A 114,380-nucleotide genomic window follows, 5' to 3' on the forward strand; every position below is an offset into this window, starting at 1 on the left:
GCGTTCTTGAGCCCGAATGGCATTCTATTATAGTGGAAGTGTTCTTGTGGTGTGCTAAATGTAGTGTATTTCTTTGAATTCTCGTCCATGGGTATTTGATGGAACCCTGAGGATAAGTCTAAAGAGGAGAAATATTTCTTATTTCCTAGCTGTGATAGTATATCGTCAATGTCAGGTAGTGGATACGCGTCTTGGTCTGTTAGTTCGTTTAACTTCCTAAAGTCAATCACTACTCGCCACTTTTGTTTCCCTGATGCGTCGATTTTCTTTGGAACGACCCAGACAGGAGAGTTATAGGGAGAGTCGGAGGGTTCTATAATCTCTTTGTTTAACATTTCAGTCATCTGTTTATTTATTTCGGTTTTATGATGTTCGGGAGGACGGTAGGATTTTACGTTGATGATCTTGTTAGGTAGATGATACATTTACACTGTACACGTGAATGTGTGTGTAAGCGTCAGAGGGCGTCCAGGTCTCAGTAGAGACAAAAGACGATTGGAGGCTGTTAGGAGAATCTAGAGGAGGTGGTTGACAACAAGCGTGCGTGCAAGAAGGTTATCGAAGTCTTCAGAGTGTAATATATATATGTATAGCTGTTGTGTGCGAAATAAAGTAAACTATTTGTATTTTCGAATCCTCTCTATACCTTAACATGGTAGCAGAGCGTGGTTACTAGTTTTGCAAGCTATTTAGTGCGTGGTTTTTAGTCTTGCGAGTTTAGTAAGGGAAGAAACGTTCAAAGAATATAAAATAAAAGAAAAAATACTTCAAGCACGTAGGAACGCTTGAGTAAAGAATAGGAAATCAATTAAAATGGAGAGATCGGAAATTATGCTATCGATATTCGATGGTGAGGGTTACGGTATGTGGAAGAAAAGAATAACAATGTTTCTGAGATATAAAGAATGTGATATTGTTATAACTAGAGTGAAGACTGAAACAGACAATCCAGACTGGGATAAAAAGGATCTGAAGGCGATAAATATAATTTACAGTGCCTTCTCAAATAGACAATTAGAATATATTAGGGAAGAAAAAACAGCGTATGAAATAATGAAAAAGTTCGACGAAGTGTACTTGAAAGAATCGACGGCACTAGATCGTGTGCAGAAGGAGATTGGAGAAGATAAGTCTTGATAAATACAGTGATTCAGCATCGTTTTTTAGCGATCTTGAAAAATTAATAAATGAATTAAAAGGTGCAGGCGCAAAAGTGAGTGAGAGGGAAAAGCTGAATTACATGATAAATACGTGTTACGTCGCGTAACACTCTACCTAGCCCAGGCCACACACCGCGGGCAAGATGGCAACCAGATGTCTTCGGATACTCACTGCGTACCCTCAAATATCTCAAGTACCCTCAAGTCTCAAGTATCTTCCATAAATCTTAGGAATTTTCTAGTCGAGGTCCTTCAAACTGAACAAACGTCTGTTTCCAAAGCATTTCTAAAGACCTTTGTCTACTACGGCTTGACAAGGGAAAGTTGGTTTTTCTCACGTATGATGCAACTTTCCTCCCACGAACCACTTTCTCTCGAGGGCGGTTAAGACCCTTCGTTTAACCAATTAACAACGAAGACTATTTCCCTCACTCCCTTAGTCAAAATCGTCACTAACAAATCCGATGGTCCCGTGCGCTAGACACACCCATCCTTAGCTTTCCTCCGCCACAGCATCGTCTCCGAACATCACTGATTTTACATCCTTCGAACAGTCAACATCCTTCGACCGGGTTTACACCCGAAGATCAGTCAGTCTCAATCAAGCATCTCGTCAAGCGGTCAGCAATTCGAATACAGTGAGTCGACAAATCCATCAGTATACGCGATAATCCGTCTAGAGACTCAGGTCGCACTCATTCGTAGTCATCTCATAACAAATATTCATTTTGTGTTACACCGAAGTTGTTGGTTTGTGAAAATATATAATAACCTGTTAGCAACAGCGTTATCCTTCATTTAACTACCCTTATTATCCTAAACGAAATAAGGGATCGAGCGATTCGCGGCGTCGATTAGCAAATCGTAACGGGAATTTACGACTCCCGTTGGCGCGCTTCTTCGAGATCGCGTCTCCCCGCGAACGTGCGAAAACAATACGTTACCCGAAGAGTATAGCTACATAGCGGATATAATAGATGCAGTGAAAGAAGAGAAACAAACGGTAGCGTGCGTGAAGAATAAAATAGAAATAGCGGAAAAGAAAGATAAGTCTAATCGAGGAGAAATGAAAACTAATGCCTTTGCTGCAAAAAAGGAAGGATGCTTCAAATGTGGAAGAGTGGGATATTTTGCATGAGAGTGTCAAAATGGCGTCCAAGCGGGAAGCAGTAACAGTTATCGGCGTGGGTCAACACGTGGTCGCAGCAGAGGAAGAGGAAACAAAGGCAATACGAACAGAGGGCGTGGAAACTTCCATCGTCAATCAGCAGCCGGCACGAGCGAATATGGCAACTCAAGAGCAGGCATATGGATGGCAACAGCGCACGCAGCACACAGCAGCGAGATGAACGAGATAAGTGGTAACGAAATAACATGCCTATTAGATAGCGGTTGTACCGATCACATTATTAACGACGTAAATTATTTTGATAAATCTATCGACCTTAAAGAACCGGTAAATATATATGTCGGAGATAAGAGGACACCGGTGCCTTCTCCCTGAAACCTCGGGAAAATCCATAAAAACATTGTAATTAAAATCTACAGTTGTAACTAAACGATTTGCCATCATTCTAACCAATTGTATTTGTTTGAGACTTGTGACAATGAGCTTGGGCTCAAGGCGACAATTAGTCGCCGAACATAGCCGCGGTCAACGGGACGAACTCTCCATCTAACAAAGGCATTGAGTAATCTTATAGCTCTCCTTAAAAGAAAGATTTGTAGCGGCACGTGGCAGTGCCGCTACAAATCTTTCTTTTCCAACATTCCAACGGTTTCTGTCCCGTAGCTTGCCGCACGCAGATCCTATCCTCCGGGCAGGATGTTTACCAGATGTCGACGCGTCTCCACAGTACGTGATCGGCTAGCCCGAGGACCGTCATAAACACGAATATCTAGTTACCTAAAATCCTTCAACAGATACACAGTCTTTGTCCCAGTTACGGGAAGACAGGAGAGACCTATTTTCCACGAACGACGTCTCCCACTAGCAACCCTCCCTCAAGGGCAGCTAGCATCCTTTTCTAACTACCGATATGGAGATTGGCCAATTAGCAGCAACGTCAATTTCCCTTACTTTCCGAACGTAGGATGTCCCCGACGAATCCGATGATCTCGTGTCCTTAGACACACCCCGTCATAGTTTTCCTCTGTGGTATCACCGGGACGGAAAGTCATTCTCTCTTGCGGTCTCATCGACAAAAAAAAAAGGATTAACTCCTTACGGTCAGCGAATACTAACACAGAATCCGACTTAGATTTTTGCGAGTGCGTACGACTACCGTCCCGTTGTCCGCGGATTCGTTATTGAACCTAGGATCATTGTCATTAGTCACTCGAGTATCTAATCACCACGGTTACTTGTCCGGTTCTATGGTAATCGTATTTGCACTAGCCAATGTCTTCTCTATTGCATAACGACGACGTGTAATCCAAACGAAGATTCGCTTTACGCCCCTAACCCTAATTCTAATGTAAACCCGACATATATTTGGGCGACAATAAATCGATAAAGGCAACAAAAGTATGAAATGTTATAAGCTATTTTGAAGCATTTGAAAAACGAAATAAAATAAATATGAATAAAATTTTTTATGTGAAAGAAATGTCCGCGAACTTGATTAGTTTCGGCAAGTTAACGGATAATAATAATATGGTTATTTCAAAAGGAAATATTGCAAAAATAATAGATGAGAACAATAAACTTACAGCTTTAGCGGTCAAAGAAAATGGTACATATAAAATGAAAAGTATATTGAAAGGGAGAAGCACTTAGTAAACAGTGGCGAACGTAGTGATATGAGTAAAAAGGAAAGATGGCATAGGATGCTAGGACACGTAAATTTTCAATATTTAGAGATTTTGGGGAAAGAGCAGCTAGTGACTGGCATACCGAATGAATTTGAAAAGGAACTTTTGAAATGTAGGGTGTGTATAGAAAGCAAAATGCATAACTTACCTTTCAAAAATAATCGAACTAAGGCTAGGGAAATAATGGAAATTATTCATACGGACGTATGTGGTCCCTTTAAGACTACCGGATTCAATGGAGAAAAATATTTCATTTCATTTATCGATGATTATAGTAAAATAGCTAGGATCTATTGTATAAAATCAAAAGATGAGGTCTTTGATTCTTTCGTACAGTTCGTAAATGAAGCCGAAAATTTAACGGGCAAGAGGTTAAAAATATTAAGATGCGATAATGGTAAAAAATATTTAAATAATCGAATTTATAAATTTGCTAGGGATAAAGGTATAAGAATAAATAATTGCCCAACATACGTACATGAATTAAACGGGACAGCGGAAAGGTATAATAGAACAGTGATGGACATGGCGCGTTGCTTGTTAGCGGAAGCAAAAGTACATAAAAGGTACTGGCCGGAAATAGTTTGTACAGCGGCATACTTGAAAAATCGAATATTAGCGAATACTATAGAAAGAAAGACACCTTTTGAAATATTCTTCGGGAGAAAACCAAGTGTTAAAAATCTACATCTATATGGAAGTAAAGTTTTTGTAAGAAGGCCAGAACAAAAAAGAGTTTCTAAATGGGATAAGAAGGCAGATATGGGAATTCTGTTAGGATATAGTGAAGTAGGTTAGAGAGTCCTATTAGGTGTAAAAATAACAGTAGCGACATGTAGAGGTCGTAGAAACAGACAAAAAATGTATCGGTTTTGAGGAGAATTCATTCGATGCAGTTAGTGATGATACTAAAGATTATTATTTATTGGACAGCATGAATAAGGAAGAGTTAGAAAGTAGAGAAGATGAAAATGATAATAGTTCTGAAAGCTTAAAGATTCCTAGGAGATCTACACGTAATAAGAAAACTCCAGTAAGGTATCCAGAAAAGGAAAACAGTAGTGAGATTCACGCAAATTATTGTAGAGTAGATATCCTTTGCACATTTGAGGAGGCGATTTGTTGTGAAAATAGTGAAGATTGGAAACAGGCTATGGATAAAGGAATAGAGTGTCTCTATAAAAACAAAACTTGGAAATTGGTAGAGAGGGTAAAAGGCAAAGAAGTATTAGATGTAAGATGGGTTTACACGAGAAAATCAGATGACAAGTATAAGGCTAGATTAGTGGTAAGAGGATTTCAACAAAGAAACGTAGTCGTTGATGACATATATTCTCTTCTCTTCTATCATATTGTTGTCAAAATGGATTAATCATTGAGCAAATGGATGTAAAAACTGCCTTTTTAAATGGCGAAGTAAGTTCGGAGGTATATGTATGTCGGAGATGAAAGGAAAGCCGAAGCCTTTCCTTGGAAATTTTGGGAACATCCTCTAGTACCTTAGCCTAGATTTTATTATAGTTGTAATTGCTTAAGATTTGTAATAAGCGATATTGGGTTCGAGGTGACAATCGGTCGCTGAACGTAGCCACGGTCACGGGATGGATGTTTTATCTAACGGAGGTCTGGAGTGGTTGTATGTGTTTTCCGAGAAATGTGGTTGTGGCGGCATGCGGCCTCGAGAGCGGGCCTAGCCACGTGTGATGTTGCCTCGGAGGTGCCGATGCAATGGGACATACATTGTATTAGTAATCAAAAGTCCAGGCAGAAACTGCCTAGCAACGGCGTTTGGAACTTTCTCGATGCTTCCAACGAGTGTGCCTAGCAACGGCGTTTGGAACCTTCTCGATGCTTCCAAACGGGTATAGAAAACAAAATGCAATCGTACAGGGAGAAAAATCTCCACGAGGCTGGCATTCTTGCGATTGCCTTGGAGAGTGATACATCGAGCATTTTCGACGATCGCATTTGCGTCTAAGTTAGTTTCGCTTAGTAAGGAGTTATCCCGGTGACCGTGGATTCGTTTGAACTCAAACATTGCTAATAGTATTATTTAATTTAATTATTCGTAGATCGTATTATTCATTAGGCTTAGTGTTTGTTAGACTTATTATTAGTTGTACTTATTATTTGTTAAGCTTAGTGATAGACCTGTATATACGTGTAAATAAAATCTCGGCTTTGTGAAACGATGGCTAGTCCACATGAAGAGTCGTCGCGCGCCCAAAATTCGAATCGTGATCCGACATGTAAATCAAGCAAAGGGATATGCGGACGGAACGAATAGAGTTTGTAAATTATCGAAAGCGCTTTATGGGTTAAAAGAAAGTCCGAGGGACTGGTATGAGTGTTTTGATAAGTATGTGACGAGACTAGGTTTTAAAAAGAACAATATAGAGCTGTGCCTATATGCTTATGGAGACGGAGAAAATGTTGTTTATTTGTTAATATACGTAGACGATTTGTTGATTTGTAGTAAAAACAAAGGGAAGATACAAAGTGTAAAAAAAATTATTAGCTGATAAATTTGAAATGAAAGATTTAGGTGAAGTAAAAGAATATCTTGGAATAAATATAGAGTATGATTATTTAAAAAATGAAATGAGATTAAGCCAAAAGAAATACATAGAATCATTAGCAAACAAATATAAATTACATAATAGCAAATTGTACTGTACACCTATGGAGACCAACTTAAAAATTGAAAAAGCTGAGATAAATAGAGAGGACATTGGATACAAGAATTTAATTGGCGCATTGCTGTATATTAGTGTAAATACCAGACCCGATATAAGTTATAGTGTGAATTATCTGAGTAGATTTCAAGATTGTTGTAGCGAGACACATTTTAAATATGCTTTGCGAATATTGAAATATTTGTACCGAAATATTGAAATATTTAATATTAAAGATTTAAGGTTACATTAGAAAAGGAATGAAAAGTGTGAAACGATAGATTGTTATGTGGACGCTGATTGGGCAGGAGATCATTTAGATAGAAAATCTACTTCTGGATATGTAATTAAATTGTATGGAAATGTAATCGGTTGGAAATTTGAAAAACAAAGGTGTGTGACAAAAGCCTGGACGTATGCAGAGTATGTAGCTCTATCGGAAGCGGTGAGTGAATTAATGTCTATTAGAGAAATTATGAAGGTCTTCAATGTAAATCTAGACAATAACCCTGTAAAAATTTATGACGATAACTCTGGAGTGATAAGTATAGCAAAGTACGGAAATTTCACAAAAAATTCTAAACACATTGAAGTTCATTACCACTACGTTCACGAATGCTTAAAGGAAAATAAGATAAATATAATTTAAGTAGGTACAGACGAAAATACTACATAGGTTCTCTAAGAGGTTTTTCTATGTGCGATAGTCGAATCAAGGATTTGAATTTTTCGATTTGATCTACAGTGTTTATGTTTTCAATAATGTTAGAAATTTGGACTGAAAACTTACCACCATTGATAAAGCATACTGGCGTTGGCTTTCCGTCGAAGTATACAATTTTTTGAACGATTTCTCCCGATGCGAGGGGTGGTTCTTGCTGCAGCAGAAGAGTATTATTATCTAATTTTAATGTTTTATTGGAGAGTTCGAATCGATATTGATTTAAACCGGGTAAGCCTAATATGCCGTCTTCTATGATAGGGAAATTATCATCTACTAAGAAAAATTCTATCTCTCTGTTGAAAAAATTTAGTTTAATTTTGGAATTGGATTCGTATTTGGAATGTTCCATGGAGAATTTCTATGTGTCTGGTATTATTGTTCTTCCTGGGTAGCATCCTCGTTTAAGCAAGTTGATTCCTGCTCCCGAGTCAACGAAAAATCGCAATCCTCGTCGTCCTGGTAATTGTAGTCGTATTGTGGATAATCTTCCTGAGGTAGCATTGTTAATTCTGATTGTTCTTGAATGTGGTTTATTCCTGGAGGGGCTTTTGTTTGAGGCGGTATTCGAAAATTTTGGCATTGATTGGCAAGGTGTCCCAATCGATTGCATTTGAAACATTTCGTTTGTGACCTTTCGTTTAATGGTCGATTTTCAAGCTTTGTAAAATTATTCATTCTTGGTTGAATGTTTTGTGTGGGTGGAGTTTTGTTATTCATGTTACTTGTAATCGTGAAGCGGTTACCTACTGGACGAGACGTCTGGTTACGATAAGATGGTGGAGTGGTTGTTTGTCGTGTCATCCGTCTGCGAGCGTTGTCTTCGCGAAAGTATTTTTCCACGTCACACATATACCTATTTTCCACGTTTCCACATATGCCTATGTGCCGAATTCATATTCCTTTGTTTTGGGAGTCGGTGTCGTGTGCAAGGCGGTTCAGGTTTCCTGAGTCTGTTGGAGATATTTGTTGACGTTACATGTACGTCAAGACTGTGTAAGTGTCACGAGGCAAAACAATAATATGAGTCGCTCTCGATTTGCATCGTTCTCTAACTCATGTGCCGCTACATACTTATATAGCTATTATTTCTTACAACCTAGCGTATGCAGTTGTGTATGGGGTCTTAAGTTCACTGTTTATAGATACTGCTAGGAATTAATCGAACGAATTCAACGCAGTCGCGTTTACAGTATTCCGTATTATCGGAAATGCCGAATTCGCATGGTTTCGCTTTGACGTTCGTCCACGTTGACGATTGTTCAAAGAACAACCGAGAGGCCTCCGCGTCGCAGCTACGAAAGACATCGAAGCCGCGACACCCTTCAGTGACTTCCCTATCTTTTCCTAAAACCAAGGATGACGCAACTCAGGCAATCGTTACAAGCGTTCGAACTTCACATTTTCTTACCATACTATCAACAAAAAATGAAAGCTGGTTTTCAATGAGTCATTATATAATTATATGTCGGAGATGAAAGAACACCGGAGCCTTTGGAATTTTAGATAATCCCGCAACATTGTAACCTAGAGTCTACTATAGTTGTAATTGAACAATTGTAGTTATTCAATCCGATTGTAATTGTTCGAGAGTTGTAATAATGAGCTTGGTCTCGAGGCGACAGTCAGTCGCCGAACGTAGCCGCGGTCACGGGATGAACGCTTTGTTTAACAAAGGTATGGAGTAATTCTATAGATCTCCTTAAAAGAAATATTCGTGGTGACACGCGACAGTAAACATTCCAACGGTTTCTGTCCCGTGGCTCGCCACACGCAGAGCCTATTCTTCGAGTAAGATGATTGCCAGATGTCGATGCGTCTCCGCAGTACATGTTCGGCTAGCCCGAGGGCCCGTTATAAATCTTAAGGTTTAGTTAACTAAAGTCCTTCAAACAGACAAACAGTCTTTGTCCCAACTACGGGAAGATAGGGGAGACATATTTCTCAACGAGCGGCGTCTCCCACTAGCAACTTTCCCTCGAGGGCGGCTAGCATCTTTTTCTAACCACCGATATGGAGACTGACCAATTAGCAGCAACGTCAATTTCCCTTACTTCCTAAACGAAGGCTTTCCTCGACGAATCCGATGATCTCGTGTCCTTAGACACACCCCATTATAGTTTTCCTCTGTGGCATCATCGGGACGGGACGGGCATTCTTTTACGCGCTCCCGTCGACCAAAGAGTAACGTCTTTACGCTCAGCGATTATTTTTACGAGTCAGACTTAGATTCAGCGAGAACGCCCATCTGTCATCCCGTTGGCCGCGGATTCGTTATTGAACCGGAGACCACTGTCACTAGTGTCGCGGACGTCTCACCGCTGTGGTAGATTGTCAAACCTGTGTTATTCATACCTGTGTCAATAAATCGTATCTTCGTTACACCGCAACGATGGCTACCTTCAATGAAGACTCCTCAAACACCGACAACCCTATCCCCAATGTCATTCCGACATATATATCCACCGAAAATGCGCTCTTGTAGACAAACGCTCGATTCGCGTCATAGCTTTTAAAGCTTGTCGCATCTCAATCCGTTGGAAAAAGTTTTTCCTGTAGCATATTTTATTTTTACGAACCAACAAGGTCTTTGTTTATTTCCTTCTTTTTTTTTGCTCCAATTTCCCCATTGTTTTTTCAAGGATAGTATTTCAGAGCCACTAGTCAAGTTTATTGTAACAATAAACGTACGTTTCGGAAACATTTTGTGCTGTGAAACAGAATACACTAAAGTTTGAAGGTCACATCGATTTTCGAAAGTTTATAAATGGAGGTGTATGACAGTATCACCAGCTGTTGCTGTCCAAGTAACTCCAACATCGAAATACTACAACGATTCCAATCGAAAGCGCTAAGAGCCTTAATAGACGCACCTTGGTATGTTACCAACGAAACCATCCATCGCGACCTCAAGATACCTACAGTCAAAGAGGAAATAGCAAAATATAACGACAGATATAGCAAAAGAGTCAAGAAACACCGAAACCCCCTAATCACTGGACTACTCGATACGACGGACCAGATTCGCAGGCTGAAGAGGCACTACCCGCTAGACCTAAACGTTAGATTCATTTAATTATCCAAATTAAGCATATGCACTTACTTATAATACTTATAAATTATACCTATCTATAATAAGTATTAACTTATTGTAAATAAACAGCCATGTCACTGCGCCACGCCAGAAAAATTACTGAAAATTCTCAACGGGAGAATTGATTGCAATTCCAACAAATAAATAAAAAAAAAAGCTGTTGCTGTCCTCAAGCGCCAAAATACGTTCTGACTACTATTTTATGTATCTCACAGAAGTATGTCTTCATTCATCATCTCCCATGCCATCCACCAACGTGTTCCTAACATGTTATCTCCTAGTAAAATATTGATGTTGAGTCAGATATCCAACTGAATAATCTTTTCAGTGTCTACTATAAGACATTTAAAACCAAGGCTCGTACACACGTGTGCTTATACGTCAGATGTAATACTTAACAGGAAACCTGCTTATATTAATATTAAATTTATGCATAGTAGGATGTTCGACCTTTGTAAAAATGAAATTATAATACATACAGTTTCACCGTGGAAAAGTGAATCTTTCTAGCATGTCCACGCAAATGCAGGGGAGGGGAGGACTGTGCATGCACCAAACAACTTTACGTTCGTAATTTTTCACACAAATGTACAACTGTAGGGAAATAATTATCTCTGATTTTTCGGATGTTAGGAATCGACAATATCGCATAACGGAATGCTGTGTTCTACGTATTCTATTTTTGTTACGAAAGTGGTACAAACGAAGTCCACATAAGAATAGTACAACAAAATCGGTTGAGGTTAGGTTATCGTGCAGATATCGCGGCTTTTGCATTGGAAATCACGCAACTGCCAGTCTCGTCGTTCCTTGTAAACGAAAGAAAGGTATTGTAATCGGTCGGAATTAACATAAAACTCGTCGTTTCATGATAATACTGTGCATTCTGAATATGCTATGATTTGGTTTAAAATAATAAATAGTCCATTCTTGCATACTATTGCTCCAGCTTTACTTGTATTTTCGATATTGGTATAAATAGAAAGACAATTAATGTCGTTCGAGTCTATTTTCGGATCATTTATATTACGTTTAATCCATATAGTTATTATATGAGACATAGTATCGTAAAATTTGGAAGAATAAAACGTTCGTACAGGAAGTACATTTTATAAGAACTCCAACAAATCTGCGTGTGCACCTAAAATACAAACTGATAGTGATTGTTCATAAGTTTATATACATTATCTAATGTCAATCGAAGGTATCAATTCTTTTTCTCCATAAGAGTACTTTTTCATTTATATGTGTTCAAAAATACATGTGTTCAACCGTGAAGCATATGTCACCTACAACGAAAAAGAGTTTTCCTATACTTAATATTTCCTTTATATACCTATGAAAGTCTATTCTTCGCGTAGTATGAAATTATGAATAAATCTGGAATATTGTTCAATCTGAAAAGAAAAATAACTTATTGACATCATTCATTGATACGAGATTCAGAATGTTTGTTTTGTCTTGCAGAAAAAGAAGGCAGCCCTCCCTTTCTTTTAATGTGAAATAGAAAGCGAAAATTTGAAAACAGATTTTTTGGAAATTTACTTGCAAATATCGTTTTCAATATCGTGATTTTCTTCCCAATGGTACTGTACTTTCAAATTTTCCAGTATCCCTCTAAAAACAAAAAGTCGAACCTCGTTATTGTTAACGTAGGCATTACAAGGAAGCGAAGTATTAGAAAGCAGCTCCTTTTTATTATGGATTTCTCTATAATCATGTAAATAAGAAATTCCGGAAATTTTTTCCTCAAGAATTTAATTCTTGTGTTTTGATTGATAATTATTACACTGCATACTAACTTTTCGCATACTGTTCGCATCTAACAGTTTCCTAATAATAACTACTTCAAAATTACATATGTTCTTGCACGAATTCAAAAGTACGTATGATACAATTACAATTGATTCTAAAATAATAATTATTTAAAGATATTAAGATACTAATTAAACGTTTCACTGTATTTCAAAATCTGGAACAACAAATTTTTATTTATAAAAAATGAAACTGTCTTTATATATTCTTTGTCATGATGCTATTTCTTATTACCGTGTCGACATTTTTTAAAATTCATTTTGTTATCTCTACGCAATAGGAAAATTCATATACTGCTTAATATTTTTTGCATATTATCCATCCACCGCATGATATCTTCTGAAAAATCAAAATATTAATGTTATATTATTACAATGCTTCTTAAATATCAATTTTTGACAAATTTGAAATCCAATATATTTTGCACAATTATTATTTATCAAAAAATTCCAAGTTAGTAACTTTCTTTTCAAATGGCAAATAACATATACTTTGACTTACCTGTAAGTTTTTGTTCCTAATCATCATTTCCTCTTATAGAACATCATTATTGTTCTTATAATTACTACCAGTGTCATAGATATTGTAGTGGCTACAACTGAATTAATAGAAAATGATAAATAACTGTGTATAACACTAACACATAATTGTGTATAACAATGACAGATAACTTTTACTTACATATCAGTCGATAAGGGATTACTGTGATATCCTGTTGATGTTTCTTAAGGCACTTGATTAGGTGCGATACGGTATCATTCCTTATGGTATACTGTAGATAAGTATTTTAGAAAATAACAAGAATAAATCTAAATTATTCAGAGGTTCCAGTTTCGGCTTAGACATAAATACAGGACCATTTGCAAAGAAGAAAGGGTGCGTTTCTACAGCCTCGTTATAGTAACCATGAATACCAATCTCTGAATTACTGGTTACTAAACATAAATATCCTATAAAATTTAATATATTTCTTTAATTTTTAATACATACATGAGTTAGTAGTTCTAAATTATGAATCATCCTACCTGTGATATTACACTTTTCCTTATAATATCATCACTCGAGTGAACAACATTAAGATCATGTAAACCATGTCATCCTATCTTACTGTGAAGATACTTAGTTATGTTATCTAACATTATAAAAATATCATCAAATTCAAGTCCTTTTATTCACATCACATGGCCACGACGATCTGGTTCTTCGTTATATAATGTTCTAAAATTTGTCGTATATATAGGATGTACAAACCGTGATATCAAGGTATCAGTTCTTCCTTCCCAAGGGACAGTTTCATTAAAATTCTGATAGAATTAAAAATTAATTATTAATATTCTAACAATCATATATGTTAAATACATTATAGTCAACGATATATACCTGAGCGAATGTAGGGGTGATTCCTTGATAATTATAAATGTCATCAGTCGACATCATTGTGCCACTTCTTTGTACTCCAGCCTCTAGATTAACAGCCTAAACAAACGTACGAAATTTTATAGAAGCTGTACAAAATATAGTATATATGCGCAATATTGAAGCGTTCAAGGGGATATAAAGGTAATGTACATCACATACACGTGTACTCTCATGCAACAAAATACAATTAGATTTAATAGTATAAGCTCTTTTATTCATCATAATAGATTGGAAATTTGAGTGTCTTACGAGGGCGAGTAAAAAGTTACCCGCTCTGTCGGTGTAGAATTTATTTTAAGCAATTGTCAAAAAAGACATACATCATTTTTTGACATAATCACTCGATTTCTGTATACACTTTGTCCATTTGCCCAAGGACCTTCGTATTTTCTCATTAAAAAATGTTTTGGGCTGAGCTGCGAACCACGAATGCATTGTCGTCTTCACCTTTTCATCAGCTTTTTCGGCATCCATCTCGCACAAACTTTTTAAAACCCAAATCTGTCGTGCACTATTGCATAAGCAGAGCCGTGGCTGATTTGCAAATGATTTGCCACATTATCCAGTGTCACTCGTCTATTCCATAGAGCATAAGTTCATGTGCACGTTCAATGTTGTCATCGTGGATGTGGACGGGCGTCCAGCTGTTTTTTCATAACACTTGTGCGATCTTCTTTGAACTTTTGTGCCCATTCAAACACACTTCGTGACAAAACAATTTCTCCATAATGTGCATTAAATCTTTGATAAATATAGGCATCAAACATAACCTCCGACCACAAGAAACGAATCACAGCATCCTGCACTGTTTTCCTGCAAATCACCATTGCAAAGCGCCATTACTCGCGCAACGGTCACAAACGAATTGACGTAACACAATGAAACCTGCGCAGCAGCACTGAACAGATATTGACGTCATACGAAGAGTGCAGATGGATCAATACGGTCGACAGAAGTTTTAACTATCTGGAGTCCGGATAAATTTTTACTGAGAGTCGTATAGGAATCTATAATCTGTAAGTAGACCTTTGGCTGAATGGAAATTTCTCTTACATATAGTCAAAAATGCAGAAACAGTGTATTGAATTGGAAAGTGATAAAAAATAAGTGAAGTTTCGAGGTTGCATGTGATTGCATGAGTACACAGGACGTTTTTAGCGAATAAAAAATAATTTTGAAAGACACGAGACTTATCTTGTATTTTATGCACTCTCTGTGTCCGAATTTCCAGAAGCTCTCTATCTTATGAAGTGTTTTAGATTAGCCGGAAAATTTTGTATGTACATACAAGAAGTATACGATCTAAGTGGAATATTCCATTATTCTCTTGATACAACAGAAACGAAATTTACAGAACTTCTCAGAAAGTTGGTTTATTATTACCAAATTAATAGAATTAATATACGTTTATCATCTTTACATACCTAAGTCGTGGAGGTTTATCGTGCGTAAAAAATTAGTGTCGTTTCAAAGTTACATTTCGTACATTTTAAGCCTATAATTTGTAACGTACAAAACAATGTAAATTTGAGCTGTTTCTTATCTCCACAATAAGAAAACCCAACTTTACGTTTTTTACACAATGATATTTATGGAACAGTAATATCGTATTATTGCATCGCTTGGAGAATGAAGTCAAGGTACGATGTGACCCTAGTGTAAACGCTGGGATACCCAGCTGTGCCGCACTTATAAGCATAAGACACAATACCTATTAAATACGAGGTTAATTCATGTTGTATCAGCAGTGGTCCGCCGCGGTCAGCCTGAAAGGATCGTTAAATTTTTAATCAAAGATACTGAAATATATCGATCGAATTGTATTGAAATTATACTTATATACAGTAATAATCTTCTATTGATTTGTGTATTGAAATACTCCAATTTATAACGTACATGTTATATGTATTTTGAGCAAAACTAAGATTAGAAGGAAATTAGATTAAATACCATAACGAGGTGTGAGAAGTGGGCAAAACTATTAAATTGTGTTTATCTATTATTTTTAATGTTTAAGACGTCGATTTGATGTTAATTCGAATTGACGTGTCTTCAGATACCGTATAGTTTATAGTAACTCTGTAACTTAATTACCGTACACGAATTATTACCTATTCGATATTCGATCATACAGCAGACGATAAGTACATACGTACAAATACTCTGAAATAGAGATTTGATAAAGACAGAAATTAAATTTTTATTCCAGTGGAATACAAATTATTAAATAATTCTATATAATTTCTATTTGAACTATACTGAACTATAAAGTTCAAACGTGTAATTTCTGCCCTAACAGTTTTTGATCTCTATCCATATTATTACTCCTATATCAATTTTTTATTTCAAGCAAAAAGATACTCTTCCTAACATGAAGTAAAAGAAAGAAATAATTCAAGTTAATAAGTAAAGTTACTACCGATAAAATCATAGCATTATTATTTAGTCTAATTGAAATGTACATTGATGTGCTGTTTAATGCCTTTAAAGTTCATTCTTTGCAGTAAATGGCTTATTATTAATCGGAAAGAAAGACATAAAACGTACCAAGTTCAGCTGGTTTACCATCGACCACCACCCTGGTATGAGAGACGTTGCTAAAACCACAGTATGGTGGTCGCAAAGCCTTATACTTATACACAGTTTTGATTAAAATTTCTCTCTTCTCTTTGTTTGGATCGTTCGGACAGCAAACGATCGTAACATTGCCCTGGTATCTGCACACTGATCGTCTATAAAAATCGGTGGCTGTACGGTACTGTATCTGCCATATTTCTTGCAGAGGTTTACATTTTCTGTAGTCAAGGCACCTGCCTTCTTGATTGTCCGGTGTGGTACATTCTGGATCAAACAATTTTAAAACATTTATACAGTTCAAAGATGCGTAAGAAAGCGACACCGATTACTCAACTTTCGAAGTAAAAAGCCGATCAAGTCCACCGGATTGCCCTACAGACACGTATTAATCCGTAAGAGTTAGTCATCATGTTGATAATAATTATCTAAAGAAACTCACGTGAAAATATAAAATTTTAATTGATTAGATATTGTGTTAGCCATACTTAAGAAAGAAAATGAAAATGAATGAAATGAAAGAAAAGGACTACCTTCAACCTCATTTTTTAAATAAACACTTTGTCAGTTTTGCGGTAAATAAATTCTTAGGAATTCAGGACAGTTTTTAGTGAATCATTTTGTTTCGACCGTTCGCGGAGAGACGCGATCGCGAGATAGCACGTCAACGAGAGTTGTAAGTTCCCGTTACGATTAAATAATCGACGCCACGAACTGATCGATCCCCTTATTTCGATTATGATAATAAGGGTAGTTCAATGAAATTCCACAGAATTAACACAAATTAATGTTTATTTCAACAACTTATTAACTAGAAAGATATAAATGGAACAAAAAAAATGTAACTGCGTTTTGGTTGATAAGTAATGCGCGACATACCACATGTGTTGACGGTTCGACATCTCGAAAAGTTCTGAACGCCTTTCGATTTTTTTCGTTTTTTCTGGAAGGCGACCCCCACTACGTTCGGATCACGCCACATTCTTTTACGCGAGGTAAAATACGGGCCACGAGTCGACGTTTCTGGAAGTCGCCCTGCTTAATGAACCATGCGCTTGCCACTACAATGTTTGTTTGCCGGGCAGACACGACGATCCGTCTGCGACATTATAGTGCCGCGATCGATAGTTAAGAATATGACCTATGGTAAGCCGCACGGCGTAACATTCTCCCCCCGTTGAGAGGGTACCGATCAAACTAGCGAGGTGTGGTTGAAGTTCCCATCTTATTTCGTCTCGGTGGCTAGTTGTTCGGGTTTCTCGAGATCGGGTTGAATTGGCAGTGGGACAAGCCTTTTGACGCCCCGATCCAAAATGCTCTTTGCCGTCTGAACTGTAGCTGTCCGGATGACACCATCGGCGCCTGGATGAACCTTGATAACTCGGCCCAGAGGCCAATGCATGGAGGGAACGTTGTCCTCTCTGAGGATGACGATTGTGCCCTTTTGGATGCTGTGTCCACCCTTGCTCCATTTATTGCGGTTGGTTAGCTCGTTCAAATACTCCTTATGCCAGCGGTTCCAAAAATGTTGTTTAACCTGTTGGATATGCTGCCATTTGGAGAGTCGGTTCGATGGAATGTCCCTGAAATCTCGATCACGTAAGCACATTAATGAATCGCCAATGAGGAAATGTCCGGGAGTGAGGGCTAGGAGATCATTTGGATCGGTGGAGATAGAAGTTAGCGGGCGGGAATTGAGGACTGCTTCTATTTCTATGATAAGAGTATTACGGTGTTAAGCTCATATGTTTCTGTTTCTCCACTCGCGCTGCGCCATAATATCCTTTGATATTTCCGATCCTCTGGTCGTACGAGGAATTGCCGATACATTTTCTCGATGTCACCAGTGAGTACGTACTGATGAGCCCGGAATCTAATTAATATACAAAATAAATCTTCCTGTAACTTGGGTCCTGTGTAAAGTGTATCGTTTAGGGAGGTTCCGGTAGTGCTTGATGCCGATCCGTCGAAAACTACACGGAGTTTGGTGGTTTGACTCGATGCTTTGGTCACGCCATGATGGGGTAAATAGTATCCGTTGTCGTCGGAGTGGTTGACATTGACCTCGTCATGTGTCCCAATGCCAGGTATTCCTGTATTACCGTTCGATATTCTGATTCGAAGCGTTTGTCGTGCTGGAATCGGCGATTGAGTGAGGCGAGTCGTTTAATTGCCAGCGTTTTAGAGGATCCGAGTGACTGAAACTGATCTTTGAAAGGTAGAGCGACGATGTATCGTCCTTCGCTGGTGCGTCGGGTGTGGGCTTGGAAGTGTTCTTCGCATCGTCGATCTGCCCTCTGAGATATGTTTAATTGAGGGTCCTTCATCGATTTCCCAAAACCGCGAGGGGTCTGCTTGTAAAGTCGTCGTGGATGGTTTGGGAAGTTGGACTCCCCAACTATAATTATTTTACTACAGAATCCTCAAAAACATGATGTATGTATATATATCCTGAAATATTATCAGTCTATTGTCAAGTTATAGAACATTATGGAAATTGCCAGTTAAAGTCATAAAAAACAAAAAATAGGGAAGTTCGTTAAAATATGTGATTTTCCAATCAAGATATAGAATTTATTCGAGTAATATAGATTACGGTAGAGATGGTGACGGTAACAATGAGTGGACTAATTCTTCGTGCGAAAGCAAATTGGAAGCGCAAAGCGATGTATTGTTTCAGCGAATATCGATTTTAAAGCACGGTTTTAAAGTACGTGTGCGTTTGACTAGGTGTGTTAATTAATATTGCTGTCTGATTTTCGATATGTAAATACAATATCTACATATCTTTAAACTTATGATAATTGAACTAACAATTTTTTTAAATTTAAATTAAACTTATGATAATTGAACAAACAATTTTTTTAAATTTAAATTAATATTTATCCTTTTAAATGCAACAATTTTTTTTAATAATAACTTCACGCGTAAGTCAGCTGCGCACATATTTGATCGTTCTTTAAAGCTTGAATCTCTGCGAAGAGAAAAAATCTTTCAACCAACAAGAACTAGTTGTACGTTTTCTATCCATTTCCTTCCAGATAAATCTCTCTATCTAAAATCCTTATTTCCGTATTTCCTTGAAAAGGTTAAAGTCGTTTTGTATAAAATCCAACGTAGAGAAGAAGGAAGATCCGCAAAAGATTCTTTCAGCTTTCCCTATGTTTGAGCTCGAATCAAAGCAATCCTATTCCCAATAGGGTGACTATGCGTTTAACTTCTCATAGAATCTCTCTGATTCCGTGTGATACCTTCGGTGTTTTTGAAGTATGTAATTGATGTCGTAACGTCAACGCTTTGCAGTGCGAATTCAATTTTGAGTTGCAATTTCCCTGTTTGCGTGGCAAAAGCATAAAATCGATAGCGCACGTTTCGATAAACACGTTTTCTTTGCTGATGGCGCACTGTAAATATAAATATTTGAATAAATATCGCGAATTTCATGTTGCTAAAAGATTTATACTATTTATTCGTAAATAACTGTTGGATATGTTTAAGTTGAAACCACTGCATTAGGTCTTTTTTCTTGTTTAAAATTATTTGTATTGGTAAATTGAATGAAAGTTCTAACATGTAATTTGTTCTTCTTTTATAAATAGTTTACAGAGGATAAAGCGTGGGTAACTCACGACTGTCGCGATCATGACACTATACATACCTATGCATAGCACGTATACTAAGCTAACTAAAATAGCAAGTCAGAGAAATGGAAACTTAGGAAAATCTAAAGGAAGATAAAACGTTCGAGCCTTGCCAGGAATATAAGATGCTAAGTAATCTTCCTAAGTAATCTCCTCCAGCTTTTTCTACTTTGATCAATAATTATTAGTACATGTTAGGAAAACAAATAGAATTTTTGTTCTCAAGCGAGGTATAATTTAAATTTTGTATGTACACAAAAATGTTAAATATCTGTAATAAACATGGTATAATCAATTTTTTTACATAAAATTATATTGTATAGGCTATTGTTATTTAAACATTTTAAATTGGATGAAGAAAAAAAATGACGCAAATAAAACGTAGGACATTTTAATTAAAGAGACTAATATAGAGGTTTATCTACTTAACTGTGATTAAATCATCTCCACTTAACGCTCTACCTCTTCTGTTAATTATGCTTCGTTAAACTATGATTACAGAGGATGGGTTTTTTGATAAAATGACATTCTGACAAATATATATAGATCGATATATATAGATATAGATAGACAAATATATAGATTCTTACAACAGTAGTTATGAATGAACAGTAGTTATTGTATCAATTCCGTTCTTCAGAAGCTTCATTTGTGAAAAGACAATTCGCCAGAATATGGATTCACTGTAGTTATAGCTACAGGATTTCAATCTAGTTGACAGACTTGCTTTACGTAGAGAATATCTGTCTCTTGTTCTACCTTATCGGGATTCTCTCCTCATCTTATACGCTTTGTCGAGCAAAGTAATATTGGCATTATATCTCGGCTCTGGTTACAATCGTTAGTTTCCGCCTAAACGGTTAGAATCACATAGCTCGCGCTCTACTCTCGTTTATTCAACATTCAGGCCATATGGTCGCATGCGACGAGTTTTATGTTAATTCCGACCGATGACAATACCTTTCTTTCGTTTACAAGGAACGACGAGACTGGCAGTTGCGTGATTTCCAATGCAAAAGCCGCGATATCTGCACGATAACCTAACCTCAACCGATTTTGTTGTACTATTCTTATGTGGACTTCGTTTGTACCACTTTCGTAACAAAAATAGAATACGTAGAACACAGCATTCCGTTATGCGATATTGTCGATTCCTAACATCCGAAAAATCAGAGATAATTATTTCCCTACAGTTGTACATTTGTGTGAAAAATTACGAACGTAAAGTTGTTTGGTGCATGCACAGTCCTCCCCTCCGTTGCATTTGCGTGGACATGCTAGAAAGATTCACTTTTCCACGGTGAAACTGTATGTATTATAATTTCATTTTTACAAAGGTCGAACATCCTACTATGCATAAATTTAATATTAATCTAAGCAGGTTTCGTGTTAAGTATTACATCTGACGTATAAGCACACGTGTGTACGAACCTTGGTTTTAAATGTCTTATAGTAGACACCGAAAAGATTATTCAGTTGGATATCTGACTCAACATCAATATGTTACTAGGAGATAACATGTTAAGAACACGTTGGTGGATGGCATGGGAGATGATGAATGAAGAAATACTTCTGTGAGATACATAAAATAGTAGTCAGAACGTATTTTGGCGCTTGGGGACAGCAACAGCTGGTGATACTGTCATACACCTCCATTTATAAACTTTCGAAAATCGATGTGACCTTCAAACTTTAGTGTATTCTGTTTCACAGCACAAAATGTTTCCGAAACATACGTTTATTGTTACAATAAACTTGACTAGTGGCTCTGAAATACTATCCTTGAAAAAACAATGGGGAAATTGGAGCAAAAAAAAAAGAAGGAAATAAACAAAGACCTTGTTGGTTCGTAAAAATAAAATATGCTACAGGAAAAACTTTTTCCAACGGATTGAGATGCGACAAGCTTTAAAAGCTATGACGCGAATCGAGCGTTTGTCTACAAGAGCGCATTTTCGGTGGATATATATGTCGGAATGACATTGGGGACAGGGTTGTCGGTGTTTGAGGAGTCTTCATTGAAGGTAGTCATCGTTGCGGTGTAACGAAGATACGATTTATTGACACAGGTATGAATAACACAGGTTTGACAATCTACCACGGCGGTGAGACGTCCGCGACACTAGTGACAGTGGTCTCCGGTTCAATAACGAATCCGCGGCCAACGGGATGACAGATGGGCGTTCTCGCTGAATCTAAGTCTGACTCGTAAAAATAATTGCTGAGCGTAAAGACGTTACTCTTTGGTCGACGGGAGCGCGTAAAAGAATGCCCGTCCCGTCCCGATGATGCCACAGAGGAAAACTATAATGGGGTGTGTCTAAGGACACGAGATCATCGGATTCGTCGAGGAAAGCCTTCGTTTAGGAAGTAAGGGAAATTGACGTTGCTGCTAATTGGTCAATCTCCATATCGGTGGTTAGAAAAAGATGCTAGCCGCCCTCGAGGGAAAGTTGCTAGTGGGAGACGCCGCTCGTTGAGAAATATGTCTCCCCTATCTTCCCGTAGTTGGGACAAAGACTGTTTGTCTGTTTGAAGGACTTTAGTTAACTAAACCTTAAGATTTATAACGGGCCCTCGGGCTAGCCGAACATGTACTGCGGAGACGCATCGACATCTGGCAATCATCTTACTCGAAGAATAGGGTCTGCGTGTGGCGAGCCACGGGACAGAAACCGTTGGAATGTTTATTGTCGCGTGTCGCCACGAATATTTCTTTTAAGGAGAGCTATAGAATTGCTCCATACCTTTGTTAGGCAAAGCGTTCATCCCTTGACCGCGGCTACGTTGGGCGACAGACTGTCACCTCGAGCCAAAGCTCACCGTCACTAATCTCGAACAATTACAATCGGATTGAATAACTACAATAGTTTAGTTACAGTTATAGTAGACTTTAGATTGCAATGTTGCGGGGCTATCCCAAGGTTCCGGTGACCTTTCATCTCCGACATATATTTAACTATATATATTAACTATATATTTTCCCTAGGAACAGTAAGATTTTAACGATACAACTTTATCAAGAGATCTTAATGTCATAAACGGTATCGAAACTTCGTAATTAATATTGTTAAGGAAGAAAATGTTGGTAATCTCCTCGAACGACGAGCGCTTGATATTCACAATTAGAACTCGATATCTTAGCTTCTTATAATATCCTAATAAAATGTTATTTATCGATTACAATTGTCCTGTCGTATTTTATTGTGTTTGCTTTATAAATGTGAACTTTATTCAAAAAGAGTTCATCGATATAACGGTATTGAAGAGAACTACTCGAGAAACTATATCTAGCCCTTGGATGGAGGGATTGCTTGCTTCTTACAATCGAATAATTGGAGTGTAACTAGAAACACGAACGGTAGTTTAGCAATGGAGAAGAACTTTAGAACGACAGCAATTTTCTTCTTGTTTCTTTGAGAAAGGCACCGTTCATTTTATGTTTGACGAGAATGGGGTTGTTGGACGAATTTGATTAAAAAGGAAAGATCTTTAACAAATATTCTTCCCATTGATACATTCCTATATTTTTGATTTAATTATTTGAAAATGCAATTTTGCATATACCTATGTGCAATTATATACTATAATCGCAGGCGTTTCTTTAAAATGATGTACTATTGAAACAAGGCAAAGTATCGTCGAATTCTTCTAGATTCAATTTCTCAAAAGAATGGCTCTATTGATTAACCAAACATAGTTCCCATAAGCATATACGTACTTCTCAGAAAAGATAGTTATATCTAGATCAATATTACTCCCCACAGTGACCTATATGTCAAAGAAAAAAAAGACACATCAAGTATTAAATCATACTACTATTACGTCCACTATCTCTACAAATCCTCCACTCTTGGAAAAGTCTATCTTATTCAAACGTAACGTAACTCAAATTAAATCTTTTCCGTCATCATAAATACGAAACATTTATAAAATTATCATCTTCGATTATTTACTCAACATCTAGCTAACAAAATCTTCTCCATCGCCGTACCCCTTAATCCTGACCGCGTACAATTAACGTATGAATAGTTAATTTATTGAAATTTAAACGACCATTTTACGCTACTTGTACTCGAATGATTTTAGGATCTTGCTGTATCTCTTGGACAGTGTTATACTGACAGGCGAGAAACATAGAAACGTAACTTCCGATCCACTGATTTACCCTAAACAGACGATGATAGGTTATACGGTGGACGCAATACAGAAGCGTTTCCGATGCAATTCGAAGGTGCGTTGTTACAATGGAGTTCATCGATCCATAATGACTATTTCCCCGCCAACTACAGCCTGTAATAACGGAATAGCCAGTAAAGTATATCCTGTCGATTTAATCGTTACCCCCACGGTGCACCGCGCGCACGGAGATCGGATCGGTGATTTTCACGTGATGTTTCGCAAATCGTGAGGCGCTCGCGTGATTCGCGCGTTTTAAGCGTTCCCGCTCTTCCCGTCCGATAGAAAGAGAAAGGGAACAGGGGTGGAAGGAAGAGGGAAGATACGTGATGCGGGTTCAACCTGCCGCGGGAACCTTTAAAGAAGGTCGGTGCAACGGGAGAGATGTAATTTTAATAAGTTGGAGAACAAGTCATTGTAAAAGATGGATATTCAGATGTTGGAGATGCAGCAAATTTACGACTCGCTGGAATTAAGTTAGTTAAGGTGTTAAAAAGCTAACGTCTTTTCAAAGGCGTTTGCCGCGTTTCTTTTCAAATCAAAATACATACATACGATACGTACAATGTATGCGCCTAAAGTTTTAAAGTTAATTTCTATTCAAGGAATGGACTGTTTTATTATAGGTTTAGGAAATTGAAAAGAAGCAATTGCTTGTTTCTAAGAAAGAATCGCGAGAAGTACAGTTAGAAACTGTATTGTGATTCACTTTTCCTGGTTTCCGTAACGAGGAAGTGAAAAAAAAACGCAGACAAGTCAGCGTTTACCGTAGCTAAATGGAAGATACGCAGGTACGAGTCGTTACAGTTTTGTCGTTGCAACGATTCCCGCTGCGTAATTTGATAATGAACAGTTGAAAAATAGCAGCGTTGTGTCCGTACTCTTTAATATCCCATTATATGGAAGTTAACGACCGGAAAATACACCGCTCGACTGCTTGAAGGAAGTAGCTCATGAGCAAGTCTTTTGTATCCTCGCAATGGTATAATTCCTGTAACGTCTCGTTCTCGGAGGATTTATTTCGTTGATTTGTACTTGTTTATTGCTTTTGTGTTTTCATGAATGGAGCATGTCGCATGCGAATCGTAATATGGTTTTAATGGCGTTTCGACTTCAATGATATCAGCGGCTGATTGCGCTTCCCGTAAGAAGCTTCCAATCATTATGTATTTTAGGAACAACAAATAAGGATATTTAGAGAACGAATTAATTATTCAATTGTTCGCGCAAGAAATACCTGTCTCTTTTTCGAAAGTTATAAATGCTGTTTTCAAAGAGTTCCTTAGCTCACCATAAACCAGATAAGAATCTTTGGTTCCGCCTAAAAAAAGAAACCTTCAGATCAAACCGAAAGGGGTTCGGATTATATTTTCTAATCGTATTTGTATATTTCTTTTTACGGTCAGCTTGTCATCCACGTACAATCGAACAGAGAGTCCATTAATTATTTCCCTTCGACTTGTTTCAGGGGGAGCATCTCGGAAGCCATGCCGGCTGACGAGTTCGCTGGAAATCGAAACAGAAGCAAACCAAGACTGCAACCACCTTAACGAACCGCTATTATCACTGGCAAGGTCATCGGGCAGACCGGATCTAATCATGCTCACGCCGACCATGCTTCCTGTGCACTCGTTCCTCTTTCTTAACGACGTCAACCAGAAGATCGGGTGGTAAAAAATTCGAAATCGAGTTGATTGAAAATCTCAAGGAATATTAAAAAAAAAATACGAATAAACAATTTGATATAGAAATCATCCATTTTGGGCAAAGAAAAGAAACAATCAGAAAAAGGAATAACCACAGAAGCTCTGAATTTCATTGCTTCCTAATGGTACTTCCTTGGATATTTTTACATTCTGGAGGCGTGAACGAACTCTGAAAAACGGAAACGACTTGTATTGGATGATCGAAAGAACTACCTGGACACTGAGTATAATTATTCACACGTGCGGATGCCATTTCCGGCATGTTTCTCCATGAAGAAGGTCAACTTCAGTTTTTGCCACTTGTAGATAGAAGTTGAAGTGGCGGACGTCTTAACGAGGTTGCTAGAATGTCAAAGAAATAGATGAGGGAAATATTATGAAGATATATTTATGAATATCTAATTGAGAATTTAATTAAGAACTTAATCGAAAGACCAAAATAAGTTGGTTCTTGAGACCAAGTACCTATCTAAGTATAATAGTCTTTTGTACTTACGGTTCAGTAAGAGGACTCTAGTAAAACGATTACTCGTTAAAAGGAACAATAGAACAATCATGCCTCCGCAAACGGTGGTCTCTGCTTTCATGCCTCATCGCGGAGAATCTCAGCGAAAAAAGTGTCCCGAAGCGTGAGCTGAAAGGTGGCTATGTAGGCTGCCTAGTGAATGCCGTCGCCATGGTGGAGCTGGCGTGTAGCAACTCTCTAAGTCCAGGAACCTAATCCTGCGTCAGAAAGACAAAATTCGCTACGGAGAAAAGTAAACAAAAATATATATATAGGGAAGAAGAGACAAAGATTAAAGATCGTTAAGAATTAAAGGTAATTTAATGATAAAAGGGAGAAAGAATTGTGTAAAAATTCTACTGGGAAAGAAAAGAAAGAAGAAGCCTCCAACGAGAAAGACGTGCTCAGAAGCGAGTCCCGCGTAGCGCCATGTAGAGGAGCAGGAAGAAGCGCAGTCTTCCTCAGGCATTCCAGCGTCGAGTAATGCTGAAGCATATCCTGACGGGGCAACCGTCGTCAGCGGGCTCCAGGCACCAGCACAATTACTACCAGGCGAGCTCGGGCTCGTTGCACGGCGGCCACCACCACCACCATCATTCTGGTCACCAACAGGATCAACAGCAACACCATCATTACAACCAAAACAGCAACGTTCGTGGAACGACAGGGGGCAGCCAAGGACGGGGAGTCGACGTTTACGACTCGGTGGTCCATCAAAGAGCCAACGTGCATCAGGCTGCCACCACGCCATCTTCCACTCACAGACACCCTTTGAATCATTCTCAGTTGAGCGTAAACAATCTTTCTCAACGATTGAATCACTCGTACGCTCTTAATCTGTCCACGTTGTCCACGTCGAAGCATTCTGTGAACAGCGTCAGTCCTGTTGCCGGTGGGAATAACAATAACAATAATAATAATCTGTCGACTACATTGGGGGTGATATCCCCGGCGCCGCTGCACCAGGACAGCAGACCTAAAGCGAATGGAGGCTTTGATATCTCGAGACTGTCCAGATTACCCAGTCAGACGACACCTTCGCCTGCACCTGCTCTTCAGGGTACGACTACCGGGGGACAGTTAACCGGTCCCGGTTCCACGGCGTACCCCTTGAACGCTTCCTGGTCGTCGTCCCTGTCAAGGAATCACAAGGACCACGAGGTTGGCGCGAAAGAGACGTTGACCAGTTTGGGTTTATTGTGTCTAGTGTCGTTGTTACTGGCGCTACTCTCGTTGATCTTCTTGCTGAAGATCTCACCGTTAACGGTGACGCCGAGTAGCCTGATCAGCCCGGAAGAGTATACGATTGTCTACGAGGTGACGTTAGCGCTGTGCGCACTCGTCCTCTCCCTAAACCTCTGCTGTCTCCTCATGTGCGCTATACAGTTCCTCTTCACTGTGAAACTCGTCAAGACTTCGTATCAAGGACATTGGTGAGTAGAGTTTTCGTTTTATGCCACGCTGGGTAAATCTGTGATTTATAACGCTTTAAATACCTTTGTACATAATCCGTACTTTACTCAACCCGAAGGTCGAACAAGGTGTGAAAAATATATACGTTTAAAGTTTGTATCCTTAAGATACTGTTATCTTTGAAAATCCGGAAGTCAAACAAAATACACAAAGAGAAACTTCTAAAAGTGCAAATAAACGTTGAGATACAAATATCCTTTAATCCGAACTATACATATGATGGAAAGAGGACTCTCATAGTCATCGACATTTTCCCTCCTAAATGTCAACAGCATCCATATTTACATTGTTGCTGTTGTACATGTAACTTTTCAAACTTACTTAGGTATTGATAAAGAAAAGAAAAATAAGCATTTTCCTGGTAGCTGGGAATTCGCGGGATACGCGGTCGAACGATGATTACCATTAATTTCTATAATCTGGCGACGCTATCCTCAATCATTATCCTTGTGCCGGAATATAAGTTCTCATTCGTCCATGCGTGGCCTATCTGTATGCGTCTGGAACAAACGCAGTGTCCCGTATCCCGTGCGATATATCAGAGGCCTGTCTAGTGTTTCTTCTCACGCGGTCTGGAGGACGAAACGCAAAAATTCACATCCTGTACTTGACGTGCAAGCGTTCACCGACCGCGTGTCCCGTTTTTACTGAACAAACACGTGTCTGCAATCACAATACGATACTGTGTGGTGAGATGTATCCGTAAATGCGTATGTTCCGTGACGCGAACCTTGAAAATGAAAATTACACTTTCGTTTATTCCTCGAGCGTCGTGCACGCAGGAAATCGTATAATAATTTTATTAGTAAGATTTTTTTTATATAGACTACGCTATATTAATTTGTGACCAAGCTGAAAGATCGTGACACGCCCTTTGTGTAGAAATTGCAATATTCTCCGCTTTACCTAATAATTCTCCCAGCAAATTCAGCACGCACGTTCGCGAAAAATATTATCGAATACACACAGTGCAGTGCAGATCAAGTTACAAAGGGAATATAGATATGCTCACTTCCCGTGACACGCAACTCGAAAGCGAAAATAAGGCTCGTTAAAGACGATACATACTCCTCGAGATGGGATCTGTGGTTTCTGCTCGGAAGTTCCCTTATCGTTGGTTAATCGGATTTCTTTTTTATCTTTTTCGTTGCCGACCGAGACAAAGTAAGCATCGCCGACTCTAATTACTAGCGAATGGAAACGCGCGTTAAGTTATGCAGATTGGCCGAAATCGTCGGCCAAATCACTGTGTGTTACGTCGCGTAACACTCTACCTAGCCAAGGCCACACACCACGGGCAAGATGGCAACCAGATGTCTTCGGATACTCACTGCGTACCCCCAACAGTCTCAAGTACCTTCCATAAATCTCATAGATTTCCTAGTAAAGGTCCTTCAAACCAAACAAACGTCTATTTCCGAAGAATTTCTAAAGACTATTGTCTACCACGGCTGGACAAGGGAAAGTTAGTTTTTCTCACGTACGCTGCAACTTTCCTCCCACTAACCACTTTCTCTCGAGGGCGGTTAAGACCCTTCGTTTAACCAATTAACAACGAAGCCTGTTCCCTCACTCTCCTAACTAAAATCGATGACAACAAAACTAAAACAAATCCGATGGTCCCGTGCGCTAGACGCACCCATCCTTAGCTTTCCTCCGAGACAACATCGTCTCCCAAGACAGTACTGATTTTACATCCTTCGAACGGTCAACATCCTTCAACCGGGTATACACACCCGTAGATCAGTCACTCACTCATCTCGTACATACGCACCAGCGTAACTGTCTTCGTTATAAGTTGTTGGAATAAACGGTGAAATATAACTTACTCTGCTGTGTCATATTCATTTAACCACCTCTGTTATCTTAACCGAAACAGGGGAACGACTACTTCGCGGCGTCGATTCACCGAATCGTAGCGAGAATTTACGCCTCTCGCTGACGCGTTTTCCTCGCGACCGCGTCTCTCCGCGAACGGTCGTAACACTGTGATTACCCTCAACGGACACGCCGTTTTGAGTTCTCTCTTCGGTTCTTTAATTCCGTCCTTTTTCTTTCGCTCAGTTTTTTGGCCAGTGGCGGGTTTTTTATCGCGTGGCGAGTTTGATTCGCGTGGGAAAATGTCGTGTGCTCTTCGGCAGATAGAAAGATCATTGTTTCTTAAAGCATCCAGACGTTGTGCGTGATTGGCATATTAAAGTTTCTTGCGAATGTTACCGTGTGACCATGTCTCCCTTGTGACCGTAATTGTGCGACGATGTTTTCCTGCAAATATTACCATCTAACAAGTTTTTCCAACGAATATTACTGTTCGATCAGGTTTTACTCGAATCTTGTTCTTCCCTTGATAGGGTCCTTTCCTTATATAGAGTGTCCCAGGATTTCGCAGTCAAATCTATGCCACTATATTCCACTGACTATTTTAATGTACCAAACTACGAAGATGCGGCTGATATTGTGCGTGTTGCGTTATTCCACAACTAGGCTTGATTGGCAGGCCATTGGAACGAGATTTGTTCAAGCTGTTCGAAATGTTGGAGAACGAGCCGTTAACATTGTAATGTATGCAACTACAGAGACGTATCGTAACTTTTGTTTCGAGAACAAATAACAGAGAAGAAGAGAATAATGAAGATTGGACACGGACGAAATTAGCTGTCGATCTTGAAACTTGTGCACTGCGATTTCAGATAATCAAATTAGCATAGAATGAGATTTGGGAACGGGCAGAGTATATTCCGGAGTTTGGATATATATATATTTAGATTAAAGATTGGTTCTTTGCGAGAAACGTTTTTAAGCAACATATGAAATTCTTCGTCTATTTATAGTATATTTCATTTTACTATAGTGGAAGCAGTATTCTATAAATCGGTTTATAAGAATGCGAATTTATTATCTTAACGCTAGCCTTGCTAAACCCGGTCAAATGACCGGTTTCAAAATTTAATTTGAAATTATGCGTTCGTCGTTGTTTCTTTTCTTCCTCCAACTTTATGTAAATTCTTATATTATCCGACTAATCAATTTCTCAATTTTTGTTAACGTAAGAATCTACATAAAGTTAGAAGAAGAGAAGAAACAACAATGACTGTACAATTCTAAATTAAATGTTGAAACACGGCCTTTTGACCAGGCCTGGTAGAGTTAGTGTTAAATCATGCTTTGTAATTATTTATTTTGGCTGGTGGTAAGCAACGGTAACGCAAACACTGATCGAAGTTGACAGGTGTTCGTTAGACAGGTATTCAGGCCCCAGAATTTCCAGGTCACCGATTGGGGCCCCTGTTGTAAATTTCTGGTGATTCGCCCAACTATTGGTTAACTAAGAGTAAAGAGAAGAGGACAGTTTACATCTGAGCTACTGCTTCGATTAACCACATCTGGCAGAATGGCCTTTAGGGAAGAAAGTGTACCGTTTTCTGTGGTCGACCATCCTTTGTTTTCTTTTCTGAACAATAGATCTAGCTTGGACATTGATAACTAGCGGTTTATCGATCGTTCGATGACAGAGGACACAGCCATTCTTTATGCTACGTTATCACCACGGCTAACATTTACAGCTGTCTGCCAAGTTAATATTACCGGTTGTGTCACACTATCGCAGTGTGCCCAGAAGAGATAACCGGAGGACGATTAAAATTGCAACGTCACCGGACGCTTCTCGTTTCCCTTCTTTCTCTCTTTTCCTCGTCCTTTCGCTCAACGGTTGTTTCCCCTGCTTTGCCTCCGGGGCTTCCAGACAATTCAAGATTCTGCTGAATTGGAATGCTCGATTTTCTCCTAGAGAGCTGTTTAGCTAGAAGGAATAGTCCGAGTGTCGACGGGTATGCGAAGAACTGTCTTCTTGTGCTCTTAACCACTTAACTACGTTCGACGTGTTTATTCGTTATTGCTTGATTTTACCTTCTCACCCCATAGAGGAATTTTTGAAATTAAACTTTAAAAAGTTAAAAATTAATTGTTTCCAAAATGTTTTCAAATACTCCGAAGATCGTTGGATATTTTCGTGTTAAAATTATTAACAAAGTAAAATATACACAGCTGTATCCGTATTATTAATAATTAATTATCCTACGATATTTTCCGGGTTACTCGCGCTCCTGAAAAATTTCTACCATAGACCTCCCCCATATGTAAGGAAATAAACTTCGCAGTTAACAAATTAATTGTTTCCAAAATGTTTTCAAATACTCCGAAGATCACAGGATATTTTCGTGTTAAAGTTACAAAGTAAAATATGCACAGCTGTATCCGTATTATTAATAATGGAGGCTGACTCCTACGATATTTTTCTACCATAAAAATTTCTACCATAGACCTCCCTCAAATGTAAGGAACTGCGGCATAAGTTCCCTAATAAACAATAGGAATTTCTGTTGTAAACTACAAATTACAAATTACGAAACCTTCCGCTCTAAATTAACTAAAGATCACCAACAATTCTCCTTCGTTCTGAAACTAATTCTCCGACAATGGTGTTCCCTATGAATGAGTCAACTGGCAACGAAAGACCAAAAGAGGGTTCTCGGTCAGTGTCTCTGGTGCACGCCAGCTAGGAAGCCTCAGCCGAAGGTCGTCCGGCTGAAGATAACTGCGAAGTCTGCAAAGTGGCATTGTTAGCGAAGGAGAAGGAGCCCTGGGGTGTGCAGACGTGCTCCGAAAGAAGCACGAACTTTAATGGTGGGTCCCAGTAGTAGACGGCCGTTCCTCTTCGCTTGCTCATTGTCACTCGAAGCTCGGTGCCCGTCCCTCCTTCCGTACCACGCTACCGAGTCTGAGACGCGAGGATGAAAGAAAAAAAAGCCGAAGTATGACACAGGTCCAACGACGACACCAACGACGACACCAACGACGGCGACGACGATCACAGAGACACGAGAAGAATGAAAGACAAGCGGCGCTGCTAAGTGCCGGCTCATTACTTAAATGGTCCGTGATAAGGGATCTCTGGTGCTGCTGGCGCGAACACGCTGAACAGCAGACTTTTCGAATAAAGCCACTTTTGGACAACGTAGTTGCTGGCTCACGAAGTTTTCTTCTTTCGTTGTTAGATGGCGCGATCCTAAAGTAGGCGCGCATTTTTCTTCGCGATCTCACGTTTCGATCGCGGATTTCGACTTATTGGGGAAACAGGTTAATTGGATTATTACTGGAGAGACGTGGATGGATGAACGTTTTCATCGTTTCGTTCAATGACGGGTGAAACGCGTGAAAAGAGTTCGTAAAGTTTAAGCTGGGTGAGAAAATACAGCTTTGAATTTCCTATAAATGAGAGTTTAACAACGACGTGTCAAACACGACACATGGAGCATTTGTACTAAATTTCTTATTAAATCTTGTTAATTCACTAGCTAAAAAACCAACTATTACATCGAACATGATACGACCAATAAAAATAAAGAAATCGATACGAAAAATACGAAACGCAGATTCTTATGAATATGTGCGTTTCTTTAGGTGTATCGCTCCTCCAAACGACAATTCGCCGAAACACACATCAACTTTAACCAATGTATGAGAAATCGTCTCTAGGGCGTTTTTATGCCAAGATGAACGCTACTGTGACCCCGAACGAACCGTGAAACTGAACGATTCGATCTGTCATTGAAAACGCCCATCGGTCGCGAAAGTCTTGTTCGTTTTTCATCGACGGCCCGGTTTAACGTTACACGCGTGTCTGGTTTCTGTTCACGGGCGGTTCTTCGTGCGTCAGAGCGTCGGAGCATACGCGTGCACCCGTTCGTCTTTCCACCAGAAAGAGAGAAGAGGGCTCTTTGTCGTGGCTGTTGGCATTCCACGCCTTCGAATCCGGCATTTCAAATTTTTTCACCGACACAGGGCACTACGGAACGGGAATAAATTTGGCGGGCCGTGACTGCGCCTTAATATTCCAACAAGCAGACAGAAAAATAGAGAAAGAAACGGGCACTCGCGTGTCTCAATGCTTGTAATTCATTTTTCGATTAATTCCCAATCACCAACCGATAATTTTGATGTTTCCAGCTGATGATAAATCGAAAAAGTGAATAGAGGACTTCCAGTAGAATTTGCGTGATTCATTCTTGGCGTTGATTGGCGTGAATTGTTCGTCAAGACGTTATTTTTCCAAGGGTATAAAAATCTGTCAGTTAGGTGGAAACTATCAATTTGTATACGAAAGATACGATCGTATTTGAAGATTGTATCGTAGTCATCTGATTTATCGTGCAAATTTTGCACGTGACACTCTATATTAAGTTTGTTGTAGCATTAATTAATCACAGAATGTTACAAGAAAACAAATTTGGTTTGGCAAATATAATGGCCGATGTTATGTAGATATGTGTGGCGGATCGGTATCAATAGGACGCCGACAGGTCGAGCCGCGGGTACCAACCGCCAACACTAGAGGGCTACGACGACAACGAGTCTGTCTGTCTAACTCGCTAGTGGTCGAATATACGAGCGATTGATATAAATACCGCACCTAGCGAGACTCGCTCTACGTCTAAGGCAGGGACTACCGGGCATAGCCTTACTGACGAGTCCACCGGTAGTCCCGGGACGAAACGCTCTCTCTCTCTCTCTTTTCTTCCGTCACATATGTAATGTTCGAATTTGTAAACTATTAACTTTTTCGACAAGGAGGTATAAGGAACAAGTTAAAGTAGACGTCATGTTATGAATCATCTGCGAGATATAAAAGACTTCTTTTATGAGGGATCAACACCTCGTGAAGTCAGATTTTATTTATAACATACTTTACGATTTTGATTTATTTGTTTGAGGTGGTATGTCGTGATAGGGTCGGAAGGAAAACTCAGATTTCTTGAACGATAAATGTTTATTCACTCTAATGTCAATGAGTACACTTGATACAGGATTCGCGATTGTATTCGGTTCGTGAATGCGCGGTTATAAGATAGAGCTTGGAGCGTCATGGCGTATAAATACGTATGGTGATGTTTCGAGCTCGCGGAACACGAAGGTTTTCTTCTCGCCGTGTCGCGTAATCGGGTGAGGACTGATTTTCTCTATTCGCTCCTTTAAACGGTTCGCGAATTCCGAGTTGGCCTGTTGCTTCGTTGGTACGAAGAATTCTGTCGGCAATCGTATACCAGTACCGTAAACCATTTCGACTACCGTTGCGTTCAGGTCCTCCTTGATAGCGGTTTTTATGCCTAATAAAACAATTGGTAGGACTTCTACCCAGTTGCTCGTATTGTGACATTTTATTGCTGCTTTTAATTGTCGATGTAGGCGCTCTACCATTCCGTTGGATGCGGGGTGATAGGCTGTTGTGCGTAAATGCTTAATGCCGAGCAATCGGCATAGTTCATTGAATAGGTTTGATTCGGACTGGCGTCCTTGATCAGTCGTTATTTTTGAAGGTACGCCGAAACGAGCTATCTATGTAGAGAGGAGGGCCGAGGCAACGGTTGTCGCTATATTGTGAAGTTTCTGCCTTCTAAGGCGTGTCGAAAATGTTTGACTGCGGTGTATATCGCGAGTAGTTCGCGATCGTATGCGCTATATTTTTGCTCAGCGGGGGTCAAAGATTTCGTTGCGAATCCTAGCGGTTGTAATTGGTTATTCGCGCGTTGTTGTAATACTGCCCCCATTGCGTAGTCGGACGCATCTACCGTGAGGCTGATAGGCGCACCTGGTATCGGATGCGCCAGCATCGTGGCGTCCACGAGTGCACGTTGCGATTCGCGAAAGCTGTTTTCCTACTGCTCCGACCACTCGATGGGCGCGTTGCCCTTTTTCGCGCCTTTTAACAGGTCGTTGAGTGGCTTAAGTGTTTTTGCGGCCCCCGGTATGAAACGTCGGTAGAAGTTTATCATACCGAGGTACCTACGTAGTTGCTTGGCGTTCGCGGGCTTCGACAATTTTACAATCGCTTCGACATTTTCGGGCGGCGGCTTAATTCCGTCAGGGTTTACCGAGTATCCGAGGAATGTGATTTCGTGCACGCCGAATTCGCATTTCGTGGGGTTTATCACAACGCCGTAATTATTGAGACGGTTGAGCAAGATTTTCAAATGTTCGCGATGTTGGTTTTCGTCGTCCGAGGCTATGAGAAAATCATCGATGTACGCGTAGACGATATCGAGCCCGCGTATGATTTCGTCGACGAACCGCTGACATGTTTGCGTGGCGTTCCGAAGTCCAAACATCATATTTGTTGTTTCGAGAAGTCCGGTAGGCGTTGTTATCGCGGTTTTTTCAATGTCCTCAGACGCAATCGGAATTTGGTGGTAAGCGCGGACTAGATCGATTTTTGAAAAGATTCGCTTACTATGCAGATGTTGCGCGAAGTCTTCGATATGTGGCGGTGAGTATCTGTCGGGTACGGTGCGGGCGTTCAACGCACGGTAGTCGCCACATGGTCGCAGGTTTCCGTCCTTTTTCGGTACTACGTGCAGAGGTGATGCCCACGGGCTTTTCGATGGTCGCATCACGCCTTGCTCGATCATATGTTCGAATTCCGCTTTTACCTCTTTAAGTCGATCAGGTGCAAGTCGACGCGGTTTGCTGTAGACTGGTGGACCAGGTGTAGTTTCGATGTGGTGTAGCATACCGTGTCGAATTCTCTCTTTTCCGAAGATCGGTGGGCGGGTGAGGTCCGGGAATTCTGCCAGGAGTTGGTGGTATGGTGATTCGCCGATGACGGTCTTGTCGGACGCTTCGTCTGTTGTGGCGGTGTATCCCCTTGATGACGTCTGTGTTATCGTATCGATAAGCCTTTTGTTTCGCGGGTCCACGAGCAACCCGTAGTGGCTTAGAAAATCCATGCCGATGATGGGTGTTTTGACGTCGGCTACGGTAAAATCCCACTTAAATGCTCTGCGTAGGGACAGGTTTAGGTAGGGACAGGTTGGCCGCGAACAGCTCGTACTCGCTTCTGTTTACGTGTCCGTGTAGCTTGTTGCGCGGGTATACGCAAACATCTGCGCCGGTGTCGATGAGGTAGGAGATCCGCCAGTTCTTGTCCGTTACGAATATGCGGCGAGATGCCAAACGGTCGTCGTTTGCCGCTTTTACGGACGGCTGGTCCGGTTTCCCGAGTTCCAGGAGCAAGGGGGTGTGCACTTTCTCGCGCTTTCTCGGAACTGTGTGTGATAATAACACAGCCCGTCTTGCCGCAGCGTATCGCGAGGGCGCGAACGGCGGCGGGATCGTGTACGCGAGCGTGATTGTACTCGTGCCCTACGGTGTTCATTGCTTCTTTGCTCGGCTACTAGCGCTCGCATCTCGCTCATATGGGCGTCCATTCGCGCTACCCGCTCAGTGACCAAGTTGGCGAAGGCTGCCATGGCGTCGCCTATTCCGCTATTCTGGCCAGGTGGGAGGGTTATCGCAGGTAGTCGGCCTGCGCTGGCCGCGGCGATCTGCCCTGATTCCAGGGTGGCTTCGTAAATGTTATCGGCAATTTGTATGCGGGAGTCCGGATCGTTGTTCTGTACAGAGGCTAGGATGCTCCGTATGCGCTGTGGAAGTCGACCTTCCCAGACGGTGAAAATAACATCGTCTGCTAACGAATTGGTGGCTAGGCTTTTGAGATCACGGTAAAACTGAGAGGGCTTCCTGTCCCCCATTTGCTCGTTCTCGATTACCTGTCGGAGTCTCTTGGCGTACGACTCTCCCAATCGCTTGATGAGCTCCTTTTTGACGTACTCGTAACGCTCTGTCGCCGGTGCGGCGTCGAATACGTCTCGAATTAATCTCGCGTGCGACTTGTCGAGATTCGCGATGACGACCTGGTATTTTTCTTGGTCACTAGTGATCCGGGCAGTTTCAAACTGCACTTCCAGCATCTTGAATCACAAGTCGACGTCGTCAGACCAGAACGGTGGCACGCGGAGAAGGGCGCTAATCGAGTCTGCGTTGTCCCCGCCGGCCTTCGTACGTGCGGAGTGGGCGTTATTGGTCATTTAGAACTGATTTAGATTCATTGTGTTACGTTTCACGAGCACTCGGGGATAATCACGTCGGGGTCACCAATTTGAGGTGGTATGTCGTGATAGGGTCGGAAGGAAAACTCAGATTTCTTGAACGATAAATGTTTATTCACTCTAATGTCAATGAGTACACTTGATGCAGGATTCGCGATTGTATTCGCTTCGCGAATGCGCGGTTATTAGATAGAGCTTGGATAGCTACGATTCGAGATACGCTGCGAGTGCGGACAATGATTGCACGAGATGTCGAGAGCTTAGATAATTATTCGGCTCGAACCGTGTAAGTATAACGATCGTGATATACTGCGGTAACTCGCGGTAATAGACTGACATTTTTGTCGCGATGCTGCTGCGGAGGAAGACTCGTTGGGATGTGTCTAAGGATGCGAAGGCATCGGATTCGTTGAGAAAAGCTTTGGTTCGGAAAGTGAGGGAAATGTACGTTAATGTTTATTGGCTAATTCGTGTTGGTCGTTGGAAAAGGATGCTAGCTGCCCTTGAGAGGGTGTTGCTAGCGGGCAGCGTCGTACGTGAGAGATAGCAGATTTCTCGTGTGTCCCCGTGGTAGGTGGTTGACTTCGAGACTGATAAACAAAGACTGTTTGTCTCTTTGGAGGACCTTAGCTAAAATAAATCCTAAGATTTATAGCGGTCCTTAGGCTAGCTGGAAATATTCGGTACGAATGTATCGACATCTGGTAATCATCTTGTCCGCAGGTATAGGGTCTTTGTGTCGTGCGTCACGCGACGTAAACTGTTGGGAAGTTTACTGTCAAGTGCCGCTACATGTTCAAGGAAAATGTATCTGCAGCCGGTTATAGCGGTATTTACGTTACGGATGATCTATGGGAAGATTCACACGAACAAACCTTTATGGACTAACCAAATTTATTTTGTTATTAAAAACGATCTACAGAACCAATCGACGACTGGTGTTCAATTTAAAAATTGCTTCTCTATAAAAGCAAGAAATCTAATTTACATCGTGTTCTTCATCTGTCGCCTCCATATACATCCTGGTGGCAATAAAATTCTGAATTTACGAGAAATCCGTATTTCGACTTAAGCTTATCGATGTTACCGACTGGACAAAGCCTTCGAGAGTTTAAATTAACCGATCGACTCTTCGTTGAAAGGACGAGCAAGTGCCAGGAAACTATCGCGGGAACGCTCGTAAAAGCGCGCAATGGTTCGGCGTGGTAACCTAGGAAGAGGAACAGGTGCGACTGAATCGTAACGGTTGTCGTGGCCCCTTTCAAACGATCCGTGGCCACCCTTCAGTTTCGGCGTCATTAACCCTTCCCTTCTTTCTTCCTGGTTCACTTAGAAACGAAGAAAATTCCGGAGGTAGTTTGCTCTTAGCAGCTGCCATTTTTTTTCTTTGTTTAGTCGACACGAAGCATTTTGGAGAATTTCTGTGATTGCTTCGCGAAGGTACAGAGAATAAGAAAAAGCGCTCTTTGTTCGTTGACGACTTTCTGTCAATTAGAAATAAGAGTAAACGGCATAACAGTTTTCTTCTTTGCCACTGTATACGTAATTTTTGTTAGACTTTAACAACTCGTATTTTTCGTGAGCAAATACTGTCGAGTGGTTATACACTGTATATGTGAAGCTTCGTTTTCTTCGCGCGAAATATCCATGTTGTTCTTTCTATACTTGTGTTCATATATCATGACGTTCAGCCTACACGTGCCCGAGAATGTAATGTAACAGATAATTGGGTTCGAGCTGTAAATCTTTCATTTGCAGCATGACGCGAATCTAACAATACTTCTTTCCTTGTTCAGATCATGAATATTTTTGTCGCGTGCAGGTAGAATCATATGTCTAGAGTATCCACGGGTTTCGTGTTTACTTATTTCTTTAACTAACTTCGGTTTTAACCAACTTCCTATTAACCAGCAAATTAATCAAATACTTTCAGAATCAATGACAAGAATATACCGAAAAGTGTCAAAAGAATTTTAAAGGTACAATCATTTTCCTAAAAGTTATCTTGAGACGTATTGTATCGTTAGTCTCATAGAGTTAACCACTTTTCTCTAGAATAATACTCGAACACAGCTGTAGCTTTCTATAAATTTCCTCGATATTCGATTGAATTTCCCGAGATCGTTTCCAATGACGAGATCGCAGCAGTTGTTACGAAGAATATCGGAAGAGCGAAGAACGCGTATGTGTGTCTGATCCATCATTCACGATAGTCTCTACGGTCCATGCGTATGATCCATCATCTGCGTAACCATTTTACAATCCTCACCGTGGAAATGCCGATCCGCGATGCTATTCTCGCGCGCACTCGACCGCTTAAGAGTGTCGTGTAAAATTAAGGTAAAAAGTAAGGAACTTGTTAATTTCCGACAAGGAGATAAAGTTCTTTTTATTTTTTACTCAATTTATACAATTTTTTCGGTTCGCAATGATACACTTTCGATACTTGGATTAGTTAAGAATTTTTTTATTAGACTGACTGGATGATTTTGAAGGGAGCATTTATATTCTTCCATTCTTTGGAGTGGGAGAAGGTTTTGTTTATACTTAGTGTAAAATTCGGAGAACGGCTGGAGTGATCGAATGCCACTCAGGCGGCTGAGAACGGATGCTGACCGGACGGTCACACGCGATAAGGCGTTCGGAATTTCGGTTTGTTATATACAGCTGCTCGAATTTCGTCTGTGACAAGAGCATCGTCCAGAGACGTTTCCATCATACACAAATAACTTTGTTTTTCTTCTTGCAGTCGGAAGCGTGGAGAATTCGATGTTTCTGGCTGATCTGTTGTTTTATCATTTGCGCGGCATTTTTTCGCGGTTAGAAGAAAGATGAGATTAATATCTTTGTGGTATTTTGATACTTATCGATCTGCCGATAATGTCGGTGCTGGTAGGGGAAAGCGTGGTTGAGAAGAAGCGCGCTTTTTCGATAAATTATGAATTATGGCTAACGGTAATTCACGCAATTTACATAATCTAGATGGAACAGACGCTTTTCAAGATCGCTTGTCGACTCATTTATGTTTCTAATTTTCAGGAGAAGAAAATCTAAACCTTGAATATATTCAATTCGAATATGTACTGTAGCCTAAATTCGGGTCTTTTTTCGGCTTTCAACGATATCGATTTTGTCTCGATTGACTTCCTGCCGGTTTACGTGCTTTTATTCTTCCTCCTTCTTCTTCTTCCGGTGTCCAATGATTCCTTTGAAAATCGACGCGGTTAGTACCGAAGCGTACGCTTCCGATGCGGAAAGTACGCGATCGAAGCGCGTGGCTTCTGACCGGAAGCGTAGCCTTGCAAACGCGATTAGATTGCATTAGCTACGAGACTGAAATTAAATCTCGAGTCGGAATTGTATTTAATTTTCTTCGGGAAGTTCAATGCCGGAATCGAAAATTAGACGATTGAATAGGGATTCCTAGTTGATTTTAGACGTCCCTCTTCCTGTAACTCCCACCGAACTTGCATTGGGCGTTGTTCGTAGGCTTGTCGTGCGGCAAACTGTTTCGCAAGAGCTTATTTGCATTTCCTCTAACTGCGGTTCGCATAAGACGCGTCAAAGGAATATTGACTACTATCTATTAGGTCAGATTTTTTCACTATTTTCTGCTTCTCGTAGGATTGTAATGTTACAGTACCGGTAACACGAAGCTTGATCTACGGCAAATAATAAAATATCTTTGAGATTAAAAAATATAAAGATTTGAAAATTAGGACATTTGAAAGTTTGTACTTACTCGACTGAATTGCTATTAAGTGACGTTTAAAAATTTTAATCACAAGGTTGAAAGTAATATAGTTAGTAATTCTAACGAACACCTATCCTCAGATAGATTGGTATACACACGCGAGTCGACCGTATTCTCCGGAAATGAAAACAACTACATCCCTGGAACCTGGAACACGTGATTTTCCGCATATCCATTAAAGCAACATCGGTCAGTGACTCGTCTACGGTGCAGTCGCTAGACTCAATTAATGACCACGTTCTGGTCGTAAATATAGAAAAGGCAGCGAGATATTTTAGTTTGTTGATTAACTGGGCTGAGGTTGGGTCAATGTTTCTGTGGATTTCATTTACCTCTTCCGGCCTCCTTATATTTTCTGAATTCTTACAATTTCCGAGATACCAGTTCATAGCAAATTGATTCTTATTATGGCGTAGGATATAGTAAATCTTATTGTCTAAAAATACAGGAAAAGATTTCATTTTAGATGATTATTTCATTAAAAGATTATTATTTTTTTAACATTTTATTCAAGCGTTTCTTAAGACATTTGTTCAAAGAGATGTCAGGTTATAAAAAATTGAATCAACCTTCTCAAAGCTCCTTAACCTCTTGTTATTTCTGATAAATCAATAGCATTACGCAATATATACCGTGTGATTTCCCTAGACGATCTAGTAGCACTCTTCTTTACAACCTTCTTTCAAAACGAGAAACAAGAAGAGGATTTACCAAATATCATTGTCATCGAAGCGCAGAGACGCTCCGGTGATTCTTATCTCCATTCATCTCTCCGAGTGAAACTATTTGACGTCGCCTTGAATAGGCTCAGACAGTTTTGTCGGGGGTCCGTGTCGTCGCCTGTAGCCAGCTCGCACGATCGTGAATGGAAAGACTCGTATAGACGAGATCAATGAGATCTCGTTCAGTAGAGAAGTTACCTTCTCGACCGCCGGCGCCGTATTACCCTTCAAAGTCACCGGAAAGTCATATAAGCCAACCGATGCAGCCTAACCTTTATCCACAGATAAAATAGGTTTCTCTTATTCCATCTGAATTTCTAAAGAAACCAAGACTTGATTTCAGTCTGGTTAAAAGCTTCGCTCGATTAAAGCTGTTTTTCAAGCAATAACCTACTTTGTGAATTTCATGCACGCGAATCCAAGTATGTATGCGGCAGAAATGAAGCTTTCGTGCATGTCTAATTGTAAGTTGATGCGAAACAATGCGCATGCGCCGAAATCCCACTACTTTGCGGACCCACATTGTGCCTTTTATTAAGGCGCCTTGTTTGTTTACTCTTCTCGAGCTAATTCTTCACTATTATTATCTACATTATTTTCACTGGCTAACAACTGGTTGGTCTGCAATTGACTAACCAATACAAATTTTTCGTTACGTGCATATATTCGAAAGAATTCGAAATTAAATTATCATGTATTACGGGCAGTTACGATAGAGTGACACAAAGCAATCTGTGTTTGAATGCCTCCACTCGTGGACAATATCGATATAACCTAAATGCGATAAATCGCGAACGTTTGATTCGACTCATGGGAAATTTACGCGTTTTTGAATCGTCCCGAGTCGCACGCGAAATGCAGGTCAGAGAACCGTCTAATATTTATTGTTGAGATCGTGGGCTTGATCTTAATGGCGCGGCGGCACGCGATTCTTTACCAACTATGCTCCTTAACTCCAGCTCTCGACCTTCTTCCCTATTCAACTAGCTCGAGCAGTGAAATTGACTCTGCATGCCTGTGATTTTGGCAGGGAATGGGAGTCGAGTTCGTAGTGAATGCACATTGTGTATACGTGTTTTAGGTGGTTTGTGTGAGTTTGTTGCGGAGATTCGAGACATTTATTTAACCTCTTTATCATATTCGAGCCTGTGCGATATAACCATATCTTAAATGTAATAAGTTTTATTTTTTATTGCAAAGTTCTTGAAATATATAATGCACACAATAAGTGTATAATATTTTATATATATAAATTATATTTAAGAAGTTTGGGATAGTTTAAAGATGAAATAAATTGCTTTTTAAATTTAATCTCTTACTTTCGACGAAATCAAGTTTCTCTGGAATTTGGTGGAGTTTAAGATTTGATATCGGTGTCGTAGGAGTTATGTGACACTTTAAGGTGGAATAAATCTAGCGAGGAGTTTAAGGTGCGGCAAAGGAGCGTGGAATGTTGCAATAGAAATTTATTGCAGTGTTAGTGCATTGGTAGATTGATCAAATTTACGTGTAGCGTGGGTAACCAATGGTAAATATTTTGCAATGTGTATAATTTCTCAGTAATCTGAGGCTTATAAAATCTATTGACAACTAATGGAAATTGTTGATTTAACAGATCAATTTTAAATTCCTCGTTAATCTAAATTTTTTTAATCCTATTTACAGCTAAACCTTACGACGAAAAATTAACGAAGTGGAATAAAAATGGCATTGTGATTCTTCTCGTCGTGTATCGGTGTCACATCAAATTTAAGAGACAGTTTTACTTGCGGATGCTGCGTGTTACGTTGGTGAAGTCGACGAAAGCGTAAAATAGGAGCTCGTCCGAAATACACTAACGCGGAAGGTTAAATTTAACGCAAAAGGCTGAGAAATTAGTTTAGAACTCGAAGTTTCATTGGTACGACGCTCTTGAAACGCATTCAAAGAGGTCGGCGACCTCGAAAGGGGATGAACGCAACTGTTTCGTGGGAATTTCTTATTGTGGCTTATTTGGATGAAGCTGCTTTAAAATCAGCGCTGGATTCGTCTGTTTTTTGCCCGGAAATCATAAAATGTTTAGGCCAGGCGACTCCATGTACAGAAAATGTTATGTCCACTTTTTACGTCCGTAGAATTCAACTCTTTACTACTATGCACTTCTTCTCCAAAAAAATATCGCGTTTCAATATTAAAAAAAGTTTCAATAATATACTATCCATTAGAAGAATGATAACATGATAACCTTACAAATTATTAGTATTAACAAATTCTTATTGTCGTATAGAAATGCCAACTATTGCTTCGGTAAAACAAACAAAGGAATTTTACAGGTAAATTTTACAAATTACAAGTCATCTTATAACGCAAAATACGACGTGTAAAATTGTCTCAATTTATTAATAGTATTAATAAATTATTATGATAAAAGATGCAGGAATCTTAGCCTCATGAGAAATTGGAGATGAAAATGAGTGGGAAAAGATTAATCACTGGTCCTCCTAAAAAGATGCAGTCCCATGGATGGATGGTTGTGCGAGTATCAAAGCAGCGCAAAACCGTTCCCCGAATTCTCATCCCGGACGTCGTACGACCGAAGACAAAAACAACTCACTCGAGGGCATTGCGGAGAGACATTCATCGAGGACACAATAGTATTATTCCAGGAAGTGCTAGTTCTTCCTAGATTCCGGTTACAATGTTCTTAACGCGTGGAAATTAATCTTGACCAGGAAACATCTATAACGGCATGTATTTTCTGCCGTGATTGTAAATCTGTTTGGAACATGCGGTTTGTCCGTTAATCTAGGCGCTGTTGTTCAATTGAGTCAATATTATTTGTTGGTAGATTAGTGTGTGCAAGAGCGCTCTGTTCATTATTGACCAATTCGAGCACGTATTGGTAAATTTCACACCGGCAATTACGGTGAAATCGTTCATGGTCGCTGGAAATTAGCAGTATCGTTTGCGGTCGTGAGCTGATTGACACTGCGTGAGCGGGGAATTATGTGAAGCAGCTTTGCTTTGTCGTTTCATGCATTTAATAGGTTTACGGCGGTGGACAGAGTTTGTAAAAAATGAAGACAAGGTAGAAAAAGATTATTTTTCATTTTTTACTATTAAATTATTTTCAAAGTGATCTTTTCAGTGAAATATGATTGACAAAAAATAAGATCTATAATTGAATCATTATAGAAAATAGAATAATATTGATAATAAAGAAATAAAAATCAATTATAGAATAACATATAATAATAATAATAATAATAATAATAATAACAACAATAATGTGGATAGACTTTATGTTTACTTTTATATGTATAATGATACTGTTTGATCCTTGAATTAAAGTTAAGATTAACGTTGCGATTATGACTATCCTTTGTCTGACTAAATATATTTGAAGTATCAATTACAGTAGAATTTTTGAAAGATTCTTGGCTGTTAAACAAAAGACTGGTTCCTTTATATTTCGCTCAATTATCATAGAATCGTGAAATTGACTTTCACTTCAAATTTTGTCTGTTTCAGGAGTAACAAGTACCTGCAAAAATCATCCATCAGCCGGATATGTGCTGTCGGAGGGTTTTTCATTAGCATTCCCGTCTTTCTAACTGGTAAGAGCCAATTCCTTCAATTCTGTCAACTTTAACCTTTTGAAAGATACTAGTACTTAAGTTATACGTTTAATTTTTCTTGAATTCAGGCATGAATCTAAAAGATACTGTGAACTATCTCTGAGTGTATGAAATCAGTTTAGAAATCCAATGGAAATAAAGTTAATTTTAACGCCGAATAGTCATTATTTTTCTTAGAAAAATAAAAAATGATCGTCTTTTAGGGAAGTTTTAACAGATTAATTTATAAAGAGCTGAAACAGAATATTCATGTCATGCATGAATACGGCTGGTTGATGGATCGAGATCTAATCTAAAGTTTACGTTGTGTCATGCTAGTTTACACAGCTATCATTCGCTCGATCGATCGTTAAGCTGTTGAACTCGATTCAAGACGGACGTTTTGACTCTGTTCAGAAGAAAACTGCGTTTTAATAAATTTGACGGAATAGAAATTTTGATAGACTACAATGTTTTTTTAATTATATCATAAAATTTATTTATTTTTTTTTTAATGTCATGTTAGAAACCTCAAATACTGTCCAAAACTTCGAACGTAATCGTTTTAGAAATTTGTAAATTACTTAACGACCAAAAATATTGAATTCTCTATTGTCTGAAGATAGATTCTCTATAATTTAAGTAATTTATTCGTCGAGAATTGATATATAAAGACTTAAATAATAAATTAATTGAAAAATAATTTGCAACTGGTATTGAAAATTTCAATTAAAAGCATATGTATATAGTTTACGCTTCGAGAATTATATGTATTGAGAATATATATTTGCGCTGATTCTTTGTCCCGCTTGTTATGGCATACGTGTTATAATGATCCTCTAACAATGCTTTCAGGTATGATATTGTATACATTCATCCAGTTTCATTCGACGCCGGTATCACGTAAAATGGATACTTGGGTTGCGAGAGAAAAGAAAGCTGAGTCGTAGCCCAACTATTAATTCTCTTTTATCGAACTTTATTATGACTTTGGCACTTACAGTAGAATAACGTTGAACAGAGAAAGGGGTGTTGTACAAGAACAGCAACTAGAACGAGAACTCCCCGGGCTGGGTGAAGTCTCGGCTTATATACACCCTGGCTTGGGGATGTTGGGGGGTTTGGTGTGGATTCCAAGGAGTCCGAAAGTCGGGGTTGGGGCCTTATCTCTGATGGGGACTAAGATGCATCGCGGCGTTGGCGTCCGACAGTCGGGAGTCGATGTCTTTTCTCTGAGAGATAATTGGTGTCACACCGGCAATCGTTACGTCGGTTTTCATAGGCCTTGGCATCGTGTTTTGTGGATGCGCAATGGTCCATAACGTCTTCGTGTGGCAGAGGGTAAGAACATATCGCTATTAAAAAAGAAAACGAACACGTTCAAACACGTCTAAATCATCTTTTATGTGTATTTTACCCGGAAATCATTTTATCGTGAAATTTTGTTTTTCAGAGTTACCATAATTTATCTGGTAGAGTTCATAAAAATTTTTCTGAAATCAATTGCAAGCTTTTAGGAAACCAGGATTTTTCACATTTTTAAGAAGCGTTATAATTATATTGCTGATCTTTATACGTTCGTGCGAAATTGAAAAGTACGCAAATGGCGCAAAATGCATAAAATGCGCTAAAATATACGTATATAAGAAAACAAATCTCGATTAAAATTTTATTTCTTTGATTATGTTCGTAAAACTACAAACTTGTATAAAAATACGCATTCTAGTTATAAGTGTTAAAACATTCGATCTAGTCCTTATCACATTCATGAAAACCTCCATTTAACCATTCGTTGTATCAACAAACATTCATATGCAAAACTTACCACCTACCACATCCTCCGCGTATTAATATAATCCTCTTTTATAAATTATACACTTTAGAGTGGACTGGTTGGGTCAGAGTGATATAAGCTTACAAGTTCTCGAGGAGTTCTACCGAAGTTACATTTACGTTTGCATAATTTCACCGAAAAAGATACTCTGTAGAATGACAGGTTCGTTTGTTTATGTGATCCGCGATCGCAACTATTTCAAGGGGATTTTATAAATAACCATACACACGATATTCAGTGTATTTTCGTATTCTCGTTTATTTTTGGGAGATTTGTAAAACTGTTCAACAAAATAATTGAGTAACGATTATATTTGCTGAGAAAAAGTCTTTTTCTCTGTACTCCTCCTTCTACTTCAAGCATGTAGTATTGACAATAAGATTGAGAATGCCTGAAAGTAATCCAAAAGAGTTTTCACCATGGTTATCGGTAACGAAAAAGATTTGAATCATCTTTAATACTTATTCGTAACTAGAATCATTTCAACTAAAATGTAAATTCTTATATTATAACTTTTTTAATTTGTTATGACCCCTGACTACAACCTAACCTATCATTCTTATTTCGTAGGAGAAGACGAATGCCGTGAAGGCGTTAGCGCGCGAACAGTGCGAAGCGGCGGTACAGCTGCAGCGTCAGCAGCAGCTGCAACAGCACCAGAACCAGCCCCAGCTACAACAGCAACAACAACTACGTGGCCCGTTAACCATCCACCATGCTGGCTGCCCAACGAAAGTCGGGCCCGTGACGAACCAACTAAATACCAGCCACGCAACGCACGGCCGAGCTGCACAGTACCAACACTATCATCACCATCATCATCATCGACACGTGTCAATGTCTCCACCGCCCTTGTTGCTCTCATCGCCAGCTCCGATCGCGGCGACGCACAATCATCTGAACGTGAGCGGACACAGAAACGTGGTTACGCCACCGGATACACCAGCAGATAGATCGCCACCGAGTCCTGGAAATAAGCTAAATAGATCGCAGCATTTGCCAACCGGAAGCAACCGGCAGCGTCAGTCCTGGTCTTCCGGCTGCCACATTGGATCTAAGTAGCGCAGCAACCACCAATAGTCCGCATGAATTGTCCACGTTAGTTTAGAAATTTGGTCCGAACATTATATCTTCACATAGGATTGGAGATTAATAGTTGATAGTTAATTTACACATCGATCTTTTTATTTGTAAATTGGGTCGTGGTTTAGAGTTGGTTTGTAAAAATTCGGTCCTAATTGTTAAATGATGAATATTGATTAAGAATAATAGGCATTGATGTACCAATCTTTTTTTAACTTATATACTTGAGCACACGCATTGGAGATTTCACTTTTATTCAGTGAAACAGCAACTTCATTACTCGCTTATTCAATACGGCAATTGCATATATTTCATGGACATTTTAACAATGTTTTGAATAATTTCTAACGGTACAATTGTGATGAAGTGAAAAAAATCGTGATAAGAAACAGAGAGAAAAGTTGCTCGTTAATGAATATTGACCAGAAATAAAGTAATTTCTAAAGAATATCCCGAAGACGTCGTAGATATTACGAAAGGAATGATTAATTTATACCCGCGTGTATCTTGCCATTACCATACTATTATTATTATTATTAATATTGTTAGTAGTACTCGATTACATTATTATTAATATTAATATTATTGCCTTATTATTATTAATGTTATGGAACCTCTAGTCCTAGGTTACTTTCGCTGCCACGAAAGGATAAGATTTTCGAATTTTTGACTATTACGTGTAATTCAAGTTTTCCTGTTGCGCATGCGCAGTAGAAAGAAAGTTAGCGGAACTCAAATCTCGAACTATAGAGAGTTGAAAAGTAGTAAAAGTAAAAAAGCACGAATAACATTTGTATTTGTGCTGGATTAAGTTTGATAATTGAAAATTGAGTTTGATGATAACATTTTTTTCGTATTCGCTTTGGTAAATATTAGTTTTATTTAAAATTGAACAAAGCATTTTATGTTTTTCAAATACGGTACATAATCGTAATATCGAATTTTGTAAACTGATAGTAAGAAACTCTATAATTCGAGACTGGAACTTTGATCAAGTTCACATTGAACGTAAACTGACTTAATTTTGTTATTTAAGCGTGTATACTATACGTGTTTGTTCCTTCTTCTCTTGTGCGCAGGCTATAGCTTAATTACTTCCAATAAACGCAGTTATATCGAATCAATGACCGATACAAATTTAGATATTAGGAATATTTAAACAAGAGATTAAAAACTAAAAAGTATTGTTTTTATACTGCATATGTGTTACGCCGGGCGACTCTCTGCCTGGCCCAGGTCACACACCGCGGGCCAGACGGACATCAGATGTCCGCTCTTCCGTACGGCGTACCCTCAATAGCCTTAAGCACCCGTCATAAACCCGAGTCACTTGCCTGCTAAGGTCCTTCAAACCAAACAAACATCTGTTTTCGAAGAATTTCTAAAGACTATGTCTACCACGGAGGGACAAGGGAAAGTTAGTTTTTCTCACGTACGCTGCAACTTTCCTCCCACTAACCACTTTCCCTCGAGGGCGGATAAGACCCTTCGTTTAACCAATTAACATTAAGCCTATTTCCCTCACTCCCTTAACTAAAATCGTCACCAACAAATCCGATGGTCCCGTGCGCTAGACACACCCATCATTAGCTTTCCTCCGACACAGCATCGTCACTCAACTTCACTTCTTCTACATCGTTGGAAAAGTCAACTACTAAGTATACCGCTAATGCCCATCGGGGCAGTCTAAGCATAACGCAAAAGTCGGTCTCGGTATTGTCGAGCATACATTTCCTCTCCTAAATATCTTATAGTGCTACGTCCACTAATACACTAAATCTAATTATAAGAGCCCTGCTCTAACGTACATATATATCTTATCTTCGTGCAATAAGTGATTATCTATCTATCTATGCTCATCAGTGTAACCTAAGTGTTGGAAATATATAATTTATAATTCTGTGAATCACAGTGTTATACAACCTCAATCACCCCTATTATCTCAACGGAAATCAGGGGATCGATCAATTCGTGGTGTCGATTGTTATAATCGTAACGGGGATTTACGACCCCCGTTGACGTCTCTTCTAGCGACTACGTCTCCCCGCGATTGGTCGAATAAACAATATGTACATATGCAATATGAACGACAGTTTGTGTAATAATATGTACCTCTCTTCTTAGTTTACTTTTGTATATTTTGCGACAGTTGATATTAATTTTATGAGGAACGTACTTACACTTTATCTTTGTAATTAAATGTGAAATGAAAGAAAAGAAATGACATGAGAAAAGGAAATTCGATGTATGAGTATATACGAATTGACGGAATTAAAATTTAACGCTATATTTAAATAGAAGACGTGAAATATCTTGTCATCTTAAAATAACTTGATCATTCCTATTCTTTTACATAAAAACACTTTTCGACTGTAACTTAAGAAACATGTCTGCTAACGTGAAACGTGCCAGAAAAAATTAACAACTTCCATTAAATTGGCAAATTTCTCATTAATATCGTAAAACTCGCGTTTACAAAGATCAGATCAATGTACATAATATACAAAACAAATGCAGAATATATAAATATAGCACATACGTTCTGAATTATATTCGAATTGGGCAGGGTAACCAAGTGAAAATATGTAAATTTCACGATGTGTAATGTACACTTTATCGAACTTGTAAGTAGTGTAGAAATAGAATATTTTACACGTAACAAAATATACAAACGACAATACACAAGTTAAATTATTTGTTAGATCCATGTATAACAAGCATAGTACAAAAGTGTTTTAGCTTTATGTACTGGTAATTATGAGAAGTACCAACTTAATAGATGTATTTGGTATGTACCTAGTTAAGAAAACAATAAATTATTCTGAACAGATAAAACGTTTAGTAGCTTGTGAAGTATGAATTTTCGAAAACGTAAGTATTTTATATCTAAGTAGTTAAGAAACGCGAGCAAGGGAAATCAAACAAAGGAACAAAGTTTTTTTGTTTAAAAATATTTAATTTGTTGTTCTATTATCCGAGGTTAGAAGCGATAATGTACAAAATCTGAATAAATAAGATTCTTCAATATTATTGAATTTTAATCCTAGGGTAAAGTAATATATCCGCATATTTTATTTATATACAATATGTATAAATAATGATGTGATTTGACTAATTTTGTTGAAAGAATATTTGTACTTTTTACGTAAAACTTCAGTCTTTTACAAACTTTCTTGTAATTAATAAACCAGTAAACACAATATTAATAAAATCTATTAAAATTATAAACAAACTCATAAGTTTTAATTTTAGTCCTTAAAGGTTGAAATATTTTGCTCCAATGTCGAGACATTTGTTTTAATCCAAAACATTACTATACTGAATCGATAATGTTGCATGTGCCACGAAAATGATGATAGTGTCAGATAACTTGTTGTGAAACGAAAAAGCATTGCATGTACATTTCTGTTGTTTTGTTGACCATGAGTTTGATGATCTTTTAAACTTGCCCATAGCTAAGAAATCAAACAGTATATCTAAACGAAATTAATTTCAAATTATTTTTTAGGTTCTAAGCTTTTATCTAATCTTTCAGAAGTTGCAAAATTTATTCCACAAGAGTCTTTTTTATCATAACCAAGTACACATCTTAAAACCATTTAAGTCTTCCTTAGTAATTTCTTCTTATCTTTAATAGTAACGAAAATAATTTAGATGAACGTTTTAAAATTGACACCCTGTATATTAAAAATAAAAGATATATTTTCTTCATAATTGGATAGGCTTTTTACAATGGCAATGTACAAATATCAAAATTGCAATTATACTATAACATATGTATATATATAAGCTTCACATTTAAACACAAGATTCTTTATCATATTTTTTTAATACCAATATTTTAATAATTATAACAAGGGTTTTTTAACAAGAGATGTATAACATTGTATACAAATTTTCAAAAACCTATAGATAATTTCAGTTATGCTCTTGCATCATTAATTGTTGATGCAACTCTTACCTCAATTCCATCTAGTTCCTTAGACATTACTATTTGACAGCCTAGCCGTGACTTGAAATTAAATATTATATAACTGAATATGTCAATAAATATATTTATTGCTATACAAATTAATACTAATACACAATAAGATTTCTATTTATCCATTTGAAAATCAACATTGTAAATATGCTAATTCCAACATAGATTTGTAATGATTATAGGGTCATAAATAAAAAACTATGAAAATTTATTATAATTTCAGTTTCGTAGTATTTAAGATAATAGAATTAATAGTGTGAATGATTTGATACTGATTATTAATATTACTGATTATAACGTATCTGTTAATTCATATGCTAAATCCAACATGTCTAATTCTTCATCTGTTGGTTTGTCAGGAAGTGCATCATAAACTTCTTTCGAAAATATTAAATGGCACGTACTACAAGTTAATGTTCCTTCACAAGCACCTATATCAATTATATTTTAAGATAACAACATACTTATATAATAAAGTATCAAAAGTTAAAAATAATAAGAATATTAAACTTGATAAAAATGAAAATTTTCAAATATTTTCTACCTCAAAATTATTTATTTTAAATTAAGTAAATTATGCTTCTCTAAAACATACCATATCCATCTAAATCAATTTCATTATTTACTACTATGTCTAATATAGTATCTCCAACTTTCCCTTTTGCTTTGATTCTCTCTCCACTTGCTTTAACAAACGTTATATTTACTCTGAAAATAATATTTATGAAAGATAAAAATTATCTCAATATAATTATTTTCTTTATTTTTTGTGTTTCTTCAATTAATCTTCTCTTAATTATACCTTAATTATATGTATCACTTATGATAATAGAAATAATTTAAAAATAAGATATACTTGTCTTAATAATACATAAATAAAATTCGTATATCATATATTTATAACAGTGTTATATTTTTAGTTGTTCACTGTCAATGTTGTTCTTATTAATACTATTCTATTAATACTATGTTATTTTTCTAGATGTTATACTCCTACAAAGAGAAAAATTTCTTAGACATTATTATTAGCATTATTATTTTGACACCAATTTTATATTGGAAGGTAAGTACTGAAATTCTATTAAAAAAAGAAGGAAAGCACAAGAAAATTTGTATCACTTACTCTTGTTTTTCTGAAAGTGGTTGCGTGGTCGATATTCCTCTTGTTGCCTGCAAAAAGGGCAACGTTGTGTTGCTTGTATATTTTGAATAATTTGATGCAATACCGAGAATTGATCTCGAAAATTTTTGTAATTGATTTACTAACGCCATTCCACTGTCATAAATATCATGAGTATGGGACACCCTGACCGAACACCAGATAAGTATTGCGGAAAATATCAATTGTAGATCAATTGTACTTTGTACAAAAACTTTCACGGCATTCTTCAGCTGCTATGCTGGGACGTTCCTTTACTGTGATAGGTTATAAAACGATTCCTAACACAAGTGACGTATCTCTACCGGACACGTGCTCTTCGGGCCACACGTTTTATGATACAAGACCAGCAAAATGATCAATATGTAATTTTACATATCTTACATTTTTTCCAAATGAAATGTTGTTTTTATTAAACGTTTAAAACCTCAGGCAACATTTATTTCATCTGATTTCAGTTTTACAAATATATATCTATATTACATATCTGTATAAATTACGGTCTGGTTATATCAAACAGGGACCGACACTCGCTAGGAAAAACTGCCCAAAAATTGAATCGTAAAAACCAATATGAAAGACAACAAATTTCTCGTTCTGCGGAACAAATGAGCAGAGTATCTTTATCTTTATCTGAGATATTCAAAGCGTATCACGCATACGCTAAACATGAAGAAAACTTTCTTGTCTTCCATGTTCATTTTTCCCTTTCCATTTCCGAACGGTTTCTTCTATATTTATTTATATGTTCGTGATTGATGCTATTGACAACATACAACTAAGGGGAAATACGAATAGTAATAGATATATGTATAATTCATTATGCAATTTTATAGAATTAAATCTTATTTATCTTCAGATATAAAAACTATATTTACCAGCTGAAACACTAACGCATATGCAGTATAATATAATCTACTTAACAATCTCGTTTTAGTTATAATATGTGATTAATTCTTTTGCTATTTCGCTATAAACAGTTTCTTGTGCATACAATATTTTTTTATAGTATTCTAATATATTGTTAGATATTGTAAAGAAAGTAAAGTACAGTTATTGAAGTTTGGGAACATTCAATGTTAACCTTGCTTCAAAAAATAATCTTTCGAATGAATGGGGAATAGATTTTTAGTATTATAGTTGGTATAATGTCATCATTGTTTACAATGTGTTAGAGTTAAAGAAATGAGACAAATTAATATTTCAAAAGCAAATTCAATATTTAAATGATGTTATTTTAAAATGGCAGATGATATGAATGTTCTTTTTATACGAGGAAATGGAAACGTATGTATGGTAATGGAAACGTAATGGTTTTAACATTATTTTAGTACAAGATCTTAGCATAATAGTAATTAACAGTATCCACTACCTTTTAGTCAATTTTTGAAAAATGACATATATGATAATTTGCAATAGTTTGATAATAAAATACTTGTATCAATATTAATAACGTATAATTTGCTATCTTAAAAGGATACAGAAACAGCCAATGATAATGTTTGGGATGATAGTGCATTAATAGAAGCATATGATAAAGCAATAAATTTAGCAAAAGAAGAAGTTATCAAGCGAATGGAAATGGATGTTGGAAATTCTCAACCGAAAGAAAACCTACAAAATCTTAAGCAGCCTAAACACGCAAGTAAATTACACAAGGTTGTGATTTTGGTAGAATATTACAAATTTGATACAGAATATTATTAAATATATTGATTAAGAAGCAAATTATTTTATTTTGCTATTTACTTATATTTATTTGTATACACATCTTTTCTCTATAGAAATGGATCATAGGAGCACCTTATCGTGCAATATACTCAGAGGATGGAGAAATTTATGAAGCTATAATATCAAAAATTTACGAAAACAATGGCACGTGTTGAAGTGGTTACCACTTCTAAGAAAACTCTACATCTGGTCTTTTTTAGTTTTCTCAAGCACTGAAGCCATCGACAGCGTGTAGACAAAAGACTGCGACGAAGTCAGGCCATAAACAGTAGACAGGCGACGTTGGCTTCGGGGTTTTTCAGTTATTAGGTAACACAGCTAGCGTGCGGATCTGGACCAGCTCAAATTGTATTTTTACTTATTACACTTCTATTTAAATATATTTTCTACCTTACAATTTATCCACGTGTTTTCTCTGTTTACACACCGAATAACCTCAACAGCACGTGTGTTGTAAAATTTGTAGGTAATACCTTTAGCATGATGGTTATGTCAATTAAGAAATGTACTAAAAATACATATATATATGAAGTAAAGGCTTTCGCATAGTCTATCACAGTGTCATTCAGCAGGTCCTTAACTGGGCAGGAGTACCTGTCAATGTCTATGGGGAGACCCGTGGGATATAGGGTCATGAACCATAAACATGCATGTTACTTATTGTTCATTATTAGCTGCTTGGAATATAATTCTCCTCATTAGACGAGTGATTATTACTACATATATCAAGGCAAACATTTATACATATACATTTATGCACGGGAAATTCTAATACATTGCCTGTAAGGACAGTAACCGAATGGCACTCAGTCATTCTATTAAATGACAAAAATTTCTTTTACTCTGTGTTTAGGCTATGGTAATACAGAGAAAGTCGAATTGAGTTCTCTTTTAGAATCAGAAGGTTTGCAAAGTCAAATAGCACAACAAAAGAAAGCTTTGGAAGAGAAATTCAATGAAGAGGACGATGAGACTTGTGAGACTAATTTTTCTACAAATGTAAATTCGAAAAAATATAATGTAGAAAAAATGGATTGTGACTCTGAAGAAGCAAATGCGTATAAACATCACTTCATACCGGGACCATCTTTCAATTCGATGACTGATATAATGCCACCTGCACCTCCTTTACCACCACAATTAATGGCCAAGTAAGTACAATTTAAAAATTCTAATGGAATGCTGAATATTTCTAATATTAATAAGTAATTTGGAATAAGTTTAACATTTTATTTGGAAAAAAATACGAAATTTTAATAAAATGTACTAGATTATCAGATAATGATACAGACGCACTTTCAAGTATGTTGATGTCATGGTATATTAGTGGTTACATGGTATATTACACAGGTAATTATTTCATATAAGTATTTTATTGTATATTAAATTTTCAATGGACTATGTTATTTCTTTTGTAGGTTATTATCATGGTTTGAAACAAGCAAGAAACAATCAAGAGAACAGGAAGAACTGTTGATTATATCAATTTTTTCAATAACAATATAACAATAATATAAGATATAATAAAATATAAAACTCATTGTATTTATTTACTTCAATTATTTGAAATAAAGAACAGCTTTATTTTCATATAAGACTTTAAGACTTTTTTAAAAATAATTATTAAGATAAGAAAACATAAAAAACATATTTTTGATAAAATACACTCACATATATATGTCGGGTTATCATTAGGATTTAAGGCGCGTAATGATCCTTCGTTTGAATTAGCCATTGTTTTACGAAACAGAGAATATATTTACGCGAATAAACAAGATTTTACAAAATATTATGAATAATGAGTTTAATAAATAATAAGATTAACAAACGATAAGTTTAACTAATAATTAGATTAAAGATTAATAAGTTTAACGAACAATAAGAGGAACGAATAATTAGCCATTGTTTTACGAAACAGAATATATTTACGCGAATAAAAAAGATTTTACAAAATATTATGAATAATGAGTTTAATAAATAATAAGATTAACAAATGATAAGTTTAACTAATAATTAGATTAAAGATTAATAAGTTTAACGAACAATAAGAGGAACGAATAATATGTCTTACGAATAATGAATTTAACGTATAATGAGATTAACGATTGATAGGTTTCACGAATAATGAATTTAATTAACGCTATTAACAATGTTCCAGGGTTCAAACGAATCCACGGTCAACGGGATAACTCTTTACTATGTATAGAATAATTTTAAACACAAAATACAATTGCTGAGACACTCGGTAAATTGCTCGATGTATCACTTTCCAAGGCGATCACACGAATGAATATCTGATGAAAATCTTTTTCGCTATACGACTGCATTTGTTTGTTATATGCTCGCTGGAAACATCGAGAAGGTTCCAATCGTTGTTGCTAGGCAATTTCTGTCAAAAGTTTGTTGTATACTCTTTGGAAACATCGAGAAAGATTCAAACGCCGTTACTAGGCAGTTTCTGTCTGGAGATTGATTCCTAATACAACGTGTGTCCCATTATATCGACATCTCTAAAGTACAATTCTATGTGATTTCTAGGGAGAACAATACAACCGATCCACACCTTCGTCAGGCAAAACGTTTATCCCGTGACCGTGGCTACGTTCGGCGACCAGTTGTCACCTCGAACCCACTTTCGCTTTCACAAATATCAAACAATTACAAATGACAATTGCTTAATTACTGTTATGATAAAATCTAGGCTAAAGCATTAGAAGGCTTCCTCAAAATTGCAAAGGGAAGGCTCCGGTTTTCCTTTCATCTCCGACATATATAATACAAGGATATAATACAACCGAACATTTTAAACTTAGCCTATAGCGCGTGCGCGCACACACACGCACACACATGACACACATGACACACATGCGCGCACACACATGCGCGCACACACATGCGCGCACACACATGCACACACATGCGAATGATTTCTCGAACGATAATCCATTTATTTATATTTTTCAATATCTGTCCTTACGATTGCGTATTTATTTGTTCCACGTATCATATTTATCTATTTGCATAACTGTAGGTGACATTTTTTTTAACAATTTTGCTAATATTTGATAACTTTTTAATTCATATTTCAAAGTGGTAACAGGTGTTTCTTTCTTTTCAATTCTCCTCCATATCGGGCTTATTTCTAGTAGCCACGCTTGCTTACAAAGCAATTTTATATCTGCACAAGAATATCTTTCAGTACATTTTACTATGTGGTTTACAATATCTGTATTTTCTAATAAGTGGTTGCTAAGGTATAATTTGAATATACCAAGTCGAGCAACTTCATTGGGTAATGATACGTATATTTGCTTTTCGAGACGCCTGAGTAAAGCTGCATCAATGCCCCTAATAACATATTTACAATAAATATTATCGTTCTATTATACTAATAATAATGAAGGAATACTTCAAACAACACAATAACATATTTGGAATTTGGAGAAATATTACGATATTTTCTACTTAGAAAACATTGAAATAACGTGATATACGTACCAAGGGGAATTAGTTGTAGCCAGAAGAACTACATTAGAATTCTCATTAGACACTAATCCATCCAATCTAGAAAGAAGTTCTGATCTGAATCTCTTTGCAGGTTCAGACAATATACAGTCTCCTTTATTTGTGGCGATCCAGTCAATCTCGTCGATAAAAATAATTGTAGGCGAATGACTATAGGCAAGTTCAAATAAAACCTGTTCAGTTTAACAAATGTATTATTCATTAAATATTATATTCGAAATTCCTTAAATTCATTGCCTCATCACGAATATGATATCATTTCGTTTTCCAAACAACTATTCTATTTATATATAAATGACGAAAAATAAAATCAAATCTTTTTATACCTAGAATCTCTCCTTCATAGACAAAGGAACAAAGAAACTTACATAGACAAAGCAACTTACACGTATATACTTCTCGGAATCGCCTCTCCATTTGCTGACCAATGAGCTGGCAGTTATGTTAAAAAAGGTGCAATGGCATTCTGTCGCGACTGCCTTCGCTAACTTCGTTTTCCCTGTTTTGTATATTTCTTGTAAACATGTACAGAAATGAAAAGAATACGAGTATCTTACCTGTACCAGGTGGGCCGTACAGCAAAATACCTTTCCAGGGGGAAAACGGGCCATCAAAAAAGATATGATACTTAAGGGGATACACAACGGCCTCCTTAACAGCGGTTTTACATTCCTCTAGGCCTATAACGTCATCCCAATGTACATTTAATTTGTTTACTATGATCTCCTGTGACGATACAAAGATAAAATGGCGTCTTCTCTATATTAAGTAAGTGTTACGTAATTTGATATTTGAAGCGTTACTGAAATCACGTCATCGTCGATATACGTTGGACGGTTTATCGACGGGAATTTTATCGTTTAAAAGCTTTACGATACGTATATTAATCGAAAATAACTTACGCATGAGATGTCCTCAGCAATCTTTCGTAATTCCGGATTATCTGAATAAAGCTTTTCAATGCATTTCAATATCTTCGATTGCATGGATTGTTCCATTGGGACGTTAAATAGCTCTTCTGATGAACGTCCATCACTCTCATTGGGGAATATTGACGTCACTGTCATTGCGAGATTAATATGATTCGTATTGTCATCAGTTATCTTCTGCTGTAGATTCGTCTCTTTCACAGGCTCACTTCTCGCTTGTTTACTAACAGATTTGGCTTTTGTCTCAATACTTCTACAAACACTGGATCATATTGTAATACGATACGTTGAATACGATACGTTGAATACGTTGAATACCGTTTAATATCGTTAAATAATTTAAATTCTTACGTTTTGCTTGCATTTGTCACTTCCCTCGTCATTTCCCTTCCAGTTATTTTCTTACACAATATGGGATATTTTTGAAATTTCATCTTGTAATAATTTTCATACTCTGCAACGATAATTTCCAAATCGATGTTGTCGCAAACCCGATGTTCGGGAGATAGACGAGCTTCCCGGAATAATACATCGCTAACGTCTATATACCTAAAAAAATGTAGCTTTTAATTAATTATAGTTTTTAACTAATTAAAAATATTTTTCGCAATGACTGAACACTATAAGATAACCATCAAACAACTGTTTTATCTCTAGGTAAGACAGGCAAAAGAATGTATTTACTATATAAATCCTCGAAGATAATTTCTTGTCTTCTGCTTTTTAATTTCCAATTTTTAGATGGATAAGAATAATTTGAATTTATACTTCATATATTTGTTTATAACTAGTTAATCTACATTATCGATTGAGTTATTCTTAACTACTGAATTACCGATGTCGAATTTTCAAATTTGGTTTCGCCTTCTCTTTCCATGATGTCCACTGATTTCTATTTCGATTGGTCACTGACACTATTCAAAAGAATTGGAACTAGGAATATATTTTAATTATAATATACTCACCCATTGTGTTCCAAATAATCACATACAAGGTATAATATGTTCCGATGACGTTCCGAAATACGACTCTCCTCCTAATATAATTATTTTTTAATTACAATAATATAAGGTTTTTCGTGGAATTTTTTGTTACATTTGCGAATTCAACGAGTTACACATGATTTTTCATGAAACACGAACGTTAAAAATATTTGATACAGCCTAATTATAAAAATTGTTAGAAGCAAAAGTCATAGATACTATGTGCGAGTATCGCATGAAACGAACAGCTATTAAGAGAACTGCAGCAATATTACAAATCAAATAACAAAACACACTCGTCTGTGACGTGGAAATTCTAAAATCTAAAATCTAGAATATTCCTTACCTTTTTTCGCAGATTATAAAATATCTTATTCATACTACCTTGCATCGATAAATCACCGTTCATAGTGATACTTTCAAATCGCCTATCGTTTCTCAATGGATACGAGAATTTCCGTTTATTACTTTAAAAACAACCCGTCCATTGCGTTTCTCTTAAAAAATTCTTTTAACTCCGTTGAAAACCGAGCATCAAACAAGAGACAAACGATTTGTTGTCATGGAAATGTTTGGTTCACACATAAGCAACGCACAAATATAATGATAGAATAGCTGAGTGTGTGTACTGTATAGTAAGATGGATGCAACATGGAAATAGAAAGAGAACACCATGTATAGATACTTCCTGTCCTTGTTTAATCAGGCATGCACACTAGTGGACACTGACGCTGCTCGTATACCGCTGTTACATATTTCCTGTACAAGTGCGCGTCATTAGACAAGGACGGACCATCCTCTCTCTACTTCTCTATCGCGTTTTTAGTTCGCTCACGCGCTCTGTACTTATATCTATTACATTTCCACCATAAGCAGCGGCCGTGCAGTGACTTACAAAAGTTCCGAACGGTTCCATCCTGGGCGGACGGTTAATTGCGTTCGGTACTTCGAGGCAGGAAGGTGAGTACAGAATCGCTCCTCTTAGTACTCTTATTAGAAGTGTTATCATCGAATATAAGTTTTTTCAATAAATTCTTATCGTTTTACAATCTTTCTAGAATACAATGACGTCAGCAATCGATCATTTTCGCGAATTTATTGTAAATTAATTGGGGGAATATCTGGAGTTCTTTATCGGTTTCGACTGTAAAATCAGCAACTATTCGAATTTTTCATTCATAATTGTGACATTTTCGACTCTTCCGTTCCCAAGACCCTCTTGAGAGATTTTTGGCACGTTCCATCACCCTTGTTAAACGAGTGCACATTGGTGGATATATTGATTTTAAAAACCAATACGTGAACGAGGTTTATTATCTCACTGGGACAAAGAAATCCGTTTTATTCGCGAATTTTCCGTGTTTCTTCTTAATTTTCGTGAGTGTCTGGCGCGGAGCATTATTTGAATGAACTTTTTATCGTTCAGATTATATTTCGTTTAAAAAGATTGAAATTGATGTCGAGAAGAAATGAAACAAGGTGCTCGGGCATTCTTTCGTTTCCCGGGGAAAGAGAAATATGAAAAAAACGGTCGTTCTTCCCTCTGCCATTTTCGTCCATTACCAAAATGGTATGACCCAAGTGTCCCGGGCCGTGAATCAATCAAACGAATTTTGAATAATTTTTGAATAATATCCAGTTAATAATTTGTGAAACAAATTAATTTCATTTTATTGTCGGAAACAAATTAGTTGGATTTTTCTTTCTTTAGCAGTTTTTGCCAGAGTTGACCTGACGTGCTACTTCAGTTTCCATCTTCGCTTCTCGAAACTTCCAACGTCCTTGGTGTTGGAGTCTCCTTGCCCAGGTGAGTACATACCTTCTAGATACTCGTCGCTGTTCATCCTTACGAGCCTCTCGAGCTTTAGTTGTCAATTGTTATCGTTAAAGGAAGAGAAGCTCGCGACAGATGTTATCGAACAAATCGTTTATTCTCGAAAAGTTCGAACTTGTTCGTTGCGTTTGAATATATATGGACGGACGCCATTTTTCATGACATCATCATGATTTGTCATGTCGTGAGTATAGCTTCTGACTACCATATGTTTGTGATTTATGTGAAATTTGACCACTATACCGTGATAGAATAATATTTCCAATGAATCATAAATATTTTACATTGTGAATTATAAATATTTGTTACAAATTATATCGTACTTGAGATGAAAATGAACCATATATCTCCTTATGGAATATGAGGTAGTAAATCATTCGAAACATAATAACGATTAATTAAGCACATATACAATAACGTTTACGAATGAATATTGCAAATTATTGTATGGCTTTAATGCGGTATTTAATGTTTTGATTGCGGTCTTTGAAATGGTATCATAGGTGCTGATATAATATCGCGCGAAAAAGGAAAGACCAGTGGTTAATATTGCAGGTGCACCAGTGCGTTGCGCTCGTCGAGGGTGGTTTTGACGCTGGTGCCGAGGAAAGGCGCAGAACGTGTTCGATCGACCCGCGAACGTAGCCTGTGCTCATACTGCGACAGATTTCGTTTCAGTTAGGCTCAGTCGCTGTTTGTCCGTCGACAGCGTATAGTCGCGTCGGCCTACGATTCCTTTTTTCTTCTTGTTTCTTGCGAACTCTCTCGCAACAGCCGTTCTATACGTACGCCGCCAGTATATCGCGTGATCATCGTTCCCGTTGCTTCCCTTACCCTCTCACGTCCTTCGAAGAAGACCTCCCTTTGGTTTTTCCTTGTTTGGAGGGAATTCATCGCTCGGACACATGGACTGCGAAGCACGAGGGTTGATCGAGGCATCAGCGTGATGTACTTTTCAGGTTTCATATTTTCTCTATGATACTTTCTAAGGAGAATTTGGAAGATATACATTTTTAGGAAATAAAGGTTTTTATGGAGTCATCGATAGGTTAGAATTTAATTAACTCTCTTATAACAGGTATTCCAATTTTTTAATATATAAATTTAGTTTCCTCTATGGTGTTAGAGAACATAATGCGGGCATTTTATGATATAACGAATATATTCGTATATATTTTAGTTTATTCATTCGTCAAATTTCCCTAGTAGGCCGGCCTGCAGCTCACATGCAGCACTTAGTAAAAATTTGTTTTGTTAGAGGTTGGCCATTCTTCTTGCTATAAAAATATCGTGAAGTCATATCATATGATAAAGCACCTTCTGAAAGCTAGATGCTCGATAACGAGCCTAATGATTCTCGGTAGTTTGTAATGTCAAGCTTTGAATTGGCGAGATCGCTCTGCTGTCAAACCGCCGTCCAGCGGCGACCACATTCTTTAACCACGTTCAAGGGGTATATCACGCTACAGAAACCATCAAAGGGTTTGCAAGTTAGTTGCCTTTTAGAAGTGGGGCAGTTGGTTGTTACATGTCATCCGTAGTTGCTGGCTGTTCTCCTTAGTCGCCATACATCATAGAGACGACAGTTATAGTCGCCAGTTGTCCTTGCTCACGGTTGCTTGTTGTCGCTAGTTAGTTCTCGTTATCGTTATGTATTCCATCAATCACGTGAAATTTAACGTATGGGATTTTATTCTTCTTTATTCTTTCTGTAGGGAGATTTTTTAAGACGAGGAAAATATAGAATATTTCAAGACGACGGTAAGGTTTGAATTTAAGTAACTATTTTATGATACAACAAAGTGGAAAAACGATTTAATTTTATAAAGTTTAAGGTAATTTTTTAAAAAACTTCGAATTTAAAAGATTCAAATAGATATCTTAAACGTAATTAAACCCTCCATATCGTAAGAAATTAAATGAAATTGCGCAAGAAAGTTAATACATTTAATGTATTATTTTAAACATTTATTTAAAACATTTATTTAAAATTTAAGTGTAGGCGTTGACGCGCGCGCGCCATTCGAAGCATTTGTCAGTTCGTTACATCTGCGGTAAAAGTTGTAACTACGAAGAAGCTTAACATATGGTGCGTCTCAAGACGACAGTAAAAAGTATTAAGAGATTTTTCGAGATTTTTTCTTTTAAGTTTCCAAGTACTTTTTCTATTTAACTTCTTTTTTTTTGCATTTTCTCATAATATTCGATAAATAGAGACGAAATATGACAGTTCTTAGTTCGGGGATTTATTGGTTCGAAAGTTACTTCAAAAGTGTTTCTGGAGTTCGTGCGGTTAATACTTTTAAACTACTGAGTACGACTTATTCCGTATGGCTGGACAAATCTTTGTTGATACTGTAAGCGTAACTGGTCCGGATATTGTCTTGTGGAGATAGAAAAATACACGAAGTATTGATTGAACTACATATTTTTTTAATTCTTTTTTAATTCTTTTAGTTCTTCATATATTGATAATAGAACGATATTCCGCTACTTTGAGCACAATATAGTAATGTTTAAATAAATAATAAAATTTACGCATTTCGTCTTCATGCGTCGATAAGAAAATGCAAAAAAAGTTAAAGAAAGATGATGCGCAGATGCGAAGTTTAGTCAGCAATAATATTTAAAACCTCTAAAATACATTGTACACATTTATTTGCAAATAAGCTCAATGAAATTAAACTGTAACTGTGTTTCCAATAATGTCTTCGATGTATTGCTCGCCATTATGTCGGATTAACAACTCTAAGTGATCGACCTTAATCACTAAATGGCGGCCGTGATTCAGTGGTATAGCTTTACATATGACGGACATCGCAGGCGCTTATAAGACGTCTATTGTGAAACGTTTCCAATAGCACCGTTTATGTGATGGTGAAATCTGAATATATATATATCGCTGAAATATATATCGCTTATCACTTGAGTCTGACACGATCGTTTTTAAATAGAATCACAATTTTTTATTCTTTACAAAATCAGTCTATAAAGATTATGTGCAAATAAAATAGATAAAGAGATAAATGGTTGTACAAACTTACAAAACAGATATTACAAGTATATCTAAATAAATGATATATTTATAAATTGTAATATTTGATCTAAAGTTTAAATAAATAAAAGAGATACTCGTAACTTACAATAAACGTATTTTTTTTTCAATTTTTAAACAAAGCAAAAGTGGATAACAATTTTTCAAAATGTAAAAATCAACACAATGGTTGGTTTCTTTAATTAATCAATAACGTTTAAAGTTAATTAATGTCCAGAGTGGTTTGTACATTTTGTATTTCGCCGTATTTCAACGTTCGATGTGTAAATAAAACTTGATGCCTGAAATATCGAAAAAATAATTAAATCCGATCGTTCCGTCGAATTTGCAAATTGTATATTCGTGTAAAATCGAGTGCGCTTGTGTATGCTGATACGAAAAGTGGTAGTATATTTTTCTTTTTTCGATTATCGTTATCACTTTTTGTGTGGAAAAATTAATTCCGTGAAATGGAAGTGCAATCAATACGGCTTATCACGAAATAATAGCACAACGACGGTACATATTGGTATTGACGTCAGCTTCACAAAATTTCTCGAGTATCGCGGTCGACTATTTGGGTTAAGAATTCATTTTCAAGGTCCTACAAGCACGAGTATCTTATGGATATGAAATTTTCAGTGTACATTTTAATAACCATATTTCATATTGCATGCTGCGGTCCAAGAAAAATTCGCAGTTAATATTCTGCTAATCCTTGCTGCTTTTAAAAACCATAAGTAAGGTCCGTAAGGTCGTCCGTAAGGTTTAAAAGATTTCGAGTAGATTTGTATTACGTATTTTATCTTCTAATTTTTAAAGAGAGGGTCGTGTTTAATTAATTGAAAATGACGAAACTGTAATGGGACATTATTATCAAATATTAAACGTGGTTCCATTGGGTACTTTTATGGTCTTTGCGAGATATATATGCATTATACGTTGCTATTAGCAACGCGTAGCGATGAACGATGGAGAGCAGTACCTTCGTTATCTCGTCTCGGTTGTGTACATATCAGTAATGCACAGTACTCGTACTAAATATCTTACAAATTCCATAGAGATTTTCAGATTAGTTTCGAATAATACCAACACGACCATGATAGTCACAGTACAGTATTAAATAGTGCCACTATGCATAATACACTCCTAAAATGTTTCTACAAATATATTTATCCGAATATTTTTGTCAGCTACTATATCCTAACCACGATTTATTAAACAATATATAGATTTAAAAAAGAATATATAACGACATTACTTGTTTAGGCTAGATTGGTTTAACTTGTATAGTTTTAATAACTGTGTAAGATCAAACAAGAACTTATCGTTAGTTTGGCGAGATTTGATTACACGAAGCAACATAATTGCTTTGAAACTCAGGACAGAAAACAATGTCAACCGGTAGACGCGTTTGTCTGGTGAACGTGTAACGCGTGAATAATAGATAGCGACAATCACGCGAACGCTAGTTACAGCTGACTTGGCTTACATTGTAGCATTCAAACTAGAGTATACGAGCCGTAAGCGCTATTGAAAGTTCAAAGGCCGACTAGTGAGCTTCATCCTATCTCATTTTTTAATCAGGCGATGGATCGACGAATCGTATTGATTTCGAGGATTATTATAGTTCTGTGGCAATTTTAAAGCGTGGTTTGTCTAATCTTGTCTCGTTAGCTACAGACTCTTTGGCGAGCAGCCTGAAACTTGATCCAGTTTCGAGAAAATGAAAAATTCGTTTCTTCTCTTTGCTTCCCTGTTCCTTCTTTCCTCCTTTTTCCCTTTTTACATCGCGTTAAGACCCGTTAAATAATATTGACTGCCGTGGACGCTGGCTGAGAAGTGCACTTTATAACTAGCTTTAAAATCACTGACGTCGATGAGGACAAAGGTAAGTTAGAGGGTCATTTATCTGAGCTGGTGTTATTCGACCTGAACTCTGCAACTTTTCAGAGCTTCTTTCGTTTTTCTTTTAAGAGCAGAGATGTTAACTGGTCTTTTGTTACGTGTAAGAAGTATGTACTAAAGCTTATTTAGCACCAATTGGTTGCTCAAAGTCGAGATATACATACCTATATTATATTAATACGTTACAGAAGATTACGCGTTAGTTAGCTTATGAGAATTTATAGCGTGTCACAGATCACAAAAGCAGAATGACTACTTTTTCATAAACGATATATGTATATGAATTGAAAGTTTAACTATTACGCCACATACTTCTCTCGATAAACGTCGTCGAGTGCATATTGTTAAGGAATATTAGCCATTTGAATTCAATAGTTTCGAAGATACTAATGCTTCTGTGAAGTTTTTGCAGGCTGTTAATTTTTTATTGAGATACTACAAATTTTGAATAACTTCGATTAGAAATAAAAATCACATTACATTAACGCGTAGAATGTAACGTAACGTAGATAATGTAAATATAAATTATATTACAAGGAAATAATACGGGTAAGTAATGTGAAACATTCTGGTTAAAATTGCATCCCTTGAAGGCTAGGACACACAGTACTTACGAAGTAAATTAAGTACCAAGTGGGGTACTTAAGAAAATTCATGTTGTCATTGTTTAATAAACATCTTTAGCTAATAGCTTTCTGCAAAAGCTGGTTTAAGTTATGCTAGCTTATTCCTTATTAATTGCAATTATATTGTTCGTATCTCCTAGAGGATTAACAATCCATTTTTATAATGGATAATAAAAGTAAATTCCTATTAGGTTGTCCCAAGTTTCTTTCGTTTTATAAAGAAATGACAGATGCACAACATATTTTGTTTTATGTTATTCTATATTATTTTACATTAAATTGGAAAAAGGTGGATCACACGTAATTCAATAAAATAATATAAAACGAAAAATGTTGTACATCTATTACTTTCTTATAAAACGAAAGAAACTTTTGGAACAACCTAATATTTCTCTACTACGACGCTTTTACAGTGCTAAAATATTTGATAAAAATGTTAAGAAATTCTAATATTGATTTAAGCGTATCGATTTATCTGCTCTTCATATTTAATCAAACAGAAATTGTTAATTATGATTTCCACTTAAAAGCGGATTGCATATTATGAGGATAAATTATCAAATTCATCTCTAATATAGACATTAGAGAATCATTCATAGCCGCAATCCTGTTTACCGCTAACATTCCTGGTACTCAATAATTCATTAGGTGACTGCTTTAGCCGCACAGAATACACCTACAAATAATTAATCGCGATTAATATTCCATCGACTTTTGAAAATCCCTCATGTGATCTATTTCATGCGATGAGAATACGTATAAATTGAGATTGCGATCGACCATCGTCAGTCGGATAAATCGAGTGATTCAAATTATAACACAAAAAAAAGTTAAAACTAGTTACATTATCTTTTTCAATTTTTATGTATTATTTGGCGGAAGAAACTTTGGTAATTGGTAAGTAAAGTTCACCTCCTTAATGTTAATGATTTTAATATGTTATTAAGCTCAAAGTTCTAAGGAATTTTCTATATATATATACATATACATAACTGTGTGCGTATATGTATAATATACGTATAACAACCAAAGTTCAGCTCTCAAGTGTATGCAAAACTTTTATGTTCATTTTACGCTATACCAGTATGTTTCATGAATTTGTTTGCTAACAGTATCGAAACAAATAACAAGCAGAGGACGAGCTATTCATGAATTGTTTTGCCAGCGTGTACGCTCCCAATATTTTCTATTTGAGAAAACATACTTGTTGCTATTGCAACTACAAATATTTTTACAGTCGACGCATTTGCCGTGAATCATTGGCTAACATGTAAAATCGAGAAAAAACATGGTTTATTGTGATGGAAATGTGGAAAATCGCAAAACAGATATAGAAGGGAAAATAAAGGAAAGGAAGGTAGATAAGTAGAAGCTTGGGGTCAAGTTTAATTCACTGAAACCGAGCTGCTTGTATTATCACAAAACAAAATTGCCAGTACGTCATTTCCGTACTCTCGTCCTCGCGAAAATGGTTTCGCTTCTTAAGGAAAAACGAAGAGACAGGGAAGAGAGGAAAAAGCAGACGGAGAGCGCTTTTAAAAAGCTGGCGAACAGTGTGTTACCACAACGAGATACGCGGTGCTATTTGTCGCTTTAAATTGTGCCGCAACTCGTTTTTGAGATCTTTGCCAGGGACGCGTTAAAACACGCTGCAAATATATTTCTGGCTTTTCTGGGGTTTAACTGAAATATGACAAATAACGTTGTAAAACATATGTACTTATGACTTACAGAGTAATTGAGTGTACAAAATATATAGTATACAAAATAGCCAGCGATTTAGGGCTTTAAAAGATCAAAAGGAAAGAAAAGAAAAGAAAAGAAGAAAGATAATATGTTGTGGCAGTCTAAGTCGATCTAAGAAAATAGATAAAGGGAGGGAGGGGCAAAGCTAGTTAATCTGGAAAGAATCCAAGCGTCAATTTCAAGCATTTACAGAGAATCAAGCGGGCTGGTTAAAGTCGTGGGTTGAGCAATTATCCCGCGTTAGGTTCAATCAGGTTAGTCCCACGCGAGATTGATCCAACCATGCGAAAACGAGTGTATTCTGATTTCTGTCGCAGATACTTCTGGCTAGTGCAGTACCTACACGGTGGTTGTTGAAATAGCCGCTTCTCATCTATTTTCCGCAGCGCGGACATCATCCTTTGATCCCTTACGACTAACGAAGTTTTCGAAGATGTACGGCAGTTTGAGATTCTACTTGAAAATGATCATGATTGCGGTCTGTGTGCCGTCTGCTCTTCTTTTTGTCCTTCCGTTAAAGACTGGTAAGTAGATACTGATTAATTATGCGATCGAAACCCTATATAATGGCTACAAAAAATATTTGCATCATTATTCTCGTTTCCTAATGAATCGCTGTTTTAATCAAGTTTTATATTGCATCAAATTTCTGATTTAATTAATTGATAAATTAGTCAATATATAGGCATTATTATACAATATACAACAATGTGTAAAGCACACTTGCGAAGTGAAACAGTAAACACGATATGAAAACTCTCTCCCTAGTAAGAAATCGAATATCCAATTTCAATCGTGCTTCATCGATGAAGCATCAATGCTACGTAGAAGCATCGTGGCAGCCGCAATGCGGATCCGTTGAACAAAAATTTCCTGGCACTATCGTTTTCGTAACGCTATTAGCCGTTTCAGTATCAGGGATGTTTTAAAAATCCGTATCGGATTGTACCATGAAGCGCAATAGCGCTTCGTTTATTTATTTACGAGAAGTGCCGATCAACTCGATTGCACTGCTCTTTTTTTTGTCGAAACATACCGTTCAACGCGTTCACGCTTCACTTCATCAGCTATATCAGAAACGTTACACTAAAGAGTCAAAAGGTTGCCAAATATTCGTGCTTTACCTTTTGTTTGTGTGACGTTCTGTAATTGGTTTTCCAATTCAAGAGGTAATTTATACATTAGTTTTTTCTTTATTTGGTTTACGATTATTTGAAAGAAAAGTAATTACGAGAGGAAACTCTGATATGACTAGCGACAAGCTACGTTCGGAACCGAGCGCGTTGTGAATTGACAATCGTAACCAAACATCGCGACACAGTTCACCACACTACGCGTACAGCATGATCACGCTGAGTGGCGTTAAAACGGTTAACGTAACTGCGCGTACGACCGTCGAATGGCAAAGATATTCAAGCTGAGAATCGTTTTTAGATGCTATAGACGACGACTGTACTGACTTCCAAGGAGAAACCATTCGACATGGTCTTATGTTTGTGCCGGGACCTGCGGTTTGCAGTCTCTGCGTCTGCTATCATTCGGAGCCGAAGTGGTGCCAGGCGATCTTCTGCAAACCGCCCGTAGTGAGTATATGCTCATTACTTAAACACTTAACACAACCAGAGAGAAACTAAAGTACACCGTTAACGCTTGCACGCTGGTCGTTAAAGCACATGCTACGCGAATAGGGTACACAGCGATTCATCTAACTTGCCTTGAATTACTTTTACAAAGAGAAACATGGACAGGAATAATTTTTTGTTACGAGCCGTTTAATTTATTCGTTCGTTAGGACGATTGGTCTGACAAATTCAAAGTCTTGTTCCGTATAAATATTTTTAAACAAGCACGTCATAAGCTTTGTATATTTTTTTATCGCAACGAAGAAAGTTCAGAGAAATGTCGAAATTATTAATTACAAAAGAAGACATTTACGTTGTAAAAATGTTAGCTAAAACATTTGTGAAAAAGTTACTTTGTTATAAATTCTACAAAAAGAAATATTGAAAATCACGTCCCATTTATTCAGTTGCACGTATGAAAAGTATTTTGCATTCGCGCAAAAAAATCCCTTAAGGATACATATTTTATAATAATTGGAGTGTCAAAGTTATTACGCGGATTGGCGTACACGTGCCTTTTAATGAAACTAGGTTATTCATTTGTTATTCGTTCCTAACTTTCAACTTTATGATTTTTGCGGAATAAAATTTTATATTCCGGTTCAGTTTATAAATGATTCATTTTGAATTTAATAAAATTAGAGTTACAGCAGTGCAATTTAATAAAGAATAAATAATCATTTGTACTTTATTAAAATGTTCTTTTAGCGTCTCGTTTTAATATTTCTCTAATAATATTTTGTTGACCGTTATATTTAAATGAAGGTTTTCAAAGCAGAGACGTACTTTAACGTAGGAAATGGACGTACATTTATAATGAGAATTCAGAAGCAAAAATATTTCATACAAAAATAAATATTCCCCATGTGTAAATAGCTACGTTATGACTTTTATATGTATCTAACGTCTTTCCATGCAAGGTAACGTATATTTGCATCTGTGCTTCTTCGCTTCTGAGTAGTAAAACCTGGCATTCATGCGGCTGATAGGTAGTTACGCGCTGACAACGAAAAACATAAAATGAATAAAAAGCATGAGCCATCCTATAAAGAAAATAAAGCTGCTTTTATCTTTCATTACATATTCGTCAGAATATTGTTAATAAATATTTAAGTTCAGATTTCAGCTTAAATAAATGCATAGGATTGGACATTTATTTATATATGTATCTGTGAACGCTTTTTGACGTAAAAATTTTATAACGACTAAAATGACATATTCCGATATTAAATTAATTTGATGAGAATAAAAACTGAATTTTTTAAACGAGATTTTGTATGAAGTTACATTTATTGGGAAAAATTCATTCTTTTATAATATGATAAAACGAGACTCATAGTCTGTATAAATCATTTCATGGAATATTATGTGTATGTACATGTGTTCTACGATTTTATTATAAAAATGCTAAATGAACATAACGATCAAATGCATCGACAAATGCATTGAACATATCGATTGTTATTTTGAAAAATTGATTATCTTTTATTTGTTTCGAACTACAAATTGATTGAGACATTCGTGTTTGCTAAATTGCGAATTTAACGCAATGAAGTCGTCTGAATGCCTTGCGAGCATGTAAATATAGCGTCGAATTAACAGGTCAATTACTTGAGGTTGGAACTGAAAGAAAGAGAAAGATGGAGGAGGTCTTGCCTTTGAATGCTGGACACTTCTAAAGCCCACAGTTCGCTGAAATTGCCAGAGAATTCAATTAAATGGCAAATTAAACCATTGAACTGAATCTGTTTCCAATCGTGAGCTTGGAGGTTCTACCCTTTGAATTTTTAAACCAGTCAACCTTCTTTTGTACGTATGGTAACGAATATAATTCATAAACTAATGAAGTGTGTAATTCAATTGAAAGCTCTTTTCACTGAATTCAGTTTAGACTAAGAAAAATGATATAATAACGAAATTATCAATTTACAATTTATAGAGCGTATACTTTATTCGAAAGTGAAGTTTATTACAGCAAATATTAGTTGGCTATTTATAGACTGTTTGAAAAGGTGATTTAATTTCGATTGATTTTCGATAAGTTTTTGTTGGTTTACTCAGGTTAATTAATCTCCAATAAAATAGAAATACCAATCCGGTAGTATAATTGCTTTCTTGCTTATTACTTTTTTACTAATTAGCGATGCACGATTCCAGACCAGTAAATATTTTTCCATCGGGAGAAGTCAGGTCGAGAGATGCAAGATTTATACGCTCGTTCTGTCAGTTATCCCAGTGTCTGTTACGCGATAGAAAATGAACGAACTGAATAATAAATGCATTATCGGCATGAAGATTGCTTGATGTAGGCCACCGCTTTTTTTCTATCCTTCCGATACCATTTTTCTTTTTTTTTTTTTTTTTTTTTGCGAAACACTTTGCTAGTCGTGAGAAGCAGCAATTCCCTTCTGCGAATCAATTACGGTTCACGAGAAATTGTATTATAGCCTGGAATGTATTCAAATTATCTTCAATTATTCTCGGCTGTTTCCATTTCCATTCGTCTCTTACGTAAGTACTCGTTTGATGTACGTACATAGTGAGACAATAATCGTTAACACCTTTAATGTCTTCAGTATTATAGAATAAGACGCGAAAATACGTTGAAACCTGACTTTTAGATTCGCGAGACTCTATAAGGCTTCGAAAGTCTCTTGTTTCAGGCCGAATAAAAAATTGTAGATGAAGAATTACATTGCGAGGTCTGTTAAGGAAAATTTTAAATCGTATCGTTGTAATAGGATTATTTCAGCGAGGGAAATTACGTGTTGCGTGCGAAGCCACGAGCTTTCTTTCAGGCTAATATACATAATTGTCCTATCGAACTTTCCATCTAAACCGTTGCGCTCACACGTGGATTTTGCATTTCAATTTTCTTACTTACAGTCCAGTCCAGTGAGACCAAGTTAAATTTTTCAGCCCTCCGAGGTAGAATATGTTTTATAGAGAGACGTACAACGCCATGAAGGGGAGACAGATCAATAAATTGGGTTATCTTTAAATTACTGAGAATCATTTCATCGACGCGGTTTCACCGACACCGAGTCCCCCGGCAACGTCTGTCAAAGCTTATTTACCGATACACTGAAATCAACCACAATCATTTTACCGACGTCTTCCTTTGCTGACAGTTATTATACTCGCTGCCATATGTTATCGTTGATTATACATCTTTATTTACAAATTCGTTTCCGTGTATAACGAAACAAAGGAAGAAACGAAAATGATACGTTTCATGACGCATTGTTAAATTATTAATTAACGAGAGTTACATATCTACATGAATGCTTTGAAATGTCAGTTATAATTCATGAAAATGGATACAAGCCATTTTACTATACATAAATAGAATTATAAAGACATGTTACGTACTAATGCTTTTACGAAATATATTTCTGTATACGTTTGACGTTTCTGTATTATTCCTTATGTGCTTTCTGCTCTTGTGTTTAGCTCGTCGGAAGTAAAAATACGTTAAGCGAATCAGCTAATCTATTCGAGCGTTTCAATGGCTCAGTCTTCTCTTATGCAACTACCAAAAGAGAAGATAAGTCTTTGGTTATACAACATTTCATAACGTCCAAAGTAACGGGGCACTAATTAGTTGAAACTTTAAGACAGACCAGATATCAGTCATCGTCCGTAAATACATTTATTACGATCGTTTAAAGTTTAAAGAAACACCGTTATAAGGTCGTAATACGAGACAAAGCGATTCAGAACTCGAATTCATTTGTTGGAACGACGCCATGGGCAAAAGTAGATAATGGAAAACTTTCTTCCAAAGACCATTTGATAGCGCCGACGTAATCAAGAGTGTGACGATATTGCCAGAGACGTTTCTGCAAATAGAAGACTAACTTATTTACGAATTGCCGTAACACGATTGCCGCTGGTAGTATGGTTAGTAATCGCTTTATTGAATTTTCGCTTGATGTGACATCGTCGAGAGTTTCTAGCGAAATTCTTCTCCCTGTAAAACTATGTTTCTACAGCAATGGCTGTAATTTTCGAGTTACCGTTTGCGAAGAAATCTTTTTCTTTGTTACGTGTAATAGATTATTTTTAAGTTTTAAATTACATTGGTAACCTTCTATAATTTATTACTCGAAGGTGGTAATTTTTTCTTAAATAGTTTGTTTTTCCTATAATTATTTTACTACAGAATCCTCAAAAACATGATGTATGTATATATATCCTGAAATATTATCAGTCTATTGTCAAGTTATAGAACATTATGGAAATTGCCAATTAAAGTCATAAAAGTCATAAGGAAGTTCGTTAAAATATGTGATTTTCCAATCAAGATATAGAATTTATTCGAGTAATATAGATTACGGTAGAGATGGTGACGGTAACAATGAGTGGACTAATTCTTCGTGCGAAAGCAAATTGGAAGCGCAAAGCGATGTATTGTTTCAGCGAATATCGATTTTAAAGCACGGTTTTAAAGTACGTGTGCGTTTGACTAGGTGTGTTAATTAATATTGCTGTCTGATTTTCGATATGTAAATACAATATCTACATATCTTTAAACTTATGATAATTGAACTAACAATTTTTTTAAATTTAAATTAAACTTATGATAATTGAACAAACAATTTTTTTAAATTTAAATTAATATTTATCCTTTTAAATGCAACAATTTTTTTTAATAATAACTTCACGCGTAAGTCAGCTGCGCACATATTTGATCGTTCTTTAAAGCTTGAATCTCTGCGAAGAGAAAAAATCTTTCAACCAACAAGAACTGGTTCTACGTTTTCTATCCATTTCCTTCCAGATAAATCTCTCTATCTAAAATCCTTATTTCCGTATTTCCTTGAAAAGGTTAAAGTCGTTTTGTATAAAATCCAACGTAGAGAAGAAGGAAGATCCGCAAAAGATTCTTTCAGCTTTCCCTATGTTTGAGCTCGAATCAAAGCAATCCTATTCCCAATAGGGTGACTATGCGTTTAACTTCTCATAGAATCTCTCTGATTCCGTGTGATACCTTCGGTGTTTTTGAAGTATGTAATTGATGTCGTAACGTCAACGCTTTGCAGTGCGAATTCAATTTTGAGTTGCAATTTCCCTGTTTGCGTGGCAAAAGCATAAAATCGATAGCGCACGTTTCGATAAACACGTTTTCTTTGCTGATGGCGCACTGTAAATATAAATATTTGAATAAATATCGCGAATTTCATGTTGCTAAAAGATTTATACTATTTATTCGTAAATAACTGTTGGATATGTTTAAGTTGAAACCACTGCATTAGGTCTTTTTTCTTGTTTAAAATTATTTGTATTGGTAAATTGAATGAAAGTTCTAACATGTAATTTGTTCTTCTTTTATAAATAGTTTACAGAGGATAAAGCGTGGGTAACTCAAGACTGTCGCGATCATGACACTATACATACCTATGTATAGCACGTATACTAAGCTAACTAAAATAGCAAGTCAGAGAAATGGAAACTTAGGAAAATCTAAAGGAAGATAAATCGTTCGAGCCTTGCCAGGAATATAAGATGCTAAGTAATCTTCCTAAGTAATCTCCTCCAGCTTTTTCTACTTTGATCAATAATTATTAGTACATGTTAGGAAAACAAATAGAATTTTTGTTCTCAAGCGAGGTATAATTTAAATTTTGTATGTACACAAAAATGTTAAATATCTGTAATAAACATGGTATAATCAATTTTTTTACATAAAATTATATTGTATAGGCTATTGTTATTTAAACATTTTAAATTGGATGAAGAAAAAAAATGACGCAAATAAAACGTAGGACATTTTAATTAAAGAGACTAATATAGAGGTTTATCTACTTAACTGTGATTAAATCATCTCCACTTAACGCTCTACCTCTTCTGTTAATTATGCTTCGTTAAACTATGATTACAGAGGATGGGTTTTTTGATAAAATGACATTCTGACAAATATATATAGATCGATATATATAGATATAGATAGACAAATATATAGATTCTTACAACAGTAGTTATGAATGAACAGTAGTTATTGTATCAATTCCGTTCTTCAGAAGCTTCATTTGTGAAAAGACAATTCGCCAGAATATGGATTCACTGTAGTTATAGCTACAGGATTTCAATCTAGTTGACAGACTTGCTTTACGTAGAGAATATCTGTCTCTTGTTCTACCTTATCGGGATTCTCTCCTCATCTTATACGCTTTGTCGAGCAAAGTAATATTGGCATATATCTCGGCTCTGGTTACAATCGTTAGTTTCCGCCTAAACGGTTAGAATCACATAGCTCGCGCTCTACTCTCGTTTATTCAACATTCAGGCCATATGGTCGCATGCGACGAGTTTTATGTTAATTCCGACCGATGACAATACCTTTCTTTCGTTTACAAGGAACGACGAGACTGGCAGTTGCGTGATTTCCAATGCAAAAGCCGCGATATCTGCACGATAACCTAACCTCAACCGATTTTGTTGTACTATTCTTATGTGGACTTCGTTTGTACCACTTTCGTAACAAAAATAGAATACGTAGAACACAGCATTCCGTTATGCGATATTGTCGATTCCTAACATCCGAAAAATCAGAGATAATTATTTCCCTACAGTTGTACATTTGTGTGAAAAATTACGAACGTAAAGTTGTTTGGTGCATGCACAGTCCTCCCCTCCGTTGCATTTGCGTGGACATGCTAGAAAGATTCACTTTTCCACGGTGAAACTGTATGTATTATAATTTCATTTTTACAAAGGTCGAACATCCTACTATGCATAAATTTAATATTAATATAAGCAGGTTTCGTGTTAAGTATTACATCTGACGTATAAGCACACGTATGTACGAACCTTGGTTTTAAATGTCTTATAGTAGACACCGAAAAGATTATTCAGTTGGATATCTGACTCAACATCAATATGTTACTAGGAGATAACATGTTAAGAACACGTTGGTGGATGGCATGGGAGATGATGAATGAAGAAATACTTCTGTGAGATACATAAAATAGTAGTCAGAACGTATTTTGGCGCTTGGGGACAGCAACAGCTGGTGATACTGTCATACACCTCCATTTATAAACTTTCGAAAATCGATGTGACCTTCAAACTTTAGTGTATTCTGTTTCACAGCACAAAATGTTTCCGAAACATACGTTTATTGTTACAATAAACTTGACTAGTGGCTCTGAAATACTATCCTTGAAAAAACAATGGGGAAATTGGAGCAAAAAAAAAAGAAGGAAATAAACAAAGACCTTGTTGGTTCGTAAAAATAAAATATGCTACAGGAAAAACTTTTTCCAACGGATTGAGATGCGACAAGCTTTAAAAGCTATGACGCGAATCGAGCGTTTGTCTACAAGAGCGCATTTTCGGTGGATATATAGATATACATGTATATGTGACGAAATATACTAAAGCAATATTGACCCTTTGTCGCTGAAAGTATCAAACTACAAAACTTCCTTTCAAATTTTCAGAATAAGGAAATCAGGATCATGATAAATAATTGGAACATAATTAAAAATAATATATCTTCTCTATAAGATAATGAATACATTGGTTCATTTAATTTTTATGGATATTCAAACGCTTCTGTGAAATAAAACGTCAAGATTATAGAGTATAAAATTCATAGCTATGAAATAACTAAAACTCTGATGTATTATTAAAAATATACGTTAGGTTGTATGTAGTGATACATACAAAGATTACATGTACAAACCCATAATTAACACAATGCTACCGCAACCATTCTGCAATCTACCTTGCCCAAAACACTCTTCCAGTCACCTCCAAACTCTTCAATTCTCTCCACCTAACCACCTAACAAACCATTCACAAACATGCAATTTTCGACAAAAGAAGAACTTATCGTCAGTTGTCCTTAACATCTCGTTCATTCATTTGGTCCCTATCCCCCTATTTCCTCCCACTGCGATGATCGCACTACATTTTTCCACGTCTTTATTCTATTCTCTGGATGACCTGCATTCTCGAGCAGTCGAGTGACGATTGATCTGTACAATTGATCGATTTCTTTTTACTACAGACATGCAAGAAATTCCGTGTTGGAGAGCGATGTTGCGAGTTCGAGTGCCTGGACCATCTGAAGAACGTTACCGGAACTGGTATAGTTTATGTCGTTGATGATAATAATTCCTCCACGACTCAGCAACAAGAGCTACTCTGGCTGATGAGCTTAATGGTGCTGTTGCGGCTATTTTAATTTTTCAACAAGGATCCAGATGGCGCCGTTGACGAAATTCTTTCATTATAAACGTCAACGATCAACATCAGCCATCCGGGAACGAAGAAGGTACGCTGTAACGTGTCTGAGTAATTATACCTCGAGGAGTATACTTTTTTTTTTTTTTTTGTAACTCGTCGAGTTGCAATTCTAATTTTTGCACTTCCTCCTTCATGTCCTCTATGTGCTTCTCGAGCTCTTGTGTCGTCCTGTCTTTGTCGGAACATTCTACTTGAAGATCAGCGAGTTGATGCTCGGGATCGTAATTCAATTTTTGGTCGTTAGCAGTAATAAGCTCACGTAACTTCACTTTTGAACTTGATCTTGTTTGGTCTTGATTGTGTTTTCGTGGTGCTTGTGGTGTTCTAAAAGTAATCGTCACGTTGCTTGCATTTTTAGTGCACATTGATACACTGCACTCTGCACAGGCAATGCTTTTGTTGTCATGAAATCTCTCTAACTTTTCAGTAACAAAACCTTTTATTTTATTATTTAATTTTGGATCATGCGCCCCTGGTGGAAATACATTATGTGTTCTCTTTACCTTTATTATGCACACATCCTGTCGATTGATTTTATCTTTCAGTTGAGGTACATGTTTAATTCTTTACCTTTTTTTTTTTTTTTTATGGATTTCTTGATAGTCTTTTAGAAGTTGCTCGTTATATTTGGAAAGCTTTCTCACTTCGTCTTCAGCTGTTTCCTAACGGGATTTTTCTTCTTCAAGTTTTTCTGTAATCATTTTTTCTAAACTTCTCCATTTATTCTGTTCTTCTTCGAGTAATTCATTACGTTTCGGTATCTGGCTATCTTTTCCTTTAAAACATTTAATTTTATCAGAGAGTTCTCCTATTTTCAAACTTGCTTCATTTAAGGTAACTTTATGAATTTCCGATTGATGCTTTAACATTTGATGTAAGTCTTCTATTGCTGTTTCACGTTCTTTCAACTGTTCATTAAATTCGTTGTTTAGCATATCCACTCGAGAAATTTCGAGTTCTTGAGCATCGTTTCTTCTTTTAGAAATTTGGCTTATTTTCTCTCGCCTGCTGCTACATGTTGCTGTCATTTTATCAACTTCTTTCTTCTTTTTCTTTTTTTTTTTTTTTTTTTTGAACTTAAAATCTTGATTTAAGGTTTGTGTTTCACTATATGATTTATTATTATTAACTAGTTCAACATTATTCTCAGTAGATTTTTTTTCGCGTGATTTTTATACTTATTTAAATAGTTTAACATGAGCAAATGCATCGTACGTCAGATATACCATTTTTAATAAATTGTCGCCTTTACAACTCGAGTTACCTCTGAACGAGTCGCACGATTGAACAATAAGCCATGAGTAACTATGAAAATTCAGTTTTTTTTTCATCTACGTAATATCGTGATATAATGTGTTTAAAAAGAGTGGACAATAGAGATGTTAATCAGACAGAAAAAGACGATTGTTGTTCAACCTGAACTATTCACGCCAAACGCACAGAAAACAGCGCAATCCACACTCTCTCGGCAACGCCACTCGCAACCTCTGTCTCCGCTCAGCTCGCACTCGGCTCCTCGACTCGCACGCTGCTTTTCGACTCGCACGCTGCTTTTCGACTCACTCTCTGGCCGTTGCCGCATTCTGTTGCCTTTTTCCTAGGCCCACCGCACACGTGTTCTGCAGGCGCTCGTGGCCAGGGTCACGTAGGTCTTTTCCACGAAACTATGCACTTGAAAAGACCGATGACACATTGATGGGCCCGACGGCGCCTCGGCTCTCGCGACATTGTTCATAGTTCGCCCGATATTTCTTAGGCCTTTCGTCCACGATACTACATTCGGCCATCCTGCAATAACATCTGCCCTCAGATGTTGTCTTCTATCTCGCTGTCATCAGATGCGTCACTTTCGGCGTTTAGGACCCAAGGTTTCATAAAATCGAGGTGTGTGCGGGTCCTTCCTTCGGTACTGCTTCGCACGCTTTCTTCTTTTCTTGTAATTTCGCAGGTTCCCTTCTAGCTTACCTATGTTTCGTTCGGTTAGGCTACAGTCAAGGCAGTTGGATACCACGTGTTCGACCTTTTCGCGTAACCCCTTGAACCCGAAGTCCTTCTTAACCATAACTTCTGTTTTGGTAACCTCAAAATGCCCACGCTCGTGCGCTTGCCTGACTACTTGAGCCCGCATCGCCTTCGATACTACTATTAGCACATCGTCCTTACACTCCTTATACAAAATATTGTTTCTTACTGCCTGCCCATCGGCCTGACTGCACGTTGCGGCGTCCAAAATCCTACGGACTTCAATGTCCTTGTTCTGTGCCCTTCTCAACCGTGCAATCAGCCCGTCTTCACTCTCCGTTACATACATAGTGCTCGGCAGGGGGTTCCTACTCGGAGCATCTACATGCTGCATACTTTTCCCCGGCCGATGACACACCTGATACTTAAACTCGCCTAGTGACAAGGCCCATCTAGCCACACGCACACACAAATCTTTCTTTCTAACTACACCTATCGGACTCGCATACTCCGAGTCTGACGATTTGATGACACCCTCGTTTGTCCACACTTCCATCAGATCATCTTCTTCCTTTCTTTCCGACGGCGCCAGTCTTCGCGATCTTCGCGCTGCCGGCTTGTCGCCTTCCAAAACTACTTTTGCGGTTATTCCGACGTCTCGCTTCTTCTCCGGCCTATACCCCCTAACGATATCTCGAATCGCTTCACGATAATGCGGTTCCTGTACGTGTGTTAGGTCTGTTTCGTCAGTCTGTTCTACTACGTTAATTCTAAACACATCCGACACGTCTTTGTTAGTCTGTTCGTCAAGCCGCAAGAAAGTCACTTCGCCCCGTTTAACCCGTAACTCTACCTGATCCAGAAACGAGACAAACCTGCAGCCATCTATCAACACGTCCTTCACATACTTCCCTTTTTCGGATCTTGACACTATGCAAGTCTCTTTCGGTCGTGCCGTACACCTCGCTGCAATATGTCCAAATCCGCTGCCCTCGAAACACCTAACACCTTCTCCCCTCTCCGGACACTTAACACTTAGATGATCCTCACTACCGCAAATGAAGCATCTTCTTTTCTTCATTGCATCTACAGATTGACTGGGCTTCCCGTTCTTCTGGGTTTCAGCCGGCTTCACAATCGACTTTGCTCTGCGACTCTTCTGCTCTTCGTACATCACTAACCTCTTCCTCAACTCTTTGATTGACGTAGCGCCGTACAATACAGCCTTATTGTTCTCGTCGTCTATTATTCCATCCACTATGTATTCCACCTTTGCTTCCTCCTCCATGTCCACATGGCTGGCTATTTCGAGCATGCGGTACATGTAAGCCAAACATGCTTCATCACTCTCCTTTTTCGTTTCTTCAAGTTTCTGATGTACTTGCCTACTGTTGACTTTCCTCGAAAATTCTTTCACTAGCCCCCTCTTCAACTCATGCCAAGTCCTGGCATGACACTCGAAGCTCGCGAATATTTTCGCTGATCCCTTCAGCAGCTTCCTGGCGTAGACTGCCTTCTGCCCATCCGACCACATGCACGTATCAGCGACTTCCTCGAACGACTCGAACCATCGTTCGACATTTTCACCTTTGTCGCCACTAAACGACTCTAATGCATCTTCGACGTCTCTAAAACTCAGTGTCGAACCAACGCATGCCCTTCGACAACATTCGTCACGGTCCTGATACACCCTTCGCGTATCTCTCTTGTATCCTCTTGCGTTTTTCTTGTCATATTCATCCTCACTTTCGTCGTCGCTTTCTTCTTCCGACGATACGTCGTTACCATGCATGGCCGCTTGTAGCCGTGCGCGTAATTCTACTTTTCTTCCCGTCGTTTTTAAACCCAAACTAGCGAGGCGCTCCTTCAACTCCTTCGTATTCATTTTCTCAAAACCTTCATCTTCGTTACAATCACGCTCAGCTCTCTGTACATTTTCTAAATCTCGTTGACCGGTTAGCTCTTCACCGCCCGTCGATCCCTTACGATACGATTGTCCAGCCCTACACGCCCGATTCAGCCTTGCAATCAGCACTGACCTCGCACCCGATATAGGGAGGTTCATTCGCACGAGCTTACTCCTCAGCTCCTCCAGCGTCGAACCCTCTTCACCCGACAATCGCTCGTCCCCGACGTTTGCCATTTTTCACATTACACAAACTTAAACCGTCAACGATATCGTCTTTTACCGCACCGCGTACCGGTAAATTCACAACTAGCTCGAATAGCTCTGTTAAACCGTTTCGTTTTCTGTCTTGTCCAATCCCGGCTGAGCCCCCAAAAAATATGTAATATCGTGATATAATGTGTTTAAAAAGAGTGGACAATAGAGATGTTAATCAGACAGAAAAAGACGATTGTTGTTCAACCTGAACTATTCACGCCGAACGCACAGAAAACAGCGCAATCCACACTCTCTCGGCAACGCCACTCGCAACCTCTGTCTCCGCTCAGCTCGCACTCGGCTCCTCGACTCGCACGCTGCTTTTCGACTCGCACGCTGCTTTTCGACTCACTCTCTGGCCGTTGCCGCATTCTGTTGCCTTTTTCCTAGGCCCACCGCACACGTGTTCTGCAGGCGCTCGTGGCCAGGGTCACGTAGGTCTTTTCCACGAAACTATGCACTTGAAAAGACCGATGACACATTGATGGGCCCGACGGCGCCTCGGCTCTCGCGACATTGTTCATAGTTCGCCCGATATTTCTTAGGCCTTTCGTCCACGATACTACATCTATCTAGCTGAATATTATAACAAAGACTTTACATTGAATATTTTATTAAAATTGTAAGTTTTTCATAAACGCTTCAAAATCCACAGTCTATTGATCAACTCCTCTATCCTTTCTCTTTCTCCTCACTAAAATAGATAAATTCCTAATGTAGTTTGTGGATAATATTTTTTTTTTCTAAAGCAAATCACATTTATCATCTGATATATTTTTTTAAATAATTTCTGTCTGTACATTTTCTTCTTTTCCCTTACGCCTCTTTCTCTTTCTAATGAATTCTTTTTATTCCGTAAAATAGTTTTTGTATATTCAATTTTGTTAAGTGCAATCCTTATTTCTGATAATTTACTTTTATTAGATAATTCTTGTGAATCTTCTACTACATCTTCCATATCATTTTGAGTGCGGCTTCTACCTTCAGTAAATTTAATATCTTGAACCGTATCATTAATTTCAATAGCTCTTTCGGTATCAAGTAAATCGCACTTATTATTTAATATACCTTTTGAATTGACTTCTGTCTCTGCAGTTTCTTCTTTTGTATCTTCTTCGAGTTTTCTTTGTTCTTCTAATCCACCCTTCTCATTTTGTAGGATCTTCCTTGTATCTTCATCTTTTTTAACTTCGACTTTATCCGATCTCCTAGGTCTGCCTCTATGTTTCGCTTCATCAGTTGCTATTACACCCGTTACTGCATTATCATTTTCTACAGATTTATACCTATCGCTATCACTAGCTGTGTTCGTTACTTTTAACTTCCCTTCGTTGACGAGTATCAGTTGTTTCGTTTTCATTATCTGAAATTGATTTTTGTTTAACACCTCTTTTTTCTTCTTTGGCAAATTTATTTTCTACATTTTCCGATGCTTTTTGTTTATTAATTATTTCAGACTTGTCTTCGATTAATTTCGTCTTTAAAGCGCTTCGCAAAATTTTATTTGTGTTTGATTGTCTGGTTTGATTATAAACAATTTCTTCAAATTTTGGCGAAGTAGCAGGCTTTGCAGCAACATTATAACGACTGCTCCGTTTACTACTATCTAACATAGATGGAGATGGATTCTTGTCATCTTTATTCTCTAAAGACTTCTCTTGTGTATTAGCATCTAATTTTCTCGACATAAGATCTGCTGAAGTTTTTGATTCTGTAGTGTCACACGCATTTTTCGCTGTCATCATTTGGTCTTCTTCTATAAGCAAATGTTCATTATTGTAAGCATTATCTCTTGCTTTTTGTATGGATTCTAATGATATATTTTGTTCAACGTTGTCTATTGATTTTGTATCATTTTCAGCAGTTGATTTACTAACTGCTTCTAATTCCTTCGTTTCAATTTGGTTTTTTTTATTTGTATCGCCGTCCAAAATATTTCTCATTGAAATATTATCCTTCTTGTTATGATCTTTTTCTGCTTCTCCTAAACTTTTACTTTTTTTGTCAAACCATTCTTGTAAATTTTGAGTATCTTGTGACGAAGATGGTGACAAATCATTATACAATACTGCAATATCTTCTTTCCTTCGTTTCACAGACTCTTTCTGGTATTCTGTTGAGCTATTGACATCAAACATTAAGTCTGTTTTAATGAAAATATAATCCTGTGAAGCGGTGTCAATTGATACTTTCTTTTCATAAGAATTTTCTACATTAGACTGCAATTCTTTTGAAAATTCTTTCAAAACCATTTCTTCATTTCCTACAGTAACGTCTGTTTTCTCCAAGCTTTTGTTCAAATTATTAGAAACTAAACTACCCTGATAACTCCGACTAGTCGCTGCTTTAATAGTCTCCTTTAACAGTTTTCTTAACTTGATTTCGTTCTGCTTCTGTAATTTCGTTTTCTTGAAGTTGATGGATCCTGGCACGGATCGCCAAAATGTCACGTAAAATGGATACTTGGGTTGCGAGAGAAAAGAAAGCTGAGTCGTAGCCCAACTATTAATTCTCTTTTATCGGACTTTATTATGACTTTGGCACTTACAGTAGAATAACGTTGAACAGAGAAAGGGGTGTTGTACAAGAACAGCAACTAGAACGAGAACTCCCCGGGCTGGGTGAAGTCTCGGCTTATATACACCCTGGCTTGGGGATGTTGGGGGGTTTGGTGTGGATTCGAAGGAGTCCGAAAGTCGGGGTTGGGGCCTTATCTCTGATGGGGACTAAGGTGCGTCGCGGCGTTGGCGTCCGACAGTTGGGAGTCGATGTCTCTTCTCTGAGAGGTAATTGGTGTCACAGGGGGTTCGGTGTGGATTCCAAGGAGTCCGAAAGTCGGGGTTGGGGCCTTATCTCTGATGGGGACTAAGATGCGTCGCGGCGTTGGCGTCCGACAGTCGGCAGTCGATGTCTTTTCTCTGAGAGGTAATTGGTGTCACACGGTCAACGGGACGAACTCTCCATCTAACAAAGGCATTAAGTAATCCTATAGCTCTCCTTAAAAGAAAGATTTGTAGCGGCACATGGCAGTAAACATTCCAACGGTTTCTGTCCCGTAGCTCGCCACACGCAGATCCTATTCTCCGGGCAGGATGTTTACCAGATGTCGACGCGTCTCCACAGTACGTGATCGGCTAGCCCCAGGACCGTCATAAACACTAATATCTAGTTACCTAAAATCCTTCAACAGATACACAGTCTTTGTCCCAGTTACGGGAAGACAGGAGAGACCTATTTTTCCATGAACGACGTCTCCCACTAGCAACCCTCCCTCAAGGGCGGCTAGCATCCTTTTCTAACTACCGATATGGAGATTGGCCAATTAGCAGCAACGTCAATTTCCCTTACTTTCCGAACGTAGGATGTCCCTGACGAATCCGATGATCTCGTGTCCTTAGACACACCCCGTCATATTTTTCCTCTGGGGTATCACCGGGTCTGAAAGTCTCTCTCTTGCGGTCTCATCGACAAAAAAGGATTAACTCCTTACGGTCAGCGAATATTAACACAGAATCCGACTTAGATTTTTTGCGAGTGCGTACGACTACCGTCCCGTTGTCCGCGGATTCGTTCATTGATTGATTCGTAACCACGGTTACTTGTCCGGTTCTATGGTAATCGTATTTGCACTAGTCAATGTCTTCTCTATTGCATAACGACAACGTGTAACCCAAACAAAGATTCGTTTCACGCCCCTAACCCTAATTCTAATGTAAACCTGACGTATATATATATAAATAAATAAATAATTATAAATTAATATTACCTATTATTAATAATAATTTAATTATATATCTCAAGATAATAAAATATTTATAATTTATATTAATTATTATATATAAATATTTAATTATATATAATACATTTTTTTCAATTTAAAGTTAAAATATTTATATTTATATTTTAATTTTTTTATAAAATTAAATGTATGTATAAAGATTTTAAAATTAATATATTTAAAATTAATAATTATATATTAATATATACTTATATACAAGATAATTCAATTTTTATCAATTTTATTAAAAAATTTTATTTTATTACGTTAAATATTTATAAATTATTTTAATTTAATTATCTAATTAAATTATTATTAATTAATTATAATAGCAATATTTATAATAGTATTGTTAATTTTTTATTTTTATATTTTAAAATATATATATAATGTACGTATCCATTATGTATTTCCAATGTACGTACAGCAGATACTCACAGGAAAAACCAACGAGACTAATAATAAAATCAATGAATTAGAAAAAATGAGCTATAGACAAATATCTTATAATATACCGTGGCATAATCTGCAATTTATTATAAAATAATTGATCCGAGCAGTATAAATTATAAAAGAAGATGGCTGAATATGATAGACACTGTCGAATACTAATCAAATATAATCATTTAGTTAATCTTTAAGATTTAAGTTAAGATACATCTTTGAGGAATCAATAAGTCTTTCGCTAATAGCCTAATAGATCCCTTGATAGATCAAACGAAGAAATACCTAACCGCGATTACAGCCACTTGGTACATATTATTCGATACATAATTAATATCTGTATCGCGTACAGCGATGCAAGTGGTATTGAAGAAAATAGCCATTTTATGTTATAACTATAACGAGTAAATTTACTCGTTTAACTTGAGAGGAATTAAAAAGGTACCTGACTTTTAAATAAGCATTAAATAAGAAATTTAAATATCGCAGACGGTGATTGTTTATTCGACCAATCGCGGGGAGACGTTGTCGCTAGGAGAGACGTCAACGGGAGTCGTAAATCCCCGTTACGATTATAACAATCGACACCACGAATTGATCGATCCCCTGATTGCCGTTGAGATAATAGGGGTGATTGAGTTTGTATAACACTGTGATTCACAGAATTATAAATTATATATTTCCAACACTTAGATTACACTGATGAGCATAGATAGATAGATAATCACTTATCCCACGAAGATAAGATATATATGTACGTTAGAGCAGGGCTCTTATAATTTGATCTAATGTATTAGTGGACGTAGCACTATAAGATATTTAAGACAGGAAATGTAGGCTCGACAATACCGAGACCGACTTTCGCGTTATGCTTAGACTGCCCCGATGGGCATTAGCGGTATATTAGTAGTTGACTTTTCCAACGATGTAGAAGAAGTGAAGTTGAGTGACGATGCTGTGTCGGAGGAAAGCTAAGGATGGGTGTGTCTAGCGCACGGGACCATCGGATTTGTTGGTGCCGATGTTAGTTAAGAGAGTGAGGGAAACAGGCTTCGCTGTTAATTGGTTAAACGAAGGGTCTTAACCGCCCTCGAGAGAAAGTGATTAGTGGGTGGAAAGTTGCAGCGTACGTGAGAAAAACTAACTTTCCCTTGTCCCGCCGTGGTAGACAATAGTCTTTAGAAATTCTTCGGAAACAGATGTTTGTTTGGTTTGAAGGACCTTAGCAGGCAAGTGACTCGGGTTTATAACGGATGCTTAAGGTTATTGAGGGTACGCCGTACGGAAGAGCGGACATCTGGTGTCTGTCTGGCCCGCGGTGTGTGACCTGGGCCAGGTAGAGAGTCGCCCGGCGTAACAGTGATGTAGGTGTTATTCAAGAAAAGAGAACATTTTATTTTGTAATTAGCACGAGTAAATGAACGAATATCGATAATATAATATAATGATTAATATGAATTTTATCTGGCTGATTATTTAAATACCATAACATATTTCACAGTAATGTCATCGACTGCCGTTAGGCTCTTTTCCCTTTTTGTTCAAACTAATTGATAGTCGAAAACTAGTATCAAGGAGGTGTGAATTTAGTCTTAGTTTGTAGAAACTATTAAAATGATAAAAATGGATACCGTATTAAATCGTCGAAGGCGCCAATTTACGATAAAAATTAAGAAATTGTTCAATTTGATTTTGTTATAATGGAAAACCCGTCCTTTGCTATGTCAAGAGATCGTTAACGTTTGATTGACATCTCGACACCTTGTCAAGATATATAAGGAACGCGGAAGTCGCGCGCGAGCTCTTTCGTGCCTGAAATTCCGGACAGTGAACATCCAAGAAGAATTTAAATATAAGGTAAATAAAAAAAAATATCAAATAACAACATTGTAACTAGTAATTTATAACGTCTAAGCCATTAATTTACAATATAACATTTAAGCCATTAATATATAACATATAAGCAATTAATTTATAACGTCTAAACTATTAATTTATAACATTTGTTGAGATATGTATAATTTTCTGTGTTGGACTGGGTTAAATGTGTAGTAGAGATACTTGTATGTGAACATCAGCGTGTGGATGTATGTGTGTGCGCGGCGTCTCGAAAACAGATGAATGTAAACTGTTCAGTCGGTTAACAGTCGGGTATAGAAGAAAGTGCTGAGACGCGTGCAAGTATGTATCGATGAATATATAAGAAATCGTCCATGAAATAAATATATTACTGTTTTAAAACTAATCCTCAGTATAAATTTAGTGTTCTTATAACATTATTTCAACTTCAAAGATCCACAATTCTCAACAACATTTGTGCTATTAATTTATAACATTTAAGTTATTAATTTACAACATCTAAGCCATTAATTTACAACATTAGAACTGTTATTTTATACATTTAAGTTATTAATTTACAACATCTAAGCCATTAATTTACAACATTAGAACTGTTATTTTATATATTTAAGTTATTAATTTATAACATTTAGGCTATTAATTTACAACATCTTAGCCATTAATTTACAATATTTGAACTATTATTTTATACATTTAAGCCATTAATTTATAACATTTAAACTATTAATTTATAACATTTAAGCCATTAATTTATAACATTTAAGCTATTAATTTTCAACATCTAAGCCAATAATGTACAACATTTAAACTGTTATTTTATACATTTAAACTATTAATTTATAACATTTAAGCTATTCATTTATACCTTCTAAGCCATTAATTTATAACATTTAAGCCATAAATCTAAAACAATTACATCATTAATTCTTAACAGTTATACCAATAATTTATAACAACATTTTCCCATTAATTCAATGTAATTATGCTCTTAATTTATAACAGTTGTACCCTTAATCGGAAGTAACTCTACATTCATTGATTTTAATCAATACCATAAATTCGTAGTGAGTGAATTAAAGATTTATTTTGCTTTATTTTATTAACGAAATCTATCAAGTCTTTGAAGTGCTATTTCATTTCCATATAGCATTATATTTTAACTCTGAATACAGTATTCAATTTCCAATTTCACTATTTCGTATAAAATCTGTGGTAACACAGAATGTCGATGTATGTAACGATATATGGTATAACGTTATAACGTATTACTTTACATGATATAACTTTATAACGTATTACGTTATATGGTATGACGTTATAACGTATTACGTTATATGGGATGACGTTATAACGTATTACGTTATATGGGATGACGGTATAACGTATTACGTTATATGGGATGACGTTATAACGTATTACGTTATATGTTATAACGTTATAACGTATTACGTCATATGGTATGACGTTATAACGTATTACGTTACATGTTATAACGTTATAACGTAATACGTTATATGGTATGACGGTATAACGTATTATGTTATATGATATGACGTTATAACTTATTACGTTATATGGGATGACGTTATAACGTATTACGTTATATGGGACGACCTGTTTCTGTCTGGAGATTGATTCCTAATACAACGTGTGTCTCATTATATCAGCATCTCTAAAGTACAATTCTATGTGATTTCTAGGGAGAACAATGCAACCGATCCACACCTTCGTCAGGCAAAACGTTTATCCCGTGACCGTGGCTACGTTCGGCGACCAGTTGTCAGCTCGAACCCACTTTCGCTTTGACAAATGTCAAACAATTACAAATGACAATTGCTTAATTACAGTTATGATAAAATCTAGGCTAAAGCATTAGAAGGCTTCCTCAAAATTGCAAAGGGAAGGCTCCGGTTTTCCTTTCATCTCCGACTATATATATATATATATATGTCGTAGCGGACATTAGAATTAGGGTTAGGGGCGTGAAACGAATCTTCGTTTGGGTTACACGTTGTCGTTATGCAATAGAGAAGACATTGACTAGTGCAAATACGATTATTATAGAGCCGGACAAGTAACCGTGGTAGTTAGGCACTCGAGAAACTAATGACAATGATCCTAGGTTCAATAACGAATCCGCGGTCGACGGGATGATAGATGAACGTACTCACAAAATCTAAGTCGGATGCGTGATATTCACTGGTCGTAAAGGGTTATTCCTTTCATCAGTGAGATCGCGAACGAGAATGCCTTTCCCGTCCCGATGATGCCACAGAGGAAAACTATAATGGGGTGTGTCTAAGGATACGAGATCATCGGATTCGTCGAGAAAAGCCTTCGTTCAGAAAGTAAGGGAAATTGACGTTGCTGCTAATTGGTCAATCTCCATATAGGTGGTTAGAAAAAGATGCTAGCCGCCCTCGAGGGAAAGTTGCTAGTGGGAGACGCTGCTCGTTGAAAAATATGTCTCCCCTATCTTCCCGTAGTTGGGACAAAGACTGTTTGTCTGTTTGAAGGACTTTAGTTAACTAAACCTTAAGATTTATAACGGGCCCTCGGGCTAGCCGAACATGTACTGCGGAGACGCATCGACATCTGGCAATCATCTTACTCGAAGAATAGGGTCTGCGTGTGGCGAGCCACGGGACAGAAACCGTTGGAATGTTTACTGTCGCGTGTCGCCACGAATATTTCCTTTAAGGAGAGCTATAGAATTACTCCATACCTTTGCTAGGCAAAGCGTTCATCCCGTGACCGCGGCTACGTTCGGCGACTGACTGTCGCCTCGAGCCCAAGCTCATTATCACAACTCTCGAACAATTACAATCGGATTGAATAACTACAATTGTTCAATTACAGACTCCGGTGTTCTTTCATCTCCGATATATATATATATATATATATATATATATTATATTATATTATATTATATTATATTATATTATATTATATTATATTATATTATATTATATTATATTATATTATATTATATTATATTATATTATATTATATTATATTATATTATATTATATTATATTATATTATATTATATTATATTATATTATATTATATTATATTATATTATATTATATTATATTATATTATATTATATTATATTATATATATATTATATATATTCCCTATATATATATATATACATACATATATATACATATTCCCTATATATATATACATATATATATATAGGGAATATATATACAGGGAAATATATATATATATATATAGGGAATGTATATATACAGGGAAATATATATATATATATATCATGAACTGTAGATATTTCAAAGATAACATATCTGTGAGAGATCGTAGTGCGTTGGCTTTTCTTCGACGAGGAATTACCAAAGGACGAATATTCATACCACCGAACGAGATGGTGGTAGCATATATATAGTAGGTTAAAGAAAACAAGCTCTGGCGGTCGCGGAGTGAGAGCGGGACGAATAAACACCAGAAGCGTTGAGCGGAGTGCGGACGAGGAAGTCTACCCTGAGGGTCGTAGAGCAACGTGCGAAAGTATAAACAGAGCAACGGCGATAGAGTTTGACATTCCCTCCTCTTTCTGTAATTTTTTTCGCTGTACGCGCCCATTGTGAAAATAAACGAAGCTATGACGATTAATATTCGTATATATCATAACTTCGTATTTAGAATAGAAATATGAATGATTTGCTTTATGCTCCTACTCTTTAGTAGAGAATTAGCCTACATCGAAAGCAAAACAGAATTGACTGTGAGCTAATATAGTGTCAACCGTTTCCGAAAACTCTTTCACATTTGGTTAACGAACGATTATTTGATGTTTTTCTTGAAATTGTTGAGAAATACGGTACCTTTTACGATGAGATACATTTAATACTTCACGATTATCGCGTTTCATTTGATAGAAAACACTCGACGCGACTAGTCTCAACAATTCTAAGGGCAAGTGAATGGAAGCATAGCGAGTTCTCAACGCGAAAGCCGAACGTTTGCCGAGCGTTCGAGCGTCTAGCAAAAAAATTTCACAAAAACTTGCTACCCATAAAGGGAACTATATACCCTGTGGTATATTTGACATTTTTATCTTAACAGAATTGTACGCGAAAGAATCTTTTACGTATCTAAATGTTCTTTATTTCTTTCTTTCTGGTAAGGTAAAGGGAAGTTTTGAAACTTTTTCACGCCACAGTATATAACTGCACTGCCGTCCGCACGTGATTGTAATACCCTGCGTGTATGTTGCACTGTTGCTATTCTCATTTAGTCTGGCGCGTGTGGGTTCCGAGCTACATGCACATTCCATGTCTGTCTAGACGGAATCATGACACAACTGTTGTCAGTTTGAACGAATAAATCCACGAACGAATAAATTTAGGTGGATGATCCTGTAGATATAAAAACCAAAGAGAGCAGCTACGAAGTTTGAATTCTCCAGAAAAACAATCCACATTTTAATGCTTTAAAATTAATGTTGTTCATTTTTCATGAAAGTGAAAAGATTTTTGAGATTTGGATAAATTATCTCAGTCTTTAACACATAATGCTAATACAAGCAAAGTCGGCGGTTTGGAGTTTGCATTTGCGCGAGCTGGTCTTGCGGTTTTTCCTTGGTTGTGAATAATAACGATTATGACGATGGTTGTAAATAAAGTAATCAAGATCTTCGTTTTATCTTAGGATAGAGTCGGTAGAAATTAAAATTAACAAAATGAGTTGGTAGTGCAAATGAAGCGTAATAAGAGGAGGAAGATTAATTTCCTCAAATTCAACAATGAGAATTAATCGTTTGTAAGAATACAAAAATATTGTAACTCGTAGGAAACGAAAAATTGCCGTCCAGTACCGATCAATTATTTAACTAGTAGATTTTTTACTCTAAATGACAAACGATGTTGAAAAAAGATGTTAGAATACACATTCTTATCCAAATTTGATTTTTACATATATCACAGGTAAAGTAATTAATATTTCCTTGATCTGTGCATTCGACGTGTACCTGTCTTCGCATTCGTCGTTTTTGAAATATTGAAAGCCTTAGCGGCTTGTCTTCGGGTCATTTTATTTTTGAGAAGTAGCTTCAAAGCTGTATTTTTCTCTGCGTTGGAATTTCAGGCATTTTGCCGCGGGAGAAGGTAGAAAAACATCTTCTAATTTAATTTGCTAAGAGATTGAACTTGCAGATAAAAGAAATTTACTATCTGCACTGATCGATAGCTGATTGATCGCTACTTAACGACGAACATGTCGAAATGTTTTCTGGATTGCAATGTATATAATATACAAAGAAAATTGCAAAACTGAGGCTGCTAATTACAAATTTTAGTCATCACCTAATGGTTTTCCTTAATCCGAACAATTAAAAACTAATATTTTTAAATCATTCCATTTCCTGAAAAATTTCTTTGAAATTTATTGATAACTGTCAAATCCTTCACACATTCTGTATGTATAAATGCATCAAAAGCTAAATGTGGCGTCAACGCCACTATTACATGTAGTGCATTATATAATGTAAAATATAGTTTTACATTTTCACGACAACAATTTAAATATTTTCCACAGATAGCTTGGATGAGATCTTGGCGATACACACACATTTAATAGCGCATAATCCACGGCTCTCAGTTACACATAATGGGCACAATACGTGGAAGTTACATGTGTCAAATGTTCAAAAAAATGATTCCGGTGCTTATATGTGCCAAATAAACACCGAACCTATGCAAAGTCAGGTGAGTCAAAATTTAAGCACTTGAAATAATTCCAGTCCATGCGATGTATTTTAATCTTTATTATATTTGATATAAATTAAATGATTATTTGATGTAATATGATGATATAAATATGATAAATTGTTTAGAGTATATTTGTAATTTATACAGTCGAGTATTTGACAGTAGAGTACAAGATAGTAATACGAATACAATACAAAATAATAATATAATTTTCACATCTTTTACATTACAATCTAGTTATTTCCAGCCATTTCCAGCAGCATATGCATGCACAAGTTTCAAATTTTGATCTGATAATAATACAGAATTTTACGAGCGTTTTAATATGCTAGTTGTAAATATTAATAAAATCACGAAAAAGTTATAAATGTGAACCATTTGGAGTAACATCAATTCAGCATTCGCGCTTTACCAATGGATTGCAAAATCTAAAATTACCACAATTTGGCTACGTTTTGCTTACAACGAGAAAAGAAAAACGTTAATGTTTGGTGCAACATTTTGAATATAACAACTTAATCCAATCATATTTTTATGAACAAAGCTTAACAACAGATAGATATCTAATTTTCTTTGCAAACAATTTTTAGAAGATCAGATGTCTTCCTCATGATATTTGAAAAAAGCGTGTATATGTATATTTCCAGCAAGATAAATGTGCTACAATAGCGCGAGAATACCTTACACGATTTAAAAGATATAATTTTTTTTTTATTCAATTTGTACTTTACAATTTGTCCAGCTGGACATTTGGTAAAACAAGGTATAATGTTGACATAGTTACACCGAAGTTGTTGGATTGTGCAAATATATAATAACCTGTTAATAGCAGCGTTATCGTCAATTTAACTACCCTTATTATCCCACAAGAAATAAGGAATCGAACGATTCGTGGCGTCGATTAATCAATCGCAACGGGAATTTACGACTCCCGTTGGCGCGCTTCCTCGAGATCGCGTCTCCCCACGAACGTGCGAATTTACATATTTAACAATATATATATGTCGGGTTAATGTTGGAATTTTGGGTGTTTGGGCGTTAATTTTAGTTTCTTTACATTTTTTTCCTTTAGGAATATCTGCACTTTATCATTTATGGAAGTTTTGTTAACAGAAACGAAAAATTTAGAAAAGATATGTATAATCAAGGAATCTCAGGATAGCACACTTAGACTGCAGATTTTTCTGTATGCAAAAGTAAGTCAAAGGAAGAGGATGAAGTTTTCTTGTATAAGGCTTTGTTTCTGCTTGAGCTAGCTTACAATGAAATACGTTCAGTGTGACAGAGTATCGACAACTATTTCAAACTTTAGCTTTAAATACAAAAAGTTTACGCGCAAAAATAAGCTGAAGAAAAGAAAAATGTTTTTTTTCTTGTTTGACGTCTTATCCTGTCTGGCGGTATGGAATTATTCTGGAAAAGCCTGTATATGTACAGAGTATATAAAAAATACACTTATTTGACCGGACCACCCTAATTCTACAACTCTGGATGATACAGTTTTACAAACGTCTACTCATCGCGAGGACCAACTTGCCAACTTTTCAAAATAAGCTATGAGTCGCAATTGAACCGTTTTCTGGAGAAATGACGTTGAAATTTCATTGGGTCTTACATCGAGATTATTCGCAACAAGTTTATATTTCGCAGTCAGGTAGAAAGTAAGCAATATGACATCAACGAGAAAACAACAAGTTTTCGTTAGCAGGTGGGATAGCCCGTGATAAACAGAATGGAGCAATCAGCGTGATTTCACATTATTACAGAATTATCTACTGCGTGAAAAAAGACTTTCAAACAAAGATTCTGATTTTATTAGCTTTCTTTTAGAATAAATAGAAAATAAAATTTGTAAATAACAATTAATCTCATTATTTTAAATAATATATTTAAACCTGTTGAAATTGCAAATAATTTATTTCTGTCTTTTAACATTTAAACAATTATTTAAATGAAAATTTATTTAATAGTGCCCAGTATTGCGCGCAACACATTTTTGGAACAACGAACAATTCTGTTACGTCGCGTAACACTCTACCTAGCCGAGGCCACACACCGCAGGCAATATGGCAACCAGATGTCTTCGAATACTCCCAGCGTATCCTCCATAGTTTCAAGGACCTTCCATAAATTTCATAGATTTCCTAGAAAAGGTCCTTCAAACAAAACAAACATCTGGTTCGGAAGAATTTCTAAAGACTATTGTCTACCACGGCGAAAAAGGGAAAGTTAGTTTTTGTCATGTACGCTGCAACTTTCCTCCCACTAACCACTTTCTCTCGAGGGCGGTTAGGACCCTTCGTTTAACCAATTAAAAACGAAGCCTATTCCCTCACTCTCCTAAATAACATCGGCACCAACAAATCCGATGGTCCCGTGCGCTAGACACACTCATCCTTAGCTCTCCTCCGAGACAGCATCGTCTTCCAAGAGTACTGTTTTTGCATCCTTCGAACGGTCAACATCCTTCGAGCGGGTATACACACCCGCAGATCACTCAGTCACTCATCTCGTACATACGCACCAGTGTAACTATCCTCGTTATAAGTTGTGGAATAAACGGTGAAATATAACTTACTACTGTGACATATTCATATCAACCACCTCTGTTATCCTAACCGAAACAGGGGAACGACTACTTCGCGGCGTCGATTCACCGAATCGTAGCGAGAATTTACGCCTCTCGCTGACGCGTTTTCCTCGCGACCGCGTCTCTCCGCGAACGGTCGTAACAAATTCGATAGTCGGTAATAGAGATAGATGGCAAAATAATTGGATTTATTGATAAAATGAGGATTAAATTGATTAAAAAAAGTAAATTGATTAAAATGTATACAAATCCTACATATACAAGAATAATATCTTGCACATCATGGTATCCAAATATACTTTCCCAGTAAAGTTCCATTTGATCCTCGTGCTAAGTAGCATACGGTGCCAGCAAACGTCAATTTTTACAAAATTTTGCATGAATCAATCGATCCAGAGGCTCCGATCCTCCGAAATCACGCTAGTGGACACTTATACGCCCTGACACTTTTTATACATGCTGTACATAAAAATATATGTATCGAAACTGTTGTTATTTCTATACTCAGAGGTAAGATCAGAGTAGTTATTATTTTATTGAATGGATAAATCTATTACACCGTTCTGAGCCAAAAAAAGCCTTTATTGCACACGCTTACAAAAACTAGGGATAAAAACAAAAAAGCATCTTAAGCCTATCGATTAAATCTATCGATTGTAACTAGCATCATCCTCTAGTTACTATTTCTTATCACTAACGCATCTGTATATGGATGGCGAGCACGAACTCACGTTGTCATTTTCAACAGAAACTTTGATACAAAGTACGCAGATTTGTGTATAAATACATTACGGTTGAAAAATTGTTGAATATTTACTACTGTATCTGTTATACTTGATCGTTAACACCTATTTTTTTCGCCTGCCTAACTTACTATCCTCAAAACATTATCAGATTATACATTTTGTTCGGCTGATAAAATGGAATTTCTTGGAATTTAGAGCTCCCTTTACATTCACTTGTTATTGTACGAGTATTTTGCTCGTTCACCAGCCGTTCACTCATTTTATTTTGCAATCGTGACAATTTGATGCTGCTTCTCCACTCTGTATAACGTGTTACCTACAAACACCAATATGTATATAATGTGATGCATTAATTACTATACGATACACCATGAGGACGTTAATACACGCAAAACGAAATAGATAAACAGTATCTGCTAAAATTATAGCTATAATATATAATATAATATATAATATGATATAATATAGTATATTTTTGTTATAGTCGACTTCTCCAAAAGTCAAAAGCTTGTCTTGTTATTGGCACGTACCGTAAACACTCGATTAATTGCGTATTTCTTAAAGCTATATTTCCCCTCTTTACAACTTTTTTACGAGATTAGTTTGAAATCAGCCCAATTGATAAACCATTTCAATTTTCAATCTCCTATATTCAAAATTTATTATAATCAATTCTATTTTAGTTTTTGCTATCAAAGGAACATAAATTGGAAGTTGAAACAAAAAACATGGGTTCTAATTAAATATTACTATCTGCTTCTATTCTTAATCGTTACGAATTATTTATACATTATTACCAATTATCAATTGTTTATTATACATTGCTCGTTGCATTCACCCTATTACCCCTACACTTCCGTATCATCAACCATATTGCTATCTTCGAATAATTTTCCTCAAACGCAAAATCTCCCACATACCTAACCTTTTAATTTCAAAGCTAATTAATTCAGGGACATCTTCGATCTTTAACAAGCGTGTATCCTACCAATGATTAGCAGCTACTCTTCATTAATTCATTAATTCATTGATTCAATCTGTAACGTTTCGAGTATGTACATCGCATGTCGTATCATTGTATCGGTATTGTATCTGTTGATTCGAAAGATAGCTGGTTACTCAGGTGGCTAAATTGATCTCGCCATAGACGAAACTTATTTGTGTATCCATCTATGTATATATATGTCGGATCACGATTCGAATTTTGGGCGCGCGACGACTCTTCATGTGGACTAGCCATCGTTTCACAAAGCCGAGATTTTATTTACACGTATATACAGGTCTATCACTAAGCTTAACAAATAATAAGTACAACTAATAATAAGTCTAACAAACACTAAGCCTAATGAATAATACGATCTACGAATAATTAAATTAAATAATACTATTAGCAATGTTTGAGTTCAAACGAATCCACGGTCACCGGGATAACTCCTTACTAAGCGAAACTAACTTAGACGCAAATGCGATCGTCGAAAATGCTCGATATATCACTCTCCAAGGCAATCGCAAGAATGCCAGCCTCGTGGAGATTTTTCTCCCTGTACGATTGCATTTTGTTTTCTATACCCGTTTGGAAGCATCGAGAAGGTTCCAAACGCCGTTGCTAGGCACACTCGTTGGAAGCATCGAGAAAGTTCCAAACGCCGTTGCTAGGCAATTTCTACCTGGAGTTTTGATTACTAATACAATGTATGTCCCATTGCATCGGCACCTCCGAGGCAACATCACACGTGGCTAGGCCCGCTCTCGAGGCCGCATGCCGCCACAACCACATTTCTCGGAAAACACATACAACCACTCCAGACCTCCGTTAGATAAAACATCCATCCCGTGACCGTGGCTACGTTCAGCGACCGATTGTCACCTCGAACCCGCAGTTCGCTGTGGAGTGCCGAAGCGTGCAGACGTGTGTCTAGTGCCCAGCGTAGTTCGAAAACAACACGTGTCGCCCAACCGTCGAAAGAGAACGCAGCTAAGTGTCCCTTACCCTCTAGGGAGAAGAAAATCCCACGCACCTAACCCCAACCCGAATACTAGCCTCACAGCCTCACGACTAGTTGTTCATTCCGAATTAACTAGCTCGATGATGGCCCAGCAACCGCGACCAGGCTCTCCGGAGCAGACTCGCAGCTACCCCGTGCTACCCCCCCCCCCCCCCCGTGGCAGAAGTGCAGCAGAACTCTCCGCACTAACGACGCTAACACTACTAAGAAAAGGAAAATAGAAACAGCAACGCAAATAAACACACACAACAGGTTCGCCGTATTGGAATCCTCAAACGACGCCATGGAAATCGTAGAACCGCCACCAAATCAACATTCACAGAGAATCCCCCCTCCCCCACCAATATTTGTGGACGACGTCATTGACATACAGACAATGATCAAGTCCCTAGAGAGAGAAACCAGCAAGGAGGAATATAACCTTAAGATAAGCAACAACAAGGTGAAAATACTACCGACGAACCCAGAAGCTTACAGAAAACTCACCAAGACACTCAGGAGCCTGAACGCCAACTTCCACACCTACCAACTCAAACAGGAAAGGCCTTTCCGGGTGGTCCTACGAAACATACACCACTCAGCAGACATAGACGAACTAAAATACGAACTCTCAAAACTTGGCCACGAAGTCATCAACGTAAGTAATATAAGGCATAGAGTCTCGAAAGACCCGTTATCCTTATTCTTCCTAGACATTATACAAAAACCGAATAATAAGGAAATATACAACATCAGTCGCCTAATGAACGCGATAGTAAAAATCGAACCACCGCTCGTGAAAAAAGAAATAGTGCAGTGCAAAAGGTGCCAAAGGTACGGTCATACGCAGAAATACTGCAACCATACTTTCCGCTGCGTTAAATGCGCAGGCTCTCACTCCACTGACCAGTGCGCCAAATCACCGGAAACCCCAGCGAAATGCATCCACTGCCAAGGGGACCACCCTGCCAACTACAAAGGCTGCCCAGCATATAAAACACTATACACGAACAGGTACCCTAAGCTCAGAGCAAAAGAGGTATCCAACCAAACACCCAGCCCGCCGAAATTCACGACTACCCCAACCCCCTCAACCAACCAAACACCCAGTCCTACCAATTTCATCTCCACCTCAACCTCCTATGCCCAAGCAGTACAAGGCATCCAAAATAACCCGAACAGCCAAAGGAACCTTCCCCAAAACAGTGTCCCCAACCCACCAAACGCAGACAACTCCTCAAGGCTCGAAAAGCTAATAGAGAAACAATCGGAGCAAATAAATCACTTGCTATCGCTACTAACACTCATCGTGGAAAAATTAGCACGCCCCGACTCAAAATAAAACCAAGGCGAATAGCTCTCTGGAACACCAACGGTCTAGCGCAACACAAACGTGAACTAGAACTCTTCTTAAAACACCAGCAAATCGACGTAATGCTCGTATCGGAAACCCACTTCACCGATAAGAGCTACCTGAAAATAAATGGTTACAAATTCTACCATACCCAACACCCCAGCGGAAAGGCCCACGGTGGCACCGGAATAATAATCAAAGCAAGTATTAAGCACTACGAACTCCCACCATTCCAGAAAGACTACCTCCAAGCAACAAACGTAGCAATAGAAGACTGTCATGGCTCAATCACCACCTCAGCAGTATACTGCCCTCCCAGACACTCCATCGCCAAAGAAGACTTTGATAACTTCCTGGACACCCTGGGCAACAGATTCATAGTTGGAGGAGACTATAACGCCAAGCACATCCAATGGGGCAGCAGACTGGTTACAGCAAGAGGCAAAAACCTCTTAAACAGCATAATAAACAACAACCTCAACTACCTCACCACATACGAACCCACATACTGGCCCACTGACACCAACAAAATACCCGACCTTCTCGACTTCTTCATAACTAAAAATATCCCATCAAGACACGTCCAGATCAACTCCTCGGCCGATCTCTCCTCTGATCATTCTCCCGTGATAGCAACAGTCAGTTCAACAATCATCGAGAGTACACCTAATGGCTCCATTCACAACCAACACACCAACTGGCAGCTCTTCAGAGAAGTCTTTACACACTCAACCTCAGCCTTCACCCCACTAAAAACAAAGGAAGATATCGAAGCAGCCACGGAATACTTAAACACGAGCATAATAAACGCAATCCGCCTCTCCACACCGACAAAGCCAACCAACAGCAAACAAGAATATCCACAATTCATACTAAAAAAAATAGCAGAAAAACGTAGACTAAGAAGAGTATGGCAGACCCACAGAACACCGGAGGACAAACGCAAATTTAACAACGCAACTAGAAAGCTATCCAGAACCTTAACAAACTATAAAAACGACTGCTTCCATAAATACCTCGCCAGCTTATCGCCCACAGCCGACGCCAACTACTCACTATGGAAGGCCTCCAGGAAACTCACACGCCCCCCACAAATAATCCCACCTATCCGCCGTCCGCAAGGTGGATGGGCGCGAAGCCCTATAGAAAAAGCCGACCTGTTTGCAAAACACTTGTCAAATGTATTCAAACCCCATTCCCCCCAAGCCGCCGCGGACGTTACTGAATACCTACACACCCCCTTCCAAATGTCCCCTCCTATCGAACCCTTCTCCTCTGCTGAGACTATAGAAACAATCAGTCGCCTAAACCCCAAGAAAGCAGCAGGACACGACCTAATAGGCAATAGAGCAATCAAGGAACTTCCCACAAAAGGGATAGCACTCATCACATCGATTTTTAATGCTATCCTTCGCCTGGAACACTATCCTAAGGCTTGGAAAATCTCATTGATTACCCTCATCCCTAAACCCGGTAAACCGATACACGAAACCTGCTCCTATCGCCCAATCAGTCTTTTACCTACCCTGTCCAAACTATTCGAGAAGATGCTCACGAACCGACTCCTTCCAATCCTAGAGAACTTGAAAACACTCCCAGATCACCAATTCGGCTTCCGAAAACATCATTCTACAGTAGAGCAAATCCACCGCTTAACTCATACGATCAGCCAAACACTCGAAAAGAAAAAATATTGCTCAGCGGTTTTCCTAGACATCCAACAGGCATTCGATAAAGTATGGCATGAAGGGCTACTATACAAACTTAAAAAGATCCTACCCCACCCCTACTTCTCCATCCTAAAATCATACCTAACAAATAGACAATTCATGGTTAAATACCTAGACGCCACTTCCGCAACATTCCCAATAGAAGCCGGCATACCCCAAGGTAGTGTCCTCGGACCCCTACTGTACTCCATCTACACTGCCGACCTACCTATATCAAACGATATAACAATAGCGACATTTGCAGACGACACAGCGCTATTAGCTTCCCACGCAGACCCGGTAATAGCCTCATCCACTCTCCAGCGAAGTCTCGACTCCATGGAAAAGTGGTTTCACAAATGGGGCTTCAAAGTCAACGAAAAGAAATCCTCACATGTAACCTTCACGCTCCGAAAACAAACCTGCCCCCAGGTCACCATCAACAATGCAACAGTTCCTAGCAGGCACACAGTCCGATACCTGGGCATGACCCTGGACAGGAGACTAACGTGGAAGACACACATCTCAGATAAAAGGAAGCAACTAAAGGACAAACTAAAAAAACTCTATTGGCTCACGGGCCGACGCTCCAAACTAAATTTACAGAATAAAATTACCCTCTACAAGACCGTAATAAAACCTGTCTGGACCTACGGAATCCAACTATGGGGAACAGCAAGTAACTCCAACATCGAAATACTCCAACGCTTTCAATCGAAAACGCTAAGATCCCTAATTGACGCACCTTGGTATGTAACCAATGAAACAATACACCGCGACCTCAAGATACCCACCGTCAAAGAGGAAATAGCAAAATATAGCAACAGATACAGCAAAAGAATCAACAAACACCGAAACCCCCTAATCACTGGACTACTCGATACGACGGACCAGATTCGCAGGCTGAAGAGGCACTACCCGCTAGACCTAAACGTTAGATTCATTTAATTATCCAAATCAAGCATATGCACTTACTTATAATACTTATAGATCATAAATTATATCTATCTATAATAAGTATTAACTTATTGTAAATAAACAGCCATGTCACTGCGCCACGCCAGAAAAATTACTGAAAATTCTCAACGCGAGAATTGATTGTAATTTCAACAAATAAATAAAAAAAAAAAAAAAAAAAAAAACCTCGAACCCAATCTCGCTTATTACAAATCTTAAGCAATTACAACTATAATAAAATCTAGGCTAAGGTACTAGAGGATGTTCCCAAAATTTCCAAGGAAAGGCTTCGGCTTTCCTTTCATCTCCGACATATAAAAGATATACACAAGCAAACAGATAAGGCGATCGAGAATCAATGGATTCAATAGCCGGTAAATATTTACAAAAAAAGGAGATACCGCCGATTTTGACATTTTTTAAATATTTTGTTAATGTTATCAGTTTGAGTAAGATTTTATTCGAGGATTGCCGTTCATTAAAAAGTTAATATCAAAAAAGTTCAATGAGTCATTTGCATTTAAGAGAGTGTACTTAGTCAGATTCTTAGTAAACACTTATCCAACAGCCGATCTTTTAGTCATTTTCGATTCGATTATTCGTGTTCGTTTTTTCGTGTTCGATAACGTTTTGCAGAAGAAGATTCGATTCAATGTTTGTAATATGTCGTGTATACAATTTTAATAATTACATTCGATAATTGCACAAAAATCGGGACTGAAACGTTACAATTATGGAGACGTAGAAACGACTCTATTCCTCAAAATTGACAACGCGAATGAAAGAGAAAGAGAGCCTCGTTAAAGGCTGGCGATAAGTTGAAAGATTCTTATTTGCGATTTTTGATCAATGAAATTTTTGCTAATATGTTTCTCGCGTTTTACTGGTTAAAATGACACCAAACACGATAAAATTTGGAACATATTTGCTTACTTAATAATTGATAATTAAATATTATTCATATTATATCATGTTTGATCTTATTTTAGTCGGGGAAATCCTACAAATGCGTTAGTGGAAATTTAATTTTAAAAAGTCTAAAATAAGGCAATTTTCAGTTTTGAATGATTACTCGGATACATTGTCTTAGCGATAACTGATAATATTGTATCATGTTACACTGCTCGATCGCAATGGACCGCCAAACTTCCGCGATACCTCAGGGAAATCTGCCCTTCTCAAAGTGGACACGACGGCTGTGTAACTACGTAGAGGACATTTTCGTGCAATTAGCGAATGTTTGTACTAACCGTTTAATTTTTGTTCCAAAATTCTTATTCTTTATATTAGATGAATAATTCAAATATCTCACTGTGAAGTACCTGTGTTATTATTGATTGGTGTTTTATAATTATATTAAACAACGAATACTGAATAACGAAGTATTTTTCGGTTAAGGATTTCTTTCGTTATTCATAATTAATAATTATTGTATATAGCAATTTCGACAAAGTAACGAAGATGTAGAGTCGAATTCGAGTACGATAAGTAGTCACAGAAAATTTATCTTTTCTCCAATTGATTGCGTCTCCTAGTTTAATGGTGTTTTATAAACGGGCCGCTTATCTTGAAAATGGTAAATCCATTTTCCTTTGTTTCGGAATATTGAAACATTACGTTCGATTGGACTATTTTACTACGTTTTATGACCTTGAGTGACCTTAAATGACCGCGATATTTAAATCCGTCTTCAAAAGAGCAACAATGGGACAAATAGGTATTCAAAACTACACGGCTACACTTAAAAAAAAACGAAGCCTATTAAAGTGTTCTTTAAAACTCGTAAACGCGTCCATCTGAGAAAAACTTTTTCCATCGCGTAATAACCTCCTCGAAACCAAACAACTTTTGTTTCAAACATTTCCCTGCGTCTCAAAAAATTGAAAGAATTATTCAGGTGGTTTGCTGTTGAAGACTCAGCCTGTATATCCCCAAAATCCCATGTAGTTCTGATTGTTAGGCAAACTGATATTGTAATCTAACACGAGTCAACCTCATCAAGGGGCGAGAGGGAGGGGGTGTCAATAGACTAAACACAGAGGTATTCGCCTCTATATGTACCTCTATTCGCTATTTTGAACATGAACAGAAAGATAACAGTACGGAGTGGGTGAGAAAAGCATTAAGAATTTTGATCCAGCATTTTTTAATCTCTTTATTGTGACATGAAAACTACGGAAAAAGTAATTTAAAAAAGCGACCAGATATCAATGACCTACGAAAAAGATAAAATTCATCCGGACAGAAAGAAGGAAGAAAACTATTTAACGTTTCATCAGAGAAAAAGAATCGAGGAAAAGACTTGGTTATTGATCTTGTGAGACAGGAACGTCATAAATGCTAGTATAGGTAATCTTGCAGAAGTTGTTGTTTGGTATGAAAAATATCGAATAATTTGGATTTCGAATCACATACAAAATAAGATGCAGGGGAGAGTCGCACAGTACCTTGTGCTAGAGTTGGTAAAAATGAAAATTTACAAAGTGACTTTATAGTACAAATGGAACTTGATAAAAGTAGGAAAATTAATTTTATGAAATTCAATAATACGAATTGACGAATTGACAATGTGCAAGAATAGTAATGTCGGAATTTGTAGGAAACGAAAAATTGTCGTCCAGTACCGATCAATTATTTAATTATTTGATCTTTTGCTCTAAATGGTTAATAATGTTTAAAAAAGTCCTCTAGATGTCAGTATACATATTCTTATTCAAATTTGATTTTTATGTATATCGTATGGAAAATACTTAATATTTTCTTGATCTGCGCATTCGACGTGTGCCCAGACTTCACATTCGTCGTTTTTGAAACATTGAAAGCTGCAGTGACCTGTCTTTGGGCCATTTTATTTTTGAGGAGTAGCTTCGAAGCCCCATTCATGTTCTCCTCTGACCATTTCTCTCTTTTCTGTTTTGGACTTTCAGACATTTTTCTATGGGAAAAGGTAGAAGAAAAATTAAACGGACACCTTCTAATTTAGTCTCAGTTGCCAAAATATTGAACTTACAGGTAAAAGAAATTCGGTCTATGACTAAATCATCGGTATTAGACGACAAATACGTTGAACAAATACGTTTTAGATTATAATGTATGTGATATACAAAGGAAATTATAAAAGTGGGGCAAATAACTGGTAATTACACTTAATAAATTAGATATAGTATACATTAAAAAACATTTTACTTACCTGAAAAACAACATGTCAACTCTAGAAAATAATTTTCAATTTTCGAAATATCAATGTATATGTTTGACATATCAGATCAATATGGCTCCGAAATATGTTACACGGAATTGTTAATTTTCATTTGTTTGTTCCAATAAAAGCGCTAATATCTGGTGAAAAATCCTATGTATTTAGAAATTAACAGAAATGTTAAGTGAGCTGTTATTTTGCCCGCATTGTATTTCTTACATGTAATGCCTGTTACACGTTTTATCTTTAAAATAGCAAACTCATTATTTACTCGAGATTTATTCCTAGCGCACAAATATTTTTCAATAGAGCGATGCAAAGTTTTACTGTATCTCGGATCATCACAAGTTAATCAAAATCTTGAGGATTCGATTTCACCTGCTCAAAGTGACTTTTGCAGGCAAAAGAAATTGTTCCTCGGATACTTTAATATTTTTTACTAAATTTCATCAAAAATAGAATTTTATTTGCTAATAGAAGATAACTATGTTTTGGTACTCCTACAGAACAATATCACGACATTCGCTAAAATTACAAATATTGTACAGTATATTCACTACAAGGCTAATTGAAATAGCTTGTAATCCAACATATAAGAATGCTACTTGCGAAGTATCTTTGCTAGTAACAGTTTAAAGTAGAGAGATATTCCTAAAAAATCATATATTTTATACATATATGTACGTAGTATATACAGTGGATATAACTATCTTTCTGAATTTATAAAATAACAGTATATAATAATAAATAATAATAATATAATATAATAATAATAAAAAAATATAATAATAAATAAAAATAACATAATAATAATAAATTTATAGAATAACAATATTCCAATATTTATATTTTTCCTTATTGCAATTTTGTAAACCGTCAAAGCGTTTACAACAGAAATTCCCAGAAGGAATTGAATGCCAAGTTTTCTGTAACATTTGATTCCTTTTCTAATTGTGGTGGCATAAGAAACCATTTGATCGGAATAATCTATACCACACTTTCCTTCGTTATATTCGACAACAGCTAGCGGTTTTAATGTAGCGAACAAGCGAAACGAAAGATCATTCTTGAGACCACCACTTGAGCGATTCGCATTACTAAAATATCGATAGGAGCACCTAGCAGAGAACGCTTGGTACTGCTGTACGCGTGGCCTGACGCAGATTTTTTTGAAAACACGCGTGGCAGTCAATGTGTTAATAAACTATTAAACTACATGTCGCGAAGAAGTATCCCCTTTATGAACATTTATTAATAGCTCTAGAGTTGATAATATTAGCTTGAGGAAGTTCTGTATGTACGTGTAATTGATAGTACTCGCGTACACCTGTGCGTGTAAAACGTTTCAAGTTAATAAAGAAAACATGATACACGTGGAATAGGTATGAATAAAAATTACAAGAAGCCGGAGAATATTCTAAAACATATGCCATGATAAAATATAAATTGTAAAGAGTTATAGATCATGTTATTATATATTAAAATTATGCTTAACAAGCAGATATTAGCGTAAATATGACGCTGCGTTAATTAAATCCAACAATATTGAGAAAAGAACAAATTGAACAATACCTAGAAATAATTTAGAAAAACACTGTTAGATCAATTTCAAATTGGGTTTTCTTTACTCGGTGTCAAACTTAACTCTTATTCGTCTTTTGCATAAACTCTTTTCGTGATATGAAACTTTAGAGTTGACATGCTGCTGGTATTAATTGCACACGCAGAATAAGATTTTCCAAATTGAACCGAAACGATGTAGACAGAAAAATGTAATACTTTCAATACTCATAACAATTATTTATGCATTCCGCATATGAACCTACCGAATATTTATTACTTACTTTTAGCTCAAAAATATTTGATATACTACTACCAAGCAAATATTAGATTGAAGAGGAAATCATACATGAAAGATGTCACTTTTTTTAATAAAAAGTTCGTTCTCATCAAAGTTTCTGGCAATTTATTACATACCTGTGTACAAAGTGGATTACTTTGTAACACAACTGGAAAGTAACTTTCTTTAGTAATGATTTACGTAATAAATTACGCAAAAAGTAAAAAGAAGATTATATTTTAAATCATATTCTAAGAATAACTGTATTTTAAACGTGATTTCAAAAGAATTTTGAATTTAAAAATTCGTCAAAAGTACATACGTACTTACTACTTCGACACGATCTAGGCTAATTATGTGTACTAATGTTTATACATCTTGATAGTAGCTGTATTCAAAGAGCGCGTCGAATCTTTTTATAGTATTTGCCTTTTGATGTATTAAAAGTATCATTAGAGATATTCTTCTTATTATCGCAAATATGTATAGTTCTGCTCATTGCATCGACAAGTGAACGGATTTTAAGCTTCCTATTCTTTTACATTTTCAATATTTCCAGAGTTATTTGTTTTCAGAATAAAAAAATATTAATTCCTGCCACTTTTGAGAGAAATTGTTTAGAAGTGTATCCTGTTTATCTCGAATCGCTCAAATATATCGGGGAAAAAATGAATGACACAAAAATCGAATGACATCGAAAGGGATATACTATTATATTCGTGTGTATTTACTTTGCGTGTATTGTCTTAACATGAAATCTCTTGCGTGTTAAAATATTTCAATGGATATCTTCATTCTTTGTTACATAATCACGCAGCTGACGTTTAGATATCTCTAAAATACTAGAAACTTGCGTCTTTCGCACCATCCGCTATCGTAATAGAAACTTTCAAATTCGACAGAGCAATACAAAGCACGCGAAAAGTGACTGACCAAAAAAGAACTGAATGTTTTGACGACATTAAGAAACTGCAGCCTTGTATTTCAGCAATATCATACCAGCAATAACAAATTTTGAGAAATATCTTTATGTCCTATTCCTTACTGGCGTACTTTGGATAACGCTAATCCCGGCGACACACTAAATTTTGAAATCCATACGACTGATTCTACAGAAGCGGGGATTCTACAGCAGCGATTTCGCTTGCACAGTTGTTCATTTAATTTGTGAATTGTAAGAAACCTCAAGTATGTCAGAGGACATAGTGATATTGCTACAAAAGCGACTAGACAAATAGAGAGCTACATGTGATTTTATCGTATTTTTTTAACCCTTTCGCTTCGGCAATCCAGTCCGCCGAAGTACTGTCACTGAACGGAAACGCGCGCCAGAAATACGCACAGTGTGCGTGGCTACTGTATATACGTTTTCCTAAGTCTTCAATAATAATAATTCTTGTAAGAACCGTATACGAAATATCGTTTCACTGTCAATGGATTTAGTAGATTTTTTAGCATGAAACAATATACGATTTTGATGTTGTTTCAACAAGGAGTAACTTAAAGAAGTGATTAATCCAATATGTCAATAAAATCAAGGGAAAATGTTCTGTCGATAACGAAAAAATATATTAATGACCACAGATAGCATTTGTATATGCATCATTTTTGTCAAATTTTGTCTTCAAAACACAACTTTGGACAATACAAGAACTAGATATTAAGTTTTTAATGTTTTTAATATTCCTATTTTATCTACTTTTGCTAAAATACATTAAACACATTTCAATACTAAACTAAAGATTTTTAAACTTAAAAATGACTCTTGCTTATTCCCATGTCACAAACAATTGGCTTTAATAATTATCGATCAATACTCTCTTATTCGTAAGCACATCAGCATATTCGATCCATGCAAATTCACGTAAAATGTTACTACTTCCTGCCTTTCGTTACATGTATCTTAATAAATTGTATCTTATTAAATCTTAATAAATATGAGTCTTAATAAAAAGAAGTTACTTTTTACGTAGACCAAACCTAGTTCTATTATTAAGCGCGTAAGCAGATAAGATGAAGATCAAATAGAGGCAAAGCTAAAAAATAACGACTATATATTTTCATGTTTCAGCGTTGAAAACTTATGTGGGTGAAACGCTAGAATTGACTGGAGTTCTTCGACAAGAAATGGGCACTTGTCTTTGCATAGACAGCAACAATGTGCCTCCGACAGTCAGCAAACGTTACTCTGTACAAGTTCACTGTATGTATTATTAAGCGCTTATCATAGAGTTATTATACAAATATATTTGCAATTATCATTCTTATATATTATACAAGGTGAATCAGAACACGTGGAAAATATGGCAGAGGTTGATTTTGAATACTGAAATAAGAAGAAAAGTTCATATAACATAATATGCCTAATATGACCTTACGTTCCACTTATAGCTTATTTTGCGATGCTAAACATTACACAGACAACATTTTCTTGGAAAATAGATAAATCGTGCCGGCCTTATTTCCGGACCAATACGCTCTTCGGATCCGAATCCGTTCGATTATTAAATACGGGAACGTTTAAAATCTCTTACTTATAAAACGTTAGTTGACGTGACGATCAAAATTTTCGACAAATCCGTGTAAGCTGTTCGAACAAGATGGACGATCTATGACGCGACGCATTCGCGTTTCCGTAGAAACTGAAACTGGTCGATTCGAGTAATTTCTTTAAAGATAGGTAAGAAAGTACTGTGACACAAAGCAAGCGTCTACTCGAAAACGTTTATACGAAATTTTCTTCTTATTTTAATGCGTTGAATCAGCCCCTGCTTGCCTGGAAGCCGTACTTTCCACATGTCTCGAACTCTATCATACCGATCCACTAGGTAAACAAAATAAAAACCTGCCAAGCACTGTGGCGGCACGGGCCACGGAACTTTTCAACGGCTCCGGATGCAAAGCGCGACGCCGCCAAAGCGCAACACCGACGTGCCCAATGTACCATCGATATCTTCACACTCTTTCCGCCGAATTCTCGGAAGAGCATACACGTGCCAGCACTGGCGGCACATCTAATGAATGCACGCTAGTGGGGGATATCGATGGGCTACGAAGGGAAGAATCTGCGCGATCCGAAACAAAAGCACAGGCAGTCTGTCTTACGCCATTAAATGTGTAAATCCTCGGTACTATTTGCATAGCAACGCGTCGAATGATCTCTCGGTGTCTATCGTTATTTGTTAGTTGTTACCAGTTGTCTGTTAAGTGTAATTGTTAATTGTTAATTGTTAACTCTGTTGATTAGTTCTAAATAAACTATTGTTTATTTAGAAGAGTAGTTCCTTACGCACCTATCACCATACCACCTCAGCACGAACGCCGTATAGATTGTTTTCACCTGTTCGATTCGTGCTAGATTTGACTAAAATACTCATGCGAAGTTATTGAAAATATAAAATCCGAATTAACATCCAGTTTTCAACAACCTGTCTAAAGATACCGCTCACAAACAAGCTATCATTTCTTGAAACAAATATATAAGATTTATTTACGTTATCAATTTTGTTGTGTGTCGAAATACAGCCTACTCAAAACATTCTATGGACCAAACGAAAAAGTTGTTGACATTGATTGTCAACAAGTCCTACAAACTAGGATCTTTCATATTTCTTTTGCTTTTGATAATTAGACACAACCTCCCGCTAGCCGATGAGTCATTCTGCTATATTTGGCTTATCCTTTGTTATTATACAAATTACTGCCATTGTTCACGGCTGACCTACTAATTCGCTTGGTGACTAGACACTACGTTAGATATTTTAATCAAATAAACTTATAATTGATAAAATACTTCCTATCAGTACAATATATGATCTAAAATTTACACATCCTGCTTCAGGGCGACATATCCAGTGAATTAACGGCGCCTGAACAATCCCTTAAAACGGGTAAATCTATAACTTTATTATCTAATTTCAACCTAATATCCAAAAACTGATCAACATAATTTCACTATGCCCAAAAAGCATCGCCTTACTGTAATATCGGAAAATAAGGATAGAAATTTTTTC

The 114,380-nt window shown here is 37.0% G+C and overlaps 4 protein-coding genes, 4 long non-coding RNA genes and 1 pseudogene across 15 annotated transcripts; 4 read left to right on the top strand and 5 right to left on the bottom strand.

The window, feature by feature from the left end:
* Nucleotides 1-11,391: 11,391 nt before the first annotated feature.
* Nucleotides 11,392-14,098, bottom strand: LOC126874347 (uncharacterized). Of its 3 annotated transcripts, XR_007692761.1 has the most exons (8): nucleotides 13,968-14,098; nucleotides 13,660-13,755; nucleotides 13,305-13,583; nucleotides 12,961-13,229; nucleotides 12,781-12,877; nucleotides 12,514-12,618; nucleotides 12,010-12,436; nucleotides 11,392-11,861 (listed from the first exon to the last, which is right to left on the bottom strand). It is a non-coding gene; the product is annotated as an uncharacterized LOC126874347 (long non-coding RNA). The 3 variants fall into 3 exon arrangements; XR_007692760.1 differs by lacking the exon at nucleotides 12,010-12,436; XR_007692759.1 differs by having other exon boundaries at nucleotides 12,010-12,618.
* A 574-nt stretch (nucleotides 14,099-14,672) lies between these two features.
* On the top strand, nucleotides 14,673-25,799 carry LOC126874348 (uncharacterized). Its single transcript, XR_007692762.1, has 2 exons — nucleotides 14,673-14,714; nucleotides 25,561-25,799. It is a non-coding gene; the product is annotated as an uncharacterized LOC126874348 (long non-coding RNA).
* On the bottom strand, nucleotides 16,183-17,298 carry LOC126874337 (venom serine protease Bi-VSP-like). 4 transcript variants are annotated; one of them, XR_007692746.1, is made up of 3 exons: nucleotides 16,761-16,872; nucleotides 16,489-16,539; nucleotides 16,183-16,430 (listed from the first exon to the last, which is right to left on the bottom strand). XR_007692746.1 is itself a non-coding variant. In XM_050636271.1 (2 exons), the coding sequence occupies exons 1-2, from the start codon at nucleotides 17,252-17,254 to the stop codon at nucleotides 16,217-16,219; spliced, it is 426 nt and encodes a 141-aa protein (XP_050492228.1). In that variant the 5' UTR covers nucleotides 17,255-17,259; the 3' UTR covers nucleotides 16,183-16,216. The 4 variants fall into 4 exon arrangements, 1 of the variants encoding a protein (XP_050492228.1); XR_007692744.1 differs by lacking the exon at nucleotides 16,761-16,872 and adding an exon at nucleotides 17,152-17,298 and having other exon boundaries at nucleotides 16,183-16,647; XR_007692745.1 differs by having other exon boundaries at nucleotides 16,183-16,539.
* Nucleotides 25,800-26,371: 572 nt separating the features above from the next.
* LOC126874342 (uncharacterized) lies at nucleotides 26,372-49,288 on the top strand (annotated as a pseudogene).
* LOC126874352 (uncharacterized) lies at nucleotides 43,512-44,706 on the top strand. Its single transcript, XR_007692766.1, has 3 exons — nucleotides 43,512-43,721; nucleotides 43,859-44,505; nucleotides 44,604-44,706. It is a non-coding gene; the product is annotated as an uncharacterized LOC126874352 (long non-coding RNA).
* A 3,591-nt stretch (nucleotides 49,289-52,879) lies between the features above and the next one.
* On the bottom strand, nucleotides 52,880-54,305 carry LOC126874339 (adrenodoxin-like protein 2, mitochondrial). 3 transcript variants are annotated; one of them, XR_007692747.1, is made up of 4 exons: nucleotides 53,812-54,305; nucleotides 53,491-53,681; nucleotides 53,284-53,396; nucleotides 52,880-53,119 (listed from the first exon to the last, which is right to left on the bottom strand). XR_007692747.1 is itself a non-coding variant. In XM_050636274.1 (3 exons), the coding sequence occupies exons 1-3, from the start codon at nucleotides 53,958-53,960 to the stop codon at nucleotides 52,980-52,982; spliced, it is 402 nt and encodes a 133-aa protein (XP_050492231.1). In that variant the 5' UTR covers nucleotides 53,961-54,234; the 3' UTR covers nucleotides 52,880-52,979. The 3 variants fall into 3 exon arrangements, 1 of the variants encoding a protein (XP_050492231.1); XR_007692748.1 differs by having other exon boundaries at nucleotides 53,545-53,681; nucleotides 53,812-54,247; XM_050636274.1 differs by lacking the exon at nucleotides 53,491-53,681 and having other exon boundaries at nucleotides 53,812-54,234.
* Nucleotides 54,306-55,428: 1,123 nt separating this feature from the next.
* Nucleotides 55,429-57,055, top strand: LOC126874762 (survival motor neuron protein-like). Its single transcript, XM_050637120.1, has 5 exons — nucleotides 55,429-55,492; nucleotides 56,432-56,554; nucleotides 56,630-56,729; nucleotides 56,849-56,928; nucleotides 56,997-57,055. The coding sequence occupies exons 1-5, from the start codon at nucleotides 55,429-55,431 to the stop codon at nucleotides 57,053-57,055; spliced, it is 426 nt and encodes a 141-aa protein (XP_050493077.1).
* Nucleotides 57,056-57,092: 37 nt separating this feature from the next.
* On the bottom strand, nucleotides 57,093-61,067 carry LOC126874326 (katanin p60 ATPase-containing subunit A-like 2). Its single transcript, XM_050636225.1, has 8 exons — nucleotides 60,998-61,067; nucleotides 60,868-60,924; nucleotides 60,384-60,581; nucleotides 60,006-60,294; nucleotides 59,661-59,862; nucleotides 59,472-59,602; nucleotides 59,077-59,276; nucleotides 57,093-58,926 (listed from the first exon to the last, which is right to left on the bottom strand). The coding sequence occupies exons 3-8, from the start codon at nucleotides 60,464-60,466 to the stop codon at nucleotides 58,566-58,568; spliced, it is 1,266 nt and encodes a 421-aa protein (XP_050492182.1). The 5' UTR covers nucleotides 60,467-60,581; nucleotides 60,868-60,924; nucleotides 60,998-61,067; the 3' UTR covers nucleotides 57,093-58,565.
* Nucleotides 61,068-68,869: 7,802 nt separating this feature from the next.
* On the bottom strand, nucleotides 68,870-70,598 carry LOC126874350 (uncharacterized). The gene is made up of 2 exons (XR_007692764.1): nucleotides 70,507-70,598; nucleotides 68,870-69,093 (listed from the first exon to the last, which is right to left on the bottom strand). It is a non-coding gene; the product is annotated as an uncharacterized LOC126874350 (long non-coding RNA).
* Between the last annotated feature and the right edge of the window lie 43,782 nt (nucleotides 70,599-114,380).

This window comes from Bombus huntii, chromosome 16 (assembly GCF_024542735.1).
Source record: "Bombus huntii isolate Logan2020A chromosome 16, iyBomHunt1.1, whole genome shotgun sequence".
Lineage (NCBI taxonomy): Eukaryota > Metazoa > Arthropoda > Insecta > Hymenoptera > Apidae > Bombus > Bombus huntii.

Bases quoted from the DNA above. Each gene is read 5' to 3' on its own strand.
- LOC126874326 (XM_050636225.1), bottom strand. From the start codon at position 60,466: ATGAAATTTCAAAAATATCCCATATTGTGTAAGAAAATAACTGGAAGG. The intron at 60,295-60,383 runs GTAAGAATTTAA...AATATGATCCAG, and splicing joins GTGACAAATGCAAGCAAAAC to TGTTTGTAGAAGTATTGAGA. The intron at 59,603-59,660 runs GTAAGATACTCG...TATACAAAACAG, and splicing joins GTACGGCCCACCTGGTACAG to GGAAAACGAAGTTAGCGAAG.
- LOC126874762 (XM_050637120.1), top strand. From the start codon at position 55,429: ATGGATGTTGGAAATTCTCAACCGAAAGAAAACCTACAAAATCTTAAG. The intron at 55,493-56,431 runs GTAAATTACACA...CTCTGTGTTTAG, and splicing joins TAAGCAGCCTAAACACGCAA to GCTATGGTAATACAGAGAAA. The intron at 56,929-56,996 runs GTAATTATTTCA...TTTCTTTTGTAG, and splicing joins TTACATGGTATATTACACAG to GTTATTATCATGGTTTGAAA.
- LOC126874337 (XM_050636271.1), bottom strand. From the start codon at position 17,254: ATGTGGCGTGATCCGAACGTAGTGGGGGTCGCCTTCCAGAAAAAACGA. The intron at 16,540-17,151 runs GTATGTCGCGCA...TGTTTGATCCAG, and splicing joins TCGAACCGTCAACACATGTG to AATGTACCACACCGGACAAT.
- LOC126874339 (XM_050636274.1), bottom strand. From the start codon at position 53,960: ATGGCGTTAGTAAATCAATTACAAAAATTTTCGAGATCAATTCTCGGT. The intron at 53,397-53,811 runs GTAAGTGATACA...TATTATTTTCAG, and splicing joins CCACTTTCAGAAAAACAAGA to AGTAAATATAACGTTTGTTA. The intron at 53,120-53,283 runs GTATGTTTTAGA...TAATTGATATAG, and splicing joins AATTGATTTAGATGGATATG to GTGCTTGTGAAGGAACATTA.